We start from the raw sequence: 144,179 nt of genomic DNA on the forward strand, positions 1-144,179 counted from the left end.
TACTTTTAATAGGAATGTGGCCAATCATGCAGGAATGTGGAGGAGAATCTGTAGGTACTTGATAAGTAGAAAACTGATGATGTTGGCAAGAATTACTCAGACTGGGAGAACAATTTGAAAAAACTACCAGCATTAAAAATTAATGCATGGAAATTAGATTGCACAGTGCCACATTTTTGTGCATTGTGGATTCGAATTTTTATCAAAACATGAATGAAAATGTAACAAGTTCCACTGCGCATCAGAGACGTTGGTGCCTTTGACCCGGTTTCCTCGAACCTGCTGTCTGTGTAAGATACACAAGAGGAATCAAGAACCAGAGGACACAGGTTTAAGGTGAAGGGGGAAAGATTGAATAGGAATTAGTTTAATTTAGAGGTACAATGCAGAAACAGGCCCTTCAGCCCACTGAGTCTGACCCGATCAGCGATCCCCACATACTGGCACTATCATATACACTCTTTTACAATCTTTACCAAAGCCAATTCACCTACAAACCTGTACATCTTTCGAATGTGGGAGGAATACAGAGCACCCAGAGAAAACCCTTGCAGTCACAGGGAGAACGTTCAAACTCCGTACAGACAGCACCCGTAGTCAGGATCGAACCCGGGTCTCTGGAACCGCTAGGCAGCAACTCTACCGCTGCGCTACCGTGCCGCCCTCTGTTTCTTACACAAAGGGTGATGGGTATATGGAACGAGCTGTTGGAGGAGGTGCTTGAGGCAGGTACTATCGCAACATTTCAAAAACATTTGGACAGGCACCTGGATAGGACAGGTTTAGAGGGATTTGGACCAAACGCAGGCAGGTGGTACTGGTGTAGATGGGGCACGTTGGTTGACATGGGCAAGTTGGGCTGAAGGGCCTGTTTGACTCTATGATATGGAGGATGTCGGGTGCACAGTGGTGTCCAGTCACAAGTAGTGCACTTCTGGATGCCACCTACAAGGTGTGCATTTGCTGTGGAGTGTCATGCCTGCTCCAAGCTACTCCTGCCCTTAGATCTCCACAGCCCTAAGGCCTGTGAGATTTAAAGACGTTCTCCCTGGGCACTCTCCAAGTTCGAACTGGGAGCCTGATTTAGGAGGGTCACCTTTAAATAATATATTTTCCCATCTCTTAGTCAAGGCATAGAAAGCTGTGGAGCAAGTCTTCCCTCCATTGAAGCTGCCAGACCTGCTGAGGTACACAAGTTACAGGAGTAGAATTAGGCCATTCAGTCCATCGAGTCTACTCCACCAGTTCAATCACGGCTGATCTCTGCCTCCTAATCCCATTGGCCTGTCTTCTCCCCATAACCCTTGGCATCCATTCTAATCAGGTTCCTCCAGCACTTTGATTTTTTGCTTATAGATGGGTTCTGGACAGTTGGCATGGGTAGGATGGGCTGTCGGGCCTGGTTCTGTAGTGTTTGACGAACCCGACTCGCTCTTGCATCCCTTACTTCCTACTCTAGCGCCTGAAGTTCACCCTGAGTTCCACCTGCTGATATTTTGCCAAAACCCATCCAACCCCAATGTTCATGGAGTAACCAGCGGGCCAGGCAGCAACGGCATGAGGGGATGGATAGTTAACGTTTCAGGTCGGGACCTTTCTTCAGTTTGATTGTAGTGGAGAGAGAAAGCCGACAGAGTGGTGGGGGCGGGACAAAGCCTGGCAGATGGTAGGTTGAGGGAGGTGAGGGGGCTTTGATTGGCAAATGGTGGAGTAAGTAACAAAGGCTAGAGAAGAAAGTGTATCCGATAAGGCAACATTTAAAGCTAGAGACAGGGATATAGGTGGAAGGAGAGAGAGGGGTAGCGAAGAGAGACAGGACAATAAGAGAAATGGGTGAGCAGGGATGGGGGCAGAAGAAAAAGAGAGGGTTCCATCTGTATCCACCTATCACTTGCCAAGCTTTGTCCCAACCCCACCTCTTTTCCAGCTTTCTCCCTCCCTACTCCAATCCGTCTGAAGGAAAGTTCTAACCCAAAACATTGCATATTCATCTCCTCCATAGATGCTGTCCGAATTACTCCAGTGCTGTGTGCTGCTCAAGATTCCTAGCATCCCTGACCCCAATATAGATTACTTCCACTGAGTGGCACAGAAGTGCAGCGGTAGAGTTGTTATCTTACAGCGCCCGAGACCCGGGTTCAATCCTGACTACAGGTGCTGTCTGTACAGAGTTTATACATTCTCCGTGACCGCGTGGGTTTTCTCATTGTTTCCTCTCACACGTCAAAGATGCACAGGTTTGTAGGTTAATTGGCTTGGTATAAATGTAAAATTGTCCCTGGTGTGTGTAGGATAGTGTTACTGTGTTAATGTGCGGGGATCACTAGTCAGTGCGGACCCGGTGGACCGAAGGGCCTGTTTTCGCACTGTATCTCTAAACCAAACTAAACTAAACTGTATGATGTGTGAAAACTTTTCTTTGGGTGTTAGTGTCTAGTCTCCAAGTGTATTGAATCATAGAAGACCGACCTGTGATCTCCCTGTGGCTGCGTGGGTTTTCTCTGGATGCTCCGTTTTCCTCACACATTCCAAGGACGTGCAGGTAAAATGGCTTCAGAAAAAAGGTCAACCTGTCCCTAGTGTGTATGATAGTGTTTGTGTATAGGGTGATCGGTGGGGCAAAGGGCGTTTCCACGCCTTATCTCTAAAGCGCAAAGTAAAGTCATTGTTTCCCACACAACCCCCACCCAGATAAAGAGAAGGGTTATTAGCCACTGAACCCCACAGACATCCCATCTCAGTGCTCAACCTTTCCCCTTGAAAACAAATCCTTTTGGCTACCTGGCCCCTTCATCTCCTTGAAATCCCAAACCGTCCGAGGATTCAGGCTTACCTGTTTTCATAAATTCATGTTCATAAGTCCGAGGAGCAAAATTCAGCCCATTAAGTCTACTCCGCCATTCAATTATGGCTGATCTATCTTTCCATCTCAACCCCATTCTCCTGCTTTCTCCTCATAACCCCTGACACCCATGCTAATCAAGAACCTATCAATCCGCTGCCTTAAAAATATCCATTGCCTTGGCCTCCAACAGCTGCCTGTGCCAATGAATTTCCATTGTGTGTTTGTAATGGCAAAGTTGCCTTCAATTTCATGCTCTACTTCATTTTGATGAGACAAACCTATGAACAAAATTTAAACAGACGGTGTTCAATTTCTAGGCATTAATATTTTAATTCTGGACCATTAATGTTCCAGCACCCAGTACAGATTGCTAAGTAGCCATTATTATCATTTCAGAGGTAAACCAATTTAAACAAAATGATGCAACATTAAAATGCAACCAGTGTTGACACTTAACTTTAGCAGTCAGCCATAACTATTGTGAATGAAGTGAAATGTCTTTACAATGACAATCTTACAAAACACAAGTCGTGAAACATTGACAGGTTTCTCATCAATTGAGCAATTTCAGCCCAATGCACTGTGACATTCAAGTCAATTATTTACTCTAGGTTCCTCCAAATTCATTTAATTTTAATGCAGAAACTGGGTTCTAAGTAAACGTCACGTGTGATTGACCCGACATTGCCAGCCAGCAACTCCTCCGGGACCTTGAGTACCACAAATGTTATACATTTACAACAATAGTTATTTGCAATTTAAATTTCCTTCTCTTTGCTGTCAGGAGGCCACGCTGGGTCCTAAAGATCTGCTGCAATTGTTTGGGCAACCACAGTGACTTGACTTCATGAAGGAATTTACTGTGTGAAAAACACGTTGAGATATTTCCGAGGGAGGTAATGAAGCATTGTACAAATCACACATCCACTGGGGATTAAATTAAGCAATGACAGATATCTCAGTGTTACTCCGAAGTAGTATGAAGAGTAAATGAATTTGTTTTAGGAATTCAAGTTCACTCACAACCACTTACTCGCTTAAATTTCACTGTGCCAACATTTCATGCAGCAACTGGGATGAGATATTTATCTGCATTTGTCATGTAATCACTGCAATTAGTGACCTTCTGCACAGTTGCTCAGTTTCAGTAGTCGTGTGTGAAGGGGAGATGAACCGCTGCCTCCTGCTGTCATGACTGGAACTTTTAAACAGCATTGCTTCACCTGGATCTGCCACTGGCAGTGGAGAGAAGGCATGGGGTGTGAAGAGCAGAGCATCTCGATCTGCCAGGTCCTCTTTAGAAAAGTATTGTGCCCATTATCAGAGGACACCAAGTGCTGGAGTAACTCAGCGGATCAGCAGAGCATGGATTGGTGATGTTTCGTGTCGGGACCCTTATTCAGACTGATTGTGAGTGGGAGGTGGGTGGGGGGGGGAGAGGAAGCTGAGAGAGAGGGGGTAGGACAAAGCCTGGCAGGTAATAGGCCAAAGATAGACACAAAATGCTGGGGTCACTCAGCGGGCCAGACAGCATCTATGGAGAAAAAGAATAGCTGGCGTTTCAGGTCGGTATCACAGGCGAGGAGAGTTATTTGATAGGCAGATGGTTGGACAAAGACCAGAGATGAAAAGACAGGTGTGCGAAAAAGGATTGAAGAGTTGCAAATTGTGAAGCTAGAGGAAGGAATGTAGATGGAAGGGGAAGGAGAAAATAGGTGCGAGTCCAGGTTGCCCGCTATCGTGCTTGGTTTGTGACTTCCTGCGCATTCTGTACCCCCAAAGATGATCTGGAGATCATGTTGAGAGAGGCAGAAGCCAGAGTAAAATTCTAAACACAGGCTAGGAGAAGCTCCAAAAAAGAATAGATGTCCTCACCTGAATAACGATCAAAACTCAGCTGACTCCATTGATCACTATTGTTAAGAGTCACCCAACAAGGATGGTCACAATTAAAGTCAGATGGACAGATTGTAAGATTGAATGTGACAGCTAACATTCAGCTGCTAAAATAAAGGGTAGCAAAGTGGATGGGTTGGCTGAGCTGCTGCCTCACAGCGCCAGAGACCCAGTTTCGATCCAGTCTGTGTGGAGTTTACATATTCTCCCTGTGACCACATGGGTTTCCTCCCAGTGCTTCGGTTTCCTATCACATTGCCAAGACGTGTTGGTGTGAAGGTCAATTGGCTTCTGTAAATTGCCCCTAGTGTGTAAGGGGTGGATGAGAAAGTGAGATAATATATCACTGGCGTAACTTGGTGGGCCAAAGAGCCCGTTTCCATGCTGTGTCTCTAAACTGAACTAAGGGAGACAAGTGAGGATGCATTCTGTAAAGTTCTCTGCTAGGGCAAGATTTCTCACGCACAACACCCTGTTACTTTGCAGCGCTCATGTGGCTCAGGGTGTCAGTGCATGGGCAGAAGCTTCAGGGACATGTACATTGTGCAGACAATATCGAAGGTGTCGACACTTCACAACTGCTCTGGAAGTTCTCAATCCTCTTCAGTAATCGATTATCCTCCACCATTCAATCCCTGGGGAATTGCTGATCCATGGGAACAGCACAGTGCAGTCCAGACCATGTCAGGACCCTCTCGGGGATTTGTCAGTGTCAAAAGCATGCACTAGCTTCAACTACCCATTGAGCCTACGGTGCCATTCTTAGGATCATGGGTGAAGTTCCACATCAACTCTGGTTTAGAGTCCAAACCCCATTTCCTTGACTCCCATTGGTCCCAACCACATATATCAAGGGCAATCCAGAATACATTTGTTTCTAACATCTCCCGGGATGCAAACATCACCATAGCAAGGCCAGCATTTAAATTCCTCCCCTGTCATTGAGAAGTGGCGGTCAAGCACCCACTAGGACCAACGCAGACCCACACGGGGAAGATACACACAGAGCAATAGAGCCATAGTGTGGAAACTGGTTCTTCGGCCCAACCTGCCCACGCCGGCCAACCGCCGGCCAACATGCCCCATCTACACTAATCCCATCTGCCTTAACAAAACCCAGATGGACAGATACACCAACTTCTGGCTATAGAAATTCCACCTCTTCTTCATTCTGCAGGTACATCCTTTTATTCTGATGCTGTGGCTTCTGGTCCTAGACTCTCCCACTCCACATCCATTCTATCTAGGCCTTTGAGTAGCATTATGAGTGGCAGAGATAATGTAGATCTTATTCCCATGACAAGGGTTACAAAAATATCAGTTTTTCTGAATTTGCTTTCTATTCGTTGACTTTTGCTTAAAAAGTTATAATGCTAATATGTCAATTTAAATCCTGTGTAATGGACAGATTTTGATTATAATTTCAAATACGGATCAATCAGGTTAAACCCTTTGGTGCCCAAAATTAATGGATTGGCAGAAAACTGCAGCCACTCACTGCCACCTTCTTAAAGGTGATTAGGGATGGCCAATAAATCCTGGCCTTGCCACTAACACCCTCGTCTGCAAATGCATTACAAAAAAATCCGTATGATTATAGTCATAGAGTCTTACAGTGTGGAAATAGACCCTTGGGCCCAACTTGTCAACATTTCCCATCAACACTAGTTCCATCTGCCTGCGTTTGCCCAGGTCCCTCTGAACCTGTCCTATCAATGTACCTGTCTAAATTTTTTCATAAACGTTGCAATAGTACTTGCCTCAACTATCTCCTCTGGCAGCTCGTTCCATACACCCACTACACTTTGTGTGAAAAAATTACCCCTCAAATTCCTATTACATCTTTCCCCCTTCACCCTCTGGTTCCTGACTCCCCGACTCAGGGCAAGGGACTCTGTGTGTCGACCCGATCTATACCTCTCATGATTTTGTACATCTCTATAAGATCGCCCGTCATGCTCCTGCGCCCCGAGGAATAGAGAGTCCTAGCCTGCTCAACCTCTCCCTATAGCTCAGGCCCTCGGCTCTGGGCAAAATCCTCACCAATTGATTATTTGACCATGATTTTATTACGCCTATCCTCACTCACACAGAGCCACCGCTTGCTATCTCGGAGGGTGTCCAGCATTCAAAACTGTGCATTGATCAACTGGGTAATTCAGGGAAAGGGCAACAATGCTGCAAACCGCACCTTTTCATCAAGCTAACAAGCATAGCTTTACTGGCCATTCCGAAAAGCCACCACATTCAATTGCATCCGGTAGGAGTAGGCATGTTCATCTAATAATGTACATAAACCTTTAGGATGTGGCATTTAATTTTTAATAGCAAGTGGCGAGACACATTGATGGCATGCTGATGATGCACAATTCATCTGAGGGAAGAGATGTACCAACTGGATGCTATTCCAAAGCGAATCCTCAACACCTAACTTAAACTGTAGGATGCAGTAGCACTCCGCAAATAACTTTTAAGATCTTTCAGTCCTCTCATTTTAAGTTTGGAAGGAGTTCCAGAGAGTTGTGTTGCTAATGCTTTCAAGTTCAATCCCCATGTGTTTTGCTTGTCAGGGTCAAGTAAATCACATCTTTGGAAAAAAATCCATTGGCAATAACTTACAGTTTTTTTTTTTTGTATGTTGGACAGGGAATTTTAGCAACACCAAACATGACTTTGGTGCACAGAATCTGACAACCCATTAGCTTAGTTGCCATTTTTCTTTCAATATTTCTGCCTCTTAAGTCGACAAATCAAAGATGGGTTAAGAGATACCTAGAGTAAAGTAGAAACTCGGCCGCTGATGTTACACAACACGCATTGACCACGGGAAGCCAGTTTTGCAATTGTCTCACAGAGTCCATTATAAAGCCTTTACTTTTTGTTTGCATAGCTGTAAATAGTCCTAAATCCAGGAACAAAGAATTTTACACACCAACTTTCTTCAGTCACCGTTGATACTGTTAATACAATGTAAATCACAGGTGCTATCAGAAATGCTTTGCTCCAAATACCTTCTGTAAAGTGGGTGTTTACATCTGTGAAAGTTCCATTTTACAACCTCAACTGCATCCTTGCTTTGAGCTGCACTTTTCCAGTGCACTTGGCTGCAAGTGTTGGCTTCAGTGTCATTTTGTCCCTTCGAGAATGGTGGCCATGAAGTTTGTCCCTACATCCATTATCAATCAAAGGGCTCTTTGAACCAGCCAGGGCAGTATTTCTGAAAACCAGCTGCATGCATCTATGCAACAATAACCAAGATCAATCTGTTCCTTTGATAACGTGATTGAGAAATACAGCTGTGAAAGGCCTTGTTGGCATAGCTGCTATCTTGAAATTAGATGGGAAAGACTTCTCTTGATTCAACTCTGTTGAAGTTTGAAGTAAAATGGAGAGATGCTTGTGTGTTGGCCTAGACATGAAGATTGTCAAACAGTGAATTCAGTGCAAATGTGTTAATCCATTCTAAAACAGTGCACATCCTAATTTTAAATTGTGTGGATAATCAGAGTTTTGTAAGGTTTGTAAGAAGAAAAATGTGCGATTCGTTTTGCCTACATTTGATTTTGAATATGAACCAAGTTCACTTTTAAGTCCAACAGACCATGCAAACTAAACAACACATTATAATCCAGGCCGAGTTTTGACCAGTAATGGATTTATAGTTACTATCCAGTAGCTGACTTAATTCCCTCATACATTTATCAAACAGATCAATACCTGGAAAAAAAAAGATAAAAGTGCTGGAATAATTCAGCAGGTCAGGCAGCATCTCTGGAGAACATGTACAATGACTTTTCAGTTCAGGACCCTTCATCAGCTTTACATGTTCTGCAAAGGTGCTGCTAGACCCGCTGAGTTACTCCAGCACTTTGTGCCTTTTTTTGTAAGCCAGCATCTGCAGCTCCTAGTATCCACAGTTCAATATCTCCAGCTGCAGTTACTGACTCCAAGAGAGCAAACGCTAAGTAGATTCCTTCTCTTTCCAGAGCAAACCAATAAGAAATAAGACGCAGGGTAAAGAATTCAAATCAGTCTCTCTGTGATAATAATACTGGCAACTACTTCAGTGCGATAAATAATGCTTTGGTACCACAACAGTGTTTTAATATTTCACCAAACAGCCGCACTGCAAAGTGAGCAGAGGCTTTATCAGGAAATCACAACAGCAGCCATAAATGTGTGCAGCCTGTGTTGAAAGACCAGCGTGAGGCAGCCTGTTACTGAGATCTGTCTCCTACCACCACCAACACAAAGCACTGAATGCATTACTGCCTTCTATGCAGCATTTTGCCAAGTCCCTCGTCAATCTAACAGTGCTGCAAAAAAGATCTAATACTCTTTGCCAATTGCAAATTATTGATTTTTGCCCTGCCAACTATGAACATTGGAAATATGCTTGCATCGTCTGCATAAAGGTAGCAGCTGTCAAACTGCTGCAGCCATTTGTGTCTGCTTCATCCACAGAACCATTTTTTTTTGTGTTTTGATTTTGGGATCGAATGCTGTGGGGAAGGAAGATTCAAAGCAGGGACATGAAGCTCTGGAGCACACCGCAAGTAAAAGGAATGCATGTGTCGGTGTGCCCACCAGGTGGCAGGGTGACTGGAGGCCATTCCCAGCAATGTAATCATTTATAACAGTGATGCGACTGAGACTGTAACAAATTCGTAGTAGGAAGTTAACACTCTTGAGAATAGGCCTTTCAGCAAAATAAGTCCCTTCCTTTGGCTCTTCCCTATTTGAAAATCCTGCTCATTTAACGATACAGGTGCTCCTGTCACTTCTTACCAAAGTGGCAGCAAGACATTTTAATTTGGTAGATGTTTGATTTTCTTAATGAATCTGCTGAAGAACAATGCAGATTAACATACACAAGGGTATTTATCCCATCGCCCTTCACAATAATACTCCCTTTCTCCAAGCCCTTTACAGCATGCATTTACACATGACGATGTGTACTATACTGCAAGTATAAACAGAAGACAAAAGTCTAAGACATAAAGTGCATCTACTTGGCTTTGCACAAACTTCTAAACATCCATGGTTATACTTTTTTTTTTTCAAACTCAGGTTTGTTGTTACAAACAGTTGGCATTTGTTGGTTGGTTGTTTGGTTGGTTGGTTGGGTTGGCATGCCGTTTTCTTTTGGTTGAAGGTTGGGCCTGTTCTTTCAATCACCGCTTCTTTCTTCTCCATTCCGTCGTCTGCCTGCAGTGCTGATCCACGCAGGAACACAGGCAGCAGTAACACCACAATCCCCCGGCGTCAGAGGTCGCTGCAAGACATTGAGAGAAAGAACCACGAGTGTGAGACATGGAGAGGCTTTGGAGTTGCTCAACGATTTATTGCCATTGGCTTCAACAGAAACTTGTTTAAAAAATAAAACATAAATCATTACGCAAAGTATTAACGAAAGAAACTGCTGAAGGAAGATAGACACAAAATGCTGGAGTAACAGCGGGACAGGCAGCATCGCTGGAGAGAAGGAATGGGTGATGTTTCGGGTCGAGACCCTTCTTCAGGGGAGAGGGAGTCAAGAGATATGGAAGGGTAAGGTGTGTAAACAACAGGTCATAGCAGAAGGTGATAAGGAAATGGAGAATGGTTCATTGTCAGCGGAGGGGAAGGCAACAAGGATCATACAATCACCTGGAGGAACAGCAGGTCAGGCAGTATCCATGGACGGAATGGACAAGTGACGTTTAGGGTTAAGATCCTTCATCTGGACTGAAATAGTTGATTTTACACATAGTAGTTCCAATCTAGCCTTCACTGTCTGCAGGAGTGATTTAAACAGATCCACTCAAAACCAAGCTGTATAAGTACTTGACAGAGAATAATTTGGAAGTTTATTGAGCAGAAACGAGGAACGGGACTGAGGGGAATCTAACAGAAGCCAGTAAATTTCCAACGGCCTCCTATAATGCTTTGATGCTTACATTTGGAACTAAAAATCCAGCAGCCACCACCATCTGTAACCCTAGACTCAACGTAGAAACAAAGAACTGCAGATGCTGGTTTACAAAAAAGGACACAAAGTGCTGGAGTAACTCAGTGAGAGAGGCAGCATCTTTAGAGAACATGGACAGGTGTTGTTTTGGGGTGGGACCCTTCTTCAGACTGATTGTGGAGGGGGAGGGGGGGAAAGAAGAAAGCTGGAAGAGAGGAGGGGCAGCACAAAGCCTGGCAGGTAACAGATGAACACAGGTGAGGGGGGGGGGGAAGGGGTTGATATGAAAAATCATTGGACAAAGGTTAGAAATGAATAAACAGAAGGCATGTTATTCTATGTGTTCCAAAAATCTACATTAATAAGACAAACATGGCATTTAGTTCCTATGACGTTCGGCAAATTCAAGTATGGTGATTAATCTCTGATACTCAGCTTGACAACATGGAATTTTTATTTTCAAATTAGTGTCACTGATCAAACCCAAAGGATTATTGGATGGATATTGCATCATTGTCAAACTGAGGTATATTTAAGAGTGGCCTATCTGTGGTAAAATAATCACAAACAAGAGCTGACCTCAATTAAACGCTGGAAAACATTTTGCAATACTGTTTACTGGCCAGGCATGGTTTACGATGTTTGGTAAATGACAGCAATAGATATTATTCAACGTGTCCTCTTCCTCAGCTGGCCCCTTTTCAAATGATAAACCTTTACAATAAAGTCCTCATCCAGAGAAAATGTTTGGGGTGAGATGCAAATAGTAACAGCAAGACTAAGATATGGCATTTCCACAAATACCGAATCATATAGAATTTAGCACACGAAACAGGCCCTTCGGCCCACCTTGCCCATGCTGACCAAGCTGGCATACTGGGTTAGTCCCATTTGCTTGCATTTGGCCCATAGTCCCCAGAACCCTTCTTATCCATATATCCATCCAAATGTCCAAGGAAGTGAAGATGCTAGTTTACCAAGGAAAGACACAAAATGCTGCAGTAACTCAGTGGGCCAGGCTTTACAAGTTTAAAACCATTCACACCATATCATTCAGTTCCGGTAGAAAGGGCATTAATCTGAAACATCAGCAATCTCTTGGTACTCATTCTGCTTTGATATCAGATTTTTAACAAAGGCAGAAATCCCAAGTGACAGAATAACAAAATGGAAGAGATACCACTGCTAATTTTTCATGTGAACTAAATGCGGGCATATTCAAGTGTCCAGAATTGAATATGTTATTTGTCAGAGATGAATACGAGTTCACAATTTACCTCTGCATTAAAATTAATTTCTCTGACACACAAATAAGGTTCAGTGCATAATTGTCGCATGTGTTAAAAATCTCCATACATGACTGTAAAATTAACAATTTAAGTTTTAAAATATTAAATCTCTTTTGAAAAATCCCATTACCTTTTCACTTAGTAAATATTTTACCGGAGAATTTTCACTTAAGAACTCCTAGAACACATTCAGCACACACTATGCCCCCTGTCTGTATCAGATGCACACTTTGTTCTCCCACCATTGGGCACATCTGTGGGGATATATATATTTGTTCAAATCCTACTTAGGCTCTTTGCCATAAAATGTTCCAGTCAAGATTGGATGGGGACATTACAATGTTTTCCGTCTCAAGAAATGGAGCCATTTGTTGAATCACACTTTGCCAATATTTACACTTCACACACACACACATTCCAGAAAAATTGTGCAAAATTGATCAGCTGGACAAGGACCCTTGAATCCAGTCACCCGAAATGTGATTACAAGACGTTGCACTGAAATTGGTGTGGGGGGACTTATACTTCTCATAGTTTACACCAAAAGGCAAGACTGATTAGAAAATACCTGATATCTGGAACATTTTACATTTTTCAAAGGAGGCAGAATTCTGACGAGACTTCTGTCTGCCCTTGACAATGAACACAACAAAAAAATCACCAGCCAATAGCTTGTTGAGCAGTAGAGGTATACTCGATTTCTTGAGCAATTGAATGGCACATTTTTTACATTACAACACTGGCCACTTTTCAAAGGTGCCACACTGGCTGAAGTGTACATTGAGATGATAGAAGAGAGGAGTTACAGAATCATGCAGCATGGAAACAGGCCCTTCAGCCCAACTTGCCCATGCCAACCAACATGTCCCATCGACACTAGTCCCACCTGCCTGCATTTGGCCCATATTCCTCTAAACCTGTTCTATGCATGTACCTGTCCAAATGTTTCTTAAATGTTGCGATAGTCCCTGCATTTCAAAATGCTTTACATAAACCAAAGCAACAGTGAAAATTACCAAAATAGTTTTGTGTGAACTAACGGTATAACTATAAATATTTCATTCTAACCTTTTCAGAGCATAGAAAGTAGACCATTACATTCACACAGTAAAGTAGTTATTTAGTGCATTTGAGAATGGGACTGCTGCATTTTTTAACTGTTAGATTTTACTGTTAACTTATTGATAGAAACAAATGAAAGAAATGCAAAATGATAAAAAATAGAAACATAAAATCAATAAAATAAATGAAATTATGACAAGACTTCATAAGGCAAATAAATAAATAAATAAATATCATTAATTGTAGTTAACTTTTATAGTTTGGCAGTGTTGAAAAATGTAATTGAGCATTTTGGAAAGGCAAAACGAAAGGTGCGTTTATCTTTCTAATGTATAATGTCGTGCGTGGTCACAGGTCCCTGTGAAAATGCCTTGAACATATGAAAAGTTTTAAAAAGTACAGCAGTCATTGACTCATACAGCATGATAACAGGCCCTTTGGCACAACTTTCCCACACCAACCAACATGCCCCATCTTGATTAGTCCCACATGCCTGCATTTGGCCCATATCCCTCTAAACCCACCCTATCCATGTATCTGCCTAAATATTTCTTAAACGTTGTGAGAGCACCTTCCTCAACTACATCCTACGGCAGCTCATTCCATTTACCTAACACACTTTGTAAAAAAAGTTGCCCCTCAGGTTCCTATTAAATCGTTCCCCTCTCACCTTAAACCTATGATTCTCGATTCCCCTACTCTAGGTAAACGACTCTGTGCAATTCCCTAAGTTCCTCTCGCAATCTTATACACGTCTATGAGATCACCCCTCATCCTCCTGCGCTCCAAGGAATAAAGTCTTAGCCTGCTCAACCGCTCCCTATAGCTCAGGCCCTCGGGTCCTGGCAACATCCTCGTAAATCTTCTCATCGTGAAAGAAACAAAATGAGTGTTGTGTGATAAGTCTTGATTTTCCAGGTATTAAACCAAACGTGAACACGACCATGACTGTGTGCAACTTGTTTGGAAATAACCTTCTGATTTGCGTAGGAAGGAACTGCAGATGCTGGTTTAAACTGAAGGTAGACACAAAATGCTAGAGTAACTCAGCGGGACAGGCAGCATCTCTGTAGAAAAGGGATGGGTGCCGTTTCAGGTTGAGAGAGTCACAGACTGAAGAGTCATACAACATGGAAAGAGTTTAGGTTTTTAAATGGTTACATGTACCGAAGTATAGTGAAATGTATTGTTTTGCATGTTATCCAATCAGATCAGATACTGCTATAGAAACAATGAACTGCAGGTGCTGATTTATACAAAAGGACACAAAGTGCAGGAGTAACTCAATGGGTCAGGCAGCATCTCTGTAGAACACGGTCATGTTTCGGCTCAACACCCTTCTTCAGACACTTCACATGCTTCTAAAGAATGGGTCCTGACTTGAAACGTCACCTATCCATGCTCTCCAGAGATGCTACCTGAGTCGCTGAGTTACTCCAGCACTAGTGTCCAGATAATACCAGACATAAATACAATCAAGTCAAACTCAAGTACAATAAGTAAAGCAAAGGGGAAGATACAGAGTGCAGAATATATTTCTTAGTATTGCCATGCATCAGTTCCATAGGCTGCAATTTTCAGATCATTTGGCCCAGCATTTCCTTGCCGTTCATTGGACACCCATTTATATTAACCCCATCCTCCAGCACTTGACCTTTGTCTCCTATGCTGAGGCGATTTAAGTTTTCATCTAGACACTTCTTACGTGTGCCAGTGCTTCTGTTTCCACCATTCTCTGTGTATTTACCACTCTCTTGGGGTAAAAACAGAAATCCACCCAAACATTTTACTTTCAACAAGTAAAATGCTTAGCAAACTCCTAAAAAAAAACCTTACAACTGCAATTCCGGCAAAGGATCTTCAACCTGAAAGGCTAACTCTGTTGCAAAAAAAAAAATCATCAAGCTGCTGGAAGAACTCAGCAGGCCAGGCAGCACCTACGGAGAGAAAGGAACAGTCGACGATTTGGGTCAAGACTACCCTCTAAGTGTAAAGGGATGTGGCAAAAGGGATGTGGTCAGCACAGACTGGTTAAGTAGAAAGTCCCTGTTTTTGTGTTGTACAATTCTTTTAAATTATATCTATAAGCCTCATAACAAATATATAGAGGCCCATAATTCTAGTTGATAAAGTTTCAATACAAGCTCAGTTATTAAACTATTAAGTATCATGATGTAGTGATAGTTATGGACATAGTTTGAATCACAACACATGACAAATTTAACATGCCCTCATCTTTATGCCTGACAAGGAAACAGAATACCTTTAACATCATGTTGCTTTGCATTTGCTGCATTATCAGTGCATATATATTAAATAAAATTCAAATGAATAGAAACAGCCTGTAGTTCCTGAAGAATACTCTTTAAGCTTAATTCCAATATAGAATCAATATTGGAAATGTCAAAGCAGTAATAATGGCAAGATGTGGATGGAGAAATTGGGGAGACACATTATATTGCAGGAGTATGAAATTCCTCCATCTGTTCCTCAGTCCCTCCGGACTGCCCACCCCCTGCATCCTCGACAGCCAAGCAATGCAGTGGCAGGTTTCCAGTAACATCATCACAAGTAGTGTACGCAAGCACAGACGCCAGATAAATCTCCTTCACTTTTACTCTGCACGTCAAGAGCCATCTGGACCTTTACAGCGCGGCAAATCTGAGATCAAACACACAAAGGAACAAGGGACTGAGCCACCCCACTGCTCCCACCCCCTGCCACCACTCTACCCCTGCACTATCAATTCTTAATCAGTTCAAATAGGTAACGAGTACCGTCATTCAGATTCCCTGCCGTTCTCTCTCATGTTCCCAGTCTGGCGTTCGACAGGAGGTAAATTAGTGAAAACACTGATTGGCACAAAGCCCGTGTCATAAACACCGAAGTAGAGATAAGAACGGCTCTCATGTTAAAAACAATCTTCTCAGGAAAGGCAGGATTAATAACTGATCGGCAATCCATTAAGTGGTATTAGTGTCATCTCTCTTTTCTCTCCAAACATTCAATAGGAGCTCCATATTTGAAGAAAATTGGTTTTATTTTAAATTTGGTTTTATTTCAAACCAGAGTATCGGGGAAACTATATCCAACAAGCAAGACTTGGCTGGACTTTGAGGGAAAATTCCCCAATTTGTCAATGGCCTGTAGGTGTTCTGGGGAGGAACTTGGTCAGCCATTCTGGTGCTAACATTGTCAAGGAACACCATTGCAGATCTCCATCCTGGTGAACAATAGATATTTTCAAGTTATTTTTTCTGAGTTACTGATAATGAGTATTATGATTTCTGTATGCACATTTTCATACATGGCCATACAGTTAAATACAGTTCAAAACAGAAAATGCTGGAAACACTCAGCAGATCCAGCAGCATCTGTGGAAAGAGAAGCAGAGTTGATGTGTAGGAAGGAACTGCAGATGCTGGTTTAAACCAAAGATAGACACAAAAAGATGGATTATTTCAGCGGGACAGGCAACATCTCTGGAGAGAAGGAATAGGTGACGTTTCAATAGACAATAGACAATAGGTGCAGGAGTAGGCCATTCAGCCCTTCGAGCCAGCACCGCCATTCAATGCGATCATGGCTGATCACTCTCAATCAGTACCCCGTTCCTGCCTTCTCCCCATACCCCCTCACTCCGCTATCCTTAAGAGCTCTATCCAGCTCTCTCTTGAAAGCATCCATCGAACTGGCCTCCACTGCCTTCTGAGGCAGAGAATTCCACACCTTCACCACTCTCTGACTGAAAAAGTTCTTCCTCATCTCCGTTCTAAATGGCCTACCCCTTATTCTTAAACTGTGGCCCCTTGTTCTGGACTCCCCCAACATTGGGAACATGTTTCCTGCCTCTAATGTGTCCAATCCCCTAATTATCTTATATGTTTCAATAAGATCCCCCCTCATCCTTCTAAATTCCAGTGTATACAAGCATAATTGCTCCAGCCTTTCAACATACGACAGTCCCGCCATTCCGGGAATCAACCTAGTGAACCTACGCTGCACGCCCTCAATAGCAAGAATATCCTTCCTCAAATTTGGAGACCAAAACTGCACACAGTACTCCAGGTGCGGTCTCACCAGGGCCCAGTACAACTGTAGAAGGACCTCTTTGCTCCTATACTCAACTCCTCTTGTTACGAAGGCCAACATTCCATTGGCTTTCTTCACTGCCTGCTGTACCTGCATGCTTCCTTTCTGTGACTGATGCACTAGGACACCCAGATCTCGTTGAACATACCCTCTTCCTAACTTGACACCATTCAGATAATAATCTGCCTTTCTATTCTTACTTCCAAAGTGAATAACCTCACACTTATCTACATTAAACTGCATCTGCCATGTATCCGCCCACTCACACAACCTGTCCAAGTCACCCTGCAGCCTTATTGCATCTTCCTCACAATTCACACTACCCCCCCCAGCTTAGTATCATCTGCAAATTTGCTAATGGTACTTTTAATCCCTTCATCTAAGTCATTAATGTATATCGTAAATAGCTGGGGTCCCAGCACCGAACCTTGCGGTACCCCACTGGTCACTGCCTGCCATTCCGAAAGGGACCCATTTATCCCCACTCTTTGCTTTCTGTCTGTCAACCAATTTTCTATCCATGTCAGTACCCTACCCCCAATACCATGTGCTCTAATTCTGCCCACTAATCTCCTATGTGGAACCTTGTCGAAGGCTTTCTGAAAGTCGAGGTACACCACATCCACTGACTCTCCCCTGTCAATTTTCCTAGTTACATCCTCAAAAAATTCCAGTAGATTTGTCAAGCATGATTTCCCTTTCGTAAATCCATGCTGACTCGGAATGATCCTGTTACTGCTATCCAAATGCTCAGCAATTTCGTCTTTTATAATTGACTCCAGCATCTTCCCCACCACTGATGTCAGACTAACTGGTCTATAATTACCCGTTTTCTCTCTCCCTCCTTTCTTAAAAAGTGGGATAACATTTGCTATCCTCCAATCCACAGGAACTGATCCTGAATCTATAGAACATTGAAAAATGATCTCCAATGCTTCCACTATTTCTAGAGCCACCTCCTTAAGTACCCTGGGATGCAGACCATCAGGCCCTGGGGATTTATCAGCCTTCAGTCCCATCAGTCTACCCAAAACCATTTCCTGCCTAATGTGGATTTCCTTCAGTTCCTCCATCACCCTAGGTTCTCCGGCCCCTAGAACATTTGGGAGATTGTGTGTATCCTCCTCAGTAAACACAGATCCAAAGTAACGGTTTAACTCGTCTGCCATTTCTTTGTTCCCCATAATAAATTCCCCTGCTTCTGTCTTCAAGGGACCCACATTTGCCTTGACTATTTTTTTCCTCTTCATGTACCTAAAAAAACTTTTGCTATCCTCCTTTATATTATTGGCTAGTTTACCCTCGTACCTCATCTTTTCTCCCCGTATTGCCTTTTTAGTTAACTTTTGTTGCTCTTTAAAAGAGTCCCAATCCTCTGTCTTCCCACTCTTCTTTGCTATGTTATACTTCCTCTCCTTAATTTTTATGCTGTCCTTGACTTCCCTCGTCAGCCACAGGTGTCTCTTACTCCCCTTAGAGTCTTTCCGCCTCTTTGGGATAAATTGATCCTGCAACCTCTGCATTATTCCCAGGAATACCTGCCATTGCTGTTCTATCGTCTTCCCTGCTAGGGCCTCCTTCCAGTCAATTTTGGCCAGCTCCTGCCTCATGCCTCTGTAATCCCCTTTGCTATACTGTAATACCGACACTTCCGATTTTCCCTTCTGCCTTTCCATTTGCAGAGTAAAACTTATCATGTTGTGATCACTGCCTCCTAATGGCTCTTTTACCTCTAGTCCCCTTATCAGATCAGGATCATTACACAACACTACATCCAGAATTGCCTTCTCCCTGGTAAGCTCCAGTACAAGCTGTTCTAAGAATCCATCTCGAAGGCACTCTACAAACTCTCTTTCCTGGGGTCCATTTCCAACCTGATTTTCCCAGTCTACCTGCATGTTGAAATCTCCCATAACCACCGTAGCATTACATTTGTGACATGCCAATTTTATCTCCTGATTCAACTTGCACCCTATGTCGAGGCTACTGTTTGGGGGCCTATAGATAACTCCCATTAGGGTCTTTTTACCCTTACAATTCCTCATTTCGGGTCAAAACCCTTCTTCAGACTAGTCTGGTCAATTATGATATGAACTGTTTTAGCTATTTATATGCAATTATTGAATTCATTAGAGTCTCAAGGGCTAGAACATGTTGTCAGAAGATAAGATAATGTTCTACAAGGTCCAATGTTGAATTTTGTTGGAACAATGCAAGAAGCCAAAGACAACATGGGAGTGGGGTGTTGAATTGAAGAATTAAATAACTAGTAGCTCCGAGTCACCCTCGCAAAATTAATGTAGATATTCTGCAGTCATCTGTTGTAGAGAAGAGTATGTCATGAACACAAGAGGTGAGGCACTCCAGTGGAAGAATCATTGCTTCACATGGAATGGTGATTGGAGCTCCAAATGGTAAGAATGGGAGAATTAAATGGAGAGTTGTGCATTGCCTGAGATTATGTGAGTAGGGGTGCAGGAGTGGGTGGCGCAAATGGAAAGGATGTGCCTAGTGGTGGCTTCGTACTGAAGGCAGCAGGACGATCTGTTGAAGACGGAGGCTGGTGGAATGTAAGACAAGGACCGTTGGGTGTGTGTAGCACGAAAGTGAACATGATAAATTTGAGCCCTGCCAAGTGTGGTGGAAGGGAAGCCATGATTAAGGAAAGCCAACAACATCAGAGATGTACAGTGTGGAAGGTGCAGGCATCAGAGTAGATACAATAGAGAATGAGAAATTGGGAAAATGGAATGAAGCCCTGATTGGAGGCAGGGTGAGACACAGTATTGCACAGGTAGCTGTGACAGTCTGAGGGATTGCTATGGAAAAGGACACAAAGTGCTGCAGTAACCCAGATGGTCAGGCAGCATCTCTGGAAAACATGGACAGGTGATGTTTTGGGAGAGGACCCTTCTTCATACTGATTGGAGGGGGAGGGGGGAGAAAGCTGGATGAGAGGAGCAACAGGGCAAAGCATGGTGCCTGACTCGTTGAGTTCCTCCGGCACCTTGTGTTTTGCTCATGATTCCAGTATCTGCAGTTTCTTGCATCTCCACTATCCCTCCTTTCCAGACTTTCCATGCCTTTCTCTCGCCACACACGTGTGTGTGTGACAGCGGTCATACACACATATCTTCACAAGGCTTTAAATAGCACTCCTGATATTCTAATGAGACAAACCATCGCAAGAAAGGGTAACAAATGATCTGAAGGCAATGGATTCTGTTACAGATATCATGAAACCAAGGTAAGAATCGAACTCAGGTCTCCAGCGCTGCATTCACTGTAAGGCAGCAACTACACCGTTGCGCCAACGTGTCCGCCCATAATGTATATTTACCACAAAAAAAAAAGACTTGCAGCAATATAGTGTTTTTCCTGGCTATTAAATACCGTAAAACATTGTAGAGCTATTGCCACAGTGTGTGAAATGAAATATCTGCCAAAAATATAGTCTCCTATTGACTTGAGTACATTTGCTGAGACAGCATTGTTTGTGTGTAGGCCAATGTAGGCCAAATCATAAAAACTATTTATAACCGAGCCAATATAAATTATTTGTCAGTTATAGTAATTAAATCATGGAACAATTCACCGAATTGTATGGCAGAACAGCATTTGTTGTTTTCATCACCGATCCTTGGCTTTGGTGTTAATAACAGCAACATCTGTATTTTATACACTTTCTTTGGTGCAAACTAAGCCATTTTTACGGAAATAATTTTATGAACTCACCACCATTCGATGAACTCCCCCCTGTACTAATTTGCTGATACAAGGCTGTGTTAAAAGGAATGTGAAATCACAAAACACAATCAACTGGTTCTGATTGCCCCCTCAGAAATCAGATTCAAATTCCATTCAGGAGTTGGAGGCATGACGATACAATAGAACTTTATTTATCCCAGGAGGGAAATTGGTCTGCCAACAGTCATAAAACACAACAAGATACATGAAACAATAAAATGACGAGTGGAAAGTCCAGGATGGGGGATGTGCAAAGATTAGGGGGGGGGGGGGGGGGGGGGGCAAGTCACTCTACCACACGACAGAAGAGCGAGGAGTTGTAGAGTTTGATAGTCACAGGGAAAAAGGATCTCCTGTGGCGTTCTGAGCTCCATCTTGGTGCAACCAGTCTGGCATGAATAATTCAAAAATCAAAACACTGCAGTTTGTATAACTGAAATAAAACAAATAACTCTTTTATCCCACTCTCCATAGATGCTGCCTGACCAATTGAATATTTCCAGCACTAGCCATTTTATTTTGTTTGAAAGAATAAGCCGTTTCATTTGCAAGATCCCACATTTGCAGAATGTTCCTCCATTGAACCTGCTGTCAAAAGCAATTTGTACAAGTCAGGATGTCCGGTGCTTCAGAATACAGAAAGAGGAAGGCATGACATGAGAAGTTTCAGGAATGCAGTTCGAAATATTCTATAGCGGGGTCAAGAATCAAAAGAAACAAGTTTAGTGTGGAACCTTGTAGAGAACAGGCACAACCTCAGAGGGTGAACCTTTTCAGTGACTATTACCATCTGGGAACTTGGCTGCATTTGGGATGTGTGCACTTGTGCAACTTAGAAAATAAAGGCTATGTGAATTACTGAACTTTTTCTGGCCCAGTGGGCAGATCAAAGTTGGAAGCAAACTGGCCTCCTGGAATGTGAATGGTGCTGGTTATACAATTAAATGCTCTCTCTCGCACAAACTATTTATGAAAGCCACTAAATCACACCATTTTGATAGGTTACTGAAATGTTATGCATTTCTCTCACCACAAAACACTGCCCAACTATCCAGCAGTTATATATTTTTATGCTATTTTGCCAAGGCCCTAATGTTTAGATAGACTCTAAACATCCAGTTATACTTTTTGCAGAGCAGTTTTTTTCCCCCATTCATCTAATGTCACTCATCATTGTGAAACATTTGTGATGCATGCAAAAGATTGATCTTATAACCGTAGCGCATCAGAAGAAAACAAAAGTGAGTATAGATGTGCATCTTGGTCAGAAGGGGTACGTTGGCCGAGGTGCCTGTTTCCATGCTGTATGACTCTATGGGCATAAAACGAGAGTGTATAACAATGGAACAGCCATTTACGGCCAAGGTGCAAATACATTTCTTTAGCAGAAGGCTGCAAACCTTGGCACTGCTCAGACATTGATTGTACTCAAGCTGAATCTAAGAAGGAGTGGACATGAAGGGAATCAAGTGGGAAAATAAACGAGGTGAGGAAATTATTAAATGGATCAAGTTCAAACGGACTAAAGAATGTAAACACAAGGAACTGCAGATGTGGAATCTTGAGCAAAACACAGTGCAGGAGGAACTCAGTGGATCAGACAGCATACGTGGAGGGAATAGACAATTATATCTGAAGGGTCGCCTGAAACATTGTCTGTGATTTCCCTGCACAAATGCTGCCTGACATGCTGGGTTCCTCCAGCACTGTTTTGCTAGAGAGTGGAGTCCTGCTCACATTTCTAATGTTTTACTGCAGCTTTAAGCCTTGTGCAAAACAGAGAAAGAAACCTACCTACCCTAGGACACACGCTGCGAGCTCTCCAAGGCTGTCTATTCAAGATGATATCACCTTCCAGAAAATATCACATTTTATTTTTATTCATAGCTTGAACAAGAAAGCTAGACATTAAAAAAATCCACCTATTTTGGAGTGGGAAGACAAATAGATATAGCTGTGAAATGGAAAAACTCGCTTAAAAAATTGCTGAGAAAAAAGCAGATAGTAGCATTGAAAGATGATCATCTCATTGGCTAAGATACAGTCAGAATATTGTTGCCAGTTTTCAGCACTTACTTTTCCGAAGAATATCAAAGCAAAGTAGAAAATCACTAAGATAACACAGATCATCAGAGAGTTTAAGTGAAAACAACAGATTTGAGTAACTGGGTTATGTTATCTTGATACAAAATGATTAAAATGTTTGAAATTCAAAGAGGTTTCGTTTCTTTAAATTAGCTTTTTGTTTAGTTATTGTGAAGATGATTTAGTTATTGTGAAGATTCTTTCTCCAAAAAAATAAAGGGGAGGGGGCTGACTTTGTTTTTCTAAAATCCTAAGAAAATGAGTGTGGGAAGAATCCACAATCCCTTTAGCAAAGGGAATGGATAAATATGTAAAGAATAAAACAATATGAAGCAAGTACAGTGGATAGAATAGGCAGAAAGGTTAGTGCAGAAAACTACTCTGCTTCATAGGTGATAGAAGATTGTGAATTCTTCTCACACTTTTAGGATTTTAGAAATATAACATAATTTATCAAGATAACATAACCCAGTTACTCAAATCTGTGACTATAACTTAAACCCTCTGACGATCTGCTTAGTGATTTTCTACTTTGCTTTGATATTCTTCGGAAAAGAAAGTGCTGAAAACTGGCAACAATATTCTGACTGTTGGTGCTGATGGGCGCAAGAAATGTGCAAAGCAACAGCTTTAAAAAAAAAATCAATGATAGAATGGCACACAAGTTCTTTGCACCAAATTATTGCATCCAGCAGTTCTTGCAGCTTGCAACGTTTACTCGGCAGGTCGCATTTTTTTTTTTTTTTACAAGCAAATAATTTCCTGCTCTAAAGCCTTGTTGTGAAAAATCAATTTCTCATTACAAGATCAACATAACCTATGTAATTTACCCCAGTTTTCCTGCAGTGAACTTTTTCTCAAAAGTTCCTTTTAAAATTTATTTACATATCACAAAATCCAAAATTTACCAATCTGGCAAAGATTTAGAGTACAAGTACTTTAAAAATAAAATTGAATTGTCTTTAGCACAATTTTGTTTTGTTTTTTTAATCGTACTCTGACGCAAAGTATTGCCAATTGGTACATTTCCCAATCTGACCTGGGTCTCCTCCATTGTCAGAGTGAGGCCCAACGCAAATTGGAGGAACAGCACCTCATATTTCACTTGGGTAGTTTATACCCCAGCAGTATGAACATCGACTTCTCTAACTTCAAATAGCCCTTGGTTTCCCTCTCTTTCCCCTCCCCCTTCCCCTTCTCAGTTCTCCCACCAGTCTTACTGTCTCCGACTACATTCTATCTTTGTCCCACCCACTCCTGACATCAGTTTGAAGGGTCTCAACCCAAACATCACCCATTCTTTCTTTCCAGAGATGCTGCCTGTCCCGCTGAGTTACTCCAGTATTTTGCGTCTACTATATATAAATATATGTATATTATATTTTATATATATATATAATTTATATATATTTAGCAGTATTAATAAAGGAACATCAGATTATTGTTCAAAATTAATAAAGGAACATCAGATTATTGTTCAAAAAAATAAAATATATATATGTATATATATATTTATTTTTTTTGAACAATAATCTGATGTTCCTTTAATAATACTGCTAAAAATTAGTTCGTTATGAAAACATACTAAATCAATAGTTTATAGAACTGGAAATGACTGAACAATATAGAAGCACTTAACTATTGAGTTTCATTACATTTAAAACAAAATAATCCAAACCTTTAATGAATTAATGACCCTGCGGCTGAAAAGCCTTATTTAATCAACATCTCCCGGGTTTCACAAGCGTGTTCAGAGTGGTGGCCAGCTCAGTGTTTGTGGTTATTGTACATGAGGTTGATACAAAAGCAAAAGCCATAGGTTACTAAACTTCTGTGCTAATCTTATTATCACTTAAAATTTGTCAATATGATCATTTAGGGTAAACTGCACCAAAAACAAAAGCCCATTCTTGCATAAATTCCAGCTGGTGATTTTTATTGCACCACCGCCCATGTGGCTAAATCATGTTTGGTGTGACTTTTGACCTCATCCCTGTTTAAGGTTTGGCTTACTAAATTCCTGTTGTGAAACACTGTGCAAAGATGATAACCCTGGAAGTCTAGTCACCTACGACTGAGCCTTGCAATATGGCCCTGATGAAACATAACAGTGGTCCTCAGTCTGCACCTCAACGTCGAGGGGAAATGAGATATGTGCACAGCATGGCCAGCGTTTAATCTACATTATTTTTTCCTGTTGTGGTAGATGATGATGTGCCATCTTCCTGAGCTTGTGCAGACTTTGTGGATATTTCCCACAGTATTTTCAACGGGACGATCAAGATTCTAACTCTGCATTAGCAAAGAAAAAGTGCCCATTTTCATTGTCACTGAGAGGCCAACTTGCTGGCACTGAGATTCCCATGTACCTGTACCTGCACCCCCCCCCCCCCCCCCCCCCATGGCCTTGTGATTGCTTGAAGTTGCAGTCCATCTTGCAGTCATGGTGCAATGAAAGTCTTCGCTGGTTGCTGCACTTCACCTTGGACTCATGGTGCATTGGTGGTAGTGGTGGTGAAGTGAATAGTCAATTCTATTTATGTTTGAAGAAGTCAAGTTTAGTCCCATGTCCAGGACAGTAATTTACTCAACATCTCTCAAATTCAGCTCTCTTGCCCACTTTGGACCATGGTTGCAATGAGGTTTAGAGCCAAGAGATCCTGATGCAATCCAGAGTTCAGTCTCAGTCACCTGATTATACTGTCAGCAAACCTGTCCAACTGTATGATGGATTGACCACTGAGGGCAATAATTAGCCAAGTTCAATTTGTTTTTATTCGTGGCATAACATAATTAGGTAATTTCCACAACATCAGATAGATTCCAACTTTATATTTGCACGAACGCTAGTGAGAAACACAGTGAGTTCTGGAACACAAGACTTCAGCACCTCAAGTCTGGAGGCACTTTGCATTCCATGGATTTGGGCATATGCCGGGCTCTCTCAACTACTTCTGATTGTCATGTGTTGTGCCTGAAGTAACTGAGGATTGGTTTCAGTGATGCAGGGATTCCAAAAGAAAGACATAATGGATCATTAATTTTACACTTCTGACAAGATGTGTGTCAATGCATCAGTATTTCCATATGCCCTCTTGCATAGTGCTCTCCTGAGGATAGTTATACTCAGCCTTTTACCTCCTGGTTCAGGTAGTATGAGAATCTTCATAGACACCTCAAATTAATCCATCAAACTGGAGCTCTTGGAATTGCGATTGATCAATGAATATTTATTAAAGTTGATATGCAACTTTAAGGTATTGAAATGCATTTTAAAATACCTTATCACATAGTAATTTAGGCTTTACTCTCAAACATTATTTTCTGAACTATGCTCCTATAAATCAGATAAATAACAAACATTGACTTTTTTTTTGTAAATTCTCAAACGACACAGAAACTGAAAATAAGAGTGGAGCCAATTAAGGATTTGTCTTTGAAGTCATTCATCAACATGAAATATCAGGAAATAACACTTCAATGAGCAGACATCTCAGATGATGCAGATAACAATATGGTGAGTGCAATCTCATTGCAGTGAAGCAATTAACTAACAGCTGGTTATACAGAAAAATAACAGTAATGAAGAATTAAGTTCATCGCAGCAGTACAGTGGTGCAGCTGGTATAGTGGCTGCCTTACAGAGCCAGAGACCCTGGTTCAATCATGACTTGAGGTTCTCTCGGTGACTGCATGGGTCTCCTCCCACATCCCAAAGACGTGCAGGTTAATTGACCTCTGTAAAATACCTTTAGTGCTTAAGGCATGGGTGAGAAAAGTGCAATAACGTAGAACTAATTTGAACAGGTGATCGATGATCAGCTGAAGGGCCTATTTCTATTGTGGCTCTCTCACTCGATCAATTGTCATGCACTTCGGTTATAACCACTGTTTGAAAATGAGAAAGATGCAGATACTGTGAATGAAGAGAGCGAAGCAGAGAGACGACGAAAAGAGATGAAAACCATTGACCTGAATTGTCAACTTGGTTTCTTTCTCCACAGAATACCGCCTGAAAATAGACAAAAAGAAGAAAAAATAATAATTGTACGCAGAAAAAATTGGAGACTAATTGTTCTCTCTGCTTTCTGACAACTCAGAGCCATCTTTTCCTTCAAGTAAAAACATTGTGTAAAGAATAAATTCGGTTTAAAGCTCAATTTTAAAAAAATTGTAGCGAGCAGCTTTTTTCTTCACCACTTATGTGGCATATGGTACAGCTGCTCCCACATGCATTACATAGTAGGCAGATTCTCATTTATTGGTTTGACTAACATTCACATACGTTTTCATGAAATAATTCTTATTGGCTCTTCCAGTTTGATCAATATACTCTATTCAAAATGTTCACTAATTGATTGTGCCCAATAGCCATTTACCAGCAATAACACGAAAGGATGAGAGTGATCTCAAAACCAAGTCCAGGCATTGGAGCTTCAATAACCGTCTGTATTGTCCACCAAATTTGCCAGTCACTGACCCTCAAAGATTGCTCTTACCTGGAATGGGCCCAGGTACAGGTTTCTGGTGGATTGCCAGCTCCCAGCTGATCAGCGAAACGCAGAGCACAATGCCTTTCCAACCTTTAAATTACTTTATTTATATGGTATCATTATAGTTCTGACAATATATTTTCACTTTAATACATTAATGCACAGCAAGGGGTCTAGCCACCTATCTTGTTAACATGAAAGATCTTAATTATATCTAGTAAGGCATCACATGCTTCAGAAGCAAAAGAGTGACCAGTTCTGCCCTCATAACAGACAGTGGAACTAGTCACTATTTTTTTTTAATTAAGGCATGTGATTCCATACTAGATGTAATTAAGACTTGACCTTAACAGGGAAAATCAAAACAATTCTGCACAGACTTTGAGGGTTCCTTCACTTGTAACTTGATAAGTGATAAGCTTATCTTAACGAGTCAGACTGCCAATTAACTTTTCAAATGCTGATATGGTGTATACGATGAGATCCATGGTATATAAGGTTCTGATTCATTCTTGTATCTGCTTTCTCTCAAGCATTGAAAAAACTGAATCGAGTTATTTTTGGAAGATATTGTCTACAAAGACAGGAAAAGGCAATTCTACTTTTACGGCACCCTTCATATCTGCATGGTATTCCAAAGACTTAAGGCCAATTAGGTATGGCAACCGATTTACTCAAACAAAGCAAGAGGTTAATCGATCAATTCAGGGAAATTAGTTGAGAGATGAATGTCATTTAGAACAGCAGAAACCTTCCTATTTTCAGACATTGCTATTGAACCTTTTACAAACAGATAAATAAGGTTAGTATATCTTATATACAAGTAACATGGAAAATATTTTGTGCATGCAATTTACAGTGAACCAGTTGTCCAGGATTGGTAGGAATTAGCATTTTAAGATGAAGTTCATTAAATGAATAACAAATGTCAAGACTCATCATTTTTTACATTTGTTTTGCATTTAGCCCACAAGAATTTTCATGCAAGTCATTCACTACTTGGCTCAATAAATTTTCTTAATATAATTCAACCAAACTAATGTGCATGAAAGAAAAGAAAGTCCTACCATGGAATGCAGGAATTCCTTCTGCCAGCATTTACTCAATCTCTTCTACAGAGGGAGGTAACCTTAACTATCGTGGAGACTGCTTTCCTCTCAGATTGTGATAGCAGACTGATTGACTAATTGCCACTGTGTATTGTTCTTCACCAGCGTCCTTGTTACGATACTTTTAATTCTACCAGATAATTGAAGGCACACTGGGGTAAACGTCAGCCTAAGCCTCAATGGCAAAGTTGCCAATGCTCTACAAATCATAGGATAGGCTGCAGAGGTAGGTTGGTCAATTCATCCAAAAATCAAACAAACAAATAAAGATGAAAATAAATTCAAATCACAAATTACATCTAGTGAAAAGGCACTGGATGCCATCATATAGAATATCTTTAAACTATTGAGTAATGCGGTTCCTTGTACTTCAATTTTATTAACAGAGTATGTTTTCTTCCAAATAAACAAAGACTAAGACCTCATTCCTTATTAGAAATTTTCAAATTGCTGATGCCTTTAATAACTGCTTTGATTTTTTAAATTTAACCATAAAGTTCCATTTCAGTAACTTAGTTGTTATTTTGCATCTTGCTATTTTGTAAAGTATTTCCCAGCAACAGTTTTTGTACAATATTAATGGAGAGGGTTGAAGTGTTATTTTTTTATTTCAATGAGACCTGCATAGCTATCCTCTGTCAAGTTGAGTCAGAGAATATCATTTAATATTTTCTCCCCCAAATCAAGCCAAGGCTCTTTGCAATGACAATGATCTGCTTCTTGTAAATTAACTTGCGTTCAGATGATCTGCAAAATGTCACAAAAATAATACAAAGCTCGCTTCAAATACTGAATATGTAACTACAAGAGATAACTAAAGTGTAGTGCCTAATGATACATCATACTGAACAGTAAACAATTAAACATACTTTAATTTTAGTTACAAAGAAAACCACAAACTTGCAGAGGCTGAGTCTCTACACTTCAATATGGCTTATTAGAAGTACTGCCTGCACCACCAGCCACAGTTTAAAAACTGAAATGTTTTATTGCACAGTTTAAAGCACAAAACTAAACAAATCTACATTTACAATGTGCATTCGTTCAATGCCAACTTTAAAACTAAAACTAACTTGAGTCGATCACAGTACTTGTTAAATTATGATGTTTTGTTTATTTTTAGGATCAGGAATTTAAATTCAATTTAAACTTTTGCATCACAACATATGTATTCATCACTTCACATAAAGTATCTTCTAAAATACAAATGTCCATTCATCGAAGCAGTTTTATTAAACCCTACATCTGAACAAACTTAAAGATTGAAACTACCATAAATGGCGACAAGCTGCACCATTTTGTACAGTAAACGTTATGATTTAACCATAGCTGTTTAAATTGAACTCCATTTGGGGAAAACAAAAACTAATATTACATAGAACTCAAAATCGTAAAAAAACTAAGATAATTCCTAAACTGATGGAAAGACATTCAAACTTATTTTGCAAAAACAACATGTAGGGCATCTAAATGGGATGGTAAATTATATCACAGTTCCTTCCAGGTTTAAATCATTGATTATTTTTGCAAAAATAAGGAATTTGAGGTTTTCTGGAATGTCCATGGACATTAGACCAGTTGGAATTCTAGGCTAGGATGCAGAGTTATTTAGTGGGCAATAGTTTTTGGTCGATTCCAGAAATTTTCAAATGTGCCACTTTACCACTGATGGTCCCCATGAACAGAAAGTACAATTATGCAAATCAACAAATTGACTTAATATTTCATTCCTCTTAGATGTCCCTGAATATCATTTGCACTTTAATTAGTTGCGTGAGGCAAGTCCAAAAAGGGTAAAATACTTCGCTGTAGTGCCATGAAGGCAGAATGTATCAATTTTTAAAATATATTTTCAATGAATTCCATAAATACACACACTAAGTTGTTATAAAAGTGGGTGCTTTTGAATGCAAAGGGCTTTCAAATAATTTAATTTAATTCATTACAACACCTGCAACAAAAATAGTAGGTAAGATCACTCAAAGTATTAACCAAAATTTCTACAAAATTGGAATCGGTGTGACTTTTGGGAGTTTAGCTACTATAACATGCATATTACTATGGTCACAGTGCAACACTAGAAAACTGGGGGAAAGTTATTTCAATTTTCTTGTATGCAATCCAGCAACTGTGTTAACCCTTTAGGAAGCACAACATAAACACACATTATACGTAATAGTGATGACACCTCAGTCTACTGTGGTTAATAAATAGAAAGGAAAGATAAAATACAATGGCATTTCTGTATGAAATCATACAAAAACAAAAAGGTATTCATTTACAAATAAGTTCCATTTAATGAAAAAAAAATTGTTTTCAAAGCAGCTGCGAACTTTCAATCACCAACTATTTTCTACCAAAACTGGTTTGCTATACAATTTTTCAACATACCGAAGTTATAACTAAAAAATGTCCATTTGCCAACTTAAAGGAGCAGAACGTCCTGGATAAGGATTGATTAAAGAAAATACCTACATTTTATGTTATTAATAACCATCAGTCAAATGCACCAACACTCATGAAAACAAAAACTGGAAGGATCAGCAGGTTTTTTGTTCAGCACTGTCAATTTGTTTGAGAAGATTAGATGTCTGTAGTCATCCCGCTGCAGTGCAGAAGAATGGTATTTCTTCCATGGGCAAGTGTGGAAACTGTATTAAAGATGTTAATAATCAGATGACATGAAATGACATTTTAACAGGGAGAAGGGAGAATGATAAAGTGTTAAAGAAACAAAACAAATAACGCACTGCTCCTTTAACACATTTAATTTTTTTAAATTACAATCCTGCACTAAAGAATTAGAATTCTGAGGATATACGCCATGTAACCTCACAATGCGGACAGATTCCTACATAAAGCTTCGGTTACATGTTCAAGACAATCAGATATTCACGTCAACCAATGTACCATGTTATGATTAATTTATTTGTGTTTCTGGGTAGCTGCTGCAAGTTATAGCACTCGGGGCTTGTGCATTGAGAGTTACTCCTGGAAGGTACACATGCAGCACCATATGATGCCGGTGATGTGAACACTGTTTGCAGCTCAAACCCTCCCAAGGTACCAGTTAGGTTTAAAGTATAACTAAGCCACGAACAATTCTCAGAGTACCTAACACTATTATGAGAGAATGGGATAGATTTTATCTTTCGCCATCAGGCTACCATTAATTTGCCACCATTATACATAGTGCTAGATTTTTCTTCTCACTGAATTTTAAAAAGGAAACTTGAACTGGGTGCATAACTGACAGCTGACCCTCAATGGATAGTTTTCCATCCAATAAAATTAAATTCCATCACATCATGTCTCAAACGATGCTTTAAGCCGGTAAGCATCATACTGGCTCCCTTATAGCAGCTTCTGGCATACTGCTGACTTAATGGATTGACAAATCTTGCTAGTTCTTTCAATACTACAGAATCTTTTTGTACATAACATTTTACATAGAAACAAACCTAAACTACAGGAAATTGCAAAAGGGGAGCTTGGGGACGAGGATGGAGTGACATACTTGTCGCTAATATATTGTAAAAGTACAAATTATACTCATTACCTGAAAATCCGCTTTGTAAAACTAATGAACGGGATTGCTAATTTTTGTTTTTAAAAAATGAACTGAAATAAAAGTAATGTTACTCTGACACAAGTTCTAGCTTGTTTACAGAAAAATAAAACTCGCCTTCAAGTATGCAAAAAATACTGATAGAAACAAAGACTGTTCTCAAAATAAGTGAACAAAGGTTATGACAATAATCACCCAGTGCAAAATACGAGTGACCAAATATACTTCAGCGAAGCATCAATCAGATCATACTACAATGTTATATATTGTAATACGAATATGGCATGTGGTGACTGTTTTGGGTTTCCATTCAATTACAGTTCAATTGTATCCTTTTTATTATGTTTGAACTGGAAAGGCATAGTTTAAAACCATCTGTCACACTATGAAGTGACAGTTAAAGTCAAGTTCACTATTCTAGTCATATCTCACAGAGACTAATGACTGGCCCTATTCTGATTGCTATGAATCAATGAAGAATCTCCATTCCTTCATAAACTTATATACACAATTGGACTGCCCCATTAAAGTGTGCACTTAAGAGAGAGTCCAGTTCAAATATAATTTAATGGAAGCTCCAGTACATACCACACAGAGTTTACAGATGGGTCATTGTTGTTTACATGCAGAGAGTTTCCGAATTTTGCTGCTACTGGTGGAGGCTTTGCGGGATGGATTGGAAGAAGAGCTCGACCTCCGTTCATTTTTGACCTTGTTGTTAAACTGTCCTGCCTCTGTGCCATTCATGCACATTGCTTTGTGGCTGCCTTTGCTCCTGTTTTGGCCGTTTTGCTCAATTTCATCTTCAGTCACCTGCACCTGTCCTGTGAAAATAATACATGTGTTTTGAGAACTGAAAGGCAATTCCAAGTGGCTTTTTTTTTCTGTGGTGGGTAGGAAAAAACATCACCAATAAAAGGACCATTCCATTGGCATGTCAATTTGGAATTAAAAAGAGCCAAGGGATCTACTACAATTAAGCCATTCTTTGAAATATCCACAGTCCTGATTAAATAGCCGACAGGTGGATATGCGCATGGCTTTAACCATGCAAGATGCTAATTTAATGTTATCTGCTTTGTAAAATTGAGCATCTGCAAAACAGCTCGAGGATGTTATGCCTATCCTAATTAAAGATTCTCTAAACTGTTAACTATCAAAGTGTATCGACACCAATAGTGATTATCAACCTCAACTCCAGGAATCTCATCCAAAGCAATTGGAAACTCACATGAAGCACTATTTTACACTTCCATGAGAGTTACACATCTCACACATTTACCTTTGGGGACTAAATGTAACCCTCGAAGCATTAAGCTAAACTGAATAGATTTATTTAGACTAAATAACACACAGAAACCGTAAAATATAAAAGTCAATTTTCAAATTTGGCCACCTAATTATAGAAAGCACAAATTTTAATTTCCTTTCAAGTAAATAGAGGGTTAGGTGCATGTGGTTTCTGAAGCAGGTAACATTATGGACGAGCAATTTATGAGGCCTGGACTCGTGATCTAGAGACCAAATCCAACCATTACAGTTGCGGAAAATCAATTGAATAAAAAAGTAGAATAAACATTTTAAATGGTAACTACAAAACTACCCATTATTGTTAAACTGATTTCACTGATTTCTGTTAAGAAACTTGCTATTCATCTCCAGACTAGTCCCAAGTGAGACTTCAGACTCAATAGCGCAATTGATTCTTAACTACTCTCAAAGTGCATTTATTTTGAGGGCAAGCAATGCTGCCAGCAAAGCTCACTTCGTGTACAAGTAAATCAGATCCACAATGCTAATTGTGCGATTGGAGTTAGTTGAAAAGAATGTCACGGTGTGTCATTCTACCACCTTTTAGTGCCTGTCAGCCAAAAAAAAAGCCACTGAAATTGATTCAATTCATCTCATATGCTATAACTTTATGTTTTTGATGTTTTGAGTGGTGCTGATATAGTAATTTGTTCCAAACCTCCACATTTGTGTATTTACATGAAGATGCAGGACTCCCCTCTGACAGTGGTCAGTGATCATAGCTGCTGCCTGACAGCTCCAGTCATCTGGGTTCAACTCTGACCTTTGGTGCTGCACATGTTTACTTTGCACATCACCCATCACTGCATAAATGTCCTCTAGACGTGTTGATCTCCATCCCAAAGATGTTTGGTTGGTTAGTTAATTGGCCACTGTAAATTGCCCACAGTATGTATGTGGTAAAATTTGTGTGGAATTGATGAGAATGTGGGGTGAATAAAAACAATATGACTAGTGCAGAGTTTGACCAGTCACCTCATGAACTGCTGAAGTAAACGGGTCCTTTCTCACCATTCCAACAAAGCCTCTCATAATTTTACACAACTAGATTAAGTCCCTCAGCCTCCTCTTTCTTAATTCAATCTCAACTGGACCATTTTTTTTCCAAAACTAAACTTCTCCAGAAATTGCAGTATGTTCATAAAGCTCATCTATATCTACATGGATATCACATACCAGTATAATAAAATAACTAAAAGTGTTCAACGCTCTACCGGTTTTCTAACTTCTTAAACTTAACGCAACCTCTCCACTCTTTGTATTTCATTCCTCAGGAAATAAAAGTACCTTACATGAATTTGAGGTGGCAATAACTTGCAAAAATGTACATCTGATGTCATTTGCAAATTTAAATTTTTGTAAGATAATTCAACATCATTCCAAATTCCAATTTCATAAATCAATTTAAGACTGAATCTAAGTGCAGGGAAATAGCCAGGGCACAATGGATTGTATCATTGCAGGGATTGTTTACATTGCAACAGTTCCTTCTTTGGTTTAAAAATTAAGTACAGAAATTATTGCACTTGTCATGGCAGATATATTGTCACAAAGCTGGATGTCACATGTGCATGGTTTGCTTACCAGTGCTGCAAAATGGTCTACATTAAAAAAAAGCCCATCTTAACTCTACTTGCCTTGCAGAGACTGAAGTGGGCAGCTAATAATCACCAGAGTAATTATAATAAATACTGAAAGATAATTCTGTGGAGTCTGGCACCGAGGGTCATGTCCCAAATTCCATGCTCCCCTGCCTGAGCCAGCCACTTAAGACAGAAAGGAACAAATTCATTCAATGAAATCTGTAAATGATTGGAATTTTCTGTCCTACAAGGCAGTGTGAGAAAATACACTCTTCAAAAGTTTTGTTTTGCGCATGTTCTTTGACAGCAAATTGAGTTGTCCATGTTTTTATTTATCTCTATCTTTTAGGCGGATTTTTTCCTGTTTCCATCCAGCAGCTCACGTCAATGGTAGATGTGACACAAAGAACATAGGGATGTACAACATAGGGACAGGCACTTTGGCTCAACATGCATGCACTGTGCTGCTAATCTAAAGTAATCCATCTATTTGTACATGGTCCATACCCCTCCATTTTCTGCCTGTTCATGTATCTGTCTAAATTCCTCTTTAGTATTGTTATTAGATTTGCTTCTATCACCTCGCCGGGCAACGGATTTCATGCATTAACATTGTGTTTTTAAAAAAAACTTGCATCATAAATCTCCTTTAAACCTTGTTCCTCTTGCGTTAAACCTATACCTTTTAAGTATTTGGTATTTTCATCCTGGGGAAAAAAAGGACTGATCATCTACCCTACCTATACCTCAATTTTACACACTTCTATCAGATCGTCCCCTTAGCCTAAAACACTCCAGAGAAAACAATCCAAGTTTGTCCAACCCCTCCTTGTAGCTGACGCCATCCAATTTAGGCAACATCCCGGTGAACCTCTCTGTCCCCTCTCCAAAGCCTCCATACCCCTCCAATAGTGCGATGACTACAACGGCACACAATATTCCAAATGTGGCCTCAATGTTTTATACAGCTGCAATATGACTTGCCAGCTTTTATAGTCAAATCGATGAAGACAAGCACGCTATATGCCTTCTTTACCACTCTATCTACTGTGTTCCAATTTCGAACCAAACTTCTGGAAAGGACAGATAATTTATAGAAATGCTACAGGATTAACAGCAAGCTAACTAAATATTAATAAACTTAAAGTGCACAATGTAAATATGTTAAACAGTTTCTGAAATATAGACTGGAAGTAGTTACTATAATCGTTCTGTTTAACTAGGTGGCATAGATACATCTAAGCCTTCAAGATTTACTTCAGCTGTGAAAATCTGCATGTTTTATAATTTGTCCTTTTAATTCTTTACAATTAGTGAAACATTTCAATAAAATTCTGGTCCTACTCTACAGAAGCAACTTCCTCTATTTATTATGGCCTAAAAGTACCAATCTTTTAGTCCAAATCCATCTTTAAAATATGTAATCAGCACTCCTCGCAGTGTACTGGGGTTTGAATCCGTCAAATTTTTGATGCCCTCTGGGAAATTCCATATAGTCATAAAATCTTGCTTTTGTTTATCTCAAAAAAAGTTAATGAATTACACATGTTCACTGAGTTTCCAATTTAGTTTAGCTAATGACCCATGGTTTATAAACCTTCCAACATGAAAACAAGCTCCCTTATATTTTTCATTCACTCAAAAGCCTTCTCTTTTCTAGAGTGTAGAGGGAAGCGCAGGCTGTGGTTCTTAAGTACTTCTTCTCCGTTGTGGTACATTCCTCACAAATCATTTTTGTATCTTCCCTCAAAGACTTTTGGTAAACTATACAGTGCCTCAGTCTTTTGGTAAACTATACAGACCCTCATGCTTCTAACTCAAGTGAGAGTCTCAGTTGTATCAATGCTGTGATTGTCATTTGTTAACTTGCCAGAAAAGCAAGTAATCTGTATGTTTTACAAGCAATGGACCGGAGAGGGAAAGACATCTGCTGAAGACACGTGACATTATTCCACGAAAAAAAAAGGTGCAGTTTTCGGATTACACAAGGTTCATTCTCGAGAACTGTCTGCAAGCCGAAGTCAGAAACGAGCGTTTTTATACCTACCCATATTGTATCACTTCACATTTATTTGCTATAATTTTATCTCATTGAATATTCACCTGAATAAGACTCATAATTCAGCTAATGAAATACATACTTATTAATAAACACCACAAAACATTATTATGACTATCTTGAAAATCCACGAAAGATTTTATGGAAAGTCAGATCTCTGTATGTCAGGTCATCATAATCCAGGGAGCCCATAACATCTCAATGGTTAACAGAAATTCCCAATTTCAAGTAGAAGTACTCCGCTAACAATCGCAAAGAACAAATTCAAAGGAATGCAACGCTGGCAAACATTTTAATGAAATGCATTATTAACTATGACATTAGCAACTGATGAAACTGTCACTGTGAATGAATAATGTAATTAAAAAATGTAGGGTTGTAATATGGTTGCAACTGTGGTAGAACTGCCGAACTAAGACTAGCATTAGTATGAAATACTTTTTAAAAACTTGTGCGCTGCTTTGTTTCCTTTGGCAAGATTAGGCATGTATTTAAGATAATTTAATATGCAATTAATAATTAATGAAATTATGGTTAATTGCTTCACTGCCCACATAAATCAGAAGCATCACAGTCAGTGTTTAAAAACTATGCTTAATTATAGATTCAACTTTAAGAAACCCAAGAAAACTATGCCTTCTATTTTCAAAAGAGCAGTTCAAATGCCAGTGATGATTTGCAATAGCAATAAAATAATTATTAATGCTCGGGATCAAAATGTAAAACATTTACTTTTTGATGAGAAATCGACCTCCATCGATGGTGCAAACTGATCAATTCTCTATTTTAAATGAAAACCCAAACCAAAATGAGTACCATCACTGGTACACGATGGCCACATACACTGGGACTTGCTGGAAACCATGCTCACGTTGCTCCATTGATGTAGCGAATTAAAGTAAATTCAGACTTGGATTTCTGAACAAATATATATTAAAGTCAGATATCTTCATTTGCATTCATCTTCATTCTTTAAATCAATTTATTTTCCTAACCTTGAACAAAAGCAAAAGAAACACACAACATTCGTAGCAGGAGAATTTTATCTTGCACGAATTAATACGTTATAGAATGAGAAAAAGTCAGTCAGTCTGGCCTGCCCTGGCATTCAACCGCCTTCAATCCATTTCCCTCGCGTATCAAAAATTACTGGTCCCAGTTTTGAAAATGGAGATTACCCAAACATTAAAGCCTTTCAACCGTATTCCAACTACAATACTCCAGTTACACTCTCAAAAGTGCCCTACATACTTTCTGCAAGACACTATTATTCTTGTACTCTTCTTGCAATAAAAGGAAAATCCTCTTTGCCTTTAAAACCGCTTACAGTACCAACAGGTTAGCTTTCAATGATTCTTGTACAAGGATACCCAGGATCCTCTCGACACTATTGGTGACACTATACGAGGATACCCAGGATCCTCTCGATATTATTAAATCTCCAAGCCATCTGTTTCAAATTATCTGTAGAAACTAAGAAAACTGCAAATTCTGCTTTATACCAAAGATAGACACAAAGTGCTGGAGTAACTCAGTGGGTCAGGTAGCATCTCTGGAGAAAAATGGGTGACGTGAAGGGTCCCGACCCGAAACATCACCCACCCTTTTTCTCCAGAGTTGCTGCCCCACCTGCTGAGTTACTCCAGCACTTTTTGTCTATCTTTGTTTCAAATTATCTGATGCCTTACCACTCCAAACTGCAAAACTCAAAAAGCTTTGGGCAAGAATGCAGGCAAGGTGGTAGTTTCCACTTAATATTTCACAAGTTAGAAGATTCCAACAGAAGAATATTCATTTTCAGATGAGAGAAAACAGGCAGGAGTTTAAAAAAAAACCCCTACAAGGTGAGATTTCAGGATAATAGATTATAGACAATAGACAATAGGTGCAGGAGTACCTGGCCCTTCGAGCCAGCACTGCCATTCAATGTGATCATGGCTGATCATTCTCAATCAGTACCCCGTTCCTGCCTTCTCCCCATACCCCCTCACTCCGCTATCCTTAAGAGCTCTCTCTTGAACGCATTCAGAGAATTGGCCTCCACTGCCTTCTGAGGCAGAGCATGCCACAGATTCACAACTCTGACTGAAAAAGTTTTTCCTCATCTCCGTTCTAAATGGCCTACCCTTTATTCTTAAACTGTGGCCCCTTGTTCTGGACTCCCCCAACATTGGGAACATGTTTCCTGCCTCTAACGTGTCCAATCCCTTAATAATCTTATACGTTTCGATAAGATCCCCTCTCATCCTTCTAAATTCCAGTGTATACCAGAAGGATTAGGTCCTTCTTTGATTCTTGGGAACAAATGGAAGACAGGAAGTAATGAATATTCACTCGTCTGAAGAAGGGTCTCGACCCGAAATGTCTCAGCCCGAAATGTCACCCATTCCTTCTCTCCAGAGATGCTGCCTTTCCCACTGAGTTACTCCAGCTTTTTGTGTCTATCTTCAGTTTAGATCTGCAGTTCCTTCTTTAACGATACTCATTTGCTTGCTCAGTCTGAATGCTTGCATATTTAACATTGAGGATGAATCAGTGTTTAGTGCAAGGAAATTAGCAGTGACTAGAACAATGATGAATCAACACTTAAGCAATTAAGTCAACTGTACTTTGACTATCACATTAACTTATTTTTCATTAAATAATTTAAAATCAAACTAGCAACAAATATCCATCCGATTTTAGGAATGTGGGCAAGCTGGAAAGGACAGGAAGCTCACAGGTTCCCAATCTATGGTCAACTTGGCAGTACACACAATGGTTTGGTAAAGGCAAAAAGGTTTTCATGAGTCTTTCTATTACCACCCCCATGTTCAGAAACATCTTCTGTAAGTGAACTAAATATAAACATCAAGGAAGGTCCAGTGTGGCTTTCGGAAAAAAAGGCTCAACGTGATAGAGGGTCAACAATTCAACCATATATACAAGGGATACATACAGTGCCCTCCATGTTTGGGACAAAGACCCATCACTTATTTATATGCCTCTGAACTCCACAATTTGAGATTTGTAATAGAAAAAAAATCATATGTGGTTAATGTGCGCACTGTCAGATTTTATTAAAGGGTATTTTTTTATACATTTTGGTTTTACCATGGAGAAATTACAGCTGTGTTTATACATAGTCCCCCCATATCAGGGCACCATAATGTTTGGGACACATGGCTTCACAGGTGTTTGTAATTGCTCAGGTGTGTTTAAATGCCTCCTTAATGCAGGTATAACAAAGCTCTCAGCACCTAGTCTTTCCTCCAGTCTTTCCATCACCTTTGGAAACTTTTATTGCTGTTTATCAACACGAGGACCAAAGTTGTGCCAATTAAATTCAAAGAAGCCATTATGAGACTGAGAAACAAGAATCAGCCAAACCTTAGATTTACCAAAATCAACTGTTTGGAACATCATTAAGAAGAGAGCACTGGTGAGCTTACTAATCGCAAAGGGACTGGCAGGCCAAGGAAGACCTCCACAGCTGACCACAGAACAATTCTCTCTATAATAAAGAAAAATTCCCAAACACCTATCCGACAGATCAGAAACACTCTTCAGGAGTCTAGTGTGGATTTGTCAATGACCACTGTCTGCAGAAGACTTCATGAACAGAAATACAGAGGCTACACTGCACGATGCAAACCACTGGATAGCTGCAAATACAGGATGGCCAGGTTACAGTTTGCCAACAAGTACTTAAAAGAGCAACCACTGTTCTGGAAAAAGGTCCTGTGGACAGATGAGATGAAGATTAATTTATATCAGATTGATGGCAAGAGCAAAGTATGGAGGAGAGAAGGAACTGCCCAAGATCCAAAGCATACCACCTGATCTGTGAAACACGGTGGTGGGGGTGTTATGGCCTGGGCATGTATGGCTGCTGAAGGTACTGGCTCACTTATCTTCATTGATAATAGACAATAGACAATAGGTGCAGGAGTAGGCCATTCAGCCCTTCGAGCCAGCACCGCCATTCAATGCGATCATGGCTGATCACTCTCAATCAGTACCCCGTTCCTGCCTTCTCCCCATACCCCCTCACTCCGCTATCCTTAAGAGCTCCATCCAGCTCTCTCTTGAAAGCATCCAACGAACTGGCCTCCACTGCTTTCTGAGGCAGAGAATTCCACACCTTCACCACTCTCTGACTGAAAAAGTTCTTCCTCATCTCCGTTCTAAATGGCCTACCCCTTATTCTTAAACTGTGGCCCCTTGTTCTGGACTCCCCCAACATTGGGAACATGTTTCCTGCCTCTAATGTGTCCAATCCCCTAATTATCTTATATGTTTCAATAAGACCCCCCCTCATCCTTCTAAATTCCAGTGTATACAAGCCTAATTGCTCCAGCCTTTCAACATACGACAGTCCCGCCATTCCGGGAATTAACCTAGTGAACCTACGCTGCACGCCCTCAATAGCAAGAATATCCTTCCTCAAATTTGGAGACCAAAACTGCACACAGTACTCCAGGTGCGGTCTCACCAGGGCCCGGTACAACTGTAGAAGGACCTCTTTGCTCCTATACTCAACTCCTCTTGTTATGAAGGCCAACATTCCATTGGCTTTCTTCACTGCCTACTGTACCTGTATGCTTCCTTTCAGTGACTGATGCACTAGGACACCCAGATCTCGTTGAACATCCCCTCTTCCTAACTTGACACCATTCAGATAATAATCTGCCTTTCTATTCTTACTTCCAAAGTGAATAACCTCACACTTATCTACATTAAACTGCATCTGCCATGTATCCGCCCACTCACACAACCTGTCCAAGTCACCCTGCAGCCTTATTGCATCTTCCTCACAATTCACACTACCCCCCAGCTTAGTATCATCTGCAAATTTGCTAATGGTACTTTTAATCCCTTCATCTAAGTCATTAATGTATATCGTAAATAGCTGGGGTCCCAGCACCGAACCTTGCGGTACCCCACTGGTCACTGCCTGCCATTCCGAAAGGGACCCATTTATGCCCACTCTTTGCTTTGTGTCTGTCAACCAATTTTCTATCCATGTCAGTACCCTACCCCCAATGCCATGTGCTCTAATTTTGCCCACTAATCTCCTATGTGGGACCTTGTCGAAGGCTTTCTGAAAGTCGAGGTACACCACATCCACCGACTCTCCCCTGTCAATTTTCCTAGTTACATCCTCAAAAAATTCCAGTAGATTTGTCAAGCATGATTTCCCCTTCGTAAATCCATGCTGACTCGGAATGATCCTGTTACTGCTATCCAAATGCTCAGCAATTTCGTCTTTTATAATTGACTCCAGCATCTTCCCCACCACTGATGTCAGACTAACTGGTCTAACTGGTCTATACTAACTGATGATACAACTGCTGTTGGTAGTAGCATAATGAATTTTGAAATGCATAGACACATCCCATCTGCTCAAGTTCAAACAAATGCCTCAAAACTCATTGTCTTGCCGAAGAATGAACTGCCGGCCAATGATCCCAAACATACTTCTTGAGCAACAAAGGAGTTTTTCAAAGCTAAAAAATAGTAAATTCTCGAGTGGCCAAGTCAATCACCTGATCTGAAGTCAATTGAGCATGCCTTTTATAAGCTGAAGAGAAAACTGAAGGGGACCAGTCCCCAAAACAAGCATAAGCTAAAGATGGCTGCAATACAGGCCTGGCAGAGCATCACCAGAGAAGACACCCAGCAGCTGGTGATGTCCATGAATCATAGACTTCAAACAGTCATTGCATGCAAAGGATATGCAACAAAATGACTACTTTCATTTCCATGACATTGCTGTGTTCCAAACATTTGGTGATCTGAAATGGGGGGACTATATAAACACTGATGTAATTTCTACATGGTGAAACCAAAATGTATAAAAATGGCCTTTATTAAAATCATATCCAAATGTGCAATTTAACCACATGTGATTTTTTCTATTACAAATCTCAAATTGTGGAGTACAGAGGCAAATAAATAAATGATGGGTCTTTGTCCCAAACATTATGGAGGGCACTGCAAGAGATCCAATTCTACATGTCTCAATTCTGAAAGCGAGTATATTTTGCAGTGTGGTACATGTTGGAATGTGATACAACTTAATGTATCTCTGTAAAACATCATTTTACATGTTCTCCTAATCCAAATTAGAGAAGTATTCTCTACTAAGAAAATATTTTTAAGGAAAAAATAAGATTTGCCTTAATTGACAAACCTGAGTTATTTTTTAAAATATGGTCTCCATTTATTGAATTTTTAGAAAAGTAAATGGGTTTGGCACAGGACTAAAATAAAAATTTTAAATTAAAAGTTGAAACTTGAGTTTAGGGTTGGATGTACAACTGTGGTTATTGTCTCCCGGATCTACCCCCTTTAATTTTTATAGTTATACCTTTTTTAAAATTTTCTTATTCTCTCTTTCTAATAGTTTAGTTTTTTTTTCTTTCTTCTTTATTTTTTATTTTCTCTCTTTAAAAATTTAAAAATTGAAGCTATGTAAGAACTTTGTAACAAATTTGTCTTTTATTTCTATTTGTACATATGCTTTTCAAAAAAAAAAAATCAAAAAAAATATATATATATAACATATAACAACATATAACAACTACAGCATGGAAACAGGCCTGTCCGGCCCTACCAGTCCACGCCGACCATTCTCCCTGACCTAGTCTCATCTACCTGCACTCAGACCATAACCCTCCAATCCCCTCCTATCCATATACCTATCCAATTTACTCTTAAATAATAAAATCGAGCCAGCCTCCACCACTTCCACCGGAAGCCCATTCCATACAGCCACAACCCTCTGAGTAAAGAAGTTCCCCATGTTACCCCTAAACCTTTGTCCCTCAATTCTGAAGCTATGTCCCCTTGTTGGAATCTTCCCCACTCTCAAAGGGAAAAGCCTACCCACGTCAACTCTGTCCGTCCCTCTCAAAATTTTAAAAACCTCTATCAAGTCCCCCCTCAACCTTCTACGCTCCAAAGAATAAAGACCCAACCTGTTCAACCTCTCTCTGTAGCCTAAGTGCTGAAACCCAGGCAACATTCTAGTAAATCTCCTCTGTACCCTCTCCATTTTGTCGACATCCTTCCTATAATTTGGCGACCAGAACTGCACACCATACTCCAGATTCGGCCTCACCAATGCCCTGTACATATATTCTGGCAGGAGAGCTTTACAAACTGCTTCTGGGATTTTATATTATTACAACCTCAGTCAGGTCTAACCACAGTTAAACATCTGGATGTACTTTCAAATTGTGGCTAATCGATTATCCAAAAACAAATATAGGACAAACGGGAAAAGACAGATCAATAGCCATATACAAGGAAAATATTCATTAATATTTGTTGGTAGCTTCTTAGAAGAATAATCATCCCACAAGATACAGAAGACTGCAATTAAATATTACAGCACTAGTCAGCCATCATGGCAACTTATGGATCACCTTCAACAAAATCAGAAATATATCATAGAGGCTGTTTAAAATATGCAGTCAATCTTTGTATACATTTAAGAGGAGCAGAGAAAAAAGCTGGTATGATATTAAATAAAGTTTAGCACACCTGCGCTAAACCACCTAATTTATCTCCGAAACCAACAAGTGTTAGATTGATCAAGAAACACAAAGAATTTAGTGTTTACGAATTTTTACGGTGGAAGCTCGATATACAAAACTTAATATCATATCATCATATCATCATCATATATATACAGCCGGAAACAGGCCTTTTCGGCCCACCAAGTCCGTGCCGCCCAGCGATCCCCGCACATTAACACTATCCTACACCCACTAGGGACAATTTTTTTACATTTACCCAGCCAATTAACCTACATACCTGTACGTCTTTGGAGCCAATAACTTGTGATCCAAGTTTCAATGTCCAGAGCCAAGTTCAAGCGTCCATAAACAATCAGTTACCATTAGAATTTTTCCACTCTGGTGCACCAAGGGAAAATATTGATACAAATCAAAAGGTAAAATATTGATACAAATCATTTCACCAATATGTATAAATGGTGCAGCCACTTATACATCACATGTGGTTAAATTGCACATTGTCAGATTTTAATAAAGGCCATTTTTATACATTTTGGTTTTTCCATGTAAAAATTACAGCAGTGTTTATACATATCGGGAAGGTGGTACAGGAGCCTGAAAACTAACATCCTGATCCCTACAGCCATCAGGCTATTAAACACTACATCCTCAAATAAGCTCTGAACTACAATAGACTATTATTGTTATTAATACACTACTATTGTTTGTTTTTTAAGTATATATATATGTATATATATATATACATATATACACTTATACTAGACCAAGTGGACTAGTATATGTAGAGGTTTGTAGGGGAATTGACATTGGTAAATTGCAAATTGTCCCTAGTGTGTAGGATAGTGCTAGTGTATGGGTTGATCGCTGGTCGGCGCACTCGGTAGGCCAAATGGCCTGTTTCCCTGCTGTATCTCTAAAGTAAAGTCTACACAATTCATTGTATGATCAATTACCCAGATGCGGTATAAACCCAAAGAGAATCGCATGAATAATAGATATATTATCTGCTCTGCTTCAAAGACTTTGCACACATCTGAGAAAGCAGACAGGAACTTGGTTTGATGTCTCAGTTGAAAATAAAAACATTGTCAAAGGAGCACATCCTCAGGACCACACTAGAGTGCAAGATTGAGTGTGATGCAAACCAGTCAATGGAAAGACAATACATGATTACAATTGAGTCATTCAGTGTACAGATACACAAGGGAATCACGTTTAGTGCAAGATAAAGCTAGTAAAGTCCAATCAAAGATAGTTCAATTGTCTTCAATGAGGTAGATAGTAGTTTCGGGATGGTTTTCTAGTTGTGCCTGTTGTTCAGTTATTCAGTTGCCTGATAACAGCTGGGAAGAAATAGTCCATGTATTATGAGGTGTGCGTTTTCACACTTCTATACTTTTAGACCGATGTAGACTTGTTAACTTGGCCACAAAGGCCCGTTGCCCCGGTGGCGGTGCATGGTCAGCCTGGTCAAGCAAACATGTTGGTGTCCTCCACCACTGATCCACTGCTCCGTGCTGCTGCAGGTTGTGTCCGACCTGCGCGCTCTGCCTCCTGGAGCAGCGCCCAGTCCAGTCGAGCCCCAGGCTGCTGCAGGGCCTCCAGCAGCCCGCTCCACCGATGCCTTGATCCAGACACTTCAACCCGCGAACTGTTGTTCCTTGCCTCACCCATCCAGTTTGGTCTTCATTTCCAAGGGGTGTCTCCTGCAGCCACTTGTAGCACTATCGTGGTAATCTAGGAATGACCTCAATAAAGCTTCCAAAAAAGCTAAAAACGTCTTTTGTTTTAAAATGGAGGATGAGACAGACATTGGGATGCTCTGGCAGGACATACCTACTGTCGATGAGGTCCTCCAAGAGCTATCTACAAGCAAAGCATTTTCAAAGCTAGACCTGAAGGTTATCATCAGTTGGAGTTGGACCCAGTGTCAAGGAAAATAACTACTTTTGTCACACATTGTGGACAATACCAATATACGAGGTGTGGTTCGGAGTCAATGCCGCACCTGAGATTTACCAACATGAAATTCCTGGAACTGCAAATATCTCAGATGATATTGTTATTCATGGTACCATACGTGAGGAACATGATGAGAGACTCAAGAAGACACTAGTTCAGTTGAAGGCTGCTGGTTTGACAGTGAATGCAGACAAATGTTTGCTTGTTGTTTCAGAATTGGTGTTCAAGGGCCACAAAGTGACCAGTAATGGCATCAATCCTGCTGAGGACAAGATTAAAGCTGTGGAAGAAGTCCGAGAACCAGGAGGTGCAACTGAAGTAGAGTTTTCTTGGTTTGGTGAATTTTTGTGCAAGATTGATTCCAAACCTAGCTACCGTAGTAGAGCCACTGAGGAGGTTGACGAGGAAGAATGTGTGCATTGTGTTTGGTCCAGAACAAAGAACTGCATTTCAGATGTTGAAACAAAGTTTGATGAGTGCCCATACTTTGGGATACTATGATCCAAAGGCATGTTATCCAAATTATTGCAGATGCAACTCCAGTGGGCTGAGGAGCAGTATTTGTACAGAAGCATGCAGGACAATCGAGAGTCATAACCTATGTGAGCAGGTCAATGACGGAAGTAAAAAGAAGATACTCCCAAACAGAAAAGGAGGCTTTGGCTCTGGTGTGGGCATGTGAACACTTTCATGCTTACCTGTATGGCATCGAGTTTGAGTTGTGGACAGCCAACAAACCGCTGGAGCCAATCTACTCCTCTCAATCCAAACCGTGTGCCCAGATTGAAAGATGTTTAGACTCCAACGGTACAAATACAGAATAATCCACATCGCTGAAAGAACAACATAGCTAACTCATTATCCAGATTGCTGACGGTAGACATGCTGCAAGGATCTACACTGGAGACTGAAGCAGAATAGTGTACGATTTGTTGCAATACACTACACCACGACCAATGAGAACAAGAGAAATAGAAGAGTCGGACAAGGGTCCAGAACTACAAGATATTAGAGAGCAGATCCAAAGAGGTGACTGGGAGGAATGTCCAAAGATGAAACTATGCACAATTGGAAGGTGTTGAGAGGAAACAGGATTGTGGTGCCAACAAAGCTGAGATCAAGGATGATCAAGTTGGTTCACGAAGGGTATTTAGGAGTTGTTGAAACTAAACAAAATCTTCGCACAAAAGTATAGTGACCAGGGACGGAAAAAGATGTGGAACGACATTCGAGGTCATGCCATGGATGTCAGATGGTGAAAAGACTCGATCCACCTGAGCCAATACAGAGCACATTGTTACTGACAGGTCCTTGGGAAGATGTTGCGGTTGATTTCTAAGCCCACTTCCATCAGGAGAGTCAATACTAGTTGATTACTACAGTAGATATTATGAATATGCGATAATGAAGACAACATCAGGAAAGACTAGCAGTTTCGATGGAAATCTTCACAAGACATGGTCTACGAGTGAGTGACATTATATTCAGACAATGGGCCTCAGTTCGTTTATCAGACGTTTGCCGACCACATGAAGAACACAGTTGTGTACCATCACAAAGTTACACCAATGTGGCTGCAACCTCATGGAGAAGTGGAACGTCAGAACCAATCTTTAGAGAAGATAATGAGAATTACGCAAGCAGAAGGCAAAGATTGGAAGGAGATGCACTTGTCATATGTAGTGGCATACAGAGCTACACCACACTGCACAACAGGGAAGAGTCTGGCAGAATTGTTGTTTAGAAGGAAAATCCAGACCAAGATACCAAGGGTTAGTGACATCGTAAATGATCAAGTTCATGATGCAGAAATGAAAGGGGCATTAAAGCTCTATGCAGACAAGAGTCTAGGTGCCAGACCATCAGATGTGATGCCAGGGGATGAAGTGCTATTGAGGAGAGAAAGTCTAAGCAAAATGAACACCCTTCTTTCCACAACCATACACAATGGTGTCCAGACAAGGGAATAAGGTAACGGACCAATCGCCAGAAGGAGTCACATATGATAGAAATGCATCGCATGTGAAAAAGTATCACCCTTGTGATAAGAGCAGGGACACTGCATATTGAAGTTGAGACTGTGGGGGATCAGACTCAAGACTACCAAAAGGTGGTCACAGTGGCGCAGCGGTGGAGTTGCTGCCTTACAGCGCCGGAGGCCCGGGTTCGATCCAGACTACGGGTGCAGTCAGTACGAGGTTTGTACACTCTCCCCGTGGCTGCGTGGGTCCCTAGTGTGTGTAGGACAGTGTTAGTGTACGAGGATCACTGGTTGGTTTGGACTCGGTGGGCCGAAGGGCCTGTTTCCGCGCTGAATCTCTAAACTAAACTAAAACTAAATTGTGGAGCCAAGAATGCACGAGTCTGAGGTGGGGACTAATGCGAAACCAGAATCGAAATGAACTGGTGGAACAGGACATGAAAGATCAGAATCCAGTACCAGTGCAGACAGAGGCTGTGGTCAGACCAAAACATCAGAGAAGACCAGCTAAGAGATACGAGGACGATGAGATGTTTTGACATGTGGAAATGATGCTAAATCAATGTAACGAATGCCATATCCTAAATGGTGTTGGAATGTTCAGTTTACAATGTGAAGGTAAACAAACTGCTGGAGTAACTCAGCGGGTCAGGCAGCATCTCGGGAGAGAAAGAATGGGTGACTTTTCGGGTCGTGACCCTTCTTCAGACCGATGAGGCAGGACGAAGATAGGATGTAGTCAGAGACAGGAAGACTAGTGGGAGAACTGGGAAGGGGGAGGGGATAGAGAGGGGATGCAGGGACTACCATGAAGTTAGAGAAGTCAAGGTGCTGTTTCTCCAATTTGCGCTGGGCCTCACTCTGACAATGGAGGACAGAAAGGTCAGATTGGGAATGGGTGGGGAAGTTGAAGTGCTGAGCCACCGGGAGATCAGGTTGGTTGAGTCGGACTGAGCGGAGATGTTCAGCGAAACAATCACCGAGTCTGCGCTTGGTCTTGCCGATGTAGAGAAGTTAACATCTGGAACAGCGGATACAATAGATGAGGTTGGAGGAGGTGCAGGTGAACCTCTGCCTCACCTGGAAAGACTGTTTGGGTCCTTAGATGGAGTAGAGGGGGGAGGTAAAGGGACAGGTGTTGCATCTCCTGCAGTTACAAAGTGATGATGTGGATATCCTTTTGATTTGATAAGGGAGGAATGTCATGGTAACTGACATCATATTTAAATGCATCATGTGTTACTATGAGTCAGAAAGGTCAGAGGACACATGTTTCCGGGATGTAAAGAAATGGTGGACAAATAAACCAAAGTGTTAATGTTCAGTGTCCTTGAAGTGTGTTTATTACATTCAGATCTTGGCGAGGATCTGACAAACAGGGGATGCAATCTTGCTGGCTCTCCATTCATTACTAGACCATTTGCACAATAAAACACATACTTCAGGCTATTGTTCATAGACTACAGATCAGCATTCAACAACATCATCTCCTCCAAACTGGTTACCAAGCTGAGGGAATTAGGTCTCCGCGCATCCCTCTGCAACTGGATCCTTGACTTCCTCATCAACAGAACAGATCAACAGAACAAAATGGCAACAACACTTCCACCTCGACAACCATCAGCACAGCGGCAGTGCACTCAGTCCCCTATATCCATGACTGTGTAGCCACAGTTCCAACTCTATCTCTACGTTTGCCAACGACACCATGACTGTTGCACAAATTACAGATAATGAGTTCAAGTATAGGAAGGAGATCGATCATCTGGGCAGCACAGTGGTGCAGTGGAAGAGTAGCAGCCTTACAGCACCCGAGACCCGGGTTCAATCCTGGCCGCGGGTGCTGTCTGAATGGAGTTTGCACATTCTCCATGACCTTGTGGGTATTCCCCGGGTGCTCCAGTTTCCTCCCACATTTCAAAGATGTGCAGGTTTGTAGCTTAATTGGCTGCTGCTAATTGTCCCTAGTGTACGATAAACTGGTGATCGCTGTTCAGCGTAGACACGGTGGGTCTAAGTGCTGTATCTCTAAACTACTGAACACTATGAATTGCAACTAAACTCCAAACTGCCTTGGTTGCACTAGGGACTTTGGGCTTTGGTTTGCTATATATATTTTTTAATGTATTGAACTATTTTTTGTTTGTAGATCATGTTATCTATTGAACACTATATACAAACCTGTTGTGCTGCTGCAAGAAAGATTTTTTTTGTTTTGTTTCAGTGCATATGACAATTAAACACTATCAACTGTTGAGAATATATATTATTAATTCATTTGATTTAGATATCCATTTTAATCAAATTCCAACTGTAGGGCATCAGATTCATTATAAATTCTGGCAAAGTCTATTCTACCATTTTTTCTTATTTAATTTGTCACTGACCAGATAGAAGTAGTTCTGATATAACACATTTTCATACCACAAATTGGATATAATAAGATTGACGAATTAGGAAACACTGTTTTTGGCGGGCCAAATTGGTGAAAACCTGAAATACAAAACTTTTTAAAACGTACTTTGGAAATTGACGAGCTGAATAAAAGTCTGTCTTATACAAACAGTCTAAGTTTCTATGTATTCTCCACAGTAATCACAAACCATTCATTGTATCTTGGAGAACACAGTCTGCTAGTTTCACTGTGGGAGGTCATTGAAATTGAAAAGCAATCACTTCTGTTGACGTGCAATGACACTCTACTGAACAATGTAACGTACAGCCTTTGGTATATTTAGCTTGCAGTAACAAAAATAAACAGAGCTATTAAAGACCTCTAGTTTTCAAAATCTTCTGGGAGGGAAAGTATGTTAATCATGAAACTTTTTTGTACCCTATCCCCTTTTTCCTCATTTACACTTTTTGAAAACATAACTTTCTACCATATGAGGCTTCTTAGGAAAGCGACTGTCACATTTTCAATGAACTACCAGTATCATCAAGCCAAGAGTTGAATATCTATTAGTGCAGTGAGTTTACCATCCATCCAAGAAGCCAAATAAATGGCGATACTCCTCAGTAGGTTTCCTTGCAGTTACTAGCATGGTTATCTCAGGACTATGTCCAATACAATCTAAACATAACTTGGATTCATTTGCAAAATGTCTTCAAAGATGGACAATTAGAGAAAAGTACCAAAACATATCGATTAAATCATATTCACTAAGTCAATGGCAAAAACAAAAAAAGCCTTCATGATTTATCATTCTAGTACCAAACACCTCTCCAAATTGGAGAGAAGAAAGCATTATTTTAATGAGGCACACACCAACAGACGGCTTCAAAGGCTTTAGAGCTTTTCCTGTAACTTCAAATAAAAATTTCCTTTCAGCTTCTGAACACCATCATTTGACACAACAAATTGGACAAGTCAAAAAGTTGAAAATGTGACAATGATGTCAACAGTTCATCAGTTCTAAATGATTTCCATCAAGAGTCTTGATTTACAAAAGCCAAGGAACTGAATAAACTGACTTTCAACCATAATCAGTACAGGAAAAGCTTGACGTTCTCCAGGCAAGTAAAGGGAAAGGCAAAATAAGTCGACGCAACCAACAAAGGGGATTGGCCAGGTGCAAAATACCACGAATTTCTTTTTGCATAAAGATGAGCACAAGTTCATTTAAAATAACATTTTAAACAAAAAATAGCAGGCTGATTGTTGAGTGTTCTTGTATATAATCATCGCGCAGATGAGGTATAATTTCAGTGACACATAAATAGCAGTACAAGTTTATGCAACTTCAGAAAGCAATTTGCCATATCGATGGCTGTCAATATCATGTGCAAACAATATCATAATAACTCAGTCCAAACTGCTATCTTTTTGAGAGATTACTATTTTACTTAATTTTCAGCATGAGAACATTATGTAGATAATAACAACATACCCGGTACTGTAAAATCCTGAGTATAAATTATTTCATCTTCCACATCTTCATTGTACAGATCTTCTTCGTCATCATTATAACCATGCAAGTCTTCCAGGTAAGGCACCACTGTCATACTTCTCCATTTGTCCTTGGTCTCTGGGCTTGGAGGAATAGGAACGGGATTTTCTGTCTGAGTATGTTTTTTCCGAAACCAACTATATATTTCAGGAAGAAAATAATGTTACATCAGTCAAACCAATGACATTTCAGATTTCATATAGTATAAGAAAATAACTGCAGATGCTGGTACAAATCGATTTATTCACAAAATGCTGGAGTAACTCAGCAGGTCAGGCAGCATCTCGGGAGAGCAGGAATGGGTGACGTTTCGGGTCGAGACCCTTCTTCAGACTGATGTCAGGGGGGCGGGACAAAGGAAGGATATAGGTGGAGACAGGAAGATAGAGGGAGATCTGGGAAGGAGGAGGGGAAGGGAAGGACAGAGGAACTATCTAAAGTTGGAGAAGTCGATGTTCATACCACTGGGCTGCAAACTGCCCAGGCGAAATATGAGGTGCTGTTCCTCCAATTTCCGGTGGGCCTCACTATGGCACTGGAGGAGGCCCATGACAGAAAGGTCAGATTAGGAATGGGAGGGGGAGTTGAAGTGCTCGGCCACCGGGAGATCAGTTTGGTTAATGCGGACTGAGCGCAGGTGTTCAGCGAAGCGATCGCCGGGCCTGCGCTTGGTTTCGCCGATGTAAATAAGTTGACATCTAGAGCAGCGGATGCAATAGATGAGGTTGGAGGAGGTGCAGGTGAACCTTTGTCTCACCTGGAAAGACTGTTTGGGTCCTTGGATGGAGTTGAGGGGGGAGGTAAAGGGACAGGTGTTGCATCTCGTGCGGTTGCAGGGGAAAGTGCCCGGGGTTGGGGTGGTTTGGGTAGGGACGAGTGGACCAGGGAGTTACGGAGGGAACAGTCTCTGCGGAACGCAGAGAGGGGAGGGGATGGGAAGATATGGCCAGTGGTGGGGTCCCGTTGTAGGTGACTGAAATGTTGGTGGATGATATGTTGGATCCGCTGGCTGGTGGGGTGGAAGGTGAGAACGAGGGGGATTCTGTCCTTGTTGCGAGTGGGGGGAGGGGGAGCAAGAGCGGAGCTGCGGGATGTAGAAGAGACCCTAGTGAGAGCCTCATCTATAATGGAGGAGGGGAAGCCCCGTTTTCTGAAGAACGAGGACATCTCGGAAGCCCTCGTGTGAAACACCTCATCCCGGGTGCAGATGCGGCGTAGACGGAGGAATCGGGAGTAGGGGATAGACTTTTTGCAGAGGACCGGGTGGGAAGAAGTGTAGTCCAGATAGCTGTGTGAGTCAGTGGGTTTCCACCGGAAATTGGAGGAACAGCACCTCATATTTCGCCTGGGCAGTTTGCAGCCCAGTGGTATGAACATCGACTTCTCCAACTTTAGATAGTTCCTCGGTCCCTCCCATCCCCTCCTCCTTCCCAGATCTCCCTCTATCTTCCTGTCTCCACCTATATCCTTCCTTTGTCCCGCCCCCCTGACATCAATCTGAAGAAGGGTCTCGACCCGAAACGTCACCCATTCCTTCTCTCACGAGATGCTGCCTGACCCGCTGAGTTACTCCAGCATTTTGTGAACATTTCAGATTTCTATACCTTTCCTCCTCCCACCCACCCACCATATTAGTGTAGGTTTGTCTCTTCCGAGAGAAAAAAAAAGCTTCTGAGGAGAGGAAGAGTGGAAAAAGAACAAAATCTAAAGCCATGCACTGGATATACATGTTATATCCAGACCGATACTGCACAACTTTCTGAGTAAGTAGTTCTACTATGCTGAGTGTTCTAACCAGAGAGGCATACTCATTCCAGTAAAGAATAGATTTAAAGAGCAGAACACATTTTATAGTACATAAAAACAAGGGGAAAACAATTTTGGGGGGTGCAGAATATTTTAGTGAATAATGCAAAAGCAAAAATGCAAATGCAAAAGATTTTAAGCAAGCTCAGTTTCATCTTTTGTCCAATTAGTATTTCCAACATTTTCCTTTCTTGTCGGAAGCAAAAAATTCCCTGGAGGGTAAATTACAGTGCTCAAGCCTGCTCCCTTTGACTGATTTATAATGCCAACATTAATTTGACATCCTGCACAGGACACCTACGTTTTCCCGTCTTTCACTGCAATGCTTCATCAACTAATATTTTCACCCTTGGGCTGAGATCCTTCACACAGGAAGTCAGAGATTTTAGATGGCTTCTCGTATTGAAGGACTCGGTAAAATTGCTGGCTTGCAATGTACTATAGTCACAGTAATTAAACATTTATTTTTCAGGCATCAGCCAGTTTCTATACATCTTCACGAGAATGGCCAGCTAAAATTTACACAAATCCAAATATTATAGTGTTGGGCAATAGAAAATATGCACATACAAACCTTTTACAAAGCAAAACACAGATACACCAGAGTAATGCTTTGACTTAAAATGCTGTATACAGAGGACAGTTTGTTGAGGACTGCAATTTATTTTCAAATTTAAATGATTGAAGGATTATATGATTGTGGTGTTTAAGATGAATAGATTTGGTAGATAAGAGAAACAATTTCATTTGGTGAGGAAATCAGGGCAAGGGATTGTCATCTTAAAACTGTAGCTAGAGCATTTATGAGTGGAATTATGTAACAAATTTCCACACAATCAGAAAGTCAGGAATTTCACAAAGGCTGAAGGTGCCAAGTTAGCTATAATTTTAAATACCAAGTTAGATTTTTTGTGATTCGGTAAAAAGTATCACTAAGCAAAGGGAGATAGAAAAAAAAGCTAAGGTTTAAGGAGCTACATGTCCTTTTCTATTATATTGTAAGCAATGCATGTACATCTCATACACTTGAACAGGTCGTCTTCTCACTCACATTCCCATTCAGTTTTCCTACCAATTACGTTATTTTTTAAAAAGTTTATGCCCTATACTTCGACTATTTTTCTCTTCATTTAGTTTAACCTAGATATTGAAATTCCACCAATGTACCCTTATGTAATTAATCCAAAACCAATAATAATTCCAGTTTATTTAAAATCCATTCTCTTTTGAAACACCACCTGCAGTATTTGAAACCGAACGTCAAAACATGACGCTCAGTCCGACAAAAGTCAGAAAGGTTGCTCAGGCTGCCTCAGTGGGCAGTACTATTGACTGCAAAGTACAAGCAACCCCCCACACTGATATGCCATCTGGTAAACAACAAGACTGGCTCTAAAAATTGCTCAGTGCCAAATTAAGGAAAGAACTTCTGTCAACTTATTTATTATTCAGCAACTGTCAGTCAGCTTTCATTTCATCCATCCCATCCTGTCAACTAACTGTAGCTTCTGAAAACCAATTAACTGGTACGCAACTCAGTGGGAAATCATTCTTAAGCCACAGGAGGTGGTTAAAAAAAACACCTTTAATCTAAAAGGGCAACAGTCTAGAATGCGTGTAATGGAAGTTGATGTTTTTTAGCCTTGCATGCTTGAGGATTAAAATGTACAACCTTTTCTTGGAAGGAAGGGGATAAAGACTAGGGAAACAAGATGTGGGAATTATTGATATTTGCAATTTGTAAATATACTACCTGAAAATTGATTCATAGTTTAAGTTTTAAGTTTAAAAAATTCAATGTGACAATCTACTTAAATAATATTTATCACATTTTTTTAAATACTAAAATTAAAAATGTCTTTGGGGAAATTAGGAAAAAATTGTGCTCTCAATACGATAAAGTCTGAACTAAAACAAATATATTTTTAGTTATTATGTTGAATGGGAATAAAGCAACCAATTTTTTTTGAATATCAAACTTGAGCCTTGGCTCCAAAATCAGGCCTTGCAAGGTTGGCTAATCTTTTAGTTCTAGGGTCCATTTGCAATGGTTTAGCTGCAAAGACCCTGCAGATGCTGGAATCTATAGCATAAACAGAAGGAACTGGGGAAACCCAGCAGGTCAAACAACATACGCAGAGGAAAATGGACAATCGAAATTTCGGGTTGAGACACCCTAATATAGCATGAGCAAAATTCTCATATAAAACAGAAATGTAAAAAGATTAGGGTACATAGCTTCAAGGGAGATAATCAGAACTGGCACTAGGATAAATGACCACCTCCCTTGCTTCAATTAATCAACCCAAGATTAGAATAGAGAATTACTTTGGTGTACAGGCAGTGAGGATACATGTTGCTGAGTAATATGGTGAAAGGATACCTTAACAATGAGAATTACCATCAAGGCTCATTGCATTTGAAGATACATCCATCGAAAGCTGGATGGATGTATCTTAAAACAGAGAATTTGTTTTGGTTCGAGGAAGCCTGTGTGAATTATTAATTGATTCCGTGTTCACTTTGTCAGTATGAAGAAACTTACTTGTGCTGTCGAATCTGTTGTATTGAGAATCTTTTCACAGGATCATATTCAAGCATTCCTGCAAAAGAAAGTAGTATGTTAATATTAAATAAACCAATCACTTACTTCAAAACTGCTGAACTTCATGTACGCGCGTGCGTGTGCATTACAGATATAGAGAGTAGCTTCCTCTATTGGAGAAAGAATACATCTTTGGATCACTATTATAATAATAATATGCCTTTATTGTCATTGTACACAAGGTACAACGAAATTAGAAATGCTACAACTGATAACAGTGCGACAGTGCAGACAATTGCACAGACATACGAACCAACACGACAAATGCCAGTATCATATAAAAACCGATTTAAAATCCTAATAATACCTGTTTGTGATCCGTAGTCATTTTAGTTTAAAAAATGACAAATCCTGTTTGATAAATGTCATCATTGAAGTTGCTGTGTAGAGTAACTCACTAAGTGCATGGTTGCTAAGTACAACGGGGAAGGGAGTTGAAGGATTTCAAGTTAGAAGTGCAAGAGGCTCACATGAAGCACAAGCATAAGGTACGCAGAGTTAAATGTCCTACTTTTGTGCAATAAATATCAATTAATTTATCAAACTGTGGAAGACTTATTTATTTATTTCAATTTTGACTTTCCGCTCAGGAGAAAATTTGCAATAACAGATCAAAAGTCACATCTTCAATTATTGGATCCTTTTCTTTGTGTCTGAGCCAGGATACAATCATTTGAGACAGGTATAAATGGTTCACAAACACTGTTCTAGGGAGGGAAATATCTGCCATCATGCTGTGCCATGCCTAACCAATACGCGACTATGGACCTACTACAACAGCAAATTCTTAGATCCCCTCCGAAATGGCAATCTGAGAAATCTGCTCAGTTCAAGTGCAATTACTGATGAGCTGGAAACACACCTATCCTAAGAAAAGAACAAGTAAAACCCAAGCCACAACTTTGATAGGCCAACAAACTCCAAGCATGTTTATATTTAGTGAATGGCATAGTTCGTCAGACTGACCACTTGTTTCAATGTTCAATTAATAGCGCTATGGGGAAGCAAGAGTGGTGGATTATAGCACTTTCAAACAGCCAGCCCAAGTCTAAATTGTGTCATGCTGTATAATGTTATTCAATAACAAATTTATCAATCGGAGACCCTTTGCATTTATTTTTCTTGTAAGCTTGCAAACAATACATAAATATTTTACAACTGTGAATAAGTGCACAGCTTTTACTAATAGGTCTCTCTGTCAATTCTATCAGTATGTCACCTAGAGTTGAGTGTCACCTCTCTCTCTGCTACAGTGGGATCAAATAGCCCATTTATAAGGTATATAATCCTTGTATCACTTAAATCTTTAGTTCTCAAAGGCAAATCTGCATTTCAATCCATAACTGTATACGAAAATCAAATCACTGCTGTCTCTGCTGGATACATCACCTCAAAGTGGAATTGCCTACCATTCTTCCCCTGGTTTACATCTGACATTCAGATATAAGCCACGAGAAAGATATTATTAAACACGTAGGAAGGAACTGCAGATGCTGGTTTTCGCACGAAGATACACACAAAATGCTGGAGTCTGAAGATGGGTCTTGACCTGAATGTCACCCATTCCTTCTCTCCAGAGATGCTGCCAGTCCCGCTGAGTTACTCCCACATTTTGTGTCTATCTTCGACATTATTAAACAATCGGATTAATTTACTAGTTTTTGGTAGGCTTTCGTCACATTGAAAGGGAATAAACTAGTTTGTTTGCAAATGTTACAAATGTGGTAACTTTCTCAAAGTAATTTGACAGATTATAAACAGAGGAATCGCAAATGCACAAAACAATTCATCATGAAGTACCGCACCTTCCTCATCAGGCCTAGTTTGTTGATGCATCTAAAACCATTCTATTACCATTAAAGACACCTTCATTAACCATTTTCTCAAGGTGAAAAGGCATTATCTGGTTGCAACAAGGCTAAAGTCTGAATGGATTATTAACAGCTGCCACAAGAAAACTGCAGATGCTGCAAATCTAAAATAAAAAATGCTGAAGGCCCTTAATAGTAAAATTGCGCGGAAAAACTAAGTCAGCAAATTTACCAACCTCAAAGGAAAACACAGATGAAGATACAAAATGGGCTACAGATGTTAATATTGATCCACCAGAATAATTTAAAGCCAACAATTCCCAAAATCTGGAGATATATTTAGGTTGCCCATCGATGTTTCTGGAGGCAGGCCTGGGGGGAGTGGGCGGAGGAGGGGGGGATAAGGGGGATTGAGTGAGGGGGTTGAGGGTGCTACACTAATACAGGAGAGGCTTTGGGTCCAGGGCTCACTCGGTCACACCCTCTCCCCTCCCCTGTCCCCCCTCTACAAGGAATGGGCCAAACGGGTCCACTTAGGGTAGTAAAACACTATTTTACGATTTCAGATTTTTGTATCACAGTAGTTTAAAGTTTTCAGGTGTCTTTGACTGAAATTCCTGAGCATTGAAACACAACTGTTTTGTTGATTTTGCTTTACAGAAATTCTTTCAGGAAATATCTAGCTTTTGCATGTCAAGAGATGCCCTCAAAGGCAATCTCTCTATCAGTATCTCCAGGAGGTGGTTAGTTTCACAATTATTTGTAATGTGATGCCGCATCATCTATACACACGTCAAGAAATGCAAGTTGAAAATGGTGTTGATTTTTTAAAAACTTTTTCTTCCACACAAGTTCTTGAAGATCACATTTTATTCTACAACTAACATTTTTGGGGAACGATTTGTTAATTCTGTACGGGTGAATTTCTGTAACCTGAAAGGCAGCGATGCCAGTTGTCTGTAATTGTACTTCAGATATTTTGAAACATTTGGCGTCTTATCAACGGAGCATGCCACCTACTGCAACTTTATGGTATTGCACTCAATCAGAAAGGGATAACATTTCTACACTAAAGTGTACCCTTGACTTTAGCATCATCTCGAGAGATATTCAAGTTTAGTCATATTCAAAGCTGGTGATTCATTTATCATGTGGAAATAATTTACTACTCAGTTCATTCTCCATCTCAAACTACGCTCAAATTTCTTTTTAAAGAAGTCAGCAGATGACTTTGGAAACTTTTTTAAATTAAGTGTTTTATTAGAAAAAAACAGAAAATTATGGTAAGTGCCGATCAGTCAGTAAATAACGGCCTCAATTTTCCACTTATTATTCCTAATTTAAAAAAAATCAAAATAATGATTTGCTAAGAAATTGAAGCACACAGTACCTGACATTATGTTATCAGAACACCTCCACTATACTGCATAATCAAAGTCAAGAACACGGTTTACTTTACTTGAGTTCAAGATGTCACTTAATGATATTCCAGCTACAAAACAGCTATCACTCAAAAGGACAGTGATGCTTAGAACCACATAATTAATGGCTGCAACAGCCCGGAAGAAAATGAATGTCTACTTTTCAAAGTTTATACAAAACTAAATTTTTCTGCGCTCACCTTTCAATAAATCTGTCAACAACGGTCCACATTCCTCCGGAATGGTGTACTCCCCTTTCCCAATGTTTTCAAATAGTTTGTAGATGTTATCCCCCTCAAACGGATAAAGACCTGTTCTGATGTTGTACCTGAAAAAGTTAAGGGAGTTCATCATGAGGTGAAAATGCATAAAAAATCAGTTGCATTTCATTTTCCAACAAAATATATGCAGTCTAATGTGTTAACATTTCGCAATTCTGAAATAAGCAGATTGCTTTTACATGTTGAAATAAAATTAATGATTTCATTGCAAGAATTGAAACTTTGAATGTCTCCACCTGGTTTGCAGAAAGTATTTTGGATAAAATGAGCACACACATCACAATAGGACACGTTTTTATTGATTTGTCTGATCAGTCATTGACAAAATTCAGTACTGCTGTGTTTCATTTGACACATTATAAAAAAGCAAAAAAACTGCAGATCCTGGAATCCTAAAATTGCTGGAAATACTCAAGTTAGCATCTCTCTGGAAACAGAAAAACAAAGCTCAATGACCAATCATCAACGCCAGGTCTGAAGAAAGGTCACAATCTGAAATATTAACTCTGTTTTATAAATCAGAAGTTGGTGAAATGCTTATTTGAGTGCTTTAGAATTCTCCCAAATAAGAACGTTTTCACATTATCCTACAAAATGCAAATTCTTTCATTTTTAAAAACATCAATAATTAAGTAGAACATGTCTTACAATGTCACCCCTGCAGACCAAATGTCCACCTTGAACCCTGAAAATGTATCTAGTCCATTTGCAATTTCTGGAGGCTGGAATGCTGGTGATCCTTGACTTGTTCTACAGGTGTCATCCTCTGCAAAAGGGTGTAATGCCTGAAATAATGAGAATTTAAAAAAAGGAGTTATTCTTTCAGGATAATATATGGACAAAGCAAATCACATTAGAACTCGTGATGTTCCATTTTCAAATTTAACCATAACCTTCACATCCTGCATCTTGCTGATTTGCTGTTAATTTCAATTTAAATTTATGGTCGTCTCTGACTAAATGCAATATTAATGCTCTGTTCCCACTTTGAGCCTTTAATCCAACCAAGACTGATAAAAGGACAGATTCTCCCGGATTTATTAACAAAGTTACGTGATTGAAAATGGAAAACAGCAGTACCTCAACAATTACTCCTGCAACGTGTTCTGGGCACTCACCACCCTCTGTGTAAAAACTTGCCATGCACATCTTAAACATAGAAACATAGAAAATAGGTGCAGGAGTAGGCCATTTGACCTTTGAACCAGCACCGTCATTCAATATGCTCATGGCTGATCATCCATAATGAGTAACCCGTTCTTGCTTTCTCCCCATATCCCTTGATTCCGTTAACCCCAAGAGCTATATCTAACTCTCTCTGGAAAACATCCAGTGAATTGGCCTCCAATGCCTTCTGTGACAGAATTCCACGGATTCACAACTCTCTGGGTAAAAAGGTATTTCCTCATCTCAGTCCTAAATGGCCTACCCCTTATTCTTAAACTGTGACCCCTGGTTCTGGATGCCCCCAACATGGGGAACATTTTTCCTGCTTCTAGCCTGTCCAATCCTTTAAGAATTTTATATGTTTCTATAAGATCCCTTCTCATCCTTCTGAATTCCAGTGAATATAAGCCCAGGCGATCCATTCTTATTATATGTCAGTCCCCCCCATCCCGGGAATTAAACTGGTGAACCTATGCTGCACTCCCTCAATAGCAAGAATGTCTTTCCTCAAATTAGGAGACCAAAAATGCACACAATACTCAATATGCTTTCTTGTTCTTGCCACCAAAGTGGATAACCTCACCTTTATCCATGTTATATTGCATCTGCCCACTCACCCAACCTATCTAAGTCACCCTGCAGCCTCAAAGCATCCTCCTCGCAACTCACACTGCCACCCAGCTTTGTGTCATCCGCAAACTTGGAGACGTTACATTTAATTCCTTGATCTAAGTCGTTAATATGTATTGTAAATAACTGGGGTCCCAGCACTGAGCCTTGCCACTAGTCACTTCTTTAAACTTTGCCCCTCTCACCTTAAAGCTATGCCCTATTGTATTACATTTTCCACCCTGGGAAATAGGTTCTGACTGTCTACCGTAACTATACCCCACATAACATATATGCTTCTATCAGGAATCCACACAACATCTAGCATGCAAAGAAAAATCAATCCAAGTCTGCCTAATCTCTCCGTGTAGCTAATACTCCCTAATGCAGGTCATCATTCTGGTAAAACTCATGTGCATCCTTTCCAAAGCCTCCACATCCATCCTTTAATGAGGCAACCAGAACTGGCCAAAATACTCCAAATCCAGCCTAATCAAAGTCCTATAAAGCTGCTTCATGACTTCCTGACTCTTACACTCAGTCTCTCCCACATGCATGCTTTACCATTCTATCTACTTGTGCTGCTGCTTTCAAGGAGTAATATGGACCTCAAGATCCCTCTGGACATCAATGCTGTTAAGAGCCATGCCATTAATTGTATATTTCCCCCTTACATATGACATCCCAAAGTTCAACACCTCATATTTGCTCTGATTAACCACCATCCATTCCTGCAGATGATTTAAATTTTGCTGCATACTTTGACAGCCTTCTTTATAGTCTATGACCCCTGCTACCTTGGTGTCATCTGCAAACTTATAACCAACTAATCTATGTTTACATCCAAGTCACCAGTCACAAACCTCCAGCCTGAATATTGTCCTTCCACCACAACCCTCTGTCTTCTATTAGTAAACCAGATTTGAATCCATGCAACCAAGTCACTGTTAATCCCATGCCACTTAATCTTCTGGAGCAGCCTACCATTGGGATTTTATGAAATGCCTGACTAAAATCCATGTAGACACCACCCTATCCTCATCGCTCAAATTTGTCACCTCCTCAAAAACTCAATCAAGTTACAAAGACATGGCCTGTCCTGTACAAAACCATGCTGACTGTCCCCAGTCAACGAAGTCTCTCCCAAATTAGAGCAAATGCTATCCCAATGTATCCTCTCCAATAGCTTGCATATCACAGACAGGAGGCTCACTAAACTGCATATCCCTATATTCTCTCCACTTCCCTTCTTAAATAAAGGAACATTAGTTATTTTCAGTCCCCCAGAACTTCGCCTGTGGCTAGAGAAGATGCAAAGATCTTCGTCATGACTCTTGCAATCTCCTCTCTCAATAACCTGGGATAGATTCCCTAAAGTCCTGAGGATTTATCCATCATAATTCTCTTCAAGAGCCCTAACCCCTCCTTCTTAATCTCAAACACCAGTTAAAATTTCTGAAGGCTTCTTCGAACTCTCTTGTTCCTTCAATCAATAAAAACATGTTAAGATCTGCCCGTACAAACATATTTTCAACAGGTACCACATTTGGCCTTAACCCAATGCATTCCTGGGACTTCTAGATAAGATTTATGCTATTTACATTCTGTCCAAGAAAATTACTTTTCCAGCTTAAACAAAAATAAGCATGCAGTCAAAAAACTTCAAAGCTACAGTGCCCTCCATAATGTTTTGGACAAAGACCCATCATTTATTTATTTGCCTCTGTACGCCACAATTTGAGATTTGTAATAGAGGAAAAAAAAAATCACATGTGGTTAAAGTGCACATTGTCATGGCCTTTTAATAAAGGCCATTTTAATACATATAGGTTTCACCATGCAGAAATTACAGCAGTGTTTATACATAGTCCCGACATTTCAGAGCACCATACTGTTTGGGATATCATGTAAATGAAAGCCGTCATGTTTAGTATTTTATTGCATATCCTTTACATGCAATGACTGCTTGAAGTCTGCGATTCATGGACATCGCCAGTTGCTGGGTGCCTTCTCTGGTGATGCTCTGCCAGGTCTGTATTGAAGCCATCTTTAGCTTATGCTTGTTTTGGGGGCTAGTCCTCTTCAGTTTTTTCTTCAGCATATAAAAGGCATGCTCAAATGGGTTCAGTTCGGGCGATTGACTTGGTCGCTCAAGAATTGACCATTTTTCAGCTTTGAAAAACTCTTTTGTTGCTTTTGCAGTATGTTTGGGATCATTGTCTTGCTCTAGAATTAACCACCGGCCAATGAGTTTTGAGGCATTTGTTTGAACGAGCAGATAGGATGTGTCTATACACTTCAGGATGTGGTGGTATGCTTTGGATCTTGGTCAGTTCCTTCTCTCTTCCATACTTTGCTCTTGCCATCACTCTGATATAAGTTAATCTTCGTCTCATATGTCCGAAAGACCTTTTTCCAGAACTGTGGTTGCTCTTTTAAGTACTTCTTGGCAAACTGTAACCTGGCTATCCTATTTTTGCAGCTAACCAGTGATTTGCATCTTGCAGTGTAGCCTCTGTATTTCTGTTCACAAAGTCTTCTGCGGACAGTGGTCATTGACAAATCCATACCCGACTCCTGAAGAGTGTTTCTGATCTGTCAGACAGGTGTTTGGGGATTTTTCTTTATTGTAGAGAGAATTATTCTGAATTCAGCAGTGGAGGTCTTCCTTGGCCTGCCAGCCCCTTTGGGATTAGTAAGCTCACCAGTGCTCTCTTTCTTCTTAATGATATTCCAAACAGTTGATTTTGGTACACCTAAGTTTTGGCTGATGTCTCTTAACAGTTTTATTCGTGTTTCTCAGTCTCATAATGGCTTCTTTGAATTTCATTGGCACAACGTTGGTCCTCATGTTGATAAACAGCAATAAAAGTTTCTAAAGGTGACAGAAAGACTGGAGGAAAGACTGGGTGCTGAGAGCTCTCTTATACCTGCATTAAGGAGGCAATTAAACACACGGGAGCAATTACAAACACCTGTGAAGCCATGTGTCCCAAACATTATGGTGCCCTGAAATGGGGGGACTGTATAAACACAGCTGTAATTTCTACATGGTGAAACCAAAATGTATAAAAATACCCTTTAATAAAATCTGACAATGTGCACTTTAACCACGTGATTTTTTTCTATTACAAATCTCAAATTGTGGAGTTCAGATGCAAATAAATAAATGATGGGTCTTTGTCCCAAACATTATGGAGGGCACTGTATGTGCAGCCAGGAGAAAAGAGAGATGTACGAATTGGCTGACCTTTGATGTACAATAATCAAAGCTAATCAAGTTATCTTTAATCATTCTTTATACACCATTTGGCATTCAAAAAAAGAAAAAGTGTCTTGATTGAGGCCATAAGATAGTACATTGATTTTAGCAAGATCAGGAACCTTAAAGGACTTCAAACATAATTGTGGAGTAAGAACAGAAACAATACCCTGCTAATGAAGAGATAAGTAACGTTTCTTCCTCTTCTCTACCTGGGGAATATTGCCTGTGGACATGGTTACAGCCACAGTATGATCACACCATCTCACACTTCTTCATTGTCTTGTTGCTAACAGATTTAGTAGCCAGCTTCCAATTTAGATTGATAAATAGGACAATCTCAGCATCGTAACAAAATGTGCCTGCAGCACTCAGCTGATCAGGCAGCATCTGTAGAAACAGGTACGAATTGACGTTTAGGGTGGAAGGCACATCATCAGGTCTCTTTACACTGAAACATTAATTCTGCTTCTTTTAACAGATGCTGTCTGGTCTGCTGCCTGCCCTCCACATTCTTAGTTATTTCCGTTTTCCAGCATCTGCAGTTTTTTTGTTTTGTTTACACCCTTTCTTTAATCTGTGGGATAAAATTGATAACGTAAATAGATTCGGGGGGAAAAAGAGGAATAAAATGTGCAACAGAATGAATGATGGGATATTTGAGAGGATTGGTGAAGGTGTTTTGAAAGGCAGTGACATACAAAAAGAAAATGAGAGTATAGTTCAGTTTTCAGAGGTTTGCCTGCAATGGCGTTGAAGCAGGAATTGGGTTTAAATGGACACAATTAGTTCAAACAATAGAGTTAAGAAAATAAATGATAAACCTGGAAAAGATGTGACATCAGAACCAGAGCTTATGCCAGGCTAGTAGGAGTAGGGAGGGGGAAGGAATTGGTCAAGGTAGGATTTCATTTGACCCGACAGAATAATGGGAAGTAACAGAACCGATAGATGCAGCTGAACACTTAGTAAGGAGGAAGATCATGAACTCAGAGCATATTGAAGGGACAGTAAATTAAAGAAAGGAATGCCTGTGCTGTGCCAAGTTAGCATTGACATGCTGGGCTTCAGTGAGCTCGCTGGAGCTCAGCATGTCAATGCTAACCGGACACCACACGTTATTCCAAGCCTCCCCAAGCTCTTGACAATTTTGGCAGCACCAACCCAAGCTGCCACATCTGTGGAGCAAGCAAAATCTGAATGGCATTGCTTTAATCTAGGATCCTGCATCAAGTGGAATGAACTATTTCCCCAGTAAAATGTCCAGTTAAACTCCATACTGTGGGAATTCTGCCTTATAATCAAAAGAGTTCTCTGGCATTATTAGAGTACAGGAGCTTCAAGAGGAAGCACAACAAATTTGGATCTTTCGCCAAGTCATTAAATGAGCGTTAATGCCTCGCGTATAAAGTTCCCAAAAATTAATCTTCCCTCAGCTTATTTGAACAGTTTTAGTATTTTGAAATTGATTCTCAACGTAATTCCTGGAACAGGCTTTGTTGATGGAAAAAGGGTGGTGATGATAAAATTGGTCTTGCACGGACTCCACCACTAACCTGTCCTTTGTACAGTGAGGTAGAACAATTGGCAGACCAATTTCCCTCCGGGGATGAATAAAGTTCTATCATGTCGTATTGTATGTGACTAGACTCTAGAAAACATGGAGTACTCCTGCACTTTGGGAGCCACCATCTAGCCAAGGTGGGTCGGCATGATGAAATTCACCATCACATTCAGTGGACCAAAACTGTCTTTTCTCTCAGCATTTAACCATTGGAGGGAAAAGGCAGTTCAAAGTGCCAGACTTTAAACACTGCACAAAACCCATGGTTTGCCCAGGTCAACAGACAGCACAGAGGCTCTAACCGGACTGGGTCTGCTTTTGGGAAGGCCATTTTAGTTCTCTTCTCTGACACCAATATACCGAAACAGATACTCTATTCCAACTTCCATCGTGGCAAGAGATTACCAGGTGGACCAGGAGAAAGGATTTAAGGGTGCTCCCAAAATTTTCATGAAAAAATTACAACATCCCTATCGACTCCTGGCAATCCCTGGCATGATACCATTTTAGGTGGAGATGCAGCATTCGGGATGGCACCAGGAATCTTGTTCATGCAACTGGGGGGGGGGGGGGGGGGGGGTGTCTGGTGTAAATGGGTAGTTTGAGATAGCATGCAAGAAACATGCCATCTCAAACTATCTAGTTATCCAGCCCCTCAGACATCTCTGACCCATATGATAGAATTGGCAGATACCACACAAGCTTCATTGGTCACCTATTAACCCCCGAGCTGGAGTGGAAGCAAGTCATCTTCAATCTCGAGGGACAGCATAAGAAAATGCAACTTGCTGAAAGCAGATACAAGTTGAATTCATGGAGAGAGATCTTTGCTAATCGAAAAAAACACACAACACCCCGGCCATGCGCTTAATACCACTGGGAATGTGGTACAGGAGACCGAGAACAGTTATCTCCAGGTTGAATAACAATTTCCTTGTATTAACCACCAAGTTCTCAAACCACCCTTCACAACTCTGATCACAACCTACCTCTGCACCAGACCACGATGGGTGGCTGCTCTGCATACTTTGGTTTTTGCACTATCATGGTTTAGTTTTCCAAGAATAACCAATAATTTATTGCATATTTATCTTTGTCGTTGTAGCATCCTATATGCATGTAAAGTTGCAGCAAATAAGAACTATTACTTCAGTTCATATACAGTGAAAAAGATAAATAAGCACTCTAGATTATCCAAATTCTTAAAAGAGCAATCTTTCCTAGATTCACAAGATTTAAGTGTGCAGAAAATCAGGGAAGATTGCAAACATCTGAAAGTTCCTTCCATGGGACCAAAAAACATCAAGTGTCGAGCGTGCATGTACTGTGAGCGTCCTTCTCCCTCTAAAGCTGTAGTATCTAGGCTAATAACCATAACACTGTAAAGTGGTAGCAAAACTGCTTTCTTAAAAAGTGTCAGTACATGCACAACCAAAGGGCTTCTTGCTGTGCTGTTATTCTGATTCTGGACAGCTTTGTTGCCATGAAGGACATTCCACACATTCACTAGGTTTCCTAGATTTAGAATAAAATGCAACATCAAATATGTTTAATGTCTATGGGCAGTATCCAATCTCACGTTTTGACAGTCCCTACAAAGACAAAGCTAAATACACCCAGTCTGAAGAAGGGTCTCAAACCAAAACATCAGCTATCCAAGATCTCTAGGGATGCTGCCTCACCCAGTTATTCAAGCATCTTGTGTCTTTCTTAAGAGGACAATCCTACTTGACTTAGAGTGATCACCTACAACCTGCTGAGTTACCTCCAGCAGTTTGTGTCCTTTTTCTAAATACACAAGCCTTAAGTTTAAATTAGCATCTTTTCACACTATTGAGGTTGTCTGCCATTTGAAAATAATACTTAATCAGAAGTTCTAAACTGCAGCTACCTCAATCTGCACGAGTCAGGTTTATAAGAAACCAAAGCGGTGTACTTCGTGTTGACAGAGAAACCCTGTCACAGTGACAACAGATACCTTCTGTAGGATTCTGAAATCCCAAACAAAAATAAAATCAGATGCTTCAAGCTTGAGGTTACCACCAGTTAGTGTTTCTTGAGCCACCTTCACCTTATTTGTGGCAACGTCACCTTGAACTTCCACAATCTTAAAACAATGGAAGACTTCAAACTGAAGGCAATTGGTGCTACCACAAAGATGATAGAAATATTGAAGATAACATAATTATTGTTTGGAAAGAGTTATCATTAAATGTATGCAATAAGTGAGAAATAGAGTCATGTTTTAAAAAGTCATGATTGATACCAGCATGCACTTATTCAAAGTTAAATGAACGATTATGTGTGCATATGTTGTGCTATACGATATGAGAAAGGATACATACTTCAGCTACTCCTAGGTCTGAGATTTTCAAAGTGCCATCCGTCGTTAGTAGAAGGTTCCCTGGTTTAATATCTTTGTGGACTATCCCTTGACTGTGCAAATATTCTAGACCATCAATTAGCTGGCAAAAGTACCTGTGAAAATTATTATAAAAGAAACATGTTACAGAGGGATAGCAAATTAAATCAAGCAGAGCTAATGAAGAATGTTTTGGCCTTTACAACTTAAATATGAATGACAAAAAAGCACTAATACAAAAACATATTTATACGATGGCTGAATAATTATACGAGATAATGAGATAATAGTAGGACCCTTTATTTCTGCTTCCTATATCCATTGACATCTTGGGACTAAAATTAGTTTCATGACAGCAAAGTATAATAGATAAGCAAATTCCAGCCAAGCAAGTTGAAACATCAATTATTACCATTTCTAACATCTAACACCCTTTGGGATTTAAAAAAAAACATTGCATAAGCTCATTTACAAATTACCAAGATTTATTTAATTAATGAACCGTTGAGAATATTTTTTTATTCCCGGAAAAAATCAAATGAGGTATCAGAACAAATGTCCTTGAACAATAGTGACGACAAAACAGACCCAAATCTAGAGCTTGAGAATGGTCCACGGATTTAAATATTTATTGCTGGTCAGGGATAGAATGGAATACAGATTTAATCCCCTGTGCAAGACCGCACTCGATATTATCATGCAGCAGCAGAACTCAAAATGTGGAAACAACTACATTATGAATTAATTAAATTTTGCAAATCTGCACACAGGCACTAAGTTTTAAATTAAAAAGGTTTTAAAGTTCAATGTTTACAAGTTTCAAAAAAATGGGCAGCTGAGAAAACTAACCATTTGAAAGTCTTACAAATGCTTTACAACTGATGCCTCTATTTCAGTGGTGATAGTAAACACCAAATATGTAGGAAAATTAGGTAATTTAATAACTTTAATTCTGAATTATCAATTTGAATATGGTTATGAATATGGCAGTTTTAAAATAGCAACAAAAATGAATTGTGAAAAAAAAAATTCTGTGAAGGAAAATGTTTTCGGTGGCTTCACTTTCTAAATGTAACAGAGAAATGACTAACTGAGGGCTACGAATAACAATGTATCATTTTTGGGCACTAAAAATCTTGAATGTCATTTCCAAAAATGATATGCCAAATTCACATATTCAGAACTCTTTCATAGTATGGGATTAAAGAAAGTTACCTACCCATGAGATTGAAAAACTGGAAATTTCTTATCGCCGACACTGTCCAACATTTCTTGCATTCCACACACGCAGTATTCCATTACCATATACGTTAGACAAGTCAAGGAGAGATTGGCACAAACTTATTGAACTTACCAACAACTTTGTGTAGCTTCAATATTGAAATGCTGATAGTTACAAATGCATAGAATATACATTAGTCAGTAAATTAATGTGTTTTTTAATTTAAAAGCACATGTGAAAGAAATAATTATTTTGGCGTGTGCTGTAATTATATCTCGTTCTTTAAAATTTATCCTTAAAATATAACTATTAGTTTAAATCCTTGGAAGGTGAAAGTGAACAAATATTTACCTTTAAATTAAATTATGACTTTATTGAAAGAACACTTCATATGAAATACAATATTTTAAAAAATACAACATTATCAATAAGGGACTCTTCACAAATCTATTTCAAACTTACCCAAGGCCAATCTTAATATCACATTTAAATTAAAAAATAGAAAGATGTGAATTACTAAATGGGCAGTCACCAATGCTCAAAATACAAGAGTTGTGCATCTTGAAGAGGAAATATTTTCTTTCACAGCATGCTGGAGATCATTTTCGGCTTGAACATACGGCTCCAAAGACGTACAGGTATGTAGGTTAATTGGCTGGGTAAATGTAAAAAATTGTCCCTAGTGGGTGTAGGATAGTGTTAATGTACGGGGATTGCTGGGCGGCACGGACTTGGTGGGCCGAAAAGGCCTGTTTCCGGCTGTATATATATGATATGATGATATGATAGATTCTGGTCCTATCCAAACCCAGGAAGACACATCAGATTAAATTTTGTCAGGAAGAGATAACATTGAAAATTATTGCAAAAAAGTTGTTCCAAGATGTGTGTGGTCCCTTGGCATCCTACTCCCTAAACTGTTGCAACTTGTGCAAGGCATCTTCTGTGGATTATCCGTGTCTTCCAGTAACTGGGACGGGCCTGCTGCTTAGTTTATCATGATGAAAAAATATAATTGACAATACACTAGGATTTAAAAAATCATTATTATACAGGTTTATAAACATTTTACTATATGCAAAATAAAGTTTGGGACACACGTACAGAACAAATGGAAACATTAAAATATTATAAAATTGTTTCTAAAATGCCATTTTCAAAAGCTGCTCTGAGGGAATGATACTGGAATTATACAATAATAGTTTCTCGGGGCCCGAAATAGTCACCAGTTCTATAATGCTGCATTAACTTAACTGTACTATATTTCAAAAGGCCTAATTGTTCTAGAAGTTTTACAACAAGAGTAAAATGTGCAAAGAGTTAAAAATTAAATCAAACTGCGAATTTATTCAAAGCAGAATCAGCAAAGAGTGCAAAAAGACACCCTGGTGAGAAATAGTAACCTCTGGTTTCTCCCCACAAGTGTAGTCACCCGTGATTGCTGCTTATTTCACAGTGAAGCTACCAACGCTTGCCATCTTTGCAGCCATTGCAACTTTAAATTACTAGCTTTTTTATTTAAAGCTGGCTTTTGAGTGTATTTTAAACTTTCAAATAAGAATTCCCAGCTAGTAATTATTCCAAATGAAAACATTGCTCAAATCTATTCGGTCCATACCCAATCAATAATGAAAACCTTAAGTTACTTACAAAGGAACCATGTATTTTATTATAATTGGAGTTTAAAATGCTCATGCTAAAAAATTGATTTTTAGGACACGCAGCAGATTACAAAAAACAATGTGGAATGTCACACAAAGAAATGCAAATGTAAATGTGATGTTTCCAATGAAACTGACACCAGTAAAATAACAATCATTAACTGAGATTGTTATTTCTTTTTAAAAAGGCCAGACAACAGCATTCATAGATTTAATACATTTAAAATCAGATGACCATTGCTTTTGCATGAATTTGTTCTGTACCAAAAGCAAAATGCCTGCCCACAGGTTGACTGTAAATGTGGGCAGTTTTGCACAGGACTGTTAAAAATTAGCTACAGTAAATGTAGGAAGTTCTGGGATCAGGAGCGCAACATATAAAAAGCCTAATTTGCTGACACAAAATCTACAGAATCGTTCACTATACGTTTTCCCACTAAACATTCCCAAAAATGGGAGCGCAATGATAAAATGGGAGCCGGGTGGAATTCCATACCATTTCTCGTGGGAATAGACAATAGATGCAGGAGTAGGCCATTCAGCCCATCGAGTCAGCACTGCCATTAACTGTGATCACGGCTGATCATCCACAATCAGTACTCTGTTCCTGCCTTCTCCCCATATCCCTTGACTGTGCTATCTTTAAGAGCTCTATCTAACTCTCTTGAAAACATCCAGAGAATCGGCCTCCACTGCCTTCTGAGGCAGAGAATTCCACAGATTCACAACTCTCTGGGTGAAAAAGGTTTTCCTCAACTCCGTTCAAAATGGCCTACCCCTTATTCTTAAAATGTGGCCCCTGGTTTTGCACTCCCCCAACATCGGGAACATGTTTCCTACCTCCAACATGTCCAATCCCTTAATAATCTTATATGTTTCAATAAGATCCCAGCACCGAGCCTTGCGGTACCCCACTAGTCACAGGCTGCCATCTGAAAGGGACCCGTTTATCCCTACTCTTTGTTTCCTATCTGCCAACCAATTTTCTTTTCATGTCAGTACCCTACCCTCAATACCATCTACTCTAATTTTGCCCAGTAATCTCCTGTGAGACTTTATCAAAGGCTTTCTGAAAGTCCAGGTACACTACATCCACTGGCTCTCGCTTGTCCATTTTCTTTGTTACATCCTCATCTTTGCTATGTTATACTTCTCTTTTATTTTTCTATTGTCCTCGACTTCCCTTGTCAGCCACGGTCACCTCTTACTCCCCTTAGAATCTTTCTTCCTCTTTGGAATGAACTGATCCTGCACCTTCTGTATCAATCCCAGAAATACCTGCAATTGGTGTTCCACTGTCATTCCTGCTAGGGTCTCTTCCCAGTCAACTTTGACCAGCTCCTCCCTCATGCCTCCATAATCCCCTTTGCTCAATTGTAATACTGAAACTTCCGATTTTTCCTTCTCCCTCTCAAATTGTAGATTAAAACTTATAATATGGTCACTACCTCCCAATGGCTCCTTTACCTTGAGTTCCCTTATCAAATCTGGTTCATTACACAACACTAAATCCAGAATTGTCTTCTCCCTGGTAGGCTCCAGTACAAGCTGCTCTAAGAATCCAACTCGGAGGCACTACTTTCTTGGGGTCCAGTAGCACATGCCTTTCTTGGGGTCCAGTACCAACCTGATTTTCCAAGTCTACCTGCATGTTGAAATCTCCCATAACCACCATAGCATTATCTTTGTTACATGCCAATTTTAACTCTTGATTCAAATTGCAACCTATATCCAGGATACTGTTTGGGGGCCTGTAGATAACTCCCATACGGGTCTTTTTACCCTTACAATTCCTCAGTTCTATCCATACCGACTCCACATCTGATTCTATGTCACCCCTCGCAAGGGACTGAATTACATTCCTTACCAACAGAGCCACCCCACCCCCTCTGCTCACCTGTCTGTCTTTTCAATAGGACGTATATTCAGTTCCCTGAATATTCAGTTCCCAGCCCTGGTCCTCTTGCAGCCATGTCTCTGTAATTCCCACATCAAACTTGCCAATCTCTCTACCTGAGCCTCAAACTCATCCACTTTATTTCTGATACATTGCGCTTTCATTTCCAACACTTTAAGTTCGGTATTCACCACCCCCCCCCCCCCCCCCTCCTCACACCAGTCACTATTGCCCCTGACCTTACTCCCTTATACCTTCTCAAACTTTCCTTCCCATTAATTCGGGAGACTTTTGTAACTTTTCCTGAACTCATTTCCCCTTTAACTCCATCTTTATACTACAAATTTGTCAACCCCCCCCCCCCCCCCCCCACTGCTATTTAGTTTAAATCTGCTTACTGATCTTACACAAGATCTTTACACTGTTGATTTGGATAGAAATGTAGTTGCTTTGCAGAGGAAAGACAAAAATTAGGTTTTTAAAAAGAAAACCCTTAAAAAAATGTTTAAGAAAAATTGTACATTGGCAATGCCTTCAGTCATCAAAACAGATGCTAGGGCAACTCAGTATATTTTTTAATTAATCTTTATAAATGTAACTGATTTTTAAAAAAAGTTTTGAAAAGTTAACAACATCTAGTGATCAATTGAATGTAATGGAACACATTTACAAAACAAACCTGGAAAAAAAACCCTTAAGTTAGTTGAAGGTACCATGATGTTTGGCATTTTGATACACAAGAAATTAGTGAACATTTTTGGTTAATTAAGCCAAATATCATTCTACCTCCAAGTATAAGAGCCAATAGTTGTATGGTTTCAAAATCATTTTGTACATTGAAACCCATTACTTGATCTAATCCACTAAAGAATCAACAATCTCTCAGATTACACATTAACTTTTAACTTACTGTACAACCTGTTGCAAAGGTATACTGCTATTGTAAGAATTTGTACTCCTGTTGTAAGAATTTCATTGTTCCGTTTCAGGACACATGACAATAAAACACTTTTGATTCTAAATGTACCGAAGAATATAATGCCAAATATTTTCAGCCATAGAAAAAGGATATATCTTTTGTTTTTCATCGTTATATAGCACATCTACCAACTGGATTACATTTTTATGTCGTAGGCTCCTGAGCAACTGGATTTCCCTGAAAACAAAAAGATAAAGTTTAAAAGAAAGGTTTACATAGTCCTTCACATTAAAGCAGTATCAATATATTCATGGCCTTTCATGTTAAAGCAGTATCAATGTATTCACCCAGTGTCAGTGGCAAGCAGAGGCAGTTTGGAGTCAATCCAACTTTGTACTTACCTAGTGTGGATGCCCTGATATCAACTTCTTGACATTGACTTCTCCAACTTTAGATAGTTCCTCTGTCCCTCTCTTCCCCTCCCCTTCCCAGTTCTCCCTCTATCTTCCTGTCTCCACCTATATCCTTCCTTTGTCCCACCCCTCTGACATCAGTCTGAAGAAGGGTCTTGACCCGAAACGTCACCCATTCCTTCTCTTCTGAGATGCTGCCTGACCTGCTGAGTTACTCCAGCATTTTGTGAATAAATACCCTGATATCAAAGTACATTTACAAATATTATGGATGGGAAAGGTTTAGAAATGGATAGGGAAAGTTTAGAAGGATATAGGCCAAAGGCAGGCAGATAGGACTAGTGTTGGTAGATGGGGGTTCTTGGCCAGCGTGGGCAAGTTGAACCAAAGGGCCCCTTTCCATGCAGAGTTGCTCTATGACTAAAAACAGACACTTGAGCACATTCTGGGACTTCCAAGTTCATGTGGAAATGTCAATGTTGGTCACAGTTACGTAGCAAACTGACAGTATTTAAGCAGTTGCTGACATGCTGCCACAAAATCAATGTTTCAGTGTTTTTGTTTTGAGGCGATGAAACTTGTTTTTGTTTTCAAAGCTCCATTTTAAAGGTCCACAACATTTTGTTCAGAAAAATTAGGCTGATTTAATCGCTTTTGCAATCACCTTTCAAGTCCTCCAAATTGAAGTGTGGCTACTGTTGCAATATACTCAAAAACAGAAGTTCTCACATATAAGGAAGCTCAATGAGCAATTGATTGTTATGGTGGCATTGGCTAAAAAACTACATAAATTAGGGGTTTTCCCTTTAATGGCTGTTATCTGGAATTCACAATTTACATGCCAGTGCAGTGCAGCCCTTAAATGTAACAAAATCAACTGACATTTCGTAACCACAAAAAGATAAAACTATTATGTTAAGAAAGCACAAAAGCAGGGAAGAGGGGGTCAACAAGAAGCCAGGAGGAAATAACAAATGGCAACGCCCATGATTGTGTAGAAGGTAGAAATAAATTAAATAACTAAAAAGGATAATGATAAAACTAAAACAGTACCCCCCCCCCCCCTCCCCGGAAGAAACAAATGGGACAAGAGGTGATGTAAATAGTAGTAGCAAAACCATGAGCTGAACTTTTTTTAAAACTCAACAGCATCCCCGATGTTCGTACTGCATGCAAGCAGAAGATTAGAGGCTTTTAGAGTTCCATTGGAACACAATAGAAAATGAAGGCAGGAAATTAATGCCTTAGACAACCAATGCTGAATTATGTTCTTCACAGAAGTCAATGGGTTTTTGTTTTTCCTATTGCAGAGGAAACAGCAAATAGCGTACAAATTGAAAACAACACAAATCACCATTCCAGCTGAAAAGGTTTGGGGTCCGGACAATAAGGAAGATTAGGGATGATGATGGAAGATTACAGAGTGTAGGAAGGTGTCTGAGAGCCAAGGCTTTATTCAGATAGGGATGGTGTTTGACAGTCATATATTTTTTCGCATTTTCACCATAAGGAATTATGATGCAAAGTTGAAAAGTAATTCTTCAAGGAAAAAAATACTATGAATAATTTTTAAAAGAGTAAAAATAACCTCATTTCCAAATTCTGGACCCAAATACTTGGACTTTTGTTGCTTTAAATGACCATCCATTGAGTGTAGGGGAAAAGCAGGGAATAGATGGGCCCAAATTTAAATGAAACTTGTACTAAATGCCCATTTCCCTTGCAATGGACATGTTTTTGATTTTAAAAGTTTTCCCACATTTGCTTAACAAATGTAACATTCCAAAATATGTTTTAGTGTTTTCTTTCTGGAACTACATTCCAGTTCAAAGGCAATTATGCACATTTAGTTTAAACTAAGCTATACATAAAGTCCAGTAAAAAAAATATCAACAGTTCCTTTTACATGCCACAAGAGAGCAGTAACAGAATGTCTTATTCCACAAGAATGTTAAACTAGTCATGAAGTTTACAATGGATGCAATCCTGGAATGTCTCACATACCATGGTTACTCATACATGTAAGCAGGGAGGTAGATGTAGTTTAAGGGATTAAAACCACATGGTTTCAGTTACTATGGTTCTTCCATACCTTCCAACAGTGCAACATGCAGGTTTAGAAACAAAACATTTCATAAAAGGTAGATATTTAACAATTTCATGCATTATATCGCGTTCCATGTACCACAATGCATTGGCTTTAAACGCTACTTATATTCTTTCAGTTATTCGATCAATTGAGGCATAGAAGGGGGATTATAAACAGAATCGTTGCTATCTACTCCTCCTATTCTTATTAGCCACAGTATTGTCTTGATGAGTAAAATTTCCACAAAGATGTTGGCTAATTTTATTTGAATTACTTTACTGCCCTTTCCAACTAATTTAGGCAAACCAAACGGTGGTCGTTGCCAATGTTTGTTTTTGCTCGATCAAACCCATTTGAAAATTTAATACAAAAATTGAAGACACAACTCAAGATTCTGAATCCACAAACATTTCCTCAAAATTATTTAAGCGGGTAGAAAAGTCCACTTGTTCATTTAATACTTTGTGAAGCCCATCTCCCATTCATATGCTTATGATGAAACTAAGTCAATGGAATGTATAACAGAAGGGAAAGTTGCCAACTCTAATGGATGCAGGGCCAAATTCCATGAATTGTGCCACTTACTACATACACTCGCAGCTATCAACAATCACAAATAGGAATTCTACTGAACATTCATACCCTCCACGGCCCACCCAAAGCACAAGTCGTTAAACTTTAAATCTTACAGCTTGCTTATATTGCCAACATTTGCACCACAACAACATCAGCCAAATACCATGACTTTCTCAAAAACATTTCCCGTTCTCTTTCGCAGAAAAACAATGCACTCGGGCAGTTCGCCAGCAGGATCAGAATTTGCTATACCATCTCTATCTCATAGGGAAACAGTTTTGCCAAACAGAAGACCCCATTATGGAGACAATGGAGCTGAAACTAAGGAAAGTGACATTTCCTGATACAAAACAAAAAGGTTAAAAAAAAACCCCAGATCAGATCAGGGCAGCATCAGAACTGGGTAGACACAAAATGCTGGAGTAGCTCAGCGTGACAGTCAACTGACAGTGACAGTGACAGAGAAGGAATAGTGATGTTTCGGGTAGAGACCCTTCTTCAGAACTGGGTAGTCAGGGGCAGAAACAAAAAAGCAGAGAGATAGTTGAGTAGGGTGGCGGCATGACTTGGGAGGAGGAAGATGAATGGATAAATGACTAAAGAATATGATATTGTGATTGCAGAATAGTTATTTAAAATTGCTGAAGGAATGAGGAGGGAGACATCTGGCATTTCAGATATGTCGAGTCTGAATGGCTCCAATGAGCCTGTTTAGAAGAGGATGTCCTGTCGAATAGAATCCAGGACCAATCATGCCCAAACATTGCAGCACAGAGGTTTTGGGCAACTCCATCCATTCAATGATAATTCAACAATTACGTTTTCAGCTTCCATTACACCATGAATACAGAAGGTGCCAAAGTGGAAGCTCAGATTTCTGTATTGCAAGATCAGAGTGCTCCCTTGAATGTTGCAAAAGGCTTGAAGGTTGGGCAGCAGTCCAACAATCTGCCCTCACGAGCTTTCCACCAGTGATAGGTCTTGTAACTTTAGTATAAAGGTCAGGCATATTATGGAGAGTAAGCAAACAAGGAATGTCACAACGCCAAGCTATACAAAGCAGATGAACATAATGTATTGAGGCAGCAGTTAAACTCCAGAGGAACTCTGCATTATATGGAGGCAGGCCACAAGGTTCATAGCGATCTGCTGCCCAAGCGAGCCTTCATGAAGGCCCATCCTATTCCAGAAGCTGTACAGTAATAGCAGCGAGGTAATGAGTGAACATAGAATATTACAGCATAGGAACAGGTCCTTGATGCCAAGTTAAACTAATCTCCTCTGCATGCACATGATCCATATCCTTCAATTCCCTGCATATTCACATGCCTATCCAAAAGCCCTTCAAAATGCCATTATTGCGTCTTCCTCCACCGCCACGCCTGGCAGTGCAATCCACTCACACACCACTCTCTATATTAAAAAAAGACTTGTGCTGCAAATTTCCTTTAAAGGCTACCTCTCTTAGCTATGTCCTCTAATCCTTGACATTTCCATCTTGGGAGAACCTACTCTATCTATGCCAAAATGTCTTCATAGCATCAATGCCATTATTGATAAAAATACCCCTCATAATTTTATATATTTCTATCAGGTCTCCTTCAGCCTCCAGCGTTCCCCAAAAAAGTTTGTCCAACCTACCATCAAACCCATGCTGCATTCTAGTAAACCTCTTCTGCAGCCTCTCCAAAGCCTCCACATCCCTCCCGTAATGGGACAACCAGAACTGCACACAATACTCAAACTGAGGCCTAACCAAAGTTTTATGAAGCTGCAACATGACTTCCAGATTATTACAAGGCAAACATACCATATGCCTTCATTACCACTCTTTCTACTTATCTTGATATTTTCAGGGAACTATGAATTTGGATCCCAAGATCCCTCAATACATCAATGCTGTTAAGGGTCTTACCATTAAATATATATCTACCACTTACATATGTTCTCCCAAAGTGCAACACTCCACACTTGTTTGGATTAATGTCCATCTGATCGATAATCCAGCGATATCCCGTAGCAGCCTTCCTCAGTGTCTGCAATTCTACCAATTTTAATGCTGTTTGAAAACTGACTAACATTTATATTCAATTTACATTTACATCCAAATCGTTTATATCACAAAAACAGTTTTAAAAAATCACTTGAGCACAGCTCCCCATAGAACACCCGCATTCCACCACAATCCTGCGTCTTCTACGAGTAAGCCAGTTCGGAATTCATCTGAACAAGTCACCATGGATCATGTGAATCTTAATCTTCTGGATCAGCCTAGCACAAGGGACTTTATTAAATGCCCTGCTAAATCCATGTAAACAATATCCACTGCCCTAACCTCATTGATCATTTGTCACCTCTTGAAAGAACTCAAATTCATAATCCATAATCTGCCACAGACGAAGCCATGCTGACTGTCCCTAATTAATCCATTCCCTTCCAAGTGCAAGTAAATTCTATCCTGAAGAATCCTCTCAAATAGTTTCCCACCTCTGATGTGAGGCTCATAATCCTGGATGCGTCAAGAAGTTGAAAAAATACACAGTTGATTTATTTTGCGAATTCTATAAAGAGTAAATTTCTATGAACTCCAACAGCCTAAAGCTGGGCTCTCCTATAAAGCATAACCTTGTACCTTAATATTGTAGCTTAATATTGTACCTCAACGACGATCAACAACTGGAAATTGAGTTGAAATAGCACAGAGGCTTGTATGGATTCCCAATAGTTTTTTAAAAAACATACTAAGTGCACTAGCAACATTAAGCAAAAGCTCTCGATTTATGTACTGCAATTTTATTCAATTTTTAGGCCACATTAGGGTGGCACAGTGGGTAGAGTTGCTGTCTTACAGCACCAGAGACTTGGATTCAATACTGACTATGGGTGCTGTCTGTTTGGAATTTGTACGTTCTCCCTGTGACCACATGGATTTTCTCCGGGTGCTCAGATTTCCTCCCACATTCCATTTCCTCCCATTGTAGTTTAATTGATATAGTGTGTAGGATGCAAAATTGGGAATAACATATGTAACCAGTGTATGAGTGATCGTTGGTCAGCACAGACTCGGTGGGCCAAATGAGCTATTTCCATGCTGTTAACTAAAATTATAGAGTTCCACACCTTAAAATTCACATTGGAAATAATGAAAACAATTAGCCAAGCACAAAATTCTAGTCTTTTGCAAGTGTCCTGTTTTCTTCCTCAAGGAAGAAAGTCAAACTCAACCTTTCATTAATGGAGAGATCCTCTTGCTGCCCCTGCCCATTTTTGAAAAGCCAAGGTCAAGTGATAAGCCAAATGGATATCACTGCAAATGATCATCTTCATGTTGTGACAAGCATCAGAACATTGCAATATGCAGTCTGTATGAAATGTTAGTTGAAAAACATTACGTTTTATAATGTTAAAAAAAGTGTATGGACCAATAGTAATTCTCTGTCACATTCAAAGTAGAAAATCATTCTATTAGCACATAAAATCAATGTAGACATCGGACATTGATTCAGTTTTATACAACTGTTAGCTCGCTTCAGTAAATTATTTGCGTAATAATGACTGGAAAAGTTTACAAATTGCAGAAAGGTAGTGTGGACAAATAAGTCGTTGCAAAGAAAGTGAAAAACGTTAATGACTTCACAATTCTTATTGCTCAAGTTTCACTCTTGGCGTAGAAAAAGTCACACACCACCGTCCAGGTAAATAATGCAATTCGTTAATGCTGTATTTTATACTTGGTATTTTCCATTATTACCACCAGTGAGTGGGTGAATGCTGCATGTGTTTTATTATTAGATTCTTGAAGGTGAATAAAGCTGCCAAAAATTATAAAATGGAAGCAAAGAATAAAGATGAAATAAAGATTAAGCAAAATTGAAAATAAAAACCAGTCTAAAACTAAACAGGGAGAGCTAAAGAAATGCATAGTCTTTCAAAAAACTATACTCTACCACATAAATAGCAGTTTTCTTATAATCACATTACTGAACTTTGTTCTATGTCTAGTATCTAAAACTATTGTTTGCAGTGAGCATTTATCTTGGCATTAGGAATTCAAATCTTCCCAATAGGAGTGCTTAAGGACAAAAAATGAGGGAAAAAAGCATCCGCAAGTTTCTTGGTTAATATTTTGTCCGTGGTTGATAATATTATCTGAATATACATATTCATTGTGTTTCTACTGCAACTCTACCTATTTGGTCATGACAATTTTCTTTACCACTTGAAGCAAAACAATAAGTTCATTTGTCTACAGTTATAAAACACTCGGAATTATGCTTAAAATTTCAATAGAACAGGAGCCAAACCAACATTCCTAAACACATGGTTGTTGATAGCCAACGGATGGCTTTAATCCAACTTTTACGGACAACAGACAAGAAATTATACACAGACAAGAAATTATTTCTGTACACCATTAATGGATTTTATTGAAACTTTTACTGATAAAGTGTACTATAATAAAGTAAAACACATAAAAATTAGGTGCACAAGTAGGAGACTAGGCCTCTCAAGCCTGTGCTGCCATTTAATAAGATCACGAGTGACTGGATTGGAACAGCAACTCTGCATTCCTATCGATCCGTGGTAACCCTTCGCCTCCATCATGGATGTGCCTTGATCAGCCATCAAAATATGCAAAGACTCCACTTCCACCACCCATTTAGGAAGAAGTCCAAAAATTCATAACCTTCATTGAGTAAAAAAGGTTTGCTTCATTTGTCTTAAATGAACAATCCCATAATTTTTTTAAATGGTGACCCACAGATATATATTGTCCCATAAGAGGAAACATCCTCCCTATATTCATAACAAAGTAGTTTCAGCACGCGGTTGAACACAGAAAATGAAATATACCCACACAAAACAAGATTTTGAGAGAAACTGCCAGGAGTTGTACATGCAACTGCTGGCAAATCTTCCTACAGATATCAGCAAGCTTACAATTTCCACACATATTTAAGTCCCAAGTTTGCTCTCAGCATCTATCCTTGAAATCACATGGTTTGTGGCTTGTCCAGTTCAGTTTCTGGTCATTGGTGATCTATTAGTCATCGATGCAGAGTTCTCAGTTATAGCAACGCCATTAAATGAAAGAGGAAGGTGATCATATTCTTTGTCGGAGATGGTTGATGTGTAGTTCTTGTGTATCACAAGTGTCAAATATCAACCCATTCTTGAATGTTCTCTAGGTCTTGCTACTTGCAGTCATAGATTGCTTTATTTTCCAAGTGGTTGCAAATACTATTGAACACCGTGCAAACATCACAATGATGGAAGAAAAGTCATTGACAAAGCAACTAAAGATGAATGGGCCTAGGATACTATCCTAAGGAACATAGCCACACTGCACAGCACAGTGACAAAAACTGTTAGAGCTGCTGTCACTCAGCGTCAAGACCTGGTTCGATCCTAACCTCAGGTGCTGCCTGTGTGGAGTTTACACATTCGTCCTGTGATGTGGGTTTCCTCCAGATGCTCCAGTTTCCTTCCACATCCAAAGACGTGCAGGTTTGCGGGCTAATTGGCCTCTAAATTGCCACTAGAGCGCAGTGAATGGAAGTGAAAGTGGGATAACAGAACTAGTGTGAATGGGTGGGCAAAAGGGCCCATTTCCATACAGTATCTCCAAATCAAACTACTACAAAAATGTGCTGAGACCAGACAATTAACACAAAAACACAAAAGAAGTGCGAGTAAACTACAAGGCTCCTCAATCTTCCCCTGCCTTTCAATACGACCATAGTTGATCATTACTACCCTCAACTTCCCTTCTACTTAATCAGGCAGATGCCAGTGTTATACCTTGTCTAAAGACAATGCCAGCAGGTTCCGATGGACAATTTTTCAGATTACAGTTGAGATGCTATCTCATAACCTTTGCTATATATAGTGCTTTCAGCAGTTTCTTAGTATTAGGTAGAGCGAATCCAATTGACTGAAGACTAATTTCTGAGATGGTGGAGATTTCAGGAGGCAATATTCTTCGTCACTGCCAACTCGACATGGTTTGAAATATTTCAGCACTGTCCTTGGCATTTATATGTTATCCTCTGCCACTGATGAGCATGTGGTTCTTCTTGGAACCTCCTCCTCGCATTTCTCTCATAATGCAAGTGGCATTTACTCAAAACAAACCAGAAAATGATCCAAAGGATGTTATGATTATTCAGAGGCAGACTCCCCAAAAGCACTGGAATGTACATACAAGAAAGGATGGGCCTTATTACTTAATGCAAGGAAAGAAATTTAACTTTTGCCCTTCTGATCAAGGCCCATGCAATTTCTGAAGCTTATGTACTTAGAATGAGCATTCTACTTCAAATAAGATCACTGCTGTGCAGTCAGTGGTCTTCATGCACAAGCATGCCACATGCACCAAGGACTGTGCCGACACTTCTCATTGTGGGAAGGCAATTATATTTAATCTGTCCCATTGCTCATAAAATGAATGTGCAGAACAATATTATACATATTGCCCAATATCCCAAGGAACTGCAAGTCACCATGCTTAATATATTGCAGTCTTTTTTGATACATATTACAAACGTAAAGGAGAAATTGAATATTGTTCTCGAATTAGGCTTCCAGCTGGGCAACACCATCGAGAGGGAAAAGTAGACAGAATTAAATTAAAGAGCTGTCAAGAGCCTTCCAAGTTTATTTGGCGTCTGGCGTTTCAACAGCAGAACAAACGCACGTATAGTCACAAATCCTGGAACTGTAAGAACATTCTAGTAAGTAATTGGTATACAAAGAGAAATGCCTGGTGAACTAAAATGAATATTTGGTTTGGGAAGTTTCTGACCATTTCTATATTGCATTACTGTATCAGGACAGGGTTGAAACTAAACAAATCTGCAAGTCAAAACAGACGAGGTTCCACATTCAAAAGTATTTGACAAACATTCAGAAAAAGTCATGGATTGTGTTTGACCAACATGCTGGACAACTACAATTATGAAACGAACAACTCTTTAAAAGTAAAATAAACCAGCATTTTGCCTATTAAATATCAATTTAAGTTTTCGAAATGGTGTTTGAGCATCCACAATTTTATAAATACTAGGCAATAAGGCCTTATCTGCAGTTTACAATTCTCATGTAGCCTGTCTCTGCAATGCCTCTGCAATCATTGATCCCAGTAGATCATGCAAAAAAAAGAAGCATCCAGATGCCCTTCAAAAAGGTTCATTTATTCGAGAACTATTAAAAATGAAAATGGAAAAGGTTTTGATTTAAATATGTTTATTTCTCATGTTTTGCTTGGACTGTTGTATTCTATAGAGAAGAAGCATTTATCTGGATTTTCTATCATTACCATCCTTGCATGCTTTGACTCAAGGTGATGGGTTTTCAATTAATATGGTATTGATTATCTAATAAATTGGGATAGGGTCGTGAAAAATAAACTTTATTACATACTTTGTTTGAAAATATTTTTAGCTGCTTATTTATCACTTATTTTTCCACAGAAAGCATCACATACCGTCAATGTCTCCAAGGGACTGATTTTAAATAACCTCATTGTTAGTATTCTACAATGCGCCGACAGTGAAGCTGGGTCAGTTGGCACATTTTCTGCTGATTTATTACGTCTTAAAATTAACTCTACACAATAATCATAAAAGTATGAATTAACATAGCAAACTGGGGTCGTTGTACGTTAATAGAAATGGGATGCATGCAGAGGTCTGTAACCAGCGTCATTATTATTCTGTCCATCCAGTCAACAAACTGGTTTTATTTTGTCCTCCAAGGCTTTACAGGAAAGTGTTTCATGTTACCTACATTTAAAGACAAAAAAAAACAATTTTCTGCAAAATAATTCTGTAGAGCTGCCTGAGAATGTTTTAGAAGTTGGAATAGATGTACTTGGAATAGGTAGCCACTTGCCGAGAAGGTTCTCCTGCTCTGAAGAATCCCAAACAATCAATTACTACTGTCCTACACATTTTTCTGATTTCTCTATTTATTCTTGCTTCAAGTAGTCTGATGGCTATTTGCATTCTTATTAAATTTAGAGGAATCCACAGGTGGATTTAAACATTAGTCCACAAAACCCATACTATGGTCATTTATTTTAATATTGCTGCAAAATAAATTGAAAAGAACAAATAGATCAACAAATTGCAAAAAAAAAGACACCATGTGAAGCTTGAGAATTAAAATTCTTCTACAAGCAAGTAAATAGTTAAATACAAAGAAGATTTCAGGATGGGGAAAAAAGATAATATTCTGCATCTTAAAGTAAATATTTGAAATACTATTAAAATTACTTAGTTTGAGTTCTTGGCTTTCATTATTAACACAATAAAATCCGTTCATCACCATGTGGCATTCCTCATCAAATCACTCAACCTAGACTAAATGCCTCTTCAAGCCAGGAAACTTCCACAGGTTTCTGTAGACATCATGTGGAAGGAAGAAACTGCAGATGTTGGTTGACACCAAAGATAGACACAAAATGCTGGAGTAACTAAGTGGGATAGACAGCATCTCTGGAGAGAAGGAATGGGTGAAGTTACAGGTCAAGACCCTTATTGAAGAAGGGTCTCAACCCGAAACGTCACCTATTCCTTCTCTCCAGAGATACTGGCGGTCCTATTCCTTCTCTCCAGAGATACTGAGTTACTGCTGCATTTTGTGTCTGTAGACATCATAGAGTGATACAGCGTGGAAGCAGGCTCTTCGGCTCAACTCGCCCACACCCGCCAACATGCCCCAGCTACTCTAGTCCCACTTGCCTGCATTTGGTCTTGTCCGAACCATGTACTGTTTCTTAAACATTGGGGTAGCCCCAGCCTCAACTACCTCCTCTGGCAGCTTGTTCCATACACCCACCACCCTTCATGTGAAAAAGTTGCCCCTCAGATTCCTATTAAATCTTTTCCCCTTCACCTTGAACCTATGTCCTCCGGTCCTCGATTCCCCTACTCTGGGCAAGAGACTCTGTGCATCTACCCGATTTATTCCTCTCATGATTTTATATACCTCTTTAAGATCACCCATCATCCTCCTGTGCTCCAAGGAATATAGACCCAGCCTGCTCAACCTCTCCCTATAGCTCACCCCCTCCAGTCCTGGCAACATCCTCATAAATCTTCTTTGAACCCTTTCAAGCTTGACAATATCTTTCCTATAACATGGTGCCCAGAACTGAACACAATACTCTAAATGCAGTCTCATCAACGTCTTCTACAACTGCAACATGACTTCCCAACTTCTGTACTCAATACTCTAACTGATGAAGGCCAATGTGCCAAAAACCTTTTTGACCACCTTATCTACCTGCGACTCGACCTTCAAGGAACCATACACCTGCACTCCTAGATCCCGCTGTTCTACTCTACTCTGCAACTGCTCGGCTCCACAACATTCCTTAGAGGACTATCATTCACTGTGTAGGTCCTGCCCTTGTTAGACGTCCTAAATTGCACCACCTTACATTTCTCTGTATTAAATTCCAATAACCATTCCTCAGCCCATCTGGCCAATCGATCAAGGTCCTGCTGCAATCTTTCACAACCATCTTCACTATCTGCAAAACCACCCATTTTTGTATCATCAGCAAACTTGCTAATTTTGCCCTGTATGTTCTCGTCCAAATCTTACCTCTCACATCATCTTACCTTGGTTTCTTAAAAAAGGGTATTAATTTCATCAGCCCCACACCAAAGCTTGGTATTGAGGAAAATTGAGCATATTATGAAAAACAAAATTTTATCCTTCCACTTTAGGTACTATATATTCACACATACTCAGACCATAATCGTGTACTTCTACCCAAAATAACTGTGCACAATATGGCCTACTGATTACCTGAAATAGATATAGAGGACAATCAACATGATAGAAGCTCTGAATTTCTTGTTGCAAGACCACAAAACAACACAACTCTGAAAACAAACCAGCAACATTATCAAATCATGTAATCCTGCGGTCTGGGATTACTCGAGTTTTAAAAAATTCATAAATGTTTATGGCCTAAATTCCAAAGGTTATTTTGGGGTGTTCTGTTTGTTCCTGGGCCAAGGAATTCAAGCTACAGAAACTACCCTAATTTAACATTGTCATAACTGAAAAATTAATTGAAGCAAAAATAACATCTGAATGCACTTGTTTCAGATCCAAAATTAACAAGTCTGATCCAGATAAAAGTAGCAAAAGCAGTACTTAATGATTAATGCAATATACCCTGGCTTACTAAGGGAGAATTATTCTCCTGCTTTGACAAATTGCTCGACATAAACACTGAAAACCTAATGTACAACATTTGAGGAAATCAGAAAGGTGGGTGAGGCCCATTTTGGAAGATGTTGTTTTCTGAAGCCAACAGTTATCAGACCAATTCTCCCTTTCTTTACATGCTCAAGCCTGCCCTTATTTTGCCCATTGTTTTTTGGTTTGCTTAACACTTGTCTGATAACAAGGCAAGGCCAAATAATTTGTCACCTTATGTTTTCTATGAATAATCTTTTGTGTATTTGCTGCAACACCACAATAATTCATGACATTAAATCAAAAAATACCTTTCTCAATTCATTGGTGCTGGAAAAAGTATTTGCAAAAGGCTAATCCAACCAAACTGTTTAGATGTTTCAGCTCTCTGCCTGCTGCAAATACCTTGTATGAAAATAGTTCAGTCGTCCCTACATGTTCAAATGGGGATGTCAGATAAACTGCCTGCAGTGGGAAATGTATGGGAAAATCAGTGGAAAATGTATGGGAAATTTTCTGAAAGTGGCACTGCAAAGTTTCATAGCTGCCACAGCTCTGGTAAAATTCTGATCTCTGTTGTTTAGTATGTGGATTTTGCATGTTTTCTCTATGACCGAGTGGTGTTAGTTGATAAGTTAATAGGCCACTAATTTAACCCGAGCATTGGCAGCTGGTGGCGGTTTGTTAGTCAGCCTGGGGAAGTAGAGGAATTAGATTGCTCTGAAAGCCATCACACTCAGAGGCATGTGGCCTCCTTCAATACATAAAGGAAATATTAAAGTAGTTTTACTTAAAACTAAAGTAGTTTTACCCCCTTAAAGGCTTTTCATCCTTTTAGAATATCTCATGGTTATCTGAAGATTTTTTTATTTTATTTTTTAATTGTGCTCACTTCCACTTCAGAGAAAATACTTCAGCTGTCTTCAGCAATTAATGCTCTAGTAAATGCCATTGAAACAAGACAACTTGCAATTTTAATAGACAATTCAATTCTATTAACATGCAAATAGCAGCACACAGCATCTAAAAGCACTTGAAAGACCTTAAAATCAACCAGTGAAGAGTAAGTGGTTTGAGGAAAACGAAGCCTCTGCCAGTGGTGGTGGGCTGAAGAGAGCTTGCAAAAGATATCAGAAGAATAAAGGGAAAAAGATTCAGGCTGGAATTTATGTAGCAGGATATGAAAATCTAACTCTTGAAATAACTGGAACAGGAAACAAATGAAGGCAAATAGAAATGAAGATGGGAATATGAATCAGTTCCAAAAAGGATACGGTTAACTAAGGTTGAAACTCAGGATTTTTGTGGTTAAAGACCAGATGCACAAAGATTCTAGCAGCTATGAAATAAGTGGAAGTAATAACATGCAGTGCTACACTGATGACAATCTTGGTCAAAATTCAGGATTAAGCACAGAACAGGCCATTGAGCCCCTCAAACCTGCTCCAACATTCGATGGCTGATTTGCAATCTAACTGTTTGTAGAATAGTATGGTGACAAATCCAGTTTAATCTGGGTACTTAAAAGCCACGGTCAAGAAGTTACAAGAGAATTCGGGATGTTTATGTTTACGGCTCAAGTATCAAATGGTAGAGTAATATATATATATATATATAAAAATATATATTGCTTGACACATTTCAAAGCTAACTGCTGTATATCCAAACAATAATGATCGAGTCATAGTTACAGTACAAGCACGCCCTTGGTTTCTGTCCCCAACCAGGGTTTAAAATTTCCCTATATTAACTTTTACTTAAAGCTTCCTTGTTTGAATACAAATAACAAGTTTGAAAAAAATCAGAAGAATGCTGATGTAAACAGCAAAACAAAATTTAAATATTTAATTGTTCCCTACCTCATTGCATAGAACTAGTTTTACTTTGTTTAATATACAGTAGACCTGGGGAACAAGGATATTTATATACAGTCATAGAATTGTGAAACAAGAACAGTTTATTGAGTTCAAGTACAGTGCACTATGCTCTGTAATATCAGGGTCAAAGAAAATCAGCTTTACATTAATACAGTTTCGCAGCTGTCAAAGAAGGTTAACATGTCTATTTTTTTTAAATCATTAAACGATGAAGGCTAAACTGATCATGTTTGATCTGTATCAGGTTATAATGAAAACTGTAATCAGCATTGCTGAAGACAAACCTGGTTTTGTTAACGTAGAATCATTATTAAGTGTCAGAGTGACTAGTCGGTATTTTACCGATTATAACAAATTATGAAAATAAAGAATCCCTCTAGAAGATAAATTTCTCTTTATCAAAATCCTACACAGTCCAAAGTTCTTTCCATTACAATATGTTGATTTTTGAAATGTCTAAATTAATTTCCTTAAAAATTATATTATACAAGTCTGAAACAAATGCATCGATATTCCATAAAACCTTCATGCACTTGGAACATCTATCTTGACGAAAGAACATTTGTGTAATACCAGTTTTAAACATTTCAAAGCACTTAACAGCCATTGCCATACTCTTGCAATACAGAAAATACTTTTACAGATTTGCAGAGTAAACAGTATAAGGAAGGGACAACCATTGGTGCAATACTGGCCAGATATGTTGTTTTCACTGACTACGGGATAACCATTAGCCATTAAGCATTTCTCTAGAACGTCGGATGCTGAGAAGAGACCCAAGAGAAATATATAAAATTATGAGAGGTATGGATAGACTAGACAGGCAGAACCTTTTTTCCTAGAATGGAAATGTCAAAGACTTGAGGGGGTAGCCTTCAGTTGAGAGGGGCACATATTAAAAGGAGATGGGTAAGGTATGTTTCTTTCTATACATCGAGGGTGCCTGGAATGCACTGTTGGGGGTGGTGGTGGAGGCAGGTACAATAGTAGCATTTGAGGCTTTTCGATTGGCAGGAGACACAAGGAAATGCAGATGTTGCAATGTTGGGTAAAACACAGAGTGCTGGAGTAACTCAGCAGGTCAGGGTGCATCTCTGGAGGGCATGGAAAGGCCATATTTCGGGTCAGGACCCTTCTTCTATTTTAAATAGGCACATGGATACGCTGGGTATGGATCACATATAGGCAAATGAGATTAGTTTAACTTGCCCTCAAGTTCAGCATCAGCACAGAGGCATTGTGGCTGAAGGACCTGTCCCTGTGCTGTACTTTTTTGTGTTCTATACTACAAAGTAAAAACATGGACATTTCTGCATCTTCCCAAGGTCTTGCTTCAATGATAGACTTCAAATGGAGATCAGTATCCCTTATTGAGATCCAAAAAAGCACCAACTGGGTATCAGCCAACATTGTGAATCAAGAGACGTGCATCATAAAGACATGATTTCCATGCCAACAAGACAGATCAGATCAGCCTCAGGGAACCACAGATAAACCATCTAAACCTTTTAATTTGTCGCAAGTGCGTCAATCATTTACAAAGATCTTTAACAACATTAACAGCAAATGGTGATTGGGTGTTCAGCAGCAATTGACTTACCATCCAACACCCAAAAGGCTTTCCACCATCCAAAGCAGCAGACAGGAGCATGAAGGAATCTTCACAACTTGCCGGCATGAGCACAGCACTGGCAAAACTCAACATGCTCACTGCTATCAAATGCACCATCACAGCATAGCACCCACAGCTCTATGGCAAACATTTATCCTCTGCAACCTGACAATGTGTAGCTGCAGCGTGCACTATGGACAAAATGTATCTCACTCACCTATGCTCTTTTAAAACCACCTCTCAAATCCAAGACCTCCACCAATGAAAGCAAGGGTAGCATATACATAGGAAAACTACCACCTACAAATTGCACAGCCATTCCCAATTTGTACACCATCTGGACTTGGAAATAAATGTGCATTCTTCATTATCCCAGGATCTATAACCTGAACCTCCCTTACATACAGCACTTTAGATGTACCAAGACTGTAGAGGCACAAGGAGGAAGTTCACATCCAACACCTGAAGTCACCAACACCTCCATTTACCAAGCTGTAGTACACATTCAACATCATTACAGTAATATCTGCAAAATAACAGTCTTCTACCAAGACACCCCTGCTTGATGACAGCACTCTCTAGCAATAAATGGTTCAACACACTAAAAACATGGGGCCTTCCAACATTTCAGAAGCTGGCTCTCAAGCAAATGTTGAAAATTGTGGCAGTTCCCCTTACATGCAAGTAAGAGGACAAGGGAATGAGCGAAGAAACCACCTTTTTAAATAAAACTACACCAAATAGCTATGACCCGGATTTCACTGGCAGAAGGATAATGGAAAGAATCAATGTTTACAGGACACTTCGGAGAACATTTTCAGGGCTAAGTGGAAGAGTGCAGGAATGGGATTCGACTACTTGGAGTTGACATCGAATCAATGGACCAAATAGCTTTTATGTTAGCAAGAAAATGTTTGACCAATATAGCTCACAGATGCATCTCAAGAAATGTGCCATTGATGGATATTTCTTTCTGCTCTTCTTTTGCTCCTTCGTCTTGCATGTTGCAAAGCAAGTCTTGTTCAATACTCAGAGCTTAACTAAATTCTAATGTAATTTGGAATGCAATTAAACTAAAATGAAAATGTATTTTTATTCATTAATGTTATATTGTATTAAAACCATTTGATCAAACATTAATTGTTTGATCAAAAGCTCATCGTTACCAGGAGGGATACACCAAAAAAAATGATTAGCTTCAATTATTTTCACAGAGCCAAGACTCACAAGCAACACCTTATTTTCCTGCACAACTACCATCAGAATAGCACAACATGTGTCTTTGGCTCTCTTATTTTCCTCATTTACACTGCATTGAGAACATATTGAATAGATGTGACAACAGAACCAAAGAACATTTACAGCATAAGCAACAATTTGGCCCATTGAACCTGAATCAGCTCCATGCAAGAGCCTTCCAACTACTCTTATTCTTCCATGCTCCAACAATTTCTTCCCTTTCAGATACCTAGTCAGCTGCCATTTATGCATACCAATGGAATTTGCCACTATGCATTCCAGAACCTTACTATTGACCATAGGAAAAATAGTTTTTCCTCATGTAATTTTTTGGTTCTTTTGTCAAACACCTTTAACCTTTATTAAAAAAAGGGAACTGCAGATACCAGCTTATAAAAAAACAACACAAAGTGCTGGATTAACTCAGTAGGTCAGACAGCATCTCTGGAAAACATGGATAACAAATAAAAAGTATCCATGTTCTCCAGAGATGATGTCTGACCGACTAAGTTACTCAAGTGTTTATTGTTACATCCCAAAACGAAACAATGAAATTCTTACATGCAGCAGCAGCTTGTGTCCAGCACTTTGATGGGGTTTTTTTAAATGTTAAATTTGTTCCAACAATGAGAGTTGTATCTACTCTGTCTATATACTTAATATGATTTTAAATTCCCCCATCAGATTGCCTTACATCCTCATGCTCCAAGGGCATTCCCAACCTCTCCACATAATTAAAGTTCCACATCTCTGGAATCATAATGCTAAATTTCTTCTGAGCTGTTTCAGTCTTTGCATCCTCAGTGAAAATGGTACCCAGAACTGTATGTGGTACTCCAGTTGGGGCAAACCAGGGGTTGATAACAGGTTCATCCTGATTGTCATGCTCTAACACACAGACTCCTGTATGCCTTTGTGTACTTTCCCAACCCATCCTGCCATTTTCAATAAACTGTGCACATATACTCCAATTCTTAAATTCTCATATCACTATTCTATCACTTTTAGAATTGTATCTCCTAGTTTGCAATATCTGTTCAATTTTTTCTACCAAAAATGCAATAGTTCATATTTTAAGCACTAAATTTTGCTTGCCACCTATCTACCTATTCCACCAGCTTGCCAACATTACCTTGAAGTTCATTTCCATATTTCTCAGCACATAATACCCTAATTTCTGCATTAGGCGCAAGTGAATTGCTGCCAAGTTGGGAATTCTCTGAGTGATGGTTAACATTTCAAGTGTCAATTCATGACCATGTGATTGACACAGCAATATTGATCTCTGAGTCTAAGAGTCATTGTACTTTCATCTTGACCATGTTAAGGCCTCTTGTTGAGCTGCACCAAAAGGTGCACAATTTATGTGCCCTGTTCACCCTAGAATTGAGCTTTTAACCAAATGTCTTTCAAAAGGTACAGAAGAGGCATATTTACAAGGAAACTACAATAAACAGAAGTTTAGAAATCAACACACCCATGCTATTCTGTCAATTCTTTCACCAGTAGATTAAAGTTTCCTTTCAGCCACCAAACTAGCAGTTCATCAGGAAATCGAGGATACTTTGTTGTATTGTCAACAGTTTTTGAATTTGAAAAAGTCCTAGACAAAGCATATAGGTTCTGGCAAATAACTAACAAAATAAGAACAGTGCTCGACAGCAGTAAACGCAGGTGACTGCGGGCCCGAACTTGTAGCTCTCATCCCCCACCAGGAATATCTGTCCTCAGGATACCATCAGCACACATATCTGAGCTGACAGAGGATTTATCTCCCCAGACCTCTGCATCCAAGTCCACAGACATGGTCTCAGCAGCACATCCTCAGCAGTGACTGGCCTTACATGAAAGCGAGTGGGTCATGTCTATTAAAAAAAAATCCTGACAGCTTTAAAATCCAAAAAAGCTACAGGAAGGGTTTTTCCAAAAGTAAAAGCTGATGGTTCTTTTCCTATAATGTACCCACGCAGACAGCGCTGGAGATCAGGAAAGGACCTGGGTGGCCATAGCTACGTGGCAGCAGCTTTGCTGCATGTGCCACCGTGCTGCTCTAATGTTGTTTGTTCACCTTGCATGTTCTGAGCTTACCTATATGTATCTTGTTGCAAAGTTTGTGGTTGTATCTATTGGACGAGTTGGGCTGAAGAGCCTGTTTCCGTGCTGCATGGCTCTATGACTTAAGTTACAAAGGTTCGTATTTCACCTACTCTCTCCCCCTTTTTGTCACTATAACTAGGTACTTTTATCTCACACATCCATTGGTTTCAGTCCTAAATTTCAATTTTCACAGTTCTCAAACAATATTGGCCTTGTTCCCTGAGCAGGCTTTTCTTTAGATGTGAATGTTGAAAGATTAATCTGGATTGGTTTCCAGATATCTCTGGTATGTTTAGCATCTCTGTATACAATATAGCTTGCATATTTGGGAAATGACCTTAATAGTATTTTGGTACTCAGAATGGAAGATCTATATTTTATATGCAACTTTTCGATTCTTCTGACTGTATTCTATCCCTATGTCTTGCTGGATAGTAGCCATTGAAATTGAGATACAAGATCTCCCTTTGACCACGGAGGTTTTGTCCAAGTGCTCCGGTTTCCTCCCACATCTCAAACACACGAGTCGATAGGTTAATTAGCTTTTGTAAATTGCCTCTGGTGTGTAAGTGAGTGACAGAATACGAGGGATATTTTGAGAAAATGTTTGGGGGAAAAATGGGACCTATTTAGAATTAGTGTAAATGGGTGCTTGAAGATTGACACATTTTCCCGGCTGTATCTTGAATTTACCTGTTCACACAAATAGTGTGAATGGACAGAAGAAACACTGGAGGTGGGTTTAAGTAAATTCAAAAACATATGGATTGTTTTAAGCAGAAGCTATACATTTTTAAAAAAACAGAACTGCATTTTTTAAAAGTCAGTGACCAGTCTGGAGGAATTCAGAGATCCCAAAGGATTACACAGCTGCAGTTGTTCCAGAGATCAGAAGAGTTCAAGCCAGTCAGATTTAAATAGAAAGATGAAAATGAAGTTCAAACAATAGCTAGCCTATATTAGTTCAAGAGCTAACATAGACCAACATGCTTAAACATGATAAATGAACAGGACTCAGTGAGAATGATGATCATACAAGAGCTTTGGTCAAATTGAAGTTTGCCCAAGGTGGAAAGTGAGAGGCTGCTCAAACAACATTGGAACATTCTCATCAGGAGATAACCAATTTGTTGGGATTTCAGCAGTGGTATGAGGCAAAGGAAAATTAAATGTATTTGACTCGTATTAAATGTTTCATCTGTTATGCTTTAAAAATTCCAAGCACACTTAACAACAAACCACAGCATTAAATGTTCCTGTTTATCATAAAACAACACCAAAACAAAATCTTCAAAGTTGACCAGCAGCTTTAACAATTTAATTAAAAAATACCATGCATTATTATTAATTCTTAAATAGCTATTTAGTGACTATATTTTAGACACCAAAAAATATGGTAGGTTGCTTCATACAAGCGACTGAATTTACTTATATTATTTAAAAAATCATAAATATAAAGTGTTACTCCCCAATTACTTTCACTGTTGTTAAGCCAACATTAACTATAAACTACTGGAAAAAATAGCTGACAATTATGATTTAGAAATGATTCACTTTTTAACTTCACTAAAAGTGGATGTTTCACTAAAAATAACTAAATGGTGCAAATTTAACTTTATGAACATGTCTCATAATATCAAACAAAGTACAATTTCCCTACAATTTTCTCCTTCCATTCCCAAAATGTTATCAACGTATAAAGTCCAGTCCAAGAACATTGTTTTGTTGCCCCTTCTCACATTTAGTATACGGGAGACCAACAAAAGCAGCACCATTCCTCTGGTAACTGGAATAGTCCAACCAACATCTAAGGAGACTGTAGCTACAGGGACCAATGCTTCGCCTCTCAATGACCCTTCTGAAGGAGCAAGAATTGCTCGAGTGGTGTCAAAGTGAGAGGGAGAGAGAGACGCGCGGGAGGGGAGGGAAGGGGGGGGGGGTAGACTGCAGGGACTGGGGTGCGGGCTGTTAGTGGACTGCCTGGGCCTCCTCAGTGCGGCAGTCAGCGAGCTGCTTGGGCCTCATCGTGTGCACAGTATTTACACTTCCAGCCACACTTACTTCTTCACATTCGCCTCCCCGTTTGGGATCCTCCGCAGCTTTTTCTTCTTGAGGATTTTGACGGCCCTCCTGCAGAGGGTCTCGGAGTCCAGCATCTCCTTGACTTTGCCGTAAGAGCCTTCGCCCAGCAGGTCGCCCATCAGGTACTTGCCGATTATCTTGGCCCGTTTCTTCCTGGGCTGGTAGATCACGTCGGTGGAGTCTATCCTGTGGATGAAAGTGTCCACTCCCATCAGGTCGTTCTCACTGATGTAGTCAACCACCTCGTCCATCTCCAGATAGTCTCTGAAAGCCGCCAAGATCGGCTCTGATTCCTCGGGCTCCTCCGGCTGCTGTTGCTCCGCTCCATGAAGCATCGCCTCTCCTCCCTCCTGCAGGAGTTCAGTTGTTAGGCAGCCGCCATTTTGTTTACCTGCCTCTGAACAACTCCGGAGTTGCCGCTGTGCGTCATACCTGTGATCCCGCCCTCTGTGACCCAGTCCTCCGTTTCTATTGGCTCCTCCGTGTTTCGACCGCCATTGTCACTAGGCGACGGGGCCGCCGGCCCTGCCCGTTGCCCATTGGCCGAACTACACGTCAATCATCCCCCCTCCCTGCCGTCACTTCACAACCCGACCAGTGGGGAAAGTCCCGCCCATCTCGGCGTTGCCGGACGCTATTGGTTGAGCGCTGCAAGGAAGAACAGCGCTCATCGGGTATCTCCTACGTCAATTATCGACCGACTAGCAAATCAGATCAGTGCTCTGCGATAACATTCCAAGCTTTCCCAGGGCGATTCTGATACAGAGTCGCTTCTGTCACCAGTGATAAAAAAGTTTTATTGGTCTGGTCCTTGTCCAGGGGTTTAATATAGCTACTGTGGACGGAAGGGATTATTTTTAGGGCATTGTCAGAGTTTGAATTGGATTCAAATGTTTTGTCAGCAACCTTTTTACTTGCATAGATAATGAGGTAGCAATATTGCTGATTGCTGCAAAGTTTCAGGAACATGCAAAACAAAAGGAGGAAAACGTAGCACAAATTAAGATCATAGCAGGATTGAAGAGTAATGTATGTCTCTTGTGCCCACGTGTATTTTGAAAACAACCTTGAGCAACCAATTATTTTTCTTTAATGCGTTGCTCCATCTCTAAAATGAAATCAGAAAATGCTTGAAATGCTCAGCAGGTCAGTCTGCACCTGTGGGAAGAGAAGTTGAATTAACGTTTAAGGTAACTAATGTTTCTTAATTAGAAATGAAGTTTTACAGTGAACTAAATCAGTTTATCTGAGACCCAAGGCCAGTCCACCGCTACTGAGTGGGCAGAATGTGTTATCTTCCAAGTTATATTTTGACTAGCCAAATTTTGCTGAAACAATAAGCAAAAGGCAAAACTACAGATGCTGAAAATGGGAAATATAATGGATAATTACTGGAAATAATTGGTTTCTGAGGAGAGAGAAAGAAATATCCTATTAATGTTTTATCAAACAGCCTATACTAAAAATTAGGGACTGAGAGAATTCTTCCAGCTTAAGAAGCAGTCATTCAAGATTAAACAAAGTTTTCTCTGTTTTAAAAAAATTAATACTACATTGGATTGCTTTGAAAGTACATGCGATCAGAAAAAAAATTGCAAATCTAACGCCATGAGTTTCAGACATTGGACTTTGTCTCTGGAACTGTTGTGCTATAATGCTGAGAACTCTATTCTGCACTCTGTATTTTTCTATTTGCTCTACCTTTTGTACTGTGTTTGGCTAATTTATTTGTATAGTCATATCTCATTTGATTGGATAACATGCAAAACAAAGCTTTTCGCTATACTTTGGTACACATGACAATAATATACCTAAACCTTAATCTGAATTCCCAATGTTCCACTCCACCTCACTGCAGCCACAAGCACTTTTTTTATCCGCTCTTTCTCCGTAGCTGTAACATGTATTTTTTACTCTGCTTATTTTCTCATCTGTGGTATGATCTGCCTGGATAAGAAGCAAAACAAGCTTATGGTCCAGAGACTGCCTGTGACCACAAGGTCAGTGAGAAGGTGGTCACAGGAGGCCTATGATGCTCATCTGTTTTAATGTCACAGACTGGGACTGGGACTCTGTAATCCTCATGGAAAGGACATTGATGGTGTCACTAGCTACATAAAGTTCTGTGTGGATAACGTTGTCCCGGAGGAGACTGTACACTATTTTCCCAAAAACAAGCCCTGGGTCACCAGGAACATAAAGGCCCTTCTCAACCAGAAGAGGGCCTTCAGGAATGGTGACAAGGAGGAGGTGAAATGGCAGAAAGACCTGAAGATAAAACTAAGACAGGGTAAGGACAACTACAGGAGAAAGCTGGTGCTGAAACTCCAACAGAACAACATGAGGGATGTCGGGAGTGGTATGAGGAACATTACAGACTACAAGCTGACCAGTTGCAGGGGGAGGGAAAGCAATTAGGACTGGGCCAACGAGTCGAGGAAAAGCCATGGATCCCAATGGTGTCAGCCCTCGGGCACTCAAGGCGTGTGCCAGTCAGTTGTACGGTGTACTTCAGCATATCTTCAACCTGAGAGGGTTCCTGAGATGTGGAAGACATCCTGCCTGGTTCCTGTACCAAGGAGGACGCGTCCCAACTCCTCTAATGACTACAGACCTCACTGACCTCACACATCATAAAGTGCCAGGAGAGGCTGGTGCTCACTCACCTGCGACCCCCTGCCTGGACCCCCTGCAGTTTGCTTTCCAAACAAATGTGGGGGGTGGAGATTGCCATCATCCACCTGCTTCATTGTTCTTATGATCACCTGGATAAGCCGAGAAGCATTGTGAGAGTCATGTTTTTTACTTCTCCAGTGATTTTAACACCAGTCGGCCTGCACTGATAGGGAGAAAACTGACAAAGATGCTGGTGGATGCTCCACTGGTGTCCGGGATCACCAACTACCTGACTGGATGACCGCAGTATGTTCAGGCTGTATCTCGGACGTGGTAGTGAGCCTCACAGGGGATGGCCCTCGCTCTCTTTTACATGACATCTCAAATGCTTTAGCAGTGTCCAAAATGCTGTGATTATTAGATAGTGGCCATTTTTTCAAAAGCAAATTTATACAGTACCTCAACACTTTGATTTCCTTTGTAGGAATTGACCTCAATGTCAGAAATTTAAAATATTTCCTTTACCTCCTGGAAACTCTGCAGGAGATATATTATTGCTCCTGAACCTTTTTCTAGGGCCTGGTGTATTGTTGCTCCTGTACAGTAAGAATATAATATGTTGTGCAGTGCACAACATACAAAGGGTATCTGCCAAATTAATCTGGATCATGTTGCAAGGCACTGTCAGTACAGTCAAGGTTTAAGCATTCTCCTCACTAATGCTGTTGAAACCATCTGTATGCGCAGTTGAACTCCCTGGATGGGACATTAATTCTGTTGTAAGCCACTTAACTCCCTCAAGAGAAGGAATGTAATGAAAAGTGAGGACCAACATTTTCTCAATTAACATTTCATCTTAAATAAAGTCAATTGCCAATGAGGGTAATTTGTTAATTTGTATGTGTTAGATACAACTCAACTTATTGCTGCTTTTGCCCTGAAGCAAGATTAAACTAAGTGAGCAGCAGAAAAGAAAGAGTCCTGACCTGAAACATCGCCATGTCCATTCCCTCCACAGATGCTGCCTGACCCCGTGAATTAACTTTGTTTAGTTTAGTTTAGAGATACAGCGTGGAAACAGGCCCTTCTGCCCACCGGGTCCATGCCGACCAGCAATCCCCGCATATTAACACTATCCTACACCTACGAGGAACAATTTTTACATTTAGATTTAGAGATACAGGTATCTCTATTGGTATTTACCAATCCCATTAACCTAAAAACCTGGACGTCTTTGGAGTATGTGAGGAAACCGAAGATCTCGGAGAAAACCTACAAATCCATATGTAGGAAGGAGCCTCAGATGCTGGTTTATATCAAAGACAAACACAAAATGCTGGAGTCCCGTAACCAGCGCCAATTGCTGGACTTCCACTGAAATCGCCGCCAAGCCCTTCAGTTTTGTGCAAGGTTAAAGTTGTTTTCCTCATGATGCCCACAAGCTTAGCAAAGCAACATGCTGATATTTGAGGACAAAAGATCTGAACTGAAGGATATTACATTGTTTATCCTGTGAACTGGTACAGATGGTAGGCCATTGACATGAAGCATTTCTCTCTCCACAAATGCTGCTTGATCTGTTGACAACCTCCACCAGTTTCTGATTTTATATTTGGATTCGACGTCTTTAATATTGCAGGTTGTAGTAGTGTACACTTCGGCAATACTCATAGCTAAAATAGTAAAATCCTGACAAACACATGAATCTTTGTGACAAAATATAGACACCGCTGGTAATTAGTCTTTGAGGTCAATCGAATTTGTTCCGACTCACTCCTCTGTAAATATATTTTCAGTTCCCCAAGCATATGGCCAGCACTTTGTGGTTGCTTAATATTTATCTGCAAGCCAAAATACAGACTCTAAATTGAACGTGGATGTTTGTTGATGTACTGACTGTACAGCCAATTTTACAAAACAAAAATGAACTTTGTGATTCCTTTGAAGTACATATTTGAGGACATGGTTATATTAGAAGAAAGACAGCTTTTTTCTTCTAGTTTCTGTTAACAAAAGCTGGGGAAAGCAGGTGGATTTCATCCAATTTCTAAAAGGTGGGGGGGGGGCTTGTTGCAATGAAGATATTACAACTCTGCAACAGGATATAGATAGATTGTTTGAGTCAGCAAAAACGTCAAATAGAGCTTAATGTGGAAAGGAGTGAGGTAATGCATCTAGTTTTAGTTTAGTCTTTGAGGTAAATCGAATTTGTTCCGACTCACTCCTCTGTAAATATATTTTCTTAGAACTGAGATGAGGAAAAACTTTTTCAGTCAGAGAGTTGTGAATCTGTGGAATTCTCTGCCTCAGAAGGCAGTGGAGGCCAATTCTCTGAATGCATTCAAGAGAGAGCTGGATACAGCTCTTAAGGATAGCGGAGTCAGGGGGTATGGGGAGAAGGCAGGAACGGGGTACTGATTGAGAATGATCAGCCATGATCACATTGAATGGAGGTGCTGGCTAGAAGGGCCGAATGGCCTCCTCCTGCACCTGTTGTCTATTGTCTATAGTTTAGTTTAGGGATGCAGTATGGAAACAGGCCCAAGAGCTCACCAAGTCTACACCGACCATCAGTCACCCATTCACACTAGTTCTATGTTATCCCACTTTTTTGTCATTGGCACAAGGCTGGAACTGAATGAACACTGAGGAAAACACACACTGGATGAAGATGCATGCTTTGCACTTCACCTACAATTACAATTACATCAATGCTCAAGGCACCGGTTAAATAAACACATGGAAGTATTGCATGCCACGTGCATGACTGTGCATACTCAATAGACTTGTGCGTATGCACAGCAAATGCCCAGAAGGTCCAGAGCAAAAGTTTGGAAATGCACAACTGGGACATGATGTACCCAGGCATTTTATTATAACATTCTATGGTACGAGGCTCAAAAGATTGCACCATGTGATGGAGTTTCTAGGTTTCAATATTCTTGAGATATTTTTTAATCTCCAAAGCTTCATAACTGGGACAGGCAGTGGCAGATAATCCACTGGTCACCCAATGTGTTTTGGTTGAAGCTTCAGTCCAGTATTACATTGGTTTGAAAATGGCCAAAATACACAGTTCCTGATCCACATTTGTGTAGAAAGGCGGGAAGTAGCAGCCAAATCACCTTCAATATTGCAAAATTGCAATTTGGCTCCATAAGAGGCAGCTGGAAAGGTCAGATAAATCGAAGGAGTTGTTTGGTAATACCATGGTCCAGATAAGAACTGACTTCGTCACAAAGATGTTTACTTATATCGTGGTTTCAAGCCAAGATCTACAATGACATTCTGTAGAACATGAAATAATGGATGATCTTATCAGGCTGCTGGTGGCAATGATACTTAATTGTGGTTTGCTGCAAATATACATAAAATTTATGATGAATGGATAAACGTTTGGAATGTAAGTTGATTTACTTTGGGCAATTGATTACCTTTTTGTGCAGTTATTGCTGTTACTGAATGTGTTAGACCACCTTATGAATGGATTGTCCAATATAAGTGTACACAGTGTCATTCATTCAAAACGAATTAATAAACTTAATTTGTTTTTACTGTTGCACCAACTAAGACAGACAAAGCATTATAAAACTATTGGAGAACAAGTATACACTGGTAACATTGAGTTTTAAAGGCTTCCAATGTCAATGGTCAATTCAATGCAGGTTGCAGAATTAATTGTTCAGTAAATAAAAATAAAGCATTTAAAGAAAGTCCTTGACACTCATTATAAAAGATTGCTGAATGGTAATGAATGAAGGTTAGAAACTGAGGTCAGGAGGATTTATTTCTCGGCATTGCTTTGTGCTTATCCAAAATACAACTGCCTCCACCCCACCACCCTGGAAATGTGTCCGAGACCCCCACCACCCTATGTATAAAAAAACCTGCCCTGCACATCTCCATTGAACCTTCCCCCTCTTACCTTATAGCTCTGTCCTCTAGTGTTGGATATTTCCACCCTGGGGAAAAAGGTTCTGACTGTCTTCCCTATCTATGCCTCTTTTTTTTCTATACTTCGATCAAGCCTCCCCTCAAACTCCAATGTTCCAGATAATTGGATATTGGAGGTAGCATATTAGCATAGCACTAACTAGGAGGAAGCAAGGAGTAGGGATGTTGGGCATGCTGACTGATGTCTTTGATGCATATCTGATGCTCATGTGGATCATGACTGGAGGTGCCTGGTTTAATTTCACACATAGGGGGATTTCCCTTGGAAGCAATCACATTTTGCTCCTGGTAGAATGGACCAATTGGCTCTGCAGAGAACAATGCCACACAATCCTACCTTGTTTTGCTCTTCAAAGCTTTATAAACTAGAAGATACCAGTCTCCATTTCTGAGATATCTGATTTCACCGAGGAAAGATTATGGAGTGTTAGAGTTGATTCAGTTGTGATCCAGAATCCAGGGTCAAGGAGGGGACATGGTTCATGCTTCTTGACATTATCTGCTGCAGTAACTAAGTGAGTCTAGCATCATCTCTGGAGGACATGTAGCGGCAATGTTTTGAGTCTGAATCCTTTCCATACATTGACACGTCGCCTAAGGTCATAAGGTCATAGCACTAACTAGGAGGAAACTAAGAGCAGAATTAGGCCATTTGGCCATTAAGTCTACTCCGCCATTCAATCATGGTTGATCTATCTCTCTCTTCTAACCATGGTTGATCTATCCATTCTCTTGCCTTCGCCCCTTAACCCCTTAACCCCTGGCACCCGTATCGCCTATCCCATAACGCCTATCCATGTCCTCCATAGATGCTGCCTGATCTGTTGAGTTACCCTAATACTTTGTGTTTCTTTTTCTAAACCAACATCTTCAGTTCCTTGTGTCTACCCGACATTAAATGATGGACTCTGCTGGAACAAATGTCAGTGTCGGTGGCAGTATTGGACTTGATGTGATGATTTCCATGATCTAAAGACCTGTCCCAATTCATTCTCTGTGATAATCTCAAAGAATGATAATTTAAAGGGGCTCCCAGTAGTATGTCCCTCAACTTGAAATTTAAAGGTAAGTTATATCGGCACAATATTTGGGAATCAAATGGGTTAATGCAGCCACTCTCCCATGCATTGCCTATTTACCAAAAAAACACGTTTTAACATGAACATCTCTCCTTTGTTGACCATGCTAAATGTATAAGGTCATGGCATAGGGATGTTGAATTCCACTTCAAGAGTTCAATGCCCAATGGACCAATGTCCATTGACACTAAATTTCAGAAGCAAAGTATGGCAAGCTTACAACACAGAACAAACAACAAAGGTTTCTCCAAATATGAAATAGGGAATTTTGATCAGCTTTGCTTCTTCCTAGTTCAGTTTAGTTTTAGCTTAGAGATAGAATGCGAAAACAGGCTCTTCGGCCCACCGAGTCTGCGCCGACCAGCGAGCCTCATACGCTAACACTATCGTACACATACTCGGGCAATTTACAATTATACCAAGCCAATTAGCCTACAAACCTGTATATCTGGAATGTGGGAGGAAATCGGAGCTCCTAGCGAAAACCCACACAGGTCACAGGGAGAACATACAAACTCCGTACAGGCAGCACCCGTAGCCAGGATCGAACCCGGGACTCTGGTGCTGTAAGGCATCAACTCTGCCACTGCGCCACCTTGCCTTTCTGTTCGCAAGTTTTCCTCTGCACCTCTAAATCAGAAGCATGGACACCTCATTGTATTTTGATGTCTTAACCATGCCTTGTTTATATTTGGTTTCAGATTTGCGAGGTCCATGAAACAAAAGGACTAGAAATTAATTCATACAACTCCAAATAAATCAACTTTAAGATGCTGAAAATCAGCTTAATCTGAAGTAAAGCAGGTTTACATACAGTTCTGGATCTTGGGTAAGAAATTACAAACTTGGAGGTAATTTCTAAATCAGGTAACAGGGCAAAGTTAAACCCCTCACAAAATCAGAATGTCTGAACAAAATCCTCAAATTTCGGCCGAAGGTTACAGAATCATAAACTGCCCACTCAACAAAAGGACAAGGGTTTAAATGTCAAAACCAAAGCTCTCTGTCATTGAAGCTCAGAGATAATTGTTGCAGCATTTCACCAATCTTCATTTCCAGCATTGATTTTTTTCCCTGTTGTTTTCATCCACTTGATCAATAAGGAGGACATGCACGCCAGCTTTTCTTTCTTAGCGTTTTATGCTGATGAATGAGAAGCATCAAAAGTGAAGTGCAAAATCAATACATCGTTAACATCTGCAAAAGTGTTGGCAACCGATGCATTGGTTGGCTGTCATCCTGTCTGGTAAGCAGACTACCCAGTTGAAGGTGGTGGTCGCAGCAGAGTGGGCAAAGCCAAATTCAGATCGTTTTAGCCTCAACTGGAAAGTCCTTGGACATCAAATAGGTTTTCTTGGAGGAGCATCACATAGGGAAAAGTCGAGTTGGTATTGTTGACGTGGTGCACTTGTGCTAAAACATCTACAAGACAAAAGCTTTCACTTAGCACGGCACAAAAAGCTTTCCACTATGTCTCAGTGCACAAAGCAATAAACAAAACTAAAGTAAACTAAGACGGCTTTTATGCATAATTTGCATCACAGTCTGGTGGTCAAAGAGCTCCATTTTTAATCTTTATTTCCACATCCTCTCTGTCGCTTGTTCTAAGAGATACCACAACCCTTTCTGTGAACAGATTAGTCACCAACAGGTTTAAAGAATTAGTGAGTGTGAATCCCACAGTGCCATCTTGGGTGGCATGGATGAGTTGAACCAAAGGGTATATTTCCATGCTGTATGACTCTGATTCCATAACTCAGCTGTCTGAGTGGCATGGTGGCCCAGCCTGTGGATTAGCCACCTCACAACTCAGTGGGGTTCCAACTTAACCTCTCGTGCTGTCTGGGTGGAGTTCTCCTGCTCTCTCTGTGACTGCATGATTTTCCCCCAGTTTCCTTGCTCATTCCTCAGGCAAGCTGCTAGATTAAATGGCAGCTGGAAGTTTCCCCAAGGTGTAGGTTAATGGCAAAAAAAGAATCGAAGTGGAATTGAAAGACAAGTGCTGGGGACAAGAATAAGTTCCAGGGACTAATGAGATTGTGCCGCCGGAAGCAGTAATGGAACCGATCAGCAATTGGTCTCCTTCTGTGACATTATAAAGGTGGTGAGTACCAAGTGCTGTCCTTGTCAGCAGCATTAACATTCTATGAACAATTCAGTAGGACCCACATATGACTGGTTTTTCACTGGTTGCAAGATAATCTGGGATATCCCAACAGTATACAAGTTGCTAAATCAATTCAAAATTGCATCCTTTGTACATGGTGTGAACCATTCTCAATTATTGGCATATTGAGAACCGGTGATTCAAGATATTTCATGTGGAGCTCTAGATCTCTGCTGCAATAACAGATGCAATGTCTGCCTCAAACTGCGGAGCATCTTGGACAATACAGCTCACCCCCTCCATGCCACACTGGTTAACCTGAGGAGTGCCTTCAGCATCAGACTGCTTCCACCAAGATGCAGTACAGAAGGCCACAGGAGATCCTTCTTTTCTGTGGCTATCAAACTGTGCAACTCGTCCCCCTTCTGTCGTGGGGTAGACTGAGACTGACCCCCTCCACCTTCCCTCTCCTCCCCAATTTTTGCACATCCGCAATCCTTTCCGCACGTCACTTTAATTTCATGTTTCATGGATCTTGTCTTTTATGACTGTTGACAGATCAATTTCCCTCCTGGGGTAAATAAATAAAGTTCTATCTATCGTATCACAACATAAACAGGAATTCATTGCGCCTTCCATGGCTGCCCAGTTTTTATCTTAATTACTGTGTACATAATTGGTGACAAAGATTACATCACCCAATTGTCTCATATTTATCTGTAGATGTGGTTAATAAAAGCTAACAATTCATTGTTAATAATTTACTCCAAATAACAACACTCGCACTTTGACATTAACACAATAATCAACTCTGGGGACAGCAGTAGAAAATGTGACATGAGTACCATAGCTGTACTTGGTAATGCTGCTGAAAAAGAAAGTAAAATAAACAATAGAAAATAAAAGTATGATAGAATTATATGCACCTAATAGAGAATGACATCATTTAGTAGCACTTAGCATCACACATAGTATCAACACACTGAGATACCAGAGCCATCATTGCATAGGTTTAAGAAGCTGGAGGAATGAAATCACACAGTTCCTTGTTTGCTAGTACAATAACAACATTTAAAAGGCATTTGTTCAGGTACATGGATAGGAAAGGTTTAGAAGGATATGGGTCAAAAGTGGGCAAAGGGAACTTGCTTAGATACGGTAGGAAACAATTGCAGATGCTGGTTTAAAGTGAAGGGAGACACAAAGTGCTGGAGTAACTCAGCGGGACAGGCAGCATCCATTCCTTCTCTCAGAAATGTTGCCTGTCCCGTTGAGTTGCTCCAGCACTTTGTGTCTACCTTTGCTTCGATAGGGCATCTTAGTCAACATGTAGTTGGGCCAAAAGGCCTCTTACCATGTTGTATGAATCTCTCACTCATTCTTCCCGAGGAAAGGATCTGGGTGTTTGAGTTGTCCGTTCTATCCACTCTTTCACATATCCTCATCACTAAACATCTAAAAAGAGAGCAGTAAGCTTGTGGTCAGTGGCTCTCTAACAACCCAAAGGATGTGCTGATCCATGTGTCTTTTGGCAGGCCATTTCATAGCTTGTTCGGCAGCTGACTGAGGTTGGAGTCAGTGCCTTTCCTGGCCTTATCTTGCATTCTAGCACTGGTGAACATTTCATTAACGTTACATTCTTACATATCAACTTTTATGACATTGCAAAATACTTTAAAAATGGAATCACATTATACTAATGGGAAAATGACAGGGGCTTGTGGACCCCACATAGCATTTTGATGGTATTCTCTGAGAGATAAAGATTTGGTGGGACAGTAAGAAAACTCTGCCTCAATAGCACCAGGAGCAGTATCAATACATTGGTCAAAGAGAGATAATAGATGGGGTCATTGTTTACCAGCTCTTTTTAGCGTTTGAACCTCTGACAATGCAGTCGTCCTTCAAAGCTGCATTGAATTGTCCGCCCGTATCTCCTGCTAAAACTAGAACCTTCTTCCTCAAAGGCGGGAGTGAGAACACTGAACCATAAATCATCTGCTGAAGGCTTCAAACCCACATGTATCTGATACAAAATGGTGCAGTAACTCAGCAGGTCGGGGAGCATCTGGGAGGGAATGAGTGGGCAATGTTTAGGGTTATGACCTTCGCTCAGACTAATTGTAGGAGGGAGTTGATGGAAAAGAGGTGGGGGACGGGACAAAGCCTGGGTTCTGACCTGACCCCGCCTATCCATTCCCTCAACAGATGCTGCCTGACCCACTGAATTCCTCCAGCACTTTGTGTTTTACTCAGGATTCCAGCATCTGCAGTTCCTTGCGTCTCCACATGTACCTATTGTACTAGATCCGGTGGCGCCACCACAGTGGCTGCCTCGCCAGCAGTCTGTCTGTCTGTTTTATTATTTTAAGTATGTGTTAAAAGTATGCTTTAGTGTTTCTTGGTTTGTTTTATGTGGGAGGTGGGGGGGGATTTGAGGGAAACCTTTTTTCAATCTCTTACCTCGGCAGAGATGCGCTTTTTCTCCGTGTCATATCTCCGTCCACTCTGTGGCCTAATATCGTGGAGCGCGCGGCCTTTCCTGGAGACTGGCCCGGCGCTTCAAGCCGTGGGCCCGGCGCAGACTTATCATCGGGAGTTGCGATCCTTTGCCGAGGATCGTGTGCGAAGAGCTCCAACCACAGGGCCTGTGGATTTTAACACTGTGAAGCCCACGGTCTCTGATAAGAAGAGGCCGATTCGGAAGCTCCATGCTGCGGAGAGTGTCCACTGTCCCGACGCATGGAGTCTCGATCATCCCTGCGCAAGGGCTTGGACGTCGGACCGTCAGCAGCGGCGACTGCGGACGGTTCAACAGCCCCAACCGCGGGTGAACAAGAGGATGATGATTGAACTTTATTACCTTCCATCACAGTGAGGAATGTGGAGTCCGCTGTGGTGGATGTTTATGTTATATTTTACTTTATGTGGCTGTGTGTCTTGTTGCTTTTCACTTAGTATGGCTGTATGGTAACTCAATTTTCACTGTACCTTAATTGGTACATGTGACAATATCTTGAATCTTGATCTTGAGATAACACCTCCCTCAAACAAAAGCAACAGTGTATTAATGGAAGTGCCCAGATGATAATTTTAATTGAGTGTTGTACAACTAACAGTTCAGAGAAAAGAAACAGAGGGACATATTTTTGTAATCTAACGCCGAAGGCCATTTTCACATCGTTATTTTTCCTCTGACCTTACCTCTGCCTTTGTAAATGCATTAATAATAAAGGCAGAAACTACTGGAAACAGCAGGTCAGGGTGCATCAGTGGAAAGAGAATCAGAGATGATATTTTAGGTCTGAGACTCTTCATCAGACCATACTGCACACCATCTGCCTGGGGATTAAAGAAACCTCTTCCGGAAACATGACTGATGAATGTGGCCTGAAAATCAATGTCCAGTAATAGGCTACACTTGGTGCACTTGCTGTTAACCCCAACCTATTCACAGTAAATCATTATATAACAGAGAAAATAGAATTATCCAATAATTTGGAATAAGTAACATAAATAAACAGCAGATTCTGAATTCTAAAATATCAAACATACTATTTTGATTATATTATCTTGAATTGATAGGAGTAAGCAGTGTATCATTTTTAGAAATTAACCTGAAAACAATATTGCTATCTCAATTTAATTATTTTCTCCTGATCTCTGGCGCCAGTGAGTCGAATGGCAAAATAATGTTGTTTTCAATGTTGTGGGATAATGCTGACACCAAAGATATATTCTTCACTGTCAGGACCACTGTGTCCATTATCAGAAAGAGCCTTCATGCCGTTCATGGTGATTGCTCAGCATTATCTGACTCTCAAGCTGATATAATCTCATATATCCATCCATATCCTCGAGCGGTCGGAAGTCCATTAAAACAATTGAAGGAACAGTTGGAGGAGGGAAGGCTCTGACAGCAAGTGATTAGAACCTGGAGTCCCTGCAGTTATTCTCAACCATGGCCTGGTTTTGTGTTCCAGAACAATGAAAACACAATCTGAATTAGACACGGTAAAGTGAATTTGCTCTCCTTTGAGCATAATGGTGCATCTGGCTGAATAAAATCTACTGACTATTCATTGTACATGCAGATAAATGTTTCCATCTGAGAAGCCAGATGCCTTCAGGGTGGTATAATGGATTATTAAATAGAGGTTTGAAAAAAGGCCTGAATTCAAGGTGCTGTAGCCATTTTGATTCAAAATGGTGTCAATTAAATCACCCCTGGCTCAAATGTTTCCAGATTTATTGAGATAGTGTTGTAAAATCATTTAAAGCAATAGCTTAATTTGTCATCTGAAAACAAAATCTTATTATAAATTTTATTGCAAAGCTGAAACGAGATGTCAAAAGACCCGTGACTCATCAGATTCTTTCCACACCAACAATGAAAACAATCTCCTTCTAGCTGAAGAGGAAGTGATGGGGTAGACATTTTACATGTACGCATTTCCATATGTTGCCTATTTGTTTGGCCAATCTTGGCGTCATCCAGGCAGATCTACTAAGAAGGTGACTAATGATTCTTTCCAGGGTGTTTCTTTCTCCGGGCCTGTTGCCAGTCCAGACATCAACTCTACGGCATCTTTATATTGAGAAGCTGATAACTCAAACAGTGTGATATCTGTGCATCTTGGAATCTCATCGACATTTCAGCTCCATGGAAAATGTAATTGTTCATTGAGTGACAGTTTGCTGAGTACCATAATGAATAACATGGTTTACATTCAGCAAGTGTTGTTTATGCTTAGTAACAGTGCAGAACGGTAGCGCAGCAGTAGAGTTACTGCCCTACAGCAGTTACAGCAACAGAGATCCGGGTTCGATCCCGACTCAGGGTGCTGCCTGTATGGAGTTTGTACGTTCTCCCTGTTTTCTCCGAGATCTTCGGTTTTCTCCCACACTCCAAATACGTACAGGTTAATTGGCTTGGTATAAATATAAATTGTGTCCAGTGTGTGTAGAAGAGGGTTAATGTGCGGAAATCGCTGGTCAGTGTGTACTCGGTGGGCAGAAGAGCCTGTTTCGCATTGCATCTCTAAACTAAACTAGGCTAAACTAATCCTGCATTTTATAAGGAAGTCAAATTGCACACATCAAATTTGGTGATTTCATTGTTAAGACATTATGGCCTTCTTACTGTATCGATCAAAAGTCTGGTCAGAGAAACAAATGGCATGTATACAGGATGTATAAACAAAGAACTGTAGATATACATAAAATGACGGAGTAACTCAGCAGGTCAGGCAGCATCTCTGGAGAAAATGGGGAGATGTTTTGGGTCGAGGCCCTTCTTAAGATTGATTGTTGCTTGGGGGGGAAGACTGGACACTAGAAAAAAAAACAGGACAAATTGGGATTGGCAACATCTTCTCAAGCAAGGAAGTTCCCCATCTGTAACCAACAGTTGTTGTTACAGATGGTGTGAGCCCAAGAAAGATGCATTGTTGCTAACTGTGGAACTGGTTGACAGACTTTTCGAAGAGGAAGGGCGTCTCCGGAGGCTCCGGCGCGGGCCGCGTGGACGTCGGAAGCCCGCAGGCCCCTGGATGGGGGCCGACATCGGGAGCTCCGACAACGGCAGAGGCAGTGTGTTCGCCCGCCCCGCGGGGCTTGGGTCGGCCCGCCGCGGACCTTTCACCATCCGGCGCGGCCTGAAATAGGCCGCGGACCTTTCACCGCCCAATGTCGGGAGCCCCGACCGCCCCGACGTGGCAACTCCAACAGCCTGACCGCGGGACAAGACGGCAGGGAAGAGAGAAAGACATTCTGGCCTTCCATCACAGTGAGGAGGGACTGGAGGAGACTCACTGTGATGCATGTTTCTTTTTGTTTGGTGTTAGTTTGTGATTGTGTGTGTTATTGCATTTTTATTGATTAATCTTATTGGTCTTATTGTTCAACTGCGGGTAATGTTTCATTTCACTACACATTTATGTGTATGTGACAAATAAACGACTATTGACTATTGACTATTGATATTGAATCTATCTATCTCTGCTTTAAAAATATCCACTGACTTGGCCTCCACAGCCTTCCATGGCAAAGAATTCCACCGATTCACCACCCTCCGACTAAAGAAATTTCTCCTCATCTCTTCCCTAAAAGAACGTCCATTAATTCAGAGGCTATGACCTCTCATCCTCGACTCTCCTACTAGTGGAAACATCCTCTCCACATCCACTCTATCCAAGCCTTTTACTGTTCTGTATGTTTCCATGAGGTCCCTCCTCATTCTTCTAAACTTCAGCGAGTACAGGCCCAGTGCCGACAAATGCTCATCATAGGTTAACCTGCTAATTCCTGGGATCATTCTTGTAAACCTCCTTCGGATCCCCTCCAGAGCCAGCACATCCTTCTTTTGAAAATGTCTTTTAAACATTGTAATTGCACCTGCCTCAACCACTTCCTCTGGCAGCTCCATCCATATACCTACCGCCCTCCACGTGAATAAGTTGCCCCTCAATTTCCTTTAAATCGTGACCCTCTCACTTGAAGCCTATGCCTTCTGTAGTAGGAGTGAAATGTAAAGTCAGAGGGAGGAATGTGGATGGGAGGGAACAAGAGGGAAGGGAAAGGGGGGATACAATGAAATACTGTATGGGACGTGGGAGAGGGATGTGAACTACCCAAGTGGAATAGAAGGCACTGTTCATCCAGTTTGTATGTGGCCTCATTTTTAGGAAGCCTCAAGCTTAGAAAGGTTGGTATGGGAATGTGGCAAGGGAGCTAAGATGGTTATCAATGAGGAGCTCCAGAAGTCCTTGGTGAACAGAGTGCACCAAACAATCACCTAGCCTATGCTTGGCAATGGACGTCAATGGAATCGAACTATAGAAGCACAGGCATCGCTGTATGATGTGCGTAATGCCATTGATTGGGCAAGTCACATTGTCTAGAAATGAGGCAACGTGATTTGATTTTTTCTCCAAAGGCCACATTCCAAACATTGTCATTGAATAGAAGTGAGATTCTTGGTGATATTTCTCTTATCTAGCTGGAGATTGCCGATGTTAATTGCAGCATCAAAATGTTGTGAACTTGAATAGTTCAGCGGAAACAGGGAATTTGCCATTAATCTTTTCATCCTGGTTCCCCCCAATCTTTGCCTTCGTTGACGAGACTTCTGGGATAACTCCACAAACCAAGTAAAGTTTGCAAATAATTCACAAGCAAAACACAAAGTGCTGGAGTAACGCAGCATGTTGGGCAGTTTCTGTGGAAAAAGTGGATAGGTGACATTTCGGGTCAGGGCCTTTCTTCAGGCTCATGATTCCAGCAACTGCAGTTCCTCGTATCTCCATGCAAAGAATTCTGTTGTTTCTAACTTTTGGTGCATTTTTTACTTTTGTTTGCTTCGGAAATCGGGAGGTACATTTCGATAAAGTATTCAGAAATACAACAATGCGATTGACAGAATATTGTGGAATCCTGACTAATGTGATTCCTCTACAATTCTTTGTATTTATTAATCCACAGCATAGGCTTGCTTCCTTTCATAGTACAATAGGAGCGGTGAGCTTCGCTCCTGTGCGAATGCTGAGATGAAGTTGGAAGTTATACCCACGAGCTCTGCATTGCATTAAATGCATCATTAAACTTTGCATCTGAAGCGATACCCAGAGCAGTACTTGGATACCATTGAGAAGCAGACCGCTGGTGGGTATCACGGTATATAATTAACTGGTGTGAGCTTTTACTTCTGATTTATTATGCAGTGGCTGCATTTTACTGCACCAAAGACTAAACTATTTACTTTTATGTGCTTGTACTCATATTGCACTGATCGTAATTGCATAGAAACCAGCAAAGACTGTAATAGAGAAAGTTAACCACTCTGGGCTCAGTTACAGGTCCAATGGAGCCCTCCAGTCTGATATCTGATAGAGATGAGAATGGAGTGAAAGGAAAATAGTTTGAAACATATCTTAACTCAACAAAGCAGTGTGGTGCGATACACACATTCTACAGTATTTGCCATTTAGATTTTAAGCAGCTATGGATTTGTTTATGATACAGCAGATAGTTACAATGAAACATACACAGCATTGTAAGGTCAAAGGAGTAGTTCGTGGCCACAAAGTGGAGCAGCTCCTGTTTCTCAAATACTCCCCAAAATAATCTGGAATTGTTTATCAAGTCCAATTTGGGTTTTTGTTGTTACCAGTGGCAAATACATTGCACCAATTCTGTTCATTGTTATCCGAAAATTAATTACCTAAAATTAGTTTACAAACTTCATACAACACTTCATATTGAAAGTGTTCCACCATCTCAAGATATCAGTCTGAAGAAAGGCCCCACCCGAAACATCACCCATCCTTTTTCTCCAGAAATGTTGCCTGACCCGCTGAGTTACTCCAGCGCTTTGAGTCTATCTTCGGTATAAACCAGCACCTGCAGTTCCTTTCTACACACCATCTCAAGCAGTCAGTTTCCGGGGCAAGCCCCATGTAAAACTGCAGGGGGCTGAGCATTGACATGGCATGGTTAGTCTGCTGAACTGTAATGTTCAACTCACTGTCACCGCTTCTGACTGAAAAAACCCCCAATTTTTTATTATCTAATCAATGAAATATCTTGGAAAGACTCAAAATTCAAAATGCTGGAGTAACTCAATGGGTCAGGCAGCATTCCTGGAGGACATGGATAGGTGACTAATCCTTTCCCTTCTTTAGGGTGTTCCTTATTCATTTTCTAATACAATACAGGGCCTTTGAACATAGAACGTAAACCTTCATCTGCAGTTCTGTAGTTCTCGAGAAAAGTATAGCACAGGAATAGGCCCTTCAGCCCACAATGTCTGTGCTGAACCAGCGTTATAAGTCTGTGGGTTTAAGGGAAAAGAACATGTAATCTTAATTTGTCTGACAATGGGATTCACTGGCTCACGGCCACTTGAAATGGAGAATGAGCATTTGGGTGGTGTCGGGAACCTCAAGGCACTTCATCAGGAGCAGACAGACACCCACAGTAAACTGCAGATAGAGTGCACCTTGCCCCAAACTACCCACCCACCTTTCCCATCGAGCATCTCCTTCCCCACATCAGCCTCAGCAACCTACCAAGCCAGGTCCTTGGAGGACCAATAAAGGCAACATATGCAGCATTCATGCGAACAGAAGAATGATTCATCAGGAGCCACAAAGTCATAGAACTGTACAGCACGGAAACAGGCCCATTGGACCAAGCTGACCAATTTCGCTCTTCCCATTTTACCTGTATTTAGCCCATATAGAGACTTTGCGAATTGAAACTTTGACTATTCCCGGTAGCCATTTCAGAACTGGTTAAATTTTCTAAAAATTATTACATTTCTACTGTTAATTATTTAGGACTATTGTGTTAACCCATCAGCAGCATGCAATGTTAAGATACGGGCATAATAGAAGCATTTGAATTTTACATGTAGCACTCACACAATATCCCTTCTCTATTCATGAGTATGCATTTTGCAGTTTTCTCTGTTTGCTATTCTTTACGTCTGAATAAACAGACCAGCCAAGCATGTTTGTACGACCTTACCTATTAAGACGTTTCTCATATACAAATATTCACTGGATCATGATACCCAATAACTGCCTACTGAACACCTTTATATCCTGACATTCCATCTTTCTTTCTTTAACTGACTTGTTAGTTTTTAACCTGAGCTTGAAGTGAACTCAATAACCCCATCATCATCTTACTTATGTGCTGGTCTAACTCTTGATAACTACAGCAAGAAGGTTTGCTTTTATTTGACGGTGTGATCACTGTTGTAGCTATCACCTTACTTACTCTCTGAAAGGACTACTTTGTTTTTTCTTGTACTGTTACTAACATAATTTATATTGAAAAGTAAGACTGCTTCAAAATGTCTTAAGAAAATACTGTAACCAATACTGTTGAAAGAGAAGGATTCTTAGTTGGAAATGAAAGAGGTTTCAAACACTAAGTCACACGAGTAGTGGAGGGCTATACATTTCCTATTTGTTTAGTTTAGTTTTGAGATACAGCATGAAAACAAACCCTTCGGACCACTGAGGCATGCCAACCATTGATCACCGTTTCACAGTGGTTCTATGTTAACCCTCTTTCTCATCCACTCCCGACACATTAGAGGCTTTTTCTTTTACAGAGGCCAATTAACGTACAAAGTTGTGCGTTTTGGGGTTGTGGGGGTAAACCAGAGATCCCGGAGGAAACCAACATGATCACAGGGAGAACATGCAAACTTCATGCAGACATGCAAACATGCAAACTTCATGCAGACAGCACCCGCGATCAGGATCAAACCCACATCTCTGGCACCGTGAGGCAGCAGCTCTACCAGTTAGGCCACAGTGCCACCGTATGTCATGTTTAATTTTGAGTAGATATAACATCCAATTTTTTTTAAATGACACAACATATGGTTAAAGTACCTTTGCCTTAAGCAATTTTTGGACAGATTTTTAAAAGGCAAGCTTAACCTCTCCTGAACATGAACAAGTACAAGTGATTCTTCCACATTTTCTAACAAATGAGATTAACATCTCAAAGAGGGGCACAGTTTAAAGGAGATGTGTATGGCAAGGCTTTTTTACACAGATGGTGGTAGGTACCTGGAACCCTCTGCCAGGGATGGTGGTGGATGCAGATGTGATAGAAGCATTTAAGAGGCTTTTAGATAGGTGCATAGATTTGCATGGAATGAAAGGGTATGGAGTATGTGCAGGCAGATAAGAGTTGGTCTTGACATCATGTTCAGCATTGATATTGTGGGTCAAAGGGCCTGTTCCTGTGATGTACTGCTCTATGTTCTATGTCATACCGAGACCAGTGATGACATTTTGTTCATTGTTAACCTAACCTCTTTCCTGTGCTGAACATTTTCCTTTACTTAATATATATTTTTGATAAATATCTACCTTGCTTTTTACTGAAACTTGTCAAGCACATTGTAATGTTTCAAAGCAAAGCATGAGACAGATGGCACAGTGGTAAAGTTGCTGACTTACAGTGCCAGAGACCCAGGTTCGATCCTGACCTCGGGTGCAAGCTGTAGAGAGTTTGTATGTTCTCCTCGTGACCGTGCAGGTTTTCTCTGGGTGCTCCGGTTTCCTCCCACCTTCCAAAGATATAAAGATTTGTCGGGTAATTGGCTTCTATAAATTGTAAATTGACACTGGTGTGTAGGACAGTGCTAGTGTAGGGGGTGATCGCTGGTGGACGCAGGCTCGGTATGCCAAAGGGTCTGTTTACCACGCTGTATCTTTAAAGTCTAAAGGCACAGTGTCTGAGACACACTGCAACAGAAAGAGCACAAAGCAAAATTAAGATGAACCGAGACACTGGATGTCAAAAGACATCTCACAATTGATAAAGTCTGGCACTTATGTATAATCAATAAATGAAAAACGAGCACACACTAGATTTATTAAGAAACACGGTTTTCTAATCTGCGACTTGCTTCTTGGGTGTAATTTTAAGGCTGCTAGTTTCAACTTTTTAAATTGATATTCTGCACTTTGCACAATTAAAATATATGAAGATAGCCATTATTGTAATTATTTAACTTGTTCAATTTTGATGTCCAAGACTTCAGTGTGGTTCAAAAAGTGACTGCAAATGGAACATTAACTAACATGTCATAATACTTATTATGACTTGTTAGTTTTAAAGTTATTTTTTAACCCGAGCACGAAATGAACTCAATAACCCCATCATCGTCTTGCCTATGTTGTCCCAACTCTTTATAACTGCAGCAAAAAAGGTTTGCTTTCCTATAACAGTGTGGTCAGTTTCCTTTACGCTCGGAAAAGCCTACTTTTCCTGCTTTTATTTGTTCTGCTACTGACATAATTTAGATTGAAAAGTAAGTCCTTTGAGAAAGGTTTTAAGGAAATAACCATAACCGTTGAAAGAGAAGGATTGTTTTTTGGAAAGGACTCCCGGTGTTAGTGATGAATCGCCATCAATGTCCCTTGGCAAACATGCTCAGGTCTGTTGTTGGTAACGTACACAGCCTGAAATTAAATATTTCCATGAAACAAGATGCCCGTGGATGTATAAAACAGATGGACAATTCCACAGGGATCAGAGGGTCTCTCCTTGAGCCAGGACCAATTTACTGCTCTAAAAATGAGTTGGAGAGATTTCTAGACGATGGAGTCAAGTTGGACATTAGGGGGCATTTGGCTCTGCAGAAAATGATCGACATCGGTTGGTAGAACATTTAGTTTTAGAGATACCACGCAGAAACAGGCCCTTCGGCCCAACGTGTGCACACCAACCAGAGATCACCCTGTGCACTGGCACTAGCCTACACCCTAGGGACAATTTACAACTTTTACCGAAGCCTTTTAACCTGCAAATCCGAATGTCTTTGGAGAGTGGGAGAGTGGGAGTTGAAAGACTGGAGCGACTAGGCTTGTATACACTGGAATTTAGAAGGGTGAGAGGGGATCTTATCGAAACGTATAAGATTATTAAGGGGTTGGACACGTTAGAGGCAGGAAACATGTTTCCAATGTTGGGGGAGTCCAGAACAAGGGGCCACAGTTTAAGAATAAGGGGTAGGCCATTTAGAACTGAGATGAGGAAAAACTTTTTCAGTCAGAGAGTTGGGAATCTGTGGAATTCTCTGCCTCAGAAGGCAGTGGAGGCCAATTTTCTGAATGCATTCAAGAGAGAGCTATCTAGAGCTCTTAAGGATAGTGGAGTCAGGGGGTATGGGGAGAAGGCAGGAACGGGGTACTGATTGAGAATGAGCAGCCATGATCACATTGAATGGCGGTGCTGGCTCGAAGGGCCGAATGGCCTCCTCCTGCACCTATTGTCTATTGTCTATTGATACCCAGAGATACCCGCACGGTCAAGGGGAGAACGTACAAACTCCGTACAGACAGCACCCGTAGTCAGGATCGAACCCAGGTCTCTTGACGCTGTGAGGCAACAACTCCACGGCTATGCGACAGTGCTGCCCTTATGGAGAAGGTGGAATTTCCATGCAGTCAGCACCTGAGGTTAGGATCGAACCTGGGTCTCTGGCATTGCGAGGCAGCGTCTCTACCAGCTTCACCACAGTGCCAGATTTTTTATCTTTACACTCCAATAGATAAATTATTCTGAGAAAGCATCATTTTTTACCTGGATATATATTTTTTGTTCCATGTATTTATGACATGTAGAAGATGGCCAATCTCAGCCCATCGGGTCTGTGCTAGCTCAAAATGTCATCCCTTCCTTCTACCCAGCAAGAGATGCTGCCTGTCCCGCTGAGTTACTCCAGCATTTTGTGCCTCGCTCACAGCCCATCCTTTGCTAATTCACTTTTTTCTTCCCACATTCCCATCTCCAGCCCTTGGTTCGACCACACACTCGCGTACCGGTGATAACTTAGATTTGCAATCTGGAAGTCTTTGTGATATGGGAGGAAACCAGAGCCAGCTGATCGTGTAGAGTACAAGCAAGCTCCACACAGACAGCACCAGGGAACAGGATCGGATGGGTGAAATTTGGTGTTACTGAAATGAACGTCAGATGAGGACATTTACACTTCTCCTTCCAGATAATTATAATACACCTGTATGGGCCATAAAGTGCCACAACCTACAGGGCTGTTGAACAGGTAGGACAGCTAGAGTTCAATTTTTAACCATGTATTTGAACAATGGGTTGAACGGTCTCCTGAATTACAGCTAGATTTGGCAAAAGCTCTGCTCAAGAAATTGTAACTCAGTACAGCTCAGACCACCCTCCCCCATCATCAACATCTTCATGCTGCCTCAGGAAAGCAGCCAATATAAACATGGACCACTCATGATCAGCAGGTCATTCCCTCTTCATCCCCCTTCAAGATACAAAAAGTTGAATGCACATACCACCAGAGCTGCCTCACTGCTGTTATCAAACTACTGAATGGTCCTCCCATAAGCTATGGTGTTGTCCATTATTTTGAAACCTACCTCATTCTGAACCTTACACTTTTTTAATACACTTACACTTTGTAACTCATGTTCTAACACTGCAATACTATATTGTGCACTCTGGTATTATTTCTCTTTGCACTACCTGATGTACTTGTGTAGGAAGGAACTGCAGATGCTGGTTTACACCAAAGATAGACACAAAATGCTGGAGTAACTCAGCGGGTCAGGCAGCATCATTGGAGAAAAGGAATTGGCGATGTTTTGGAACGAGACCCTTCTGAATGCATGTAAACAAATCTCTTCCCTGTATCTCAAGTGCATGTGACAATGATAAATCCATACCAACACCCATGGGCTATATATTTCTATGATTCTTTTAATAAAGCTCCTGACGATAATTGATACATGCCTGGGATATTTAAAAGTTTTAGTGGGTTATGAAAAGGCAGGCATTGGTTCTTGTGGCAACGTATTTTTAAATTCGTGCCTGCACTTCCCATATAACTTTGCCGTATCACCGCTAACACGACGGGTGAATTGTTGCTGGCTGAATAAACATTGGGAGTTTACAGGGGGGGGGGGGGGGGGTGGTAGCACTTTTCTGGAGCTTCAACCCATGGAGAAAGCAAACCACACGAGATTCAGCTCCAGATGTTTTTCAAACTTTTTGCTCGACTCTCAATAGTTCGAATGGCCTTGAAGTTTCAGCTGATAAAAGGTATTGAATGTGAAAAACACTTATGCACTGGTAAACTGTGACGTGTTTTTTTCTCCTGGGCCCTCTTGTCGGTCTATTTTTATTTTGCCTTGCTCACATTACATGCTTCAAGGCACAAATAGGTTTGCCAATTTTGCTGGTGAATATTCACTGGGGAGTTAACCCATTAGTGAGCTCACCAGCTTTTGTAATCGCTCTCAAGACATTCCATTGCTTGGAAATTTAATTGCCCAATGCTGAGTTTTGTGCATTTTGAAAACCGAAAATCGATTGCAGCATTAAAATCATCATTTCTAGACGATTATTAGTAGCTCAAAAAAAAAGACTGAACTCCTCGTGTCCTGGAGTCCTAGAATTGAAAAGGGTGGCTCCCATTCGGCCCATTGAGTGTGCACTGAACATCAAGCAATTGTTTATACCAATTCCATTTTATTCTCGCCAGTCTCTTCCAAAGTTAGAATCGCCCGTCCGCACGAGATCTATGTTATCCCACTGCTGCATCCACTCCCTACCCTAGGGGCAATTTACAGAAGCCAGTTAACCTGAAAACCGGCTTGTCTTCGGGATGTGTGAGAAAATCTCCAGAGCACTGGAGAGAAATACACACAGTCACAGGGAGAACATGCAAACTCCACACGGATAGCACACAGGTCTGGGTTCGAACCTGGGTGTCTGGCGCTTTGAGGCAGCAACTCTACCAGCTGCATCACTGTGCTACCCAGTGGGCTCTACCTCTCCAAGTCTCTAGTTCGTTAGCTTTCTCTTTGACGCACATTATTTACCAGAGCTCCTTGATGCAACACTTAGTCAAATGCTACTGATATCAAAGAGTCAATCACCGTTGAAATTCATCTTATTCATCCAGTTATTTCCAGAAACTAGAAAGCTCATTCTTTTATTGTACGAATTCACCTATTGCAGATCTCAGGAAACCATGACTGATGTCCAAATTAAAGAAAGACATATTGGCATGACAATGCAGACACATTGTACGAACTCATAGAAAAAGGGCCCAGTGGTGGAGGCAACCAGAAAGGTCTTGATCAGAAATGTCATCTGTTCCTCTTTGAAATACCATCAGAACATTTTTTTCTCATTCGAGAGAGCAGCCTGAAATTACCATCTTAAACTCGAGGACAAGGCCCTGACTAGGCCAACCCTCCCTCAACATTACACCAGCGTCCAACCAGAGTTTTGCGTTCCAATCTTTGGAGTGAGACTTGAGCTGACAATCTTACGACTCCAAAATGGAACACTGGGCTAAAAGTAACAAAAGGTTGCCTTGGTCACATCAATTTGTTGGCTGCCAACAGAACAACATCCAAAGTTGTGACCGAGTTTGGATACCTCTCACTGAGCCTCTTAGCCAGAAAGTTGCCATGACTCAAAAACTCACATTTAGAAAAGAAATTGGGATTTGCTGTTAAAATTACCAAGAGAAATAATTTATTCTGTGGGGGTTGAACTCAGATTGCCTTTGTCCAAAAATTTTAAACCAATAAAAAGATTTACAGATTGTGCAAACATCAAGGAAGATAATTTAACATGGTGGGGGTTTCAGTTTGGATTGGTCAAACACTCCAACACGACAAGAGGAAGAATTGCTTATTTCTGTTACTTTTGATGTAAAAATAATTTATTTTGCAATGGTGTAGCCTTAATTTTATAATCAAAGCCCATTGCTCTCAGTTCATGTGTCAAAGGAAGACATCCTATGTTATCCATTTAACAATTAAGTACTGTGGCATCAGTCATGATGTCAGATCAGCAATGCTCACACTGGCACTCACAGTAAGGTTGAACTCACCCAATAGGTTTTATTCCCAGCAATGAGCAAAAGCAACTAGAAGGTCCCAGTCTAGAGAATGGTACAGCCCCTTATCATGAGTGGGGAAACAGAAGCAAACTTGGATTCATCCCAACAACTTCCTTTCCTCTCCTCCTGGCTTAACTCCTGAGATAATCAGGGGTAGGGCTGACAAGGATCAGATTAATTGGTCCAATAACCATTAATTGGATTCATCTGCAGCTTGTTTGCTTGGGGCCTCAATTTACTGCAGAGTGTCGGTGTTCTCCAGCAGCCTGGTATTGTTAGTAGGTGTCTTCTGGTCAGTCTGCCAGTGGGTATGGATTGAAGGGGACTTTAGGGAGGATATGTTGTCATAGTATTAAGCGTAGATTAATGTGATATTTTATGTTCAATACAGTTCAAACCTATATGAAATTTAACTGAGGGGGAAAAAGTGATTCTACTTACACTGACAAACCACTGATCATTTTGTGAGGAACCGCCAATGTTCAGCTGTCTGTGGCTCAGATTATCTTGGACTGTGAATGTTTGCTCAAAAATAGAAGTGTGGGAATGATGTAGTGGCCGCTGTGGACTCGGCATTGAGCCCGACAGTGGAACACTGACATTGTGAGGGGAGATCCTCTCAGTTTCACGCACGGCTTGGCTGGTCGACAAATGACAATCCCATTCTTTGAGGTTGCAGATCCAGTGGAAGTAGGTAAGTGGAACTGAGACCTTGAGTTATTTTACTTGATTTCAATGTTTTAATAATATTTGCTTTGTATGTTTCAAAGATTTTGTTTACTTATTTAAAGACAATTCAATAGTTTTTAAATGTGTATGGTATTACTTTAAAAAAACATCCAAAAGCAGCCAATGTAATCAAAGACATGTCCCATTCCGGTCATTCCTTCTTCTCCCTGTTCCCATCTGGCCAAAGGTACAGAAGCTTGAAAGTGTGTGCCACCAGAATTGGAAACAGCTTCTTCCTCTTTGTTATCAAGCTTCTGAACATCTTTGAGTATTTTGAAAAGTGCTATATAAAATAAATGTTTATTATTATTATTATTATTATTATTATTATGAACCTTCTTTCCAGAAGCTAAGGAGCTGTCCAATTCACTTCTTCCCCATTGTGGACGTTAGACTTTATCTATGGAACTCGTACTACAATGCTGAGAGCTATATTCTGTACTCTGCATCTTCCTCTTTGCTCTACCGATTGTACTTGAGTATCTGATTGGTTAGCGTACAAAACAAAGCTTTTCACTGTACCTCAGTACACATGACGATAATAAAGCTAAACCTCATCCTAAGCCTTTTGGCTGTCATAGGACATTTGTGAGTTTTGGGATTGAGGTCTATCACTGCCCACCACCGCTGTCCTGTCCTGCTGTGGGTAACAGCTTTCCATAAGGCCAGAAGGAATAGGAGTAGAATTAGGCCATTTGGCCCATCAAGTCTACTCTGCCACTCAATCATGGCTGATCGATCTCTCTCTCCTAACCCCATTCTCCTACCTTCTCCCCATAAACTCTGTACTAATCAAGAATCTACCTATCTCTACCTTAAAAAATATCCATTGAGTTGGCCTCCACAGCATTCTGTGGCAAAGATTTCTGCAGATTCACTGCCCTCTGACAAAATAAATTTCTCCACTCCACTCTCCAGTGTGGAGGCTCAGCTTATTCAAGCTGCTAAACCTCAGAGGTCAGTGATACTCCCTCAACAGTCCAGGTCTGGCACGATAATCACATTTCCAGCCACATCCCAGGGTACTCACAACTTCCATCAACAGAAACGGTTAAAGTTTTATGCCTGTAACATGCATCACTCACAACAGGACAAGTAACATTAGTCTGACTACTCTGAATCTTCAAGGACCTCGACACCCATTCCTTCTCTCCAAGATGCTGCCTGAGTTACTCCAGCATTTTGTGTCTATCTTCAAGCTAGCACTTGACCCAATTTGTGCAATCCTCAAAGCCTGGCTTCATCAACGACTGTTTCCAAGGAGATGACACCTAAATCCACCATTGACATCGAAGTCCTCCAACAACACCCATTTCCACCAACAATAGCTGACTCCACCTAGAATACCTGAGTCCGCAACAACAACAACAGTTTCCTCCAACGATAGCTGACTCCACCAAGAATGCCTGAGTCGCCCAACTACACCTGAATCCTTCAACAACATGATTCATCCACCAACACACCTGGTCCCTCCAATAACATCTGACACTCCCACCAAGAGATGTGCTCTCCAATGGTCTACATCTCAGACTTTAACCTAGAACATTGTTTTAGTGGCATATCTATGCAACGATTCCACTTCTGAACTTAACACAAAGTAGGTGCTGAAATAGTTGAAGGAATAAAGAGGCACACATAGGGCAGAAGTGTTAGTAATGGTTTTGCTTTTGCCAGAATAATTTGAGGACGCTGTTGCTAACCGAGATCTGAACTGAAACGAGCATTTGATAGATCCTAATTGAAGTAGACATGCAATCTGGGATGAACAATCATTATATATTTTTTCTTCTTTGGTACAAATAAGGATAGTTTTTTCAAGCCCAACTTTAAAATAAATTAAGCTGAAGACATGGCTGTTCACATTTGAGTGTAAGGCAACATTTTGAGTTCCAAGTGTGAACAAAAGGAACAGGCAATGTCCAGCAGTGTGGTGTTTAAACAATGAGAACACGGAGGAAAGTACATACACCAGAAATTCAAACACTGGTAAATCAGATTGGAATTAAGTTATACATACAAATTTTATTTGATTACAATATTCATGCATTATGAGAAAGCAAGATGGCAGCTGGTAGCATTTCATGAACACATTTTGCATATTTCATTTATCTCCACGTTATTCGTATTTATTCTCATTGAGTCGTACAGCACGGAATCATACCCTTCGGCCCACCGTATTCATGCTGACTATGATGCCACTCATTCTTTTTTTTTTCAACAAGCCAATTATTTAACTCTTGCTTTGTTATATATTCAGCAATGTTTGAGGAATTCCACTTAATTCATTTAACTTTGATTCATTACCTTCCTGTTCTGCCTGAGTCTGGTGATATTGGTGGCTTTTGATCAACTTGCTCATGGCTTTGACAACTTGCTCATGGCTTGGTCAAGCACCAAGCAGAATGGTTGTATTAGATAAATGCAAATCAGAAGTTAAACAAATTCAGCATGTCTCCGAATACTCTGACAGACATTTTACAGATGTAGAAGATAGAACACAGAGTAGAACGGTAAAACACAGCATAAGAACAGGCCCTTTGGCCCACAATGTCTGTGCTAAACACGATGCTAAGGCCATGACTTATCGACCTGCACCTAACCCATATCCCTCCGTTCTCTGCATATTCATACGCCTATCCAAAGGTCTTTTAAATGCCACTAATGCACCTGCTTCAAATACCACCCCCGGCACTCACTGCGTGTAATTTTTTTTAATGTTAATTGCTTCACACGTCTTCTTTAAACTTTGCCCCCCCTTACCCTCTAGCTTTGCCCTGTAGTATGTACTGTAGAAGGTGTCCTGACTGCTTGCAACATGGACTGGTATGGCAATTCCAACACAAGAGACTGCAGAGAGTGCAGTCATTTCTTTCTGATTTTGGAAACAATATTTATATATAATTAGAGAAGCAAGGAATCTGGAATCTTGGGTAAACCACAAAGTGCAACCTGGAGACCTTTAAACCCAGTAGCAAAGATGCTTCACTGTATTCGTGCCAATTCAGTTTGACTCTGAATTGCATAAAGCTGACTCGGATTCTGGCAGGACTGACCGAGGATCAACAGCCTTGACATTATAACTACACAATCAATCAGCAAGTATAGGAGGTTGGCTTTAGCAGATGATATATTACCTAAAATAACTTCAGCCAATATTCATCTGCACATTTTCTACATCTCCGCAAGGCACAAATCAGGAGTATGATGGAATATTTTCCATTTGCCTAGATGAGTGCAGTGATCACTGCCCAGCACGAAACAGCCCACTTATTGACATCCCATCCACTGCTATTCACATTTATTCTCTTTACGCACCTGCCTCGGTGACTGCCATTAACTAGCCTAGGCTGGTCTGACAGCAACTATCAAAATCCGTACCTTCCACAAAAAAAGGACAAGGCCAAGGAGAATCGCACACCATCCTGACAGAAAAATACATTGCCATTCCTTCATTCTTCCCGAGTCTAAATCTTGGAAATCGCTACTCAATGGCACTAAATGAGTGCATTAACCAGTTACACCATGATTCAAGATGGCAGCTCACTATCACCTTCTGAAGCCCAATTAAGGATTGGGAGTAAATGTTGGCTCAATGACCGAAGAAAGAGAATGCCCAATATCTTTGATTAAAAGCACCCCTTATCTTCACTTTAGGGTGTCAGGTGTTTTGGGGCAAAGGCAGGAGAATGAAGTTGAGAGGGAAAGATAGATCAGCCATGAATGAATGGTGGAGTAGACTTGATAGGCTGAGTGACTTAATTTTGCGCCCAGAACTTGTGAACTTTATCATGAACCAGCTGTCTCATGGTTGCTCAAGAAAAGGGCCTGAACATTTTTAGTTTTGTGGAGTTTCTTCCCCACAAGGTTCCGGTGTTCTTGGAATATTGGATTCTAAATATATTCTCTATTATTGATAGGAAATGTGCTGTAATTTCCAGGTCTTTATGGCTCAGTGAGATCGACAGGAACCAAATATCAGGAGGGATGTATTACAGGCAATTAAAGGACTGACCACTGGAAATTAGCATCCAACCCTGGACTTTGTATCATGCCTTAATTTTTATTACTTTTCATTCCCCAAGTGATAATTCATTTTTGATTTAATATTACATTACTGAAGTAACAGTAATTTAACTACAGTATAATTACTACAGTAATTTAATTAATTTTACATCTGTGAGCAAAACCATGTTCAAGGCAGTGAATAAGGATGATGGTCACTTTATCAGATGTGGAGTATTGAAGGTTAGAGAAATTAACTGTTTCTTGCGGTTAATTTAGATGGGGGTTTTTAGTGGAAGTCATGGGTTGTTACAATAAGCAGGGTAAGCTTTCTTGTTGATTTTGTGCACAGATCCTATTTCACGGGCAATTGGAAATCATCCTTGCAATTGCCCTTCAGAACTGTACAATAATTTTAAAGACAAAAACAGCACCAAAGATTGGTCATGGTGACAAAGTGATGCAAATGATCGTGACGGTGTTCTTTCTGAGGGGGAGTCTGAAATAGGGTCCCGACCCGAAATGTCGCCCATCCACGCTCCCCACAGATGCTGCCTGACCCACTGAGTTACTCCAGCACGTTGTGTTTTGAGGCAAATGTGCTTCTTAAGTTCATTCCAAAGGCTGGTGTAAGGTTCCTAATTTATGTCATTTTACTGCAACTCAATCAATGAATTGACTTTAAATAAAGTACCCCTTGAATTAACAAGCTGAAGTGTGCATTTTGGCACAAGGCTGATTAAAACCCATATTCAGTGGGAAGAGTTTAACTGCAACTGAGCTGATGGTTCACCTGGGATTTCTCTTTATGTCCAGTTAGACATGAATAAGACATGGGGTAAGAAGCTTTTGAGATGCTTTTGAATGCTATTTCTGAGAATATTAATAGATGACCTTTATTGAAACTTGTTCCATTTGCTTTATACAGATTTAACTTTTAGAAATAGGAATCTGCGGGGTAATTTTTTCACACAAAGGGTGGTGGGTGCATGGAGCGAGTTGCCGGAGAGGTAATTGAGGCAGGGGCTATCGCAATTTTTGAGAAACAATTGAATAGGTACATGGATAGGACCGGTTTATGGAGCGAAGGACCAAACACTGACAGGTGGAACTAGTGGATGACCGGAAACAGGCTCGGCGATCGCTTCGCTGAACACCTGCGCTCGGTCTGCATTGACCAAACTGATTTCCCGGTGGCCGAGCACTTCAACTCCCCCTCCCATTCCCAGTCTGACCTTTCTGTCATGGGCCTCCTCCATTGCCATAGTGAGGCCCACCGGAAATTGGAGGAACAGCACCTTGTATTTCGCCTGGGCAGCTTGCAGCCCAGTGGTATGAACATCGACTTCTCCAACTTTAGATAGCTCCTCTGTCCCTCTCTTCCCCTCCTCCTTCCCAGATCTCCCTCTATCTTCCTGTCTCCACCTATATCCTTCCTTTGTCCCGCCCCCCTTACATCAGTCTGAAGAAGGGTCTCGACCTGAAACGTCACCCATTCCTTCTCCCCCGAGATGCTGCCTGACCTGCTGAGTTACTCCAGCATTTTGTGAATAAATACCTTCGATTTGCACCAGCATCTGCAGTTATTTTCTTATACTTCTTGAACTAGTGGATGGGGCATGTTGGTCAGTGTGGGCAAGTTGGAACGAAGGGCCTGTCACCACACTCTATAATTCTATGAAATAATAATATTGCAAAGCAAATTGGGAGAGTGTTAACTCATTTGTACTATTGTTAATACCATGCATTGTTCCCATAAATGGCACATTACATTTGGAAAATGCGCCTGGCAATATTTAATTAAAAAACACACGAGGCAAATTAGACAAAAGATTATTTAGGTCTTTGAATACATTCCATTATTAAGGGAGTATATTCAACAGTTCTGATGCAGATAAAGAGAAAAATTAATGTGCATGGCAACAGAATATTGTAGCATGTTCTCATGTCTTTTGTAATTGCAGGGTAATTATAATTAAAGAGAGAATCTTGTGAAGAACTATTTTGGAAAGGGATGTAATTATGTCGAATGGTGATGAGGTAGATTCACTGCACAGAAAAACAGCACAATCTTCGGAAAATAATTGATCCTTTAGTTGTTCCAGTGGCATCCTCTTAATTGCTGAGCCGAGGATAAGATTTGCTTCAGAATCTTTAGCGGATTTTGGAGCTAAGAAAATGGTTGCTTGAACTGATCCCTGAAGTTTGGCCTTGGTTCTCAATTACTTGAGCTGCACATTTGTGCTTGATATTCACAGGCAATTGATGTGACCTGAAATTTTTGATATTGGACTGCTCACATTGGAAGAAGTAGATAGAACCATAGAAAATAGGTGCAGGAGTAGTCCATTCGGCCCTTCGAGCCTGCGCCGCCATTCAATATGATCATGGCTGATCATCCAAAATCAGTACCCCTTTCCTGCTTTCTCCCCATATCCCTTGATTCCATTAGCCCTAAGAGCTATATCTAACACTCTTGAATACACCCAGTGACTGGTAATCCACTGCCTTCTGTGGCAGAGACTTCCACAGATTCACAGCTCTCTGACTGAAAAAGTCTTTCCTCGTATCAGATCTAAATGGCCTACCCCTTATTCTTAATCTGTGACCCCTGGTTCTGGACTCCCCCACCATCGGGAATATTTTTTTCCTGCTTCTAGCCTGTCCAATCCCTTAAGAATTTTATGTTTCTCTAGGATTCCCTCTCATCCTTCTAAATTCCAGTGAATATAAGCCCAGTTGATCCATTCTTTATCACATGTCATGAAAGAATGGATCGACTGGGCTTGTATTCACAGGAATATAGAAGGATGAGTGGGGATCGTATTGAAACATATAAACTTCTTAAGGGATCCAACAGGCTAAATGCAGGAAAAAAATTCCCGATGGTGAATAAGTGCTGCAGGAAGGAAGGGAGAAATTAGTAATGAGGGTTGAACCCGGGTCACTGGATCTGTGAGGCGCCAATTCTACGAGCTGTGCCATTGTGCTACCCATTGTTTATATGCGTGGCACTAGACTGAAACCACAGTTCCCCACAAGGCAAGCGATTGTAAAGTGGACAGAGGAAATGAGTCAACCATATTCTCAAAGCCTCCTTGAATAAGTGCAACACATCCCTATTGATCCCCATGGTAATTCTTGCCCCACGTCTGCTCACAATACAGCGGGAACACTTGAAATGGAAATGAGAGTATCTCGAGTCCACCTGCATCAGATTCTGACAGTCACAAATTGGCCTTGTCAGGCATCTCCGAACTTGCAAAACAGGAATAAAAGCAGAAACCAAGAACTGCAGATGCTGGTTTATCAGGGGCGATGCTGGTTTATCAGGGGTGGCACGGTGGTGCACCAGTAGAGTTGCTGCCTTACAGCTCTTGCAGTGCCGGAGACCCGGGTTCGATCCCGACCACGGGTACTGTCTGTATGGAATTTGGGATTTCTCCCCATGACCTGTGTGGGTTTTCTCCAAGATCGTCGGTTTCCTCACACACTCCAAAGATGTACTGGTATGTAGGTAAATTGGCTTGGTAAATGTAAAAATTAACCCTAGTGTGTGTAGGATAGTGTTAACTTGCGGGGATCGTTGGTCGGTGCAGACCCGGTGGGCCGAAGAGCCTGTTTCTGCCCTGTATTTCTAAACTAAACTATATCAAAAATAGACACGCAATGCTGGAGTAACTTGGCTGATCAGGCAGCAACTCTTGGGGGAAAAAGGATGGGTGATGTTTCGGTTCCTGACCCAAAACGTCGCCCATCCTATTTCTCCAGAGATGCTGCCCGATCCACTGAGCTACTCCAGGGCTTTGTTTCTACCTTAGGAATAAAAGCTTGCCAGCTTTGACCCCTAGTGACTGTCAAAGAAAGGGGATGCCACAGAATGTTGAGTTTAACTAAAATATTTTCAAAGATTTATTTTTCTTTCCCTTTCCCTCATTCCCAAGTTGTTGATGCCTTGCTATGTGAGCAGAAGGACCAATAATCAATGGAAACACAGGTGTCTTGAAGAAATTGGTCATCTTTGCTGTGGCTGACTGGAATAAATTGGTTGCAAGCGGGTCGAATATTAACTTTGATTAGGAAATTGAGTAAACACTTGGAGGAGATTTTCAAAAGGTTGCATTTCTTCAAGAACAAAGTTGGTAGAGTGCGTGGCCTCTGTCTACAAGGTGAGCATTTCCAGCATATTTAATGGAGTGGAAAACGGCCAACTCATGGCACCCTTTCACGAGTTTCAGATGCAATGCTAGTCTATAAATCGCACTCTGGTCCTCCAGACTAACAGAGGAATACTGGAAACAAAAGAGGTGGCCACTATTCTGTGCTGCACGACTCCATGTGACCCTGTTAATTGGATCCGAAACTTCAGCACAGGGCACCTTCTCAGTGGAGCAGACGAGATGTGTCGGAAGGAACTGCAGGTGCTGGTTTAAACCGAAGATAGACACTAAAAGCTCAGTGGGCCAGGCAGCATCTCTGGAGAGAAGGAATGGGTGATGTTTTGGGTCGAGACCCTTCTTCAGACTGGTTAGGGATAAGGGAAATGGGAGATATAAACATTAATGTGGAGAGATAAAGAACAATGAATGAAAGATATGCATAAGGAAACAGGCCATTGTTAGCTGTTTGTCGGGTGAAGACGAGAAGCTAGTGCAACTTAGGTGGGGAAGAGAGAGAGAGAGAGAGAGAGAGAGAGAGAGGGAATGCCAGAGCTACCTGAAGTTAGAGAAATCAATATTCATACCACTGAGCTGTAAGCTGCCCATTGTAGCTTTACCCAAGCATTGGGAAACACTGTAAATCATTGATGAGATCTCCGTGAAAGTATGATCCACTGTTTAACGGTGCAGTGATGCAGTGACAGTCTGAATGTTTTAACAGCGAGACATCCTCACAAGACTCGGTACAACCATTCTAGAATGGCACAGGGTTGCCGTGAGTTGAGCCATTGACTCAACACTGGAGGCATAGAAACTTAGAAAATGGGTGCAGGAGTAGGCCATTTGGCCCTTTGAGCCAGCACCGCCATTCAATATGATCATGGCTGATCGTCCAAAATCAGTATCCTGCTCTGGCTCTTTCACCATATCCCTTGATTCCCTTAGCCCTAAGAGCTAAATCTAACTCTCTTGAACACACCCAATGAATTGGCCTCCACTCCCTTCTGTAGCAGAGAATTCCTCCTTATTTCGAATGCTCCTCGCATTAAGGCACAAAGCTTTCAGGTCAGTTTTTCTTATCTTCCTTCTACCTTTTGCTTCTGTCCTCTGTTTATGGCCCCCTGTCTCCTTGCATTGTGTCCCATCCCCCTGCCCTGTTAGTTTAAACATGGCCTTTCCTTCACTCTCTTTCCCGTTAGCTGCACAGATACGCGTCCACGTTGTTGATTCCAACCCCCCCCCCCCCCCCCCAACCCCCACATTTTAGTTTAAACTCCCCCGTGTAACACTAGCGAACCTGCCTGCCAGAATCCTGACCTCGGCCACACCCTTTGTGGAGTTTGTACATTTTCCCTATAATGGCTTGGATGTGCCCTGGGCTGCTCTAGTTTCCACTCACAACTCGAAGACGTTCGAATCAGTAGGTTAATTGGCCTCTATAAATTCCCTCCGGTGTGTGGGTGAGGGATGGAATCTGAGGGGAGTTGATGAGAATGTGGGGAGAATAAAATATGTAGAATTGGTGTAGCTGGATGGTTGATGGTTAGCATGGACTCGGAGGGCCAAAGGGACTTTTTCTATGCTGTATGACATTTCATTAACTTATCGTTTTCTGACATTGTTAAAAGCCCTTGCATACAAAAATGTTGAGAAGAAGACTTTATTTTCTTATAACCTTCTCTTCAATTTTGCATCACTTTTCACTTGTCATCCTCTTTATGAGTGAACTGAAAACCGAGTTCAGTGAAATGGATCAGCTCAATTTTATTACATAAACAAATTCAGATGTCTCCAGTTAGAAGCAAAAGGTAGATTTTACCTGGTGTGGTGAAAATCAAAAACAGTTCAAACGTTGGAAATAACAACAGAAAATGCTGGAAAAGCAAGTTTCTCAATTCGGACGAAGGGCCTCAGATCTGAAGTTTCTCTTTCCACAGATGTCGCATGACCTGAGTTTTTTCTGTTATTTTCTGTTTATATTTTACCAGAGTTACCTTGATAACATTTGCAACCCAAGTGAATGTCACAGTTAGTAGAGCTGCTGCCAGTGACCAAGATTAATTCCTGATCTCCTGTGCGGAGTTTGCACGTTCTCCTTGTGTGTTGATTTCCTCCAAATGCTCCAGTTTTCTCCCAAAGACTTGCGGGTTGGTCATTTAATTACCCAAAGTTCAGATTTTTTAGATTTAGAGATACAGCGCAGAAACAGGCCCTTCGGCCCACCGGGTCTGCGCTGCCCAGCGATCCCCACACATTAACACTATCCTATACCCAGTACGGACAATTTTTACATTTACCAAGCCAATTAACCTACGTCTTTGGAGTGTGGGAGGAAACCGAAGATCTCGACGAAAACCCACGGGAGAACGTACAAACTCCGTACAGACGGTGCCCGTAGTCAGGATCGAACCCGAGTCTCTGGCGCTGCATTCGCTGTAAGGCAGCAACTCTACCGCTGCGCCACCGTGCCGCCCAAGCTTGGAGATACAACGTGGAAACGGGTGCTTCTGTCCACCGAGTCCGTGCTGACCAGCGATCCCCTGTACACTAGATCTATCCTACACCGTGGGGCCAATGAACCTACAAATCTGCACGTCTTTGAAACGTGGGCAGAAACTGGGGCACCCAGAGAAAGCCCACGCGATGACGGCGAGAACATACAAACTCCGTACAGAAAGCACCCTTAGTCGCGATTGAACCCAGGTCTCTGGCGCTATAAGGCAGCAACTCTACCACTGTGCCTCTGTGCTGCTTTCTGTAGGTGTGTGTGGTATAAATTGGGAAGAATTGAAGTGACTGTAGGGGGTATAACATCCAAAAAACAAAGGATTAGTGTCAAGGGGTGCTTGTTTGGTGGTCAGAATAGACTGAGTGGGCTGGGGTGGATGGAAAAGTAAATGATGCTCCCTTCAAATATTAGCAAAATCAGGTTTAATTTGGATTTTGGTGCATTTCTCATTGCAGCCGACATTCATTATGGATCTGTAAATGAAGAGCACGAATGTCAGAGAATTGTTCTTGGTCACATCGTTAAATCCGCAGGACTACTGCACTGGGCTTCCATTTTCTTCATATCATTGATAATTGACAATTAATAGGTCAGATGTATATTTTAACCTGAATGTACAGACTTTATAAATCGGTCATATTGGGCAAGTCAGTGATTTATTTTTCCCTGATCTAAATAGTCAATATATTTGCATGATAAAACAAGTGACACTTTTATGGAAGAGTTATAAGGTTCATTGGAAAGAGACCTCCTTGGGCAACAAGTCAGGCTCTTACACAGATTAATTTATTGGCCATGCAATTAGTCTCCTTGGTGTAGGGAGAGAGTAACAGCCCACAAATCAATGACAACTGTTGGAAAATCATTCTGTGTGAATCGTGGATGCTTTAACTTGGTCAGAAGCCCAGCACCAATGGATGATCAAACGTTCACATTACAAAGAATGGCCACATGAACGATAACAATTCTCTCTTTAATATCAAATCAGGACAAACGGAAGATAAGAAAATACTTTTACAATTGACCAAAGTTCTTGTTTATTGTAGATTTTAAAGAAATAAGATAGAAAGTTATTGAAAACACAATGATTCTGTTTTAAAGAAGTGATCTCTTATTGGACAGAGAAAAATATAAGGAGTTGGTTCTCTTGTCACAGTGGTGCATCTGGTAGAGCTGCTGCTTTACAATGCCAGAGACCCGGGTTCGATCCTGACCTCAGGAGCTGCCTTTGTGGAGTTTGCACGTTTTTTCTGTGACCGCATGGGTTTTCTCCCACATCACAAAGACGTGCGGGTTTCCAGATTATTTGGCTTCTGTAAAATTCCCCTCTATGGATGAGAACTAGAGTGAATGGCCGGCGTAGACTCAGTGGGGCGAAGGCCCTGTTTGCATCCTGCAACTAGAAAATATAAACGAGGTCAATCAGCTTGGCTTGGTTGGTGAAGGTCTCTAATATCAAGCAAGATCTGGTAAATTATACAATGTGAACATGTGTACTTTGTGTCGCCACAGACTTAATTTTTACACAGGTGTAATTTGGGCCATTACAAAGTAGTTTCACTCGTGGAAACGTTATACGTTAATTATTTAAATCAAATGATCTCCAGACCTTTGCATTAGTGACACTCACAGTGACTAGAAATTCGGTATTGATGTTTTGGGACCATAACTGTTCAAATGTTCTCAATGTACAATAATTCTTCAATTTACCAAAGCTTTGCCTTCTTGAGTAATGGACTGTTGGAACTCGTCCAGCTTAAGATGCAGATACCAGTGGAGCTGCAAATTTCTTGTAACTGTTCATCTAGTAACAGAGTGGGTAAGGTGGTGAGATCTAAAAGCTGGAGTAACTCAGCGGGACAGGCAGCATCTCTGGAGAGAAGGAATGCATTCCTTCTCTCCAGAGATGCTGCCTGCCCCGTTGAGTTACTCCAGCTTTTTTGCATCCATCTTCGGTTTAAACCAGTATCTGCAGTACCTTCTTACACAAGGTGGTGAGATCAGTGGACATGGAGCTGAACATCAGGTCAACTGAATGGAATTGGGCCGTGGAGAAAGATTAACTGGTTTACTCCTTCTCCAATATTAATTTTCCAGCTGAGCTCATTGAGCAAAACACAAAGTGCCGGAGTAACTCAGCAGGTCAGACAGCATCTGTGGAAGGGTATCGATGGGTGACATTTCAGGGCAGGACCCTTCTGTGGATGAATTGAGCTGATTAGGAGAAAAAAGGGAAATGTCGAAATCTTGTACTATCCTTAATTTATCGAGGAATTAATCGGATAATTAATTTTGCATGGCTACTAACTTTTTTTGTGTTTCTTCTTAATCTATTATCCTGTTAGTTCTACATTATATTCACCTGCAAAGACCGAGTAAATTTATTATGGCTCATTTGCACGTTATGGATTTTTATTATAGTCATCTCTCTATTCAGGCTCTTTATGATTAGGGTAATTTGTGAAATGATTATGTGAAACAGTCGGGGGATGTCTTCAATGTTTCTTAATAGATTGCACCAGAATATTTGTACAGTTGGTTACCTATTTATCTCTAAGAGTCTTTGCATGTTAATTCGATGGAAGGAAGATGTCAGAACTTGCTGGGTCGGTCACATTCTATTCTACTTAGAGTATTGTGCGCAGTTCAGGTCACCCTGTTATAGGCAAGATGTTGTTAAGCTGGAAAGGGTGCAGAGAATATTTACAAGAATGTTGCCAGGACTCGAGGGCCTGAGCTATAGGGAGAGGTTGAGCAGGCCAAAACTTTATTCCTTGGAGTGCAGAAGGGTGAAGAATGATCTTGTAGAGGTATCTCTACAAGAGATGGTAGGTATATGGATCATGAGAGGAATAGATCAGGGTAATGCACACTTATACCCCGAGGAGGAGAATTGAGAAGCAGAGTACAGAAGTTGGGAGGTCATGTTACAATAGACAATAGACAATAGGTGCAGGAGTAGGCCATTCGGCCCTTCGAGCCAGCACCGCCATTCAATGTGATCATGACTGATCATTCCCAATCAGTACCCCGTTCCTGCTTTCTCCCCATACCCCCTGACTCCGCTATCCTTAAGAGCTCTATCTAGCTCTCTCTTGAATGTATTCAGAGAATTGGCCTCCACTGCCCTCTGAGGCAGAGAATTCCACAGATTCACAACTCTGACTGAAAAGGTTTTTCCTCATCTCTGTTCTAAATGGCTTACCCCTTATTCTTAAACTTTGGCCCCTGGTTCTGGACTCCCCCAACATTGGGAACATGTTTCCTGCCTCTAACATGTTCAACCCCTTAATAATCTTATACGTTTCGATAAGATTACAGTTGCATAAAACGTTGGTGAGACCGCCTTTGGAGGCACCATGTTGTAGGAGAGATATTGTCAAGCTTGAAAGGGTTCAGAGAAGACTAACGAGGATGCTGCCAGGACTCGAGGGTCTGAGCTATAGGGAGAGGTTGAGTAGGATGGGTCTCTATTCCTTGGAGCCCAGGAGGATGAGGGGTAATCTTATATAGGTGTACAAAATCATGAGAGGAATCGATCGGGTAGACGCACATAATCTCTTGCCCAGAGTAGGGGAATCGAGGAACAGGGGACATCAGTTCCAGGTGAAGGGGAAAAGACTCAATAGGAATCTGAGGGGTAACTTTTTCACACAAAGGGTGGTGGGTGTATGGGACAAGCTGCCAGAAGAGGTAGCTGAGGCTGGGACTATCCCAATGTTTAAGAAGCAGTTAGACAGGTACATGGATAGGACAAGTTTAGAGGGATATGGACCGGGCATAGGCAGGTGGGGTTAGTGTAGCTGGGACATGTTGGCCGGTGTGGGCAAGTTGGGCCGAAGGGCGTGTTTCCACACTTTATCACTTTATGACTCTATACGTTTAAGGTGAGGTGGAAACATTTAATAGGAACCTGAGGGGCATATTTGTTACACAAAAGATGATAGGTATATGGAACAAGCTGCCGGAGGAGATAGTTGAGGCAGGTACGATCACAACGTTTAAAAAAAACATTTGGACAGGTATGCAGATTGGATCGGTTTAGAGGGATACGAGCCAAAAGCAGGCAGGTGGGACTAGTGTAGATGGTGTGGGCAAGTTGGGCGGAAAGGCCTGTTTCCATGCTGTATGACTCTGACATGTGGAGGATCGTGCAGGACTCTCTTGGATGGGTCTAAATGTTAGAGGTGTTTCTGGTGGTACAGGAACCTAACCCCAAAATATCCCTGTAACTCTGACCATAAAACCTTAAGACATAGGAGCAGAATAACACCATTTGGCCCATCAAGTCAGCTCTGCCATTCAATCATTACTGACCTATTTTTCTCTCTCAACCCCATTCTCCTGCCTTTTCCCTGTAACTTTTGACGCCCTTACTAATCACGAACATATCAATCTCCCCTTTAAAAATACACTATGACTTGGCCGCCTCTGTCTGTGGCAATGAATTCCATAGATTCACCAACCTCTGAACTGCCCCCATCTTTTACTGGCTGTTGAAGCTATCAGTGACTTGCAATAGTTTTAAATATCTTTGACATGCAAACACATTTCAAGGTGATTTAAAACTGAATTAAATCATTCATAAATTCATTAACTTTATTAACAACAAAAAATAGTCAGCAAAAATACACGAGGGATTAAAAACATTGGTCAACCTGATAATTAAACAGAATAGAACTTTCTCTTTTTAGAAATAAGGAACTGCAGTTGCTGGCTTACAAAAAAAAAAGAGACAGTGCTGGAGTAACTCAGCAGGCCTGATAGCTTCTCTGGAGAACATGGATAGGTGACATTTCAGGTGGGGACCTTTATTCTATATGAAGAAGGTTCCCGGCCTGAAATGTCACCTATCCATGTTCTCCAGAGATGCTGCCTGACTGCTGAGTTACTCTCGCACTGTCTTTATTTTTATCCTTCCCTTTTGTCTCTTATTCCATGTCCCTACAATTCCCATTAACATTGGTGCACTCCCAATCCTGCTCTAGACTTCACCAGGCACAGTTTCCAATGTGGAATTTCCAGGTGTTATTGCTGAAAAAAATCTGCAAGCCAGAAAGCCTACATGGGGCAAACTGACAGATTTGTCAGCACTGACCCTGAACTTTGATCTCTATTCTTGGCATGTCCCTGCCCTTTGAACTCTGAATGAGACCAAATCTGTCCTGTGATTTCCTGTCCAATCCTCAATTAAACCAAATCCCCTCCATTTCGTGCCCGATCCACCCTAACATTTCCACCAACTTTCAAGAAACGGTCCCTGAATCCGGAAGTATGCGTTTTCAAACTTGTGTACCTCTTGCTTGAGGGGAGAAGAGGGGTGAGACTGGTCCTTGATTATGCTGCTGCCCTAATCCTTTCCCTCCTCTGTTACTCCCCCTGGTCTGCTTCCCACAATTTTCTCAGCATGGCCAGAAGTACGCTTGTAGCAACCGTAGAGAAGGAGCAGGATGACATATTGATCGGATAAGCGGCAGTGATAACGGGCAGACTCCAAACTGAGAAACCTCTGTGAATTCCTGATCATGAAACAGTGAAGCAGATAATGACACAAAATTGTGTAATAGTAGGTGCAGAACAGAACAGAACTGCTGTTGTCATGAGAAATGGATTTCTGATTTACGGTGTGTGTTATATGTTGTGACCTTTTATGTCCAATAACACAGTGATAGATGGGTTTCTGTGTTGCCGGCAGTGAAGAACACACGGAATATAACACAGACCACTGAGCTGTGCAGCACAGGAACCCACCCTTCGCCTCAGTGTTCATGCTGAACACGATGCATAGTTAAACTAATCTCCTCATGTGCACGTGATCCATATTCCTCCATTCTCTGCATATCCATGTGCCCATCTAAATTCCTCTTGGATGCCACTGTCGTACCTGCTTCCACCACCACCCCTGGCAGAAGATAATCTTGATTAGTAAGGCTGTCAAAGGTTAGGGGGAGAAGGTAGGAGAATGGGGTTGAAAGGGAAAACTAGATTGGCCATGATCGAATAGTAGAGTGCAAATGATGGGCCGAATGGCCTAATTCTGCCCCTGTGTGTTATGAACCTATTAGCTGGATAGAGAGGTAAAGAAGAGCGTCAGGAGTTGAGTGTTTCATTTATGACATCTCCTGAAACGGAACCATTAAACTCTTGCAGCCACAGCCCAACAGGTTTATAAGCACCGTGCTTAATAGATAAGAAATAAAAATAAACAGAAAGAATAAGTTCAACAAATTTTTTAAAAACCCAATATCATTCCAAAAAAAAAGCAAATCCCGAGTGCAACTCAGGCAGTTTGCAGTTTGGACTTTAGTTGGAGTTTGTAGTGTTCAGTAGCCTGATTTGGAGGAAGCTGTTCCTGAACATGGATGTTACCATTTTCAGACTCCTGTACCACCTTCCCGATGGCAGGAATGAAATGAGAGCGTGGTGTGGGTTCAAATAGACGCATGGATATGCCGAGAATGGAGGAATATGAATTGTACGCAGGCAGATGGAATTGATTTAACTTGGCATCATTCACAAAATGCTGGAGTAACTCAGCAGGTCAGGCAGCATCTCGGGAGAGAAGGAATGGGTGACGTTTCGGGTCGAGACCCTTCTTCAGTCTGATGTCAGGGGGGCGGGACAAAGGAAGGATATAGGTGGAGACAGGAAGATAGAGGGAGATCTGGGAAGGAGGAGGGGAAGAGAGGGACAGAGGAACTACCTAAAGTTGGAGAAGTCGATGTTCATACCACTGGGCTGCAAGCTGTCCAGGCGAAATATGAGGTGCATATCATGTTCGTCACTGACATTGTGCAGTTCTTTGTTCCATGAGAGGGAAAGTATAACTGGAGGAGGATGGTCATCAGTAATTCCTCACCTCTTTCACCAAAGCAGGGTCCTGCTTTCAGAGAGTACCCCATCTAGTGGCTCGTCTGCAAAGCTATGTAAAACCTGTGACCATCCGCTTAAAAGCAAAAACAAGGAACAGGAGATGCTGGTTTACTCAAAAAGACACAAAGTACTGGAGTTACTCGGGGAGTCAAGCAGCATCTTTGCAGAACATGGATATGTGACGTTTCGGGTCTGGAACCTTCTCCACTCTGATGGGTCCAGACCTGAAACGCTACCCGTCCATGTTCTCCAGAGATGCTGCTTGACTGTGTTTGACAAAGCCATGATTGAATGGTGGAATAGACTTGATGGGCCGAATGGCCTAATTCTGTTCCTATCACGTGATCTTGACCCGCTGAGTTACTCTGGCACTTTGTGACTAACTGCTTAAAGTCCAGTGCTCCAACCTTTTTGGACAGCGATTCTTCTCCAGGTGGCACTGCTGTTGATCACAATTAATGCTGAATTGTGTTACAGCATTTGTGAGATAATGGACCATGTAACAAGTCAGAAGGCAGCACAGCGTGGCGGCTTTATTCTTCAAGTGTTCCAAAAGGGCCATGTACATCAAAAAAACGTTGTGGAGCGGGGTCCAGCAGACGCTGTGTTCCCAGTGGGCAACCCCGTGGTCACAGAAGGTAATGTGCTCGGCCACAGCCTGTGCGTTAATTTTAACAGCAAAGCTGGTGAGTGGATATTCGGTTACAGAGTTTCAGCTGCGAGCTGCCAAGGTTGTTTTGGATTCTGCCAGCTCAACCCTGCTAAAGTGAGGACTTGGGAATGATGTAATGTGTCCTTCACGGACCTCGACTGTCAAGGCTCCGATCAATTTTGTCAAGTCAGGGACATAGAAACATAGAAAATAGGTGCAGGAGTAGGCCATTCGGCCCTTCAAGCCTGCACCGCTATTCAATATGATCATGGCTGATCATCCAGCTCAGTAACCTGTACCTGCCTTCTCTCCATACCCCCTGATCCCTTTAGCCACAAGGGCCACATCTAACTCCCTCTTAAATATAGCCAAATGAACTGGCCTCAACTACCTTCTGTGGCAGAGAATTCCACAGACTCACCACTCTGTGTGAAGAAATGTTTTCTCATCTCGGTCCTAAAAGACTTCCCCCTTATCCTTAAGCTGTGACCCCTGGTTCTGGAATGTTGAATGGCAGGAACACCGATGGCTTACTTTACCAATTGCTCCCAATGTTTTTATTTGGTCACTTGAATCAAAGCTCATCACCTAAAAAAACGTTATTTGTTGCACAGAGCTTCACAATGGCACAGCAGTAGAGTTGCTGCCTTACAGCACGGGTTCAATTCTGGCTATGGGTTTGTATGGAGTGTGTACGTTCTCCCTGTGAACCCGAGGGTTTCTCCGGGTGCTCCGGTTTCCTCCCACATTCCAAAGAAGTGCAGGTCTGTTGGTTAATTGGTTTCTGTAAATTGCCCCTTGTGTGTAGGATGTTAAATTGGGATTTTGTGTAGTGTACGGGTAATTGTTAGTTGGTTTGGACTCAGTGGGCCGAAGGGCCTGTTTCCATGCTGTATTTCGAAGCTAAACTAAAAGTTGTATTGGAAATAGTAAAGTAATCTATCTTCCTATCTCCTTTCTTCTACTTAGAAACATAGAAAATAGGTACAGGAGTAGGCCATTCGGCCCTTCGAGCCAGCACCACCATTCAATATGATCGTGGCTGGTCATCCACAATCAGTACCCCGTTTCGGCTTTCTCCCCACATCCCTTGATTCCGTTAGCCCTAAGAGCTAAATCTAACACTCTTTTGAAAACATCCAGTGAATTAACCTCCACTGCCCTCTGTTGCAGATAATTCCACAGATTCCCAACTCTCTGGGTGAAAAAGTTTTTCCTCATCTCAGTCCTAAAAGGCCTACACCTTCTTCCTGAACTGTGACCTCTGGTTCTGGATTCCCGCAACATGGGGAACATTTTTCCTGCATCTAGCCCTTAAGAATTTTATGTTTCTATAAGATCCCCGTTCACCCTTCTAAATTCCAGTGAACTTCTGCTGACAGTGTTTGCTTCTGTGTGCGCTGGCAGTGTTTGCTCCCCACTAATGCTTCCCTGCTTCATGCCCAGGCGCCCATGTCCTTTTAGGCATGAGTTTTGCCCAAGTAAAAGAGGCATCCCTTTTCACTGCTAGTTGCAGATGATTTTGTGTATAAATCTCCTTGGCCATTCATATCATCTTCATAAGTGATGGGAGCAGAATTAGGCCATTCGGCCCATCGAGTCTACACTGCCATTCAATCATGGCTGATCTATCTCTCCCTCCTAACCCCATTCTCCTGCCTTCTCCCCATAACTCCTGACACGTACAAATCAAGAATCTATCTATCTCTGCCTTAAAAATACCTATTGACCTGGCCTCCCCAGCCCTCTGTGCCAATGAATTCCACAG

The 144,179-nt window shown here is 40.7% G+C and overlaps 1 protein-coding gene across 3 annotated transcripts; it reads right to left on the reverse strand.

The window, feature by feature from the left end:
- Window positions 1-3,163: 3,163 nt before the first annotated feature.
- Window positions 3,164-97,705, reverse strand: stk11 (serine/threonine kinase 11). 3 transcript variants are annotated; one of them, XM_078424043.1, is made up of 10 exons: window positions 97,278-97,705; window positions 75,249-75,332; window positions 70,616-70,705; window positions 69,380-69,512; window positions 61,081-61,217; window positions 60,352-60,479; window positions 56,860-56,917; window positions 52,449-52,645; window positions 32,725-32,960; window positions 3,164-10,016 (listed from the first exon to the last, which is right to left on the reverse strand). In XM_078424043.1, the coding sequence occupies exons 1-9, from the start codon at window positions 97,631-97,633 to the stop codon at window positions 32,746-32,748; spliced, it is 1,398 nt and encodes a 465-aa protein (XP_078280169.1). In that variant the 5' UTR covers window positions 97,634-97,705; the 3' UTR covers window positions 3,164-10,016; window positions 32,725-32,745. The 3 variants fall into 3 exon arrangements, with proteins under 3 accessions (XP_078280169.1, XP_078280170.1, XP_078280168.1); XM_078424042.1 differs by lacking the exon at window positions 3,164-10,016 and adding an exon at window positions 29,518-31,219; XM_078424044.1 differs by lacking the exon at window positions 32,725-32,960.
- Window positions 97,706-144,179: the final 46,474 nt, after the last annotated feature.

The sequence above is a fragment of the Rhinoraja longicauda genome, chromosome 28 (genome assembly GCF_053455715.1).
Source record: "Rhinoraja longicauda isolate Sanriku21f chromosome 28, sRhiLon1.1, whole genome shotgun sequence".
NCBI lineage: Eukaryota > Metazoa > Chordata > Chondrichthyes > Rajiformes > Arhynchobatidae > Rhinoraja > Rhinoraja longicauda.

Excerpts from the sequence above, each read along its gene's own strand:
- stk11 (XM_078424043.1), bottom strand. The coding sequence starts at position 97,633 with ATGCTTCATGGAGCGGAGCAACAGCAGCCGGAGGAGCCCGAGGAATCA. Across the intron at positions 60,480-61,080 it reads TGGTCTGCAGGGGTGACATT|GTACAACATCAGAACAGGTC; the intron begins GTAAGACATGTT and ends TAACTTTTTCAG. Across the intron at positions 32,961-52,448 it reads TCAGGATTTTACAGTACCGG|GACAGGTGCAGGTGACTGAA; the intron begins GTATGTTGTTAT and ends TTATTTTCACAG.